Genomic DNA, 144,179 nt, shown 5'->3' on the forward strand with positions numbered 1-144,179 from the left:
TGGTGCCTTGGAGCACCTCACAGACAGTTACGTACAGAAACAACGTCACTCTGCTTCTACCCTATGTTGTATTTATTTATCGAGATACAGTGCAGAATAGTCCCTCCTGGACTTGGAGCCGCGCCACCCAGCAGTCCCCTGATTTAATTCTAGTCTAATCATAGGACAATTTACAATGACCAATTAACCTCCCAGCCTGGAGGAAACCACAGCACCTGGAGGAAACCCATGCGGTCACGGGGAGAACATACAAACTCCTTATAGGCAGTGGCAAAATCTAACCCAGGTTGCTGGTACTGTAAAACACTGAGTTAACCGCTACGCTATTGAACCTAACACATGGTGCCCAAAACAGAACTGCGTTTTGAATCTAATAGATGTTGGGAGCATGGTAACCAAACTGAGCACACTCATACTCCTAAATAACGATGCAATAATAAAAAGACGACCAGTCTGAGAGACTGAAAAACAAAAAAGCTGCAAATACTGAAAATCTGAAATAACAGAAAATATTGGAAATGCTCAGTAGGGCAAATCGCTCAAATGCCCAGCATGTCGAGGAACCAACTAGAGAGCAGGCCATTCTAGACTGGGTTTTGAGCAATGAGGAAGGGTTAGTTAGCAATCTTGTCGTGAGAGGCCCCTTGGGTAAGAGTGACCAAAATATGGTGGAATTCTTTATTAAAATGGAGAGTGACATAGTTAATTCAGAAACAAAGGTTCTGAACTTAAAGAAGGGTAACTTTGTAGGTATGAGACATGGATTAGCTAAGATAGACTGGCAAATGACACTTAAAGGATTGACGGTGGATATGCAGTGGCAAGCATTTAAAGATCGCATGGATGAACTACAACAATTGTTCATCCCAGTTTGGCAAAAGAATAAATCAGGGAAGGTAGTGTCCCCATGGCTGACAAGAGAAATTAGGGATAGTATCAATTCCAAAGAAGAAGCATACAAATTAGCCAGAAAAAGTGGCTCACCTGAGGACTGGGAGAAATTCAGAGTCCAGCAGAGGAGGACAAAGGGCTTAATTAGGAAAGGGAAAAAAGATTATGAGAGAAAACTGGCAGAGAACATAAAAACTGACTGTAAAAGCTTTTATAGATATGTGAAAAGAAAAAGATTGGTTAAGGCAAATGTAGGTCCCCTACAGACAGAAACAGGTGAATTGATTATGGGGAGCAAGGACATGGCAGACCAATTGAATAACTACTTTGGTTCTGTCTTCACTAAAGGAGGACATAAATAATCTTCCGGAAATAGTAGGGGACAGAGGGTCCAGTGAGATGGAGGAACTGAGGGAAATACATGTTAATAGGGAAGCGGTGTTAGGTAAATTGAATGGATTAAAGGCAAATAAATCCCCAGGGCCAGATGGTCTGCATCCCAGAGTGCTTAAGCAAGTAGCCCAAGAAATAGTGATAATTTTTCAAAACTCGTTAGATTCTGGACTAGTTCCTGAGGATTGGAGGGTGACTAATGTAACCCTACTTTTTAAAAAAGGAGAGAGAGAGAAACCGGGGAATTATAGACTGGTTAGCCTAACATTGGTGGTGGGGAAAATGCTAGAGTCAGTTATCAAAGATGTGATAACAGCACATTTGGAAAGTGGTGAAATCATGGGACAAAGTCAGCATGGAATTGTGAAAGGAAAATCATGTCTGACGAATCTCATAGAATTTTTTGAGGATGTAACTAGTAGAGTGGATGGGGAGAACCAGTGGATGTGGTATATTTGGATTTTCAAAAGGCTTTTGACAAGGTCCCACACAGGAGATTAGTGTGCAAACTTAAAGCACACGGTATTGGGGGTAAGGTATTGATGTGGATAGAGAATTGGTTGGCAGACAGGAAGCAAAGAGTGGGAATAAACAGGACCTTTTCAGAATGGCAGGCAGTGACTAGTGGGGTACTGCAAGGCTCAGTGCTGGGACCCCAGTTGTTTACAATATATATTAATGACTTAGATGAGGCAATTAAATGCAGCATCTCCAAATTTGCGGATGACACGAAGCTGGGCGGCAGTGTTAGCTATGAGGAGGATGCAGGGTGACTTGGATAGGTTAGGTGAGTGGGCAAATTCATGGCAGATGCAATTTAATGTGGATAAATGTGAGGTTATCCACTTTGGTGGCAAAAACAGGAAAACAGATTATTATTTGAATGGTGGCCGATTAGGAAAAAGGGAGGTGCAACGAGACCTGGGTGTCATTATACACCAGTCATTGAAAGTGGGCAGGCAGGTACAGCAGGCGGTGAAAAAGGCGAATGGTATGCTGGCATTCATAGCAAGAGGATTCAAGTACAGGAGCAGGGAGGTACTACTGCAGTTGTACAAGGCCTTGGTGAGACCACACCTGGAGTATTGTGTGCAGTTTTGGTCCCCTAACCTGAGGAAAGACATCCTTGCCATAGAGGGAGTGCAAAGAGGGTTCACCAGATTGGTTCCTGGGATGGCAGGACTTTCATATGATGAAAGACTGGATCGACTAGGCTTATACTCATTGGAATTTAGAAGATTGAGGGGGATCTTATTGAAACGTAGAAAATCCTAAAGGGATTGGACAGGCTAGATGCAGGAAGATTGTTCCTGATGTTGGGGAAGTCCAGAACGAGGGGTCGCAGTTCGAGGATAAAGGGGAAGCCTTTTAGGACCGAGATTAGGAAAAACTTCTTCACACAGAGAGTGGTGAATCTGTGGAATTCTCTGCCACAGGAAACAGCTGAGGCCAGTTCATTGGCTATATTTAAGAGGGAGTTAGATATGGCCCTTGTGGCTAAAGGGATCAGGGGGTATGGAGGGAAGACTGGTACAGGGTTCTGAGTTGGATGATCAGCCATGATCATACTGAATGGCGGTGCAGGCTCGAAGGGCCGAATGGCCTACTCCTGCACCTATTTTCTATGTTTTCTATGTTTTTTTCTATGTCAGGCAACATCTGTGGAGAGAGAAACAAGTTAAACTTTCATCACAACTTCGAAAAGTTTAAAGAGGCATATTTTAAGATGCAGAGAAGGGGGAGGGGTGAAGAGAACAAAGGGAATGTCTGCGATAGGATGAAGAGCAAGAGAGGCTAAATTAGAACAGTGGTGCAGATTAAGACACAGTGCCAAAGATGTGGAAATCTGACAAAAACCTTGTAAAAAGGAAGTATTGATAGTAAGGGACTAAATTATCAGGAGGATTGACAAGGAGTCTCGCATGGTGTGTTGCCTACTAGGAGCACAAGTCAAGACCTCCCTGGATGAGTAGATAATGTGTGAGGGATGTGAAGGCACTGGAGAAAGTTCAGAGAAGGGTGACGAGACTCATTCCAGGTCTGTAGGATATGAAATATGAAGAAAGGTTGAAAGAATTAAACCTTTTTAGCCTAAGTAGGCATAGAATGAGAGGTGACATGATAGAGGTGTTCAAAATCATTAAGGGTATAAGTAAAGTGGAAGCCAGCTGCTACTCCAAATTAATCAATCATCAAGGACACAGAGCCATAGGTGGAGACAGGTTAAGGGGAGTTTTTAGACTAACGTCAGGAAGCATTTCTTTACACAGTGAGTTGTGGACACGTGGAACAAACTAGTTGTGTAGTTGAGAGTGGTACCTGAGAGACTTTCAAATCTAAACTCGATAGTTATTTCAACACACTATGTGAATAGGAACTTGACAAGCTTTGCTAGGTCGAATGGCGTGTTCTCATCAAAAACTTTCTAATGTTCTAATGTTCTGATCTGAAGGTTCTGGAGTATTGCCTTTAGCCCCATCATAGGAAGTATAGAACATAGAAACCTACAGCACATTACACAACGTTGTGCCGATCATGTAGCCTAAACTAGAAACAGCCTAGAATTTCCCGACCACATAGCCTTCTATTCTTCTGAGCTCCATGTACCTGTCTAAGAGTCTCTTAAAAGAGACTGAGGCTTTGGGGAGGGTGCAGAAGTGGTTTACCTGGATTAGAGGGCATGTGCTGTGAGGAGAGACTTGGGTTGTTTTATCTGCAGTGCTGGAGTCTGAGGGGAGACTTGATGGAAGTTTATAAGACTATGAAAGTCATAGGTAGAGTAGACAGCTGGATTCTTGTTCCTAGGGTCAAACTGTCCAGTAGTAGAGGCTGTATATTTAAGGTGAGACGGGGTAAGCACAAAGGAGATGTGTGGGGCAAATATTTTACACGGAGTGTGGAGAGTGCATGGAATGTGCTGCCGGGGTCGTGGAGGAGGCGACCACAGTAAAGCCATTTATAAGGCTCTTAGGCACATGGATGTGCGGAGTATAGATAGATATGAAGATTATGTAGGTAGAAAGGATTAGTTTACCTTGGCAATTAATTATTAGTTTAATTAGTTTGACACAACTTTGAGGGTTGAATGACTTATTCCTCTGATCTATATTCTATGTTATGAACCATGGGATCTTTCCACTCTCCACTGCTTGGTAATTTAGGGAGAAGGGCTGGGCTTGCAGGGGTACATGAAATTGGAGGCTGTGGCCAGATCAACAAAGAACACCAGTGACAATATGGGAAAATTTGGACCGATGTTTGGTCAATGTTAACCACGTTGAGTTGATGGAAACTTTTGTGAAACCAATTGCACCAGAACAACGTTTTCAACACAGGCAACATTTCAAGACCAATTTTGTACTTTATCCCATTGCAAAGCACCTTGAACTACATTGTTTGTTTGAAAAGTGCTCTATAAATAAGTTATTATTATTACTAATATTATTATTAAGGCCTATTTGTGTCTTCATTATAGAATGCATCTACTTCTTCCAAACCCAGTCTCTGAGTGGGTTTGGAAGAAGTAATAAGGAAGTCTGCATTGTTCGTGCCATACGGTATATAATTTCCTGTTTAATTTAAGCTGACCTTTGTTATTAGTATTTATACTTAAAGATTAATTTCCTTAAAATAAAATACTCTCGGATTTTAAAAAAATATTCTTTATCTTGTGGCTAATGTCATTTTATTGCTTATCTCCCTTGCTATTCATATCAATCAACAGGAAACATAAATCGATTATACAGCAGTTCAAAGTTCAAAGTAATTTTATTATCAAAGTACATATATGTCACCATGTACAGCCCTGAGGTTCATTTTCTTGCAGGCATACTCAACAATTCCAAAAACCATAACGTAATCAGTGAAAGACTACATCCAACAGGTGGACAACCAGAGTGCAAAAGACAACAAATTGCAGATACAAAAGAAAAAAAAGGAAATAGTAATGATAAATAAATAAATGATTAACATCAAGAACATAAGATGAAGAGTCCTTGAAAGTGAGTCCATAGGTCTTGGGGACAGTTCACGCTGAGGCAAGTGAAGTTGAAGAAAGTTATCCCTCTAGTTCAAAAACCTGATGATTGAGGGGTAATAACTATTCTTGAACCTGATATTATGTGTCCTAAGGCTCCTGTATCTTCTTCCAGATGACTGCAGTGAGAAGAGAGCATGGCCTGGGTAGTGAGGGTCGCTGATAATGGATGCTTCGTTCCTGCTACAATGCTCCGTGTCGATGTGCTGAATGGTTTTGTGATGGACCAAGATTTATCCACTGCTTTTGTAGAATTTTCCGTTCAAAGGCACTGGATTTTCCTTACCAGGCTGTGACACAGCCAGTCAATATACCCTCTACTACAGATCTATAGAAGTTTGACAAAGTTTTAGATGTCACAAACTTCTAAGGAAGAAGAGGCAGTGTTGTGTTTTCTTCATAATTGTATTTACATGCTGGGCCAGGACAGGTCCTCTGAAATGATATCACCGAGGAATTTAGCTTCTGACCCTCCGCACCTGCAATCCCCTGATGAACCCTGGCTCTTAGACCTCCTGTCTCCTCCTCCTAAAGTCAATAATCAGCTCCTTGGTCTTGCTGACATTGAGTAAGAGTATAATCCATCATAATTCCCTACTGTTAGCTAAAAGATTTAGCAGAGACTGAACCATACTATCATGATTGGCATGCCTATTACAATTCTCCATCAAGTGGCGTCAACCCTTGACAGGCGACTGAATTTACAGAAATTATTAAAGAGGCAGAGTGCCATCTAGTGCATCAGACTTTGCCTGTTTTTTGGTCTATAAAGAAAACCTCTAGTGGCATGTAATCATGTAAAGAATAATAACCCCAAAAATCAACTGATCTTATGCTCTTCCTTGGTTTTGAAAGTTTAAAACAGTGAGGGCAATGTTTACAGAAGAAGGAGTAATTGCTGCTGCGTAGCAGTGTGACTGCCAACAGCTGAGTCACAAACATTTCATCAGCCTTCTAAACAGAGGAACATAATATTAGGATCAATAACACAATGAAACGGGGACACCTCATTTTCCCTTATTAAGGAGAGAGAGAGGGGGGTGGGGAGAGAGTGCTTGTGGCATGTCAAATTATCAGGTGAATGAGTAGTCTTTGGGGTTATTGATGCTTTGCTGCATAATTGAGTGCTCAGTGGAGGGTGCAGATGCTTTTATGTTGGTGGGGGAGTGGGGTTCGTTGATTTGCTGCTGCCTATGTGTGTGGGGGGGGGGGCGTTGGGGGTGCTTTGGAGTTCCATACCCAGAGCCTGGACTGACACCAACCTACTGGCCTCTATTGTGCCTATTGTCTTGTTTATCATTTATTGTAATGCCTGCACTGTTTTGTGCACTTTATGCAGTCCCAGGTAGGTCTGTAGTCTAGTGTAGTTTTGTGTTGTTTTTTTACGTAGTTCAGTGTAGTTTTTGTATTGTTCATGTAGCACCATGGTCCTGAAAAACATTGTCTCGTTTTTACTATGTACTGTACCAGCAGTTATGGTCGAAATGACAATAAAAGTGATTTGACTTGACTGTTATTCATTCTTTGGGGCACTCCTCTGTTTTCATGGATGTTTGTGAAGAATAGGTATTTCAGGATGTATATTGTATACATTTTCTGACATTAAATGTACCTATTGACCTATTGAAACCTATTGAAATCAAATAGTATATAATATTCCCAATCGTACAAACAGAATGATGTAGCACAAAGTCTGATAAAACAAGACACATGGAAAGTGGACATTCATAAATGAGGAACTTGTGATATTAAGATAAAATCTTAGAATATGATTGTTCAATCAAAAGATTATAGAAGTACACTTATGACCACTTTATTAGGTACAGCTGTATACCTGCTCATTAATGCAAATATCTAAACAGCTAATCATATAGCAGTAATTCAATGCGTAAAAGTATGCACACCTTGTCAAGAAGTTACGTTGTTGTTCAGACCAAACATCAGAATTTGGAAGAAATGTGATCTAAGTGACTTTGACCGTGGAATGATTGGTGGTGCCAGATGGGATGATTTGAGTATCTCTGAAACTGCTGATCTCCTGGTATCTCTCTCCACACACACACACAAACATGCAATGAATGATAGTTCTGTGAGTGAAAATGCCTTGCTAATGAGAGAGGTCAGAGGACAATGGCCAGATTGTCTCAAGCTGACAGGGAGGTGACAGAAAATGAAATAACCATGCAGGAGAGCATTGCTGAATGCACAGCATGTCAAACTTTGAAGTGGAAGGGCTATAGCAGCGGAAGACTATGAACGTACCCTTGATGGCCAATTTATTAGTGCAGGCTGTACCTAATAAAGTGCCCAATGAGTGTATGCTTTCATAATGTGTGCAACTGATAGGTGATCCCCTGAATCGGAAACACCGACAGAAAATGTATAGATCAAAATTTTCATCAATTTAGATTTAACTTGTTTTCAATTAGTGTTGTGTTGTTGTTGTTCGTCCATCATTGACGTCGATGAGGACCTCGACACCATTATGATGGTGCCAAGACCAGCGCGTGACTTGGATTTAAGTGAGGGAGAGTTGCGCAGCGTCAGCCTCACTCTCTCTTCCCAATTCCCATCTGGATCCAGCGGCAAGACAAGAGTCGGGACGGCTGGAGATGGGACTAGGCGCAGTGGATGACCAGGACGTCTTCTGTGTCTTGTCCTGCTCTACACATTCCACGACGCTTGCAGAGATCGCCTTCTTGACCATTGGACCTTCCATTGGTCTCGTCCGCTCAATCCGCCGGAGTCTGTCTTCACATGCTCAGATAGACAACTCTCTATCTCACTGAGGGTTTGAGACCCGTCGGCTACCCTCACCTGGTTTAGCCGGCTTATCGAAGCCGTTGCCCAGGGTGTGGCCGCTGTCGCATGCAAACAGCTACGGGGAGCCACAGGTGAGAGCTGAGTGCCAGGTGGGGACCAAAGGTGGACTAACCGCCCTGAAAAGGACGCGACATGTTCCCCCACCAGAGGTGCTATCCCTCCCTGACACCCAATTAGTAATCTCATGCAGTGTATCAGGAAAGTGGAGAGTGATGCCCTGGCTTATTTCATGCAAAACTGCAAAACTGTGTTCATCGCCAGGTCGGCTGGTTTTCAGTCCTTCAAAGAAATATTGACTTTCCATTTTATACAGCAGTACACCACCTTGTGGTGCCTAGGAGCATTTTACAGACAATTACGTACAGAAATTATCTCAACCTACTTCTACCCTGTGTTATATTTAGTCTGAAATCTAAACCTAACACATGATGTCCAAAGTAGAACTGCATTTTGAGTCTAATAAAAGTGGCATCCAAATTGTGCACGCTGGCCTCCTAAATAACGATGCAATAATAAAAAGAGAACCAGTCTGAGAAACTGAAAAGCAAAAAAGCTGCAAATACTGAAAATCAGAAATAACAGAAAATATTGGAAAACCTCAGTAGGTCAGGCAGCATCTGTAGAGAGAGAAAAACTAAGTTAAACTCTCATTCTCAACTTAGCAAAGTTAGAAATCAAGCATGTTCTCAGTTGCAGAGAAGGGGGAGGGATGGAGTGAACAAAGGCAATATATGTGATAGGATGAAGAGTAAGAGGAACTAAATTATAACAGTGACGCCGATTAAGAAAGGGTGCCAAAGATTTGGAAGTCTGAAATGCAGTAAATTCCCAACAGGCAGATGTGGTAAAAGAAACATTGATCTACCTTTACACACTGATGATCTTTCATCATAATCGGTCAACTGTGACACAGGGTGCAGTGATAGTGTAGCAGTTAGCGCAACGCTGTTACAACTTGGGGTGTCACATTTCGGAGTTCAATTCCGATGTCCTCTGTAACGACCCTGCGCGTGGGCTTTCTCCAGGACCTCCGGTTCCCTCCCCCCCTCGCAGTTCAAAGAGGTACTGGTAGGTTAATTGGTCATTGTAAATTGTCCCCTGATTAAAATAGCATTAAATCAGGGTAGTTAAGGGTTGCTGGGTGATGCAGCTCTAAATAAATAAAATAATATCTACACATAAAATTTTGATAACCATTCACTTACTCTTGTGATCCCGAATGCTCAGGACTTTTGAGGTGTTGGACTAGCAGATTTTCCAGCATTATTGCATCAGAATCAGGTTATATATGATATATGTCGTGAAATTTGTTGTTTTGCAACAGCAGTAGAATGAAAGACATAAAAATTACTGTTAGTGCAAAAGACTGATAATATGGTTGTGTTCATGGGTTCATAGACGGTTCAGAAATCTGATTTCAGAAGGAAAGAAGCAGTTCTTTAAACATCGGGTCTTCAGGCTCCTGTTCATTGTCACTGATGACAGCAACACGAAGAGGGCATGTCCTGGATGGTGAGGGTCTTTAATGATGGATGCTGCCTTACTGAGGCAAACTACATTTTGCAGATGTTCTTAATGGCAGGGAGGATAGTGCCCATGATTGACCTGGCTAAGTGTACAACTCTCTGCAGCCTCTTGCGATCCTATGCATTGAAAGCTCCGAGACTCCATTGTCCTGCTGAAAGACCTCGGTCCGAAACATCGACTGTACTCTTTTCCATAGATGCTGCCTGGCCTGCTGAGCTCCTCCAGCATCTTATGTGCATTGCTTGGATTTCCAGCACCTGCAGATTTCCTCATGTTTTTCATTGAAGGCTCCATACCAGACTATGATGCAACCAGTCAGAATGCTCACCACTGTACATCAGAAGAATTTTGCAGGAGTCTTTGTTGACATACCAAATCTCCTCAAGCTCGTAAAAAAATTCCACCCGCTGGCATGCCTTCGTTGTGATTGGATCCAGTGTCATCTGAGATGCTGACAGTCAGGAATTTGAAGTAGCTCACCCTTTCCACTGCTGTCCCCTCAATGAGGACCAGTAAACCTAGTAAAGTTAAAGGGAGCCACAAGAGACTGCAGATGCTGGATTCTGGAGCACAAGACTGCTGGAGGAACTTAGTGCATTAGGCAGCATGCGTGGTGGGAAATGGACCATCAATATCAATCCTGCAACTGGGAGTGCAAGAAACCGCACCAGGTAAGTTTAATGGGGTTGCATGTGTTTACGAGTGAAAGGGAACTGAGGTCCCTGTAAGTGGTAGGAAGCATGGAAATTGGGGCCCCAGTAAATGGAGGGAGCCCAGGGAGTGGAAGGAGCTCAGGTATTTGGAGGCCAGTGAGTGGAAGGGAGCACAGAAATCAGAGGCCCATCTGAGTGAAGGGAAGTACAGATCTGAGGTCCCGGTGAGTGGAAGGGAAAATAGAGAACAGGGCCCCGGTGAATGATGGAGATCATGGAAAAAGCCCAGCGTGTAGTACTTGCACAGGAATCAGCAACTGCTGTGCTAGGTGCTGAAGTATCAGGATCTCTGAGAGGTTGGATAGTGGATTATCAGAATTTTACTGAAACTTTTTATCATAACTGCTTCCAATTGTATAACACAAAATAAAGATCAACAGATCATTATTCAAGAATAAAGTAATATAAGGCAACAAATTTATCCAGCCTTGCCAAGATCACAATGTATTGATGACTCAGCATAACCTACAGGGTTTCCTGTCTTTTCCATGTCAGTATTGTCAGTGTTAACTGAAGCATAAAGTCTTTAACATTAGAGTTTGGGTGCAGTACTGATGCAATATGGGATGCTAAACAGATAGATCAATGCAAAAAGTCCTATGACATAGCTTGAAGGGGGAATCCTCAACTGACCAAAATGACTGTGCTTATGACGCTTTCAATAAGTTAAAACATTTTCATTTGTGGAAGTCTGCAGTACACTTAGTGACTGCTCTCACGACCAGACTATGTAACAGTTTCTTCCCCCAAGCCATCAGACTCCTCAATACCCAGAGCCTGGCTTGACAACAACCTAATATACCCTCTACTGTGCCTGCTGTCTTGTTTATTATTTATTGTAGTGCCTGTACTGTTTTGTGCACTTTATGCAGTCCTGGATAGGTCTGTAGTCTAGTGTAGTTTTTGTGCTTTTTTCCTACGTAGTTCAGTGTAGTTTTTGTATTGTTTCATGTAGCACCATGGTCCTGAAAAAGTCTAATTTTTACTATGTTCTATACCAGCAGTTATGGTTGAAATGACAATAAAAAGTGACTTGACTTGTAAAGATTTCTATATGACAATGGCAGTTACAATTCAAAACCATCTTCTTGGTAAAGTGCTTTGGAGTGCCCTGAAATTGCGAAGGGTGCAAATTAGTGCGAGCAATTTGGCTCATGCTGTTTGCAGAATTTAACTGTGTACAAGTTGGACTTCATGGTTCTTTGCATTATAAAGCTGCTTATGCAACAAACCAGAGTTTTATAAGCTGTTAAGTGATCCGGGCATTGTAAGGATGTGAAAGATGTTTTGTAGGAGTTTTTTGTTTCCTCTCCCTGGCTTATTGTTGCTAACTTATAGCTTGGTTTAATACTGAGATTTACTGCCAGATGCTCTTGACTCATCTATTGTGGTGCTTCCAAACCCGAACCCTCTACACGGCAGTACTCCCCCTTCCCATTTTGGTACTGCAATAGTCTGACTACCCTTCCTTGAGAGATCCAACATCAACACTCAATTAATGCTAGGTCCCCTGCTTACAACACAAAGACTCAGAATGTCCACTGAAGCATTTCCAAAAACAAATTTACCACCTGTTAACTGCTATAAATCCCACAACCCTTTTTCTTTAATGAGCTATCAATTTTCTTGAATCTGGAATTACCTGCCTTCTTAAAATAATACACTGTGAAAAACAGTGTTGCAGTATAACAGGGGTTCGAAGTCAAAACAGTTTGATGGATACAGGACTGAAGGTGCTATATTTAAATGCACACAGTATATGGAATAAGGTAGATGATCTTGTAGCACAGTTAGAGATTGGCAAGTAGGACATCATTGAGTTGTGGCTGAAAGGTTATGCTGCAACCTTAAGATCCAAGGCTACACACTGTATCAAAAGGACAGGCAGGTAGGCAGTGTAGCTCTGTTGGTAAAAAAAAATCAAATCCTTAGAAAGAGGTGACATGGGGTTGGAAGATGTAGAGTTGTTGAAGGTAAAGTTAAGAAACTGCAAAGGTAAAAAAGACCCTGATGGAAGTTATTTGCAGACCTCCAAACAGTATTCAGGATGTAGACTACAAATTACAACAGGAGGTAGAAAATGCATGCCAAATGGGCAATGTTTTGTTACTTATGGGGGTTTTCAAAATGTAAGTAAAGTGCTGATTTTAGATGCCAAGAGAGAATGAGTGCTCACGAGATAGCTCTTTAGTGCAGTTTGTGGTCAAACTCACAAAGGGATCAGCTATTCTGGATTAGGTGTTGTGTAATGAACTGGATTTGATTAGAGAGCTTAAGGTAAAGGAACCCTTAGGAGAAAATAATCATGACAGAATTCACCCTGCAATTTGAGAGGAAGAAGCTAGAGTCAAATGTGTCAGTTTTACAGTGGAGTAAAGGGGATTACAGAGGCATGAGAGAGGAGCTGGCTGAAGTTCATTGCAAGGAGACACTGGCAGGGATAACAACATATCATCAATGGCTGGAGTTTCTGGGAGCAATTTGGAAGTCTCTAAATACAACACAAAGAAGAATATGTATTCTAAAAGTAGGATGACACAACTGTGTCTGACAAGGGAAGCCAAAGCCTACATAAAAGAAAAAGAGCATATAATAGAGTAAAATTTAGTGGTAAATTAGAGGATTTGGAAGCTTTTAAAAATCAAGAGAAGTTAACTAAAAAAGTCATGAAGGAAAAGATAAAAATATGAAGGTAAGCTAGCCAATAATATTAAAGAGGATACCAAAAGTATTTTTTCCAGACATATAAACAGTATAAGAGAGGCAAGAGTAGATATCAGACCACTGGAAAATGATGCTGGAGAGGTAGTAATGGAGGACAAGGAAATGGCAGATGACCTGAATAATTATTTTGCATCAGTGTTCACTAGCAGTAAGCCAGAAGTTCGAGATTGTCAGAAGGCAGAAGTGAGTGTGGTGGCTATTACTGAGAAGGTGCTTGGAAAGCTGAAAAGCCTGAAGATGAGATAGGTCACCTGAACCAGATGAACTACACCCCAGGGTTCTGAAAAAGATAGCTGAAGAGATTGTGGAGGTATTAGTAATGGTCTTTCACAAATCACTAGAGTCTGGCATGGTTCTGGAGGATTGAAAAATAGCAAATGTCATTCCAGTATTCAAAAAGGAGGCAAAAGAGAGAAAATTACAGGCTAGTTAGCCTGACCTCAATGTTTGGAAAGATTTGAAGTCAATTGTTAAAGATATAGTTTTGGGGTACTTGGAGACACGTGGTAAAATAGGCCAAAGTCAGCATAGTTTCTTTAAGGGAAAATCTTACCTGATAAATGTGTTGGAATTCTATGAGGAACTAACAAGCAGGTTAGACAAAGGAGATTCAATGGAAGTTGTGCACTTGGATTTTCAGAAGGACTTTAACAAAGTGCCACACATGAGGCTGCTTAGCCAGATGAGAGCCCATGGTATTACAGGAGAGATACTGGCATGGATAGAGCATTGGCTGATTAGCAAGAGGCAAATAGTAGGAATAAAAGGAGCCTTGTTTGATTGGCTGCTGCTGACGAGTGGTATTCTGCAGAGATCAATGTTGGGACCGCTTTTTAATGCTGTATGATCTAATTGATGGTTTTGTAGCCAAGTTTGTAGACGATACAAAGATATATACACCAGCTGGTAGGGTTGAGGAAGCAGGGAGTCTGCAGAAGATTAGGAGAATGGACAAGTGGCAGATGGAATACAGTGCCAGGAAGTGTATGGCCATACACTTTGGGAGAAGGAATAAAAGCGCAGATTACTTCTGAAACTATTTTTTAATCCTTATGTAGGATTCTTTAAAGGTTAACTTGCAGATTGAGTTGGTGGTGAGGAAGGCAAATGCAACATTAGCACTCAGTTTGAGAGTACTAGAATATTAAAACAATGATGTAATGCTGAAGCTTTTTAAGGCACTTGTGAGGCATCACTTGGAGTATTGTGACCAATCTGGGGCCCCTTATCTAAGAAAGGATATGTTGACATTGGAGACAGTTCAAAGGAGGTTCTCGAAAATGATTCCTGGAATTAAAGGCTTATCATATGAGGAGTACATGATGGCTCTGGGCCTGTACACCGGAATGTAGAAGAATGGGGGGGGGGGTGGATCTTTTTTAAACCCACTGAATGCTGAAAGGCCTAGACAGAGTGGGTATTTCCTATAGTGAGGGAACCTAGGACCAGAGGGCATAACTTGAGAGTAGTGTTATGTTCATTTAGAACAGAGACAAGGAGTTATTTCTTTAGCCAGAGTGGGAATCTGTCGAATTCATTGCCACAGGCAGTTGTGGAGACCAGGTCATGGGGAGTACTTAAGTCAGAGGTTGATAGATTCATGCTAAGTCAGGTAATGAAAGATTATGGGGAAAAGGCAAGAGAATGGGGTTGAAAAGGAAATTGATCAGCCACAATCAAATGGTAGAGTGGACTCAATGGGCGAATGGCCTATTTCTGTTCGTATGTCTAATGGTCTTAAAAACACATAAAGACAATGAAAGGGAACATATTTCACATTAATAATTAAGGTGAATGTCTAAAAACTTCATACCCAGAATAACATATCCATGCCTTGAATAAAATCTTAGAACGCCATCATGAGCTTGACTTATTCCGTCACGTTACTCCACTTTCATCTTCATACAAATGCCCAGCACACCAAGAGATACTGTGTATAGACGATATAAGTGATTGTACATTTACACCATGGTGCATAGTTAATCCATTATACGCATCACAAGACATGGCATACATATTTGCATCTCTTTTATTGTTCATTATTGTACTAAAACTCAAATGTCAAGCACACTGTTTTTGTAAGTGCTACTAACATTCAAAGACACCTTTAAATACCCCATTCCTTCAGGCAGTTCACAGTGTGACTTCTGTTAGCTTTATATATGGCCCAATATTAATTTGCTCTTTCTTTTAAAAAAAAGATACCAAAGGTCTGCTTTGAGCATACTGACCAAGCCCCCGTGATATTATTGTGACCTTACTGCAAATTACAGCTGCTTCCCCTCTCTGGCATGCCATATCAGGAAAAAGGGCTAGAGGAAAGTCTCTTTCTTCTTTTTTTTTTAAAAAGGAGACTTGGAGTAAGAGCAGCTCCAAGCCACATACCAAAAACACTCTCCTCTACAGACCCTCAACTTTAAGGCAGAGACCCAGACACCTTGCACACCCCGTAGAGGATGAACACAGCTGCAATGATTGTTTTTATTACAGTTTTTAAGGTTGATCATCCATTTTGAAGCCAAGAATACAATCGTTCTTCCATTTACATTTCCTCCCATACTTTAATATTCTTTCTTTACTACTGTATGATAGCTTATCAAATGTGGTCAAACCACTATTTTTGTATTCTCTTCCTCTAAAAATTACTTTATTCATAATGTAACACCTCATCAACCAGCATCGTTACTTTGATTTATTCCTGTATTCTATATTTTATTTTCTTTATTCCTAGATTTCACTCTTCTACCAAAATCAATTTATCTTCCTAACTAGTTTCAATTCCCCCCCACATCAAACTAAATTGAATTTCATCTTCTGTTTATCTGCACACCAATTTATCTGGTTTACATTTGGACATTGAATTGTTTGTATTCTATTATCTGCATCCTACATCAAGTGCTGACGGATTTTTTTTGAGGAAAAATTGTTTATGGAGCAATTTTTCCATAAAACAAAATATTATGTAAAATATACAGATCGGAGAGATTGATGGAGGAAGATATCCCTTCTCTCCCACCCCTCTACTACTCCTCCTTCAGTGGTGGAGGTTTTTTAACTATCCCGTGTGAAGCAGGACATTACTGGAGACAGTGCATGCTTACTCAACATGTAATTGAGCCGTAAAGACCAAGGAAGTCCAGATGCACTATGGTGCAACCTGAATAGCAATAGCACAGCTACAAAAATGACTTCCATTTTTCTCAATTAAGAGGTGTATTAAAAGCAGTTAAAGTCTCAATTTCTGATTACTATGTGATAATCACCAATGAAAGATGCATGTGTGAAGCCCAACAAGAACAGAATGAAAGTCTGTATCAGAACAATTTTGTAAGAGATACTGTCAAGTCTTGCAGTTTGTAAATATCTACTGTAGGATACAAATACAATCTCATCATAATGTATTCTGTATCAACTGTTATTTTTAAATCGCAAATTTTATTACAAGAAACTGTAGTTTCTTTCCCCATTGCTAATTAACAATACCTGCAAAAGTGTTTCAAGATGTCAACTTTTGACTGAAACCTCCTTAAACAAAAATTGCAAGCTGTATATTTGAGAATGGAGTTTATTATTCTACTCACAAACAATGTGATCCAGAGTGCTTTTAGCAGTTCTCAGATCCACCCACTCCCCTGCTCCAGAAAGTGATTCAATGCTTGTACCTATTGGCAATTCAACTGCTACACAGCCAGGGTTATGTGGTTATTTAGCCACAAAGAGCATTAGAAAGTGCATCGAAACAAGGTTTAATAACACTAGGGATAGATTAAGTTTATTCTGTTTTTTTTTTGCTCACATTACTCTTAAGCACTTCTGTTCTGGCACTGAGGTTTGGTGTCATGCTGAATGACTTTAACGGTGGAACAATGAGATAATGTGTCACCTTTATAAATTAATCTCCAAACCATTATTTAGCACAATGGAGTTAATTCTTTTCTAGCTTCCATTTCTAGTTTTGTCTGTCTTGGCATACAAGAAATTAATAATTAAGAGCAGTTGGCTCTCAAAGAATTCTTCCAAAACTAAATCAAGTTGCTACACAGCCAAAAGATTAACAAAGTATAAATTAGTTGTTTTAATAAATCCTAACATTTCTCAAGGAAAATGCTAGTGGGATTATTTCATGCATGTATAATTTATTGGTGCTTTTCATATTATTCTATGAGGAAGATATAATTTAAAGCTTTAAATAAAAATTAGCTGTGCTTACATTCTGCACAGTTCTCATTAGAATAACAGAAATAGATCTGGAATGAGCATTTGGTTCATCTATTTCTCAAGCAAGGAATATATTGGTTACAGTTTAATTTAATACATGGTGCTCAGGGACACTCCAAAATGTTAAGGCATCATGCAGTAGGTATCACTTAATTGAGGTTTTTCTAAAAATATTTATCTTCTTCAGACACTAAAAGGATAGATGGTTACACGTTCTAAATTTATTGAACCGAACAATTTCAAAAATAGTACATAAAAAATTTTACATGATCATTAAATACCGCTCACGTGTAGGTTGCTTTCCTGTTAAAAAGTGCATTCAAGAGACTATTTTTGTGTAAGTACACACTCTTTCCAAAACTGTACAGAAAGATGGTTTGGTTAATGTAATAAATCAAATAAGGAAACAAGTATATTATCTACTGAAATTAGAGCGTTACCATATTGTAACTTCAAACATACAAATTGTTTAAGAACATTTCTTGGAGGCTTCGTACATACAGATGATTTTTTTTTAAGCACAGCCAATGTAATTGTTATCCTTCTAGAAAAACATCAAACTTTTATAACCAAACATATACCCAGAAAATGTCTATTAGGTTCAAGTTGTTGTATGGTGGTAGATGAGTCTTCGGTCTTTGACTCTTCTCAAAAATCAGCTTCAGTCTATGTACTGGGCTAGCCAACGGAAACCTTCTCCATAACCTTGCCTCTTTAGGACACTGCACATGAAGACTTCTAGTGGTCGTGCATTAAGCTCCTTCATGGAGATATTTCCCTGTAGGACCAGATACGCACAGGAGAGAAAAACATCTTTGATTAATTTTGAAAACATTCACATCTTGTTGCTATGGCAAAGCAATAAATTTCATGACATGTGCTGGTAATATTAAACCTGATTCTGATTCTAATTTCCACTAATGCAGACCTAGTTGCTTTGACGACAAAACGGCGAAACAAAACAAACTCACAAACTCTACATAGTTATTTTGCTTCTTTTATCTGTCCATCCATTGTCTTAAAAAAAACTACGCACTTATGTGTGTATATACACACACAAAGTCCAGTGCGGATGCCACTACACCACTGGTCAGCTAATTTGCATTTACAGCAAAGCACAGCAAAAATGTACCAATACACTTAATTGAATCATTTAGGAGACAAAAGATAATGTCGAGACATGAAATAACACATTAGGATAGATGACAAAATGTTAAGTTTCAAGGGACTTGAAAATGATAAAACTTTCAATAGCTTATGAAAATAATAATTCAGTGAACCCTGGCAGCTATAAGGATGATTCCAAATGGGGGGATGAACAAAATCAAACAAAAAGTCAAAATTGGCACAATGTTCTCAGGCACCTATAGGGCTGCAGAATATAAGAGATAACAAGCATTTAAACAGATGGAAAAAATTGAGGTCAATTGTGTTGCTGGCCAATGAAGGTCAGCAAGAACACTTGGATGGATGAAACGGAATATCAAGAGAGTATCTGGTATAAAAATCCATTAAAAATTTGTCAAAATAACTTCAAAAAGGTAGTAAACAAAATACTGAAAAAAGCTCCAAGAAAACAGACAGCAACAGAGAAAATTTTCTGCTTTTTGGCCATCCAATTAATTGGCCAAATTGTAGCAGTGAGTACAAAAGACATGCTATACAAACCACATACCACATCTGAGAGCCATGTTTTCAATGTTACCCAAGTTATAACAGGAAGCCATTTAGTTTAGAATTGGTAATTACCCATAGAGATTCACTAAAATAAACAACACAGGGTCAAAGCTTTAGTACTAGCAGAATCCTCAAATGAGGTGCATTTAATTGAATTACAGCATACATCTTCAAAAGATTCACTATCATAACATTCTTTTGCAGTATTGGTCATGCCTCTCTAGCCCAAGAGATGTGTTTTTAACCACCTGTATACCATAGTTCAAACTTTCTTTAACCAGCTCCCCTTCTTCACCTGACTTCCACTATTTCCCAATGACAAGATGCTTAAAATCTACTGATCCATAATTTTGTTCAACATACATTTTCATTTTAGCTTTTTTTTAAAAAAAAAATAGCCAAAGAATACTTTTCATTTATTGGTTCAATGCAAATACATTGGAGGTGCAAACACAAGCAGAAAAGACCTACTTTCATGATTGGATTTGAGTGGACTTTGTTCAAAAATTAAGAATAGTATCATTCAAAAATTGATTTACCCATTTGCAAGTTTGATGCTTACCTTTCCCGTTGTCTGTCCGTACAGTCCGAATAACTCTCTGAACTTTTCTTCACTGATTGCCTCAGGTCGGTCAATCTTGTTACCAAGGATGAGAATAGGCACATTTCCAACAGTTTCATCTGTCATTAGTGCCTATAGAGAGCAGGAAGACAATTTATTAACAGGATTGATCCTGCATCACCTACACAGACGTGTGCACACATACATAGTGAGGTGTGCATAAAATCTCATATTTCTCTTAATACAATTATTTACCCTGTTATTTGTAAATTCTACCTCACAATTCATAAATGAAAGGCCGTTAAATTTCTATTAGAAACATACCAATGCTCTAGATTATCCTTTAATAATTTCAGTAAGGGTGGGAATGTTATCTTGTGTCAAATAAGATCATCAGCATGTTGTGCTAATTGTGTTATAAATGTAACACCCCTTATCACTGATTTCTGGTCAAATCTCAAAAAGCTACTCAAACTCCCACACCAAAACCTCTCTGTCTGCTAGATGTGCTAATCAGCATTTAATTCTGCTTTACACTTCATTGTGAGCTAGGGTAAATTTAATTGGAGATGGTTAGCAGTTGGAAGTAATTGGGATCCATCATCCATAACTCAAAAGCCCAATACTTTAAGAGCCTTCTCTACTGCCATCTGTATTATGAAGTTTGGTCTATAAGGTTTACATATTCAACCTAAACTGCTCCTCTATTCCAACCTGTTGCTTATTCCCACTGTACCCATTTTTGATCTTTAAAAAATATTATGCTCAATACATTCTAGTTAAGTCTTCACTGCACTCTTTGACTGATCCTTGGTTTTGCCAGCGGGAGAAAGGCAAAACAGGCAGAAGGGCAGAAGTCACTCGTTTCCCACTTCCAATCAGTGGAAGTGATGGCAGGTAGAAATGGATTTTCTATTAAAAGACCACATATATTGATGTGCTGGGTGAGGATCGGATCATTTCTAGTTAAGGATTAACACTGAATTTAGACATGTTTTATTATGCAACATCACCGATTTCCCCCCTTGAACTCCGCCAATTATAAACTGTGATTTTGCACACCCAGTACTGGATGTCCAGAAACTTTCTCCGATTAAGAACCATAAACTTCCTCTATATATGTATTGGAAATTTGAAGCCCTTTCACATTCTTCCCAGCCTCTGATTTCCTCCCACTTTTTGACAAGATGAACAACTACTACGACTTCGACTCATGTCTAGGGGGCCGGCGTCAGGACAAGATGAAAGTGAACCAGAACAATTAAATTAAGATATAATATCTGATTTCAAGATGTGAATGATCATTTTTATGACTGCATACATCCACAGTAAATATGCCTCAGTTCACCTGCTGCCGAAACCCTAATTGCTACCTTTAACTCTGGACTTGAGGATTCCGACCACTCTTTGTTGATGGCCCTCCTTCAACAAGTGCAAGTCTCTAACTTGCACCACGAGATGCTCACCAGCCTGTAGGATCTGTAAAATGGTGTTCTCTAAGAATGGTGAAATCAGCTGTGGATGCTTTAGGATATAGTAACTCATAATATAATGTTGTGCCTAAAGATCCGAGGCTGTTTCATTGTCAGCCATATACCTGGGATGTAGCCATATGCTTGATGTACATTGGCTCTTGTTCAGAAATCTCAACATTAAAGTTTTCACCATTCCTTTCAACTCTCTCTCCATGCCTCGGCTGATTTCCATTTGTAGTCTCCTACAGCACTCTTGTCCACCATTGGGTACCATGCCTTCAGAACCAGGGCTCAAACTGTAGAAGCTTTTCTTTAAGCTGCTTCCATTCAGTTTACATGAAGGATCTTGACCCAAATGCTGACTGTCCATTTCCCGCCATAGATGCTGCATGACCCACTGGGTTCCTCCAATGCTTTTTATATTTCTCCCCATCCCTAGTTTTTTCTCTTACAACATGATCTCTAAGATACTTGACCAACTACTCTAATATCGTCCTGGCACGCACACAGACCTAATATTTGAAAATGCTCCTGCAATATGCATTGCCTTATTTTACTCTCTTGTTGTTACTGTAACTTTTTATACAGATAGATGTTCTAAACTGATTTGCTTACATCAAGCTCTGCTTTAGATTCTGCCAGACGTTCGAAGTCTGCACAGTCAACCAGGAAGACAATGGCATTGATAGCAGGGAGGTAGTTTTTCCAGACTCTGCGGGCTTTGAAACAATAAGGAAAAAAATTAGAACACTATACAAGTTGCAACAGCTTTTTGGTTTTGTCAATAAGCATTACAAACAGATCTCTACCTTGTGCATGGCCACCCAGATCAAAAGTAGTAAAGGTCATCCCAGCAATTGTCAGCTCTTCCGAGGCTAGGGTAGAAGCAAAGCAGTGATTATTTGTCTGGAAATGTTCCAGAGCAGATTGAAAAGGAACGCAATTACATTTAGCAATAGTGCACATTCTACTTAAAACATGAGTAACAATCTGTACATTGACGTACAAAATAGAAGTAATTATGATTTCACATCACTGAGTATGCCATTTAGTTCTATTTTAAACAGCCATATTCCGTGCAGAAATGATGCAAAAAGATACACTATATTTCTTTTTCTTGATATTTTCTATGTATAAGTTTTATATATAAGCACACATTACAGTGATATGGCATAGGAGACCATTTGGTTTCTAGATCAACAATCTTATTCCCCTCTCTTTCACCACAGCCCAGCAAACTATCCTTTCAGTTGCCTGTTCACTTCTTTTTCAAGATCCTTACCATGCCCTGAATAGTTCAGCATTTCCTAATTATTCTGCGAACCATCTATTCAAAGTTTCAAATCTTTGTCCTTAAAACAGTTGCTAAACCAGTAGTAAAACTATATAATTTTCCTCTTGCAGAGTCTTTTTCTGAACCTTCTTTGGTCAATAGAGAACCATACAACTTCTCTTACCTTTCAAGCTGAAACTCCTCATCCCTGGAATCATTCTTGTGAAACTTTTCTACACCCTTTCTTGGACCATCATGTTCTTTCCTTGGACCAGCACTGGATTTAATACTCCAGCTGCAGCCTAACTAGTGCTTGGTACAGGTCCTTCTATTTATGAGACCCAGGATACCCAGGGTACTTTATTAATCACTCTTTCAACATGCCCTTTCACTTTCAAATAATTATGCATGCGTACAGCTTGATCTTGCAAACCTATTAGAACCGAGTCATTCAATCTGTATGGTCTCTCCTTACTCTTATATTAAAGTGCTTTCAGTTTTCTATATTAAATTTAATCTCCCACGTCTGCAAATTGAGCTAGCCTATTACTATCCTCCTCCTTGTTTAGTATGCTTTTAAGATGAGTCATCTACAAACTTGGAAACATTACCCTGTATACTCATGCCTAAGTCATTAATAGTCAAAAAAAAAATGCACTCCTCATATTGCCCTGGAGGAAACCACTGCTCATCCTGCAGACTGAAAAATAACCACTCACCATTATATATTTTACTTTACGTTAAATTTCTACCCATGCTGCTTGTGACACTTCAATTCTATGTTTTTCAGTTCTGCTAATCATCCTTAATAAAATACATATAATTTCCTTGAATTCTTTCATCAATCATCTCTATTCCTTCATCAAACAATTGGATTACTCAAAATCAAAAAGCCTTTATCATATCTGTAAATGCCATTCCTTTATCATAAGGCATCTCCTGGTATGATTTTACACTCCTTTCTGCTCAAAGGGGTTATGTTTACTATTTTCTCATCCTCTGGCACTAGTCCCTTAAGAATATAGAAAATTCTTCTAAATCTTCACTTCCACTTCCCAAAGAAGCTAGGATCATGCCAACCTGAAATGGTGACATTTCCTTAAGTACAGGCACATTTTTCTAGAATCTATTGCCTCCCCTTTTATTAATGCTGTGGCACATCCCCCATGGGAGAAAGGCACTTAAATGACGTAATAAAAATGAAAGAATTTATTGCAATTATCCTCCGAGTAAAATGAAATCTTGGTGAATAAGCAACTTACTTGGATGTAGCGTTGGCACGTGCTGTGCCAATCTATCATCTTTGAGCATGTGCAACAGTGTAGTCTTCCCAGCATTGTCCAGTCCTAGAAATACTAATTTCCCTGATTTCTTGTAGAGCCCTACAACAAGAAAACAAGACCTCAACATATAAAAATATATGCTGGAAGTCAAAAATGCAGTAACACATCTCTCTTTCACACACTCATTTCAAGTTAATGTAATACAAAATCTTGGATGAATATGGAACTAAGTGACTCAGTTTGACATTACTGAATTACTTGATTATTCGTAAGCATATAAAATGTTATTCTAGAATGTGCCACAACAGATACTTCACACTTTTCACCAAACAGCCTAATGTAAAACAAATATCCAGTGACATATCTGTACATGTTTTACTCGGCCATGTTAGCTTTTTTTTTGTGAATAGTGCTAACCTTACACATCGAGTTTGGAACAGGTGACTAATTTGGAGATCAGGGTTTCTTACTTGCCAAGGATAATAGGTAAACAACAATAAGTGCACTGAACTTGAGGTAGTGTCAAAAAATTTGAATTTACAATATTAGCATACATGACATCAGATAACAAGTTAATTGAGAACATTTTATTTTAAATGTAGAGACTCAAACTCAAAACGTGTTTCTAACAGTTAGTTACATAACAACACAGGATTCCATCAACTTTACCTCCATACATCTGATTGAATATCATTCTTCCTTGTTACAATCCCATTAATTCTGACTGGACTGTTCAGAGGATGTAATTCAGTGAACTGGATTTTATTCCTAGTCCTCCACAGCTGGGGGAGCTTTCCCATGTCACCCTAACTAGAGCAGAAAAACATTTGCTGGAGGAACTCAGTGGGTCAGAGAGCCTCTGTGGAGGGAAATGGACCAATGTTTCAAGTCAAGGCCTTTCACCTGATGTGTCCAGATGAAGGGCCACGACTCGAAACATCAAGCAGTCCAGATCAAGGATTTTGACTCTAATTGTCGACTGCCAATTTCCCTCCATTGGTTATTGACTTGCTGATTGCCTCCAGCAGTTTGTTTTCTTAAAAACCCAAATTTATGTTACAGCTATACAAAACCTTAGTTAGACCCCACTTGGAGTACTGTGTTCAGTTCTGGTCACCTCATTTCAAGAAGGATGTGGACACTATAGAAAGAGTGCAGAGATCTACAAGGATGGTGCCTAGATTGGAGAATATGCCTTATGAGAATAGGTTGAGTGAACTTGGCCGTTGTTCCTTGGAGCGTTGGAGGATGAGAGGTGACCTGATAGAGGTGTATAAGATGATGAGAGGCATTGATCATGTGGATAGTCAGAGGCTTTTTCCCAGGGCTGAAATGGTTAATGCGAGGGGGCTTAGTTTTAAGGTGCTTGGAAGTAGTTACAGGGACAGACAGAGGTAAGTTTTTTTACGAGAGAATGATGGGTGCGTGGAATGCACTGCCAGTGACGATGGTAGCTGTGAATACCATAGGTCTTTTAAGAGACTCTTAGATAGGTACATGGAGCTTAGAAAAATAGAGGGCTATGCAGTAGGGAAATTCTAGGCAGTTTCTAGAATAGCTTATATGGTTGGCACAACATTGTGGGTCAAAGGGCCTGTAATGTGCTGTAGATCTCTATATTCTATGTTCAAATTCTAGCAATGGCAGTCTTGTGTCCAACTACACACGGATTTGTGATGTGGGTGCTATAAGAGGCACAAGCTACGATGAGCCAAACAGTTTTTTCACCTGCTTCTCCATAATAACTGTGTACATCGATTTTCCAAGCAGTGTTTCACCGAAGATTTGTCTCAAGAGTATGTAATCTGCATTTTAAAATTTAAAGCCTAAAATTTTGTTGCTTTCTCTATAAACAGACTTCAAAGAAATTATGAAATGCTTAGCAACACTATTTTAATTTCAAACATATAAGTAAATCTTTCCATGAGCTTTAAAGCTAAGGACATCACCTAACAATGGAGAGCAGAGATAACATTTGGTGCATAAACAGTGTTAAAATAATTATACCTATGTGATATACAATACCGTGCAAATGTCTTAGGCACATGTATATAGCTAGGGTGCCCCAGACTTTTGCACAGTACTATATTTGTCAACGTGGAGCACTGAGGGAGCAGTATGGGACAAGCAGCAGAGAAGGAGTGCCGGGGCAGGCGGTGGCAAGGGTGCAGACTCACCCAGCCCTGAGACACCAGGCAAGGTCATTTCAAACAGTTGGTTTACTGATCATTACAGAATGTCTCTCTGGTGCTTCCTGTTCCTTTCCCCATTTCCCAACCATGATTCCCTTCTCCCTGCCCCCCTTCCCAATCTCAGTCCACAATAGAGACCCATATCAAAATAAAGTTTATCAAACACATGCATCATGAAAATTGTATTTTTTGCAGCAACAGCAGTGCAGTGCAAAATATAAAATTACTACAGTACTGTGCAAAAGCCATGGCCCCCTAGCTATATATATGTGTGCCCAAGACTTTTACACAGTACTGTAGTAGATTCTCCTTTATACTGTACATCTGGAATTCTCATGTAGTATAAAAGAGCTGAACCATAAAGCAATTTTATAACATTTTTTCCGAAAGTATAACTTTGACTTTGGTGCACCAGGTTACTTTATTTATGTTTATACACGAGCACAGTACAGTTGTAGGCTGATTAGCAGCAAAGCCCTCTTGGAAGATTTTACAATGCAATGGTGAGCACAGTCAGTCATTTGATTTACTTGTGCTGTTTTTTACACTACTGTTTAGCCTTAAATAATAGAGTAACAGTGTAGGGCACTGTTATTTAAAGAGGCAAGGCTAAGGAAGTGACATAGTTTGTCAATGTTTTTTTAAGGGGTTTGTATATAGAGTACCTGCGTGTATCGTACAGTAAAGTTTTGAATCAGTTCCCTTACAACTCACTGAACACAACAAGAGCTAGTCCTGGAACAGCTTCATTGTCAGATTGTCATACAGTAGTTCATTAATCCCCCTCAGAGAGAGTGAAATCTGCCATTTTTAACCAGTTTGGTCCGCATACAACTCCAAAGTCTGTGTAATTGCTTAACCGTGTCTTCAGTTCAGAGTACCGTAAGTAGGGATGCACAATAAATGAGGGTATTACCAGTGATGTCCACTCCACAATAAACACCCTACGCTTTATGAATTAATATCTGATACGGCATGACATTGTTCAAAAATTTATACAACTTTCATTTGCCTTCAACTCTTCAAGTACTTTCAAAATGAATCAGGCTTCAAATATTAATCTTCCATGGAACCCTATAAAAAAGTCCTAACAGGGTCATTGCACTAAATAAACACATTGGGGGAAAAAAATCATTTAATAGATCAATTAAATTATCAGCATTATTTGAAAACAAATACAATAAATGCAGTAAGGACAAAAACTGGAAGCTTTTTGTCTGCTAAGAGAAAATATATCAGCTCTCAAAGTTCACTGCAACTCTACCAGGGAAGCAAACACTTCCATATATTACAGAATATGTTTATTAATAAATTGTGACCTGCTAATTATAATAATGTAGTATGATGCTTAATAAATAAGCTGATCATCCATGGTGTTATATTCACCAACAGTATGAGATACTGTTTGCAACTGTTTATAGCAGCTTTTAAAAAAACAAAAAATATTAGGACTCATTAGGAAACAAATCATATTTTCAAATCCTTACATACATAACTAGAATAACAGGATCTTATTTTCTCTAGCTGCATCGGTATAGAAATGAGCAGCTCTTACCTCCATATCCTGTTTTCTTTGTTTCTGGAGTGTGTTGGTAAAGGCACATCAATGCCCAACATTGCATAAGCACACAATATTCTAAATGTTTACTAATCTAGCTGTGATCCTTTCATGGGTAGCAATGGACATTGTGCAAAAATACTCAGCTTTCAGAAATATTTAAAATATTCAATTGACACTGCAAAGACAACAGGGAATATTTCTATCTCCATATTACTATACAGACATTTTTGACTGTCGCAATAAGGTCATTTGGTCTGAGAGTCTAGAGATCCCTGGAACACCAATTATTGATATTTCTACATGTGAATTGGTTGAATGACCAAAGAAAATTATTCCACATTAAGAACATTATAATTGGACAAATCAGATCCAATCGGATATGAAAATGCTGGAAACAATTAACAGATCGTACAGATCCTCTGGAGAGTAAAATGGTGTTAATGTTTCAGCTTGACCTGTTGAGTTTCCTACAATTTTATAGTTTGTGACATACAAAATGACACTTCTAAAGACCAATAGAACAGTGAACTTGGCAATTGTGGGAACATATCCTTTGAAATGGCAGGGAGAACAGAGAAAAACAAAAGGTATAAATGGCCACATGCCAAACGATAACATTTAAAACCGTAGGAAATCTTACCTAGAAACTGAAGCGCACTACAAAAACTATTAGTGAAACCACTATAAATCCATTCGAAAAAGGAGGTCATATCCGGGTCTTACGAAATCTGAAAATCAAAAAGAAATGCAATAGTGTTTTAGAGAGCGTACCGGTATAATACTGAGCATTGCAGCAGGGAATCAAACAATATTCCAGATTTTGAAAAGTGAACTAAAGTATTTAAAATGCTTGTTCTAAAACAGGAAAAAGTATTTTCTTAGAGGTGTTTTGCTTAAATAGATACATGCGTTTTCATCCATGTGTATATGCTAGAATCATTCTTATTTCTAGTTAACTAGAACCATTGACTGTATGTGCTGAATACCCATTTTCTATTGTGTAAACTTTCAACACTTCCTCAATGTTGTCCTGTAGTTATTAAGCTCCAAATCGTAGTTCATTAAAAATACTGGAAAAGGCATATGTCCAATCAAACTGCTCTATTCCAACATACCAGAGTACTGATTGCCTTTTACAGTCGAGTCATTCTTGAAAACCTGAATGTATTCATCGTTAAATTCAATCTCAGAAAGAACAGCTGTCAGTAGATATATTCTAGCTAACAATGAGCGAAACCAAAGGAGATGTACGGTATGAGACTTTGACAGGGCAGCTGAGACGGGGTAATGCACAGTTCCAGACTGTGTGTCAGTTTAGATTGAACCACCATGAAGAATAAATAAAACTTGCCTAGAAATTAATCAGGAACATCAGAAATGGACTTGGGAATGGACAATGTGCTCAAGGACTTTCGGGAAAAAAAAGGAAATTTGAACATGGCAGTGGTTTTCAGAAGAGTTAGGACAGGCTTTTTAAAGATGCTAATGCAAAATCTGGAACAGGTCAGTACCAAAGGAGAGAGAACCACTCAGTCTGTAATGAACTCTCTCCATTAACCCAGCCACATGAAGCATGGGTTCATGAGGGAGAGGCTATTATAGCTAGGATAACTTCAAAGAGAATATTAAGGTACAGCAAGTCCAGGGGGGCAGAATCAGAAAAGAATCTGGAGAAGCATCAGAAACTGTGTCTACTCGGTTTAGTACTCCCATTAGATTAGATTCAACTTTATTGTCATTGTGCCGAGGACAGATATAAAGCCAATGAAATGCAGTTAGCATCTGACCAGAAATGCAAAGAATAGTGTTATTCAGGGACCAGGTGAGATCGTCGGAAATATGGACACCAAGGAATTTGAAACTTGATAACACGCTTCACTGCAGCTCTGTTGATGTAGATTATAACCCAAGTTTAGTTTTCAGTCCTCATCTGGAATCCTGATAACTATTTTGACACATGAATGCTTGAATCACATTGTCCTAATCCCAATCAATAAAAGTAACGGGACTGATTCTCCCACCTTGGTACTGAGGGAGTGCTGCACTGTGGGAGAGGCAGAACTATTGATCCGAATCACCAGTCACATATTCTTTTCCCTTACTCTTAATGCAGTGTCGATTCCTGAATATGGTTGGTTTGGTCCAATTATGACAACTGGTTATTTTTTATTGTTTTTCCAAAATGTCACTGCCTTTTTCTAGTCTCATAATGGGAGTTTGGTGTTGTGCTGCCATTCTAGCTCAGGTAACAACGATAGGTAGATAAATGTGAACTTCTAATGTGCATTGCTTTGCATCCTTTAGCAATGTAAAAGTAGATTTGCTGACATTGTTATGTGACCACGGTTTCGTTTACTGTGGGTGTCACTTTAAAACGTCAGGATGACGTGGGACTATGATGTCAGAATAACAAGCTGCAACAGATCCCTGGGATTTTCAGAGAAGGAGAGAGAGGGTGAGAGTGGAAGTTTTGGACTGCAAGCTGCTGGCAGGGACTTGTGACAACGGGTAAAGTCTGATACCTTCCCATGCCCAAAGGATTGGGTTGATCAACGGCACACAATGCACATTGGATGTGTGACTGTCACTTCGTATGATCCATAGGTGGATCTTGCTGGAGTATCCTGTGGCGGCCACTTTTGTTAACCCTTACATGGTTTTGGGTATGTTATGTGGTAACCACCTGTGCTTGTCACGTGACTGTCACCTTGTGATACAGGTGTCCCCCACTATCAGAAGGTACAGTGCTCCTATGAAACCATTTGTAAGCCAAAATGGCATAAAGCGAAGAAGCAATTACCATTAATTTATACTGGAAAAATTTTTGAGTGTTCCCAGACCCAAAAAATAACCTACCAGATCATACCAAATAGCACATAAAACCTAAAATAACACTAACATATGGTAAAAGTAGGAATTATATGATAAATACATAGCTATATAAAGTAGAAATAATGTATGTACAGTAGTGGTCGCCAACCTTTTTAAGCCCAAGATCCCCTACCTTGGCCTTAGTGAAAGGCAAGATCTACCTACTAAATGGTTTAGAGAAAAAACAGCTCAGATTGTGCTTCCAACTTGAGGCCTTTTATTTGGGCTAATTGCATTTGAATTACATAAAATGCTTTTGTCAAACTTTCAAATTAATTAAACCAAGAAAACACTGTAGCTAGCATATCAAACAGGCCAAAGCTGGCTTTCTTTAAGAGTATTACAATACTTCATACCTTCTGTAGTAACTTCTTCTTTGAAAAAGGACCACTCCACAACTTCATGTCCAAAGGAACAACTTTATCTGGGATGGCAAAACCAATACGGCAGAGGGGCTTATACAAACATGCGCAGAAAAGACCGGAAGTAAAACCCCGCAACCCCGGAAACAACCTCTGTTTACAAACAGCTTTCCATAGCGGGAGTATTGCTATAATACCATTATCCTAATTGGTATTCTTATCCTTATAATGCTCACATTACAACACTTCTCCCCCTTTAAATTCCAACATTCCCCAAATGTAAAAGAACTGGGAAACAAAAAACAGTGGTGTCATTAGCTTGTGTACCCCTGAAACTTATACTAGTGTCTCAGTAACAGTTTACCAATACAAAACACTTGAAAAATGTGGCATATTCAACATTCTGTCTAACAAAGGAAACTGTCCATTCGAATATTCAGTCTGTCAGGAGGTCTGTGAGGGCACTGTGCTGCAATGGTTTGTTGACTTGCTGCCTGAGATAAAGAAACAAGGAGCACGAGGAACTGTCAGATGATGCATGGCTACTGGATTTAGGGTTTCTGACAGACCTAACGGCTAAATTAAACGCACTTAACAACGAGCTCATGGGAAAAGACCGACATCTGCCCTACATAATAAGTGCAGTAAATGTGTTTAAGGCCAAGCTCGGTGTTTGAATTTCAAATTTAAAGAACGGGAGGCTGACACACTTTCCCAACTTGGAGAAACTGATATAGGCCATCAAGGAAAAAAAATGCTTTTCGCCCTGAGCAGTACTGTGCTTACCTAGACAAGCTGGCAATAGAGTTTGATCGGCGTTTTATGGAGTTAAACGTCATGAAAGATATTGCTGCATTTATTTCAAACCCATTTCTGCCGATTGATATAGAACAGATAGCAGCTAAATTCCAGCCAGTATTTGGTGTGCCAACTGATATTGAAATGGAAATAATTGATTTGCAAATTGATATCGAGCTTAAAGCAAGATCAAGGAACGGTGACTTTTGGGGGCTTGTCAGCAGGGAGAAGTTTCCTCATGTCACCACATGTGCACTAAAAGTCAGTGCCTACTTCGGGTCAACTTATCTGTGTGAAATTGGATTTTCACAGATGAAAATTATTAAATCTAAATACAGGACTTGTCTTACTGACAGTCTCAGACTGGCTGTCTGTAGTTATGAGCCAAATTTCAGGGAACTAGCAGAAAGTATTCAGCCCCAGTCATCACATTGAGTGCAACAGTCAATTTTTATTCATTTACTTTTCGTGTTAAAATAAAATTAAATAATGAAACTTAGAATTAAAGGTGTTGTAATGTGAGCATTATAAAGATAAGTTAATACCAATTAGGATAATCATAATATAGCAATACTCCCGCTACGGAAAGCTGTTCGTAAACAGAGGTTGTTTCTGGGACTGCGGGATTTTACTTCCAGTCTTTTCTGCGCATGTGTGTATAAGCTCTTCCGCTGCATTGGTTTTGCCATCCCACATAAAGTTGGTCCTTTGGACATGAAGTTGTCGAGTGGTCCTTTTTCAAAGTAGAAGTTACTGCATATGACTCACATGTGCGCTCCAGGGGTAAAATCTGATTTGCATCAAAAGGTTTGTCAGGCATAATGTATTTGTGTATTTATTTTTCATTTTTTTCCCCGGGATCTACTGGGAAAGTCTCAAAGATCGACTGGTTGGTGACCACTAATGTACAGTGTAGTTTCACTTATCAGAATCGGAAAGATTGAGCCAAAACAGATTTGTAGAAAAAAATCAGCACGTACACGCATGCACATACACTTGCTCGTGCAAGGCTTCACAGTCATGGTAGTCTTTCTCGGGGTAAACACAAGTTTAAAGCGGGTGTCTTTTTTTGTAAAAGCGAAAATCCTCTTTCGGTTAGCAAAAACAGGTACTAATATAAGTTTTTCGTAAAAGCGAAATTGCGTAAAAGTGGATGTTCAGAAAGCGGGGGACACCTGTATTTCTATGTGGATTTCGAGACAACTCAACGGATAAGATCTTTGGCGACTGTTACTTCGTTTCCCCAGCATGGAACCTGTGAAATTCTTCGTGATCTCTACCTTTTAACGTGGATTTACCACTCCCTCCCCTCACTTATTCTGTGGATTACTGGACCTTTCTAGTTTGCCATCTTAAGACTTTAAGAACTGTTCCTGAGCTTGACAGTTTGGGAGCCACACACACATAACACTGTTAACTTACTTCGTTTAATTGTCTATATTTTTGCATAGATACTTATAGATAAATATAGTGGTTTTAACATTAAAACCTGACTCAATTTGTGATCTATTGCTGCTGGTACGTAACAACATACACTCTTGAAACTCTGTTCTGAGAACAGTGACAGAAGATGATGAAAGAAAGCTCTTAAAGCCTCTTCAAAGAAGTCCAATATCCTGAATGAATCCCGTGTCTACTCAAAGTGGAGGAGGATGGCACTGAGAAAGTTGAGCCATGTGTTGGGTGCAGAGAGACACTCAGCATTACTGTTTGGAAGGAGTACCGCAACTCAAACTACCTGCCATGATTGTGAAGAACCTCCTGCCCTATCTGTAGAAGGCGTTTTTTTCACATTTTGCATCAGTCACCTCAGAATGCAGAGAACTGGAACGGAAGCAAGCCATCTCAATCCCAAACAGCCACCTAATAAAAATCTGTGTGCCCAAATGTACATGAAGGTTATGAATTAAAATTACATTTAACGCCCAAGTGCTAGTCTCTAGTGCCCATCCCATTTGAGATTTGATACCACCAGACTGTTAATTCACAATTAGACCATTGCGAACACAGCAATGATGTGACAAAATGCTTTGGCTTATAAAAACTTCTACCGAGTATCTCAATAAGCAAGATCACAATTGATCGCCAAGGGAGGAGGTGCCCCCAAGCTGTGTAAAACAGGTTAACGTCTCCTCCCCGATACTAGTTTGTGATCCTTCAGAAGGGGTGTGGAGATGTTGGACAAATATAGCACTGGATCCAGTTGCGAAGGCTGCCATAAACTCAGCCAGAGTGACAGAACATTGGAATGTTTGCACAGCATCAGCTTCTGCACACAATTGTAATAGAATGTGAAAAATGTTCATGTAGATAAAGATGTGTGGGAAGCTCAGATTCAGATTTATTTATCTGTATATTGAAACATACAGTGAAATGTATCGTTCGCCTAAGCAACCAACACACCCAAGGATGCGCTGGGGGCAGCCCGCACGTATCGCCACACATTCTGGCGCAAGCACAGAATGCCCACAATGCTCGGCAGAACAACATAGAACACAACAAGCGACAAAGCGATATTAGCAAAACAAGCCCCGTTCTACCCTCCCAATGCACATCCAGTCCTCTAGCTCCAGGAGTCTGCCTCCAGTGGTCTCGAGGATTCACAGACAAACAACACTTATGGATTAGCCCCCACATAAATTAATATCTAATTAACTTTAAACATTAACAAATACTGTACAACTGCAAATTTGTAGGTACTTTCAAACTTTTGAAGAAAGCTACACAACAATATTTTTATTCCATCATCATTCAGCTGGTCAGAATTGATAACAAGTAAAGCTGGTAACTTTTCTATTATGATAAGCTCCTGCACAAATTAAATCCTGCATTACATTAGTAACTCAACTGATTTTATATTTATATCTGGCATTCTTGATATAATTAAGCAAACAGCACATGTTGTGAGACTTCTAAATAAACAGAATTTCTGGAAGGGTGCCAAACTCTGATACAGTGACAGCCATCAATATAATTAACACGCTCACCTTCTGCTAATAAATGTGTAGTAGTGCTATCTTGAGTCAGGTAAAATGTAAAGATCTCAATCTTCTGGATCATTACATATGCCAGCCATAATCATGGGCAAAGCACATAACCAATCTTAATCACAGCTGCTATTTAAAGTGGTTCTAGCTTTTGATCAAGCACATCTTATCAAGTAGTACAAGATCTGAAATGCCATCTATGTAGCCTCGACTACAACAACCAGTCGATCTATAAAACACTGATGTTCCCTCTTTGGCCTTACAGGAATGATACCAGATAATATCTCACACATTGGAAACCAACTTTCACATCTTCAGGTTTTGAATAAGACAACTAATTCATAGAAAACTGAAGAACAGAGAACAGACAATAATGAATGGCAGTAGGCAACTCAGTTATACAATTCCAGAATGGAAGTTGGATATGCATAATCAATTTTCATTTAAAGAGCTCATTAGTTGATCTGATTTTCAGAAGCCCACTCAACTTCCAGGCTCAATGGGATCAAATTTACTACTGCATTAAATTGCATAGATATCTATTACAGTACACAAAATAACTACGAAAGACCAAAGACCAACACAGAAATTATAGGTGACTGTTTGCTTGTGATGAAAATTCATAATAAAGACAAACTGAGGATGTACTTTTCAAGCAACACACATCAAAGTTGCTGGTGAACGCAGCAGGCCAGGCAGCATCTATAGGAAGAGGCGCAGTCGACGTTTCAGGCCGAGACCCTTCGTCAGGACTTTTCAATTCAGCTTTAAATTTCAGCACAGGCCAACCTAAACTTATTCCTCACACACCAAAAATAAACATCATTGGGAGTGTGATCAAAAATACACAAAATGAAGTATTCTTGAAAAAATAGAACAAAAGTAGCTCTTTCAAATTTGATCTGACCCTGCGCATAGAAATCGGCCACCATACACTACAGCTCCCCCCATCCCCCGCTTTTTGTTTGCTGAGTCAATGATGGCTGCCAGTGGATTTTCATGTAATTTCTGCTATTTCAGCAAAATAATTGCTCTTCTAAGGACAGAATAAAAGAGGTCACAACCCCATAGCGATTTGCCAAAATACATTACTTTAACTAATATTCAATAAAATTAACTTGCTATTTCATCACAATGAATGATGTAACAAAGCATTGAAACTTTAACTTTAAGCATTGGAGGAGGGAGGAGAAGATGGCGGCGCGACGTAGCGCGCGCAGCCGTTCCGAATGAATATCGTATGCGTAACTAGGGGGCCGTGCACAATCCGGATTTGACGGAGACAGCCATGAGAAGCACGGAGGAACACCTGGAGTAACTTCCGAAATGCCCGCCTCGCTGCCGCTGCTACTGTGTGATCCAGAATCTCCAGGGACGAAGGCTCCAAGCCCCTCGGCTTTGCCTATTGCTGGGGCCGGGGTCGAACCGCTTGGCAGAGATGGTGCTCAGTGCTCGGTGTCGGAGAGCTGGTCGGAGGCTCAGAGTTTTCGGACGGACTCGGAGTCAGACCGTGGTCGGATGCTTCCAGGATGCTGCATCGGCAAGTTGGCGGCACTGGAGGTTCACCGTCTGCGTGAGATGATGGGACTTTCAAGAGACTTTGAGACTTTTACTGTGCCATGGTCTGTTCTTATCAAATTACAGTATTGCTTGCACTGTTGTAACTATATGTTATAATTATGTGGTTTTCGTTAGTTTTTAAGTTTGTTTGTCATGTGTTTCCGTGGTATCATTCTGGAAAAACATTGCATCATTTCTTAATGCATGCATTACTAAATGACAATAAAAGAGGACTGCATGTCCTCATAATCATAACTTCAACTACAATTCCAGCAAACAATCTGGACCCAAATACATGCCAGTCGAGTACATGAATGCTCCCTTTTTCAGTTCCCACTCAGAAGCACCTTGACTTTACTTGGCACAAGAGTGGTCAAGGTAAGAATTCACCCAGTTGGGAGGAACACGCAAAATGTCACATCTTCAAAGGTCTATAAAAGGGCGAAGGCAAATCCACCAATGTTGTGCTTGAAGTTAGAAAACTGTACAAACTTGATTTGTGTCTCCTTCCTCTGTAAATTTTCTCACCTGTTTAAGGATGGTTACACAGGCACAACGTCAGTCTCTCACCAAATTGCTACTATTCAAGAGTGAGCTATTTCTTCAAGTTGACCAATCAAAAAATAATCCCATTTTACTAACTTTACCATAAAAACAAGCAACTTCAGAGTTATCCTTTGTAAATCTCCTTGACCAATTTCTGAATCTATGGGTACTTCCCTCCTCAAAACTAATATGCATGCACTGTGAACTCAGGTATAAATAAAATGCAACTAAATTGTCTTGGGTAGAAGCACAACTCACATCTTGCCCCATGATTTTTATTTTAATACCTAATTATTACCTTCTCATTATTAATCGCTGGGCTCCAAAATTAGAGTTAACTTTGAGGAACCTGCAACAGTCAGCAATACCTTAATCCAATTCTGCTGCAATGCACAACTTCCTTACCCGAGGAAAAAAACTCCAGTTTTTTTACACTGAAAAGATAAATCACTATAAAGCTGGACCATTGTCACAAGTGGATATGTGAACAGATTCCATTAGAAGGAGGAAAAGAGGCCTCAAAGAATGAGGTGCATAACCTTCTTACAGACACACTCTTGTGGCTTTCCTCATTGAATCCTACACTATAATTTCAATCCTCAACCTCACCAATTCTTCTAATGCTCTCTCATTAAAATCCTCCTTTTAAATCATTCCTTTAGCCACCACTCCCAGAGCTTTTGCCAACACCTCAACATCCATTTTGTACTCCGATGAAACAGCATGGGATGTTTCCTTGCAAAATAAAGTTCAAGTTGATTGTCACCTGACTGTAAATATATAGAGACAGACGAAATAACATTTCTCCAGACAACACATTGATCACACATAGTACATAGAATAGTTTGATTTGGTCAGGTTGAGTCTTTTTGAAACAACAGTAAGGGCTTAACTGGAGTATTGTTATCACTTCTGGTCACCACACTTTTTGAAGGACACAAAGATCACAGAGGGTGTGGAAGAGTTACTTGTTGTTGCAGGGATAAGGGATCTTGGTTGCAAGGTTACACTAGAAAAGACTAGGTAATTTCCCTCAGAGCAAGGTAGACTGAAGGGAGATTTAATAAAATTGTCTTCAATTTATAAGTTTAAACAGTATACACATACGTAAATATATTTCCAAGGGTCCAGATACAGAGATTCAAAGTATTCGGCAAATAAGCCTGGGGAAAATCATGTTTATAAGACCATAAGACATAATAGCAGAATTAGGCCATTTGGCCCATCATCTGCTCCACCATTCTATCATGGCTGACCCTTTTTCCCCCTCGTCAGCCCCACTCCCTGCCTTCTCCACGTAACCTTTGATGCCATGTCCAACCAAAACCCTATCAAACTCTGCATTAAATACATCAAATAACCCGGCCTCCACAGCTCCGTGGTAACAAATTCCACAAATACTCCACCCTCTGGATGAAGACATTTCAACGCATCTCTATTTTAAATGGATCCCTCTCTATCCTGAGGCTGTGCCCTCTTGTTCTAGACCCCCCCCCCCACCACGGGAAACCTCTTTTCCACATCTACTCTGTCTAGGCTATTCAACATTTGAAAGATTTCAATGAGATTCACCCCCATCCTTCTGGATCCCAGCAGGTACAGACCCAGAGCTATCAAACGTTCCTCATATGATAACCCTTTCATTCCCAGAATTATCCTTGTGAACCTTCCCTGAACCCTTTCTAATGCCAGCACACCTTTTCTTAAGATGAGGAGCCCAAAACTGTTGTTCACAACACTCAAGGTGAAGCTTTATCAGTGCCTTATCAAGCCTCAGCATTACATCAATTCAAGACCTAACATTGCATTTGCCTTCCTCACCACCAACTCTACCTGGAAGTTAACCTTTAGTGTGTTCTGCCCAAGGACTCCCAAGTCCCTTTGCATCTCAGAATTTTGGATTTTCTCCCTGTTTAAAAAACAGTCTGCACATTTATTCCTACTATTAGAGTGCATGACTACGTATTTTCCAACATTGTATTTCATTTGTCACTTTATACCCAATGAGTGGTTACAGTGAGGAATTTGCTTCACCACGACTTGGAAGTGGCATTTTTGATAAGAACGGGAAGGATCATAGCTGAGAAATAGAGGGGGAAGGAGAAGGACTAAATTGGTTGTTCCATAAGCAGTTGGCACAGAATGGTCTCCTTCTGTGTTGTAAAGATTTTACATCTGTCTGTCTGGGTACCATATCCGATGCAGACTTTGGTGACCATGGTTTTCCATATAGATCTATCCTTCGTTTTTTGGAGGACTTCCAGTTCCTCGATGTGTAGCCACCTGGCTATGCTTTTGATGTACATAAGCCGAGGTCTTCCTCTAGGTTTACTCCCCTCAATCTTTCCAGAGAGTATGAGTTTTTCTAGTTCATCTTTCTGCATGATGTGTCCTCCGAATCTGAGTTGTCTTTATCTTATTGTCGGTATGAGAGGCCTCTCAATCAACACCAAGAAGACAGAAAGCATGGTCATCTCCAGAAAGACAAACATCCCACAATGTGTGATCAAGATCGGAAATACAAACATCAAACAAATCAACAAATTCAGATACCTTGGCAGCCTAGTAACAAGTAATGGCAGGTGCGACACAGGTATCAAATACAGAACAGCAATGGCGAAAGAAGCTTTCCAAAAAATGATGAGCATATTAACAGACAGAAAGATGATCATGTACACTAAAAACAGAATACTGCAGTGATACATTTATTCTATCCTGACTTATGGAAGTGAGTGTTGGACCATTTCCCCAGCAATGGAAAAGAGACTACAAGCAGCTGAATTATGGTTCTACAGGAGAATGTTAAAAATATGAACCACACACACATCAAATGAAGTTGTTCGCAGGAGAGCCCAAGCAGTTCGATCACTCATACCGACAATAAAAGATTTTATGACTCCAAACAAATCTATTGCACAATTGACATTTGGGCACAAATATAATGACTAAACAAAATTTAACCATCTGAAAACCCATCACTGTGTCAAAACTGCATTATCTATATAAAAAAAAATTAACGGCTATACCATTAATTGGAATGATTGAGCAATGAGATTTTTATTACACAACTGAGAACAGATATCTAGTGCATTACAGAAACCAAAGGTCAACAACGTGCACTCATGACAGATTCACACATGCCAGATAAATTCCTGAATGTGCACACTGAATTAATCTGATATACTTAAACAGGCAAACACAGCTTTGCCAAACAGTTAACTGTTCAACTGCTCTTCTGAAGGAACAGCTAGTCCTGAGATGTTAATTGTGACTCGAGATGCATCCCAAAGGGAGATTCAATTACTTTGTTACTAAGAATTGGCTTCTGATGCAGAGAATATTCTGACAAGATGCTAAATATGAGCACAGAGTAGCTCTGAGGATGTATACCCACCCATTCCTCACCTGCTTTCACACGTATACCCACCCGCTCCTCACCTGCATTCAGATATACCCACCCATTCCTCACCTGCTTTCACACGTATACCCACCCATTCCTCACCTGCTTTCACACGTATACCCACCCGCTCCTCACCTGCATTCAGATATACCCACCCATTCCTCACCTGCTTTCACACGTATACCCACCCATTCCTCACCTGCTTTCAGATATACCCACCCATTCCTCACCTGCTTTCACACGTATACCCACCCGCTCCTCACCTGCTTTCACAGATATACCCACCCATTCCTCACCTGCTTTCACACGTATACCCATCCATTCCTCACCTGCTTTCACACGTATACCCACCCATTCCTCACCTGCTTTCAGATATACCCACCCATTCCTCACCTGCTTTCACACGTATACCCACCCGTTCACCTGCTTTCAGATATACCCACCCATTCCTCACTTGCTTTCACAGATATACCCATCCATTCCTCACCTGCTTTCACACGTATACCCACCCATTCCTCACCTGCTTTCACAGATATACCCCTCCATTCCTTACCTGCTTTCACACGTATACCCACCCGCTCACCTGCTTTCACACGTATACCCACCCGCTCCTCACCTGCTTTCACACGTATACCCACCCGCTCCTCACCTGCTTTCACACGTATACCCACCTGCTCCTCACCTGCTTTCACAGATATACCCACCCATTCCTCACCTGCTTTCACACGTATACCCACCCGTTCCTCACCTGCTTTCACAGATATACCCATCCGTTCCTCACCTGCTTTCACACGTATACCCACCCATTCCTCACCTGCTTTCACACGTATACCCACCCATTCCTCACCTGCTTTCACACGTATACCCACCCGCTCCTCACCTGCTTTCACACGTATACCCACCCACTCCTCACCTGCTTTCACAGATATACCCACCCATTCCTCACCTGCTTTCACACGTATACCCACCCGTTCCTCACCTGCTTTCACAGATATACCCATCCATTCCTCAGCTGCTTTCACACGTATACCCACCCGCTCCTCACCTGCTTTCACACGTACACCCACCCGCTCATCTGCTTTCAGATATACCCACCCATTCCTCACCTGCTTTCACACGTATACCCACCCATTCCTCACCTGCTTTCACAGATATACCCACCCATTCCTCACCTGTTTTCACATGTATACCCACCCGTTCACCTGCTTTCAGATATACCCACCCATTCCTCACCTGCTTTCACAGATATACCCATCCATTCCTCACCTGCTTTCACACGTATACCCACCCGCTCCTCACCTGCTTTCACACGTATACCCACCCATTCCTCACCTGCTTTCACACGTATACCCACCCGCTCACCTGCTTTCACACGTATACCCACCCATTCCTCACCTGCTTTCACACGTATACCCACCCGCTCACCTGCTTTCACACGTATACCCACCCATTCCTCACCTGCTTTCACAGATATACCCACCCATTCCTCACCTGCTTTCACACGTATACCCACCCATTCCTCACCTGCTTTCACACGTATACCCACCCATTCCTCACCTGCTTTCACACGTATACCCACCCGCTCCTCACCTGCTTTCACACGTATACCCACCCATTCCTCACCTGCTTTCAGATATACCCACCCATTCCTCACCTGCTTTCACATGTATACCCACCCGTTCACCTGCTTTCAGATATACCCACCCATTCCTCACCTGCTTTCACAGATATACCCATCCATTCCTCACCTGCTTTCACACGTATACCCACCCGCTCCTCACCTGCTTTCACACGTATACCCACCCATTCCTCACCTGCTTTCACACGTATACCCACCCGCTCACCTGCTTTCACACGTATACCCACCCGCTCCTCACCTGCTTTCACAGATATACCCACCCATTCCTCACCTGCTTTCACACGTATACCCACCCATTCCTCACCTGCTTTCACACGTATACCCACCCATTCCTCACCTGCTTTCACACGTATACCCACCCGCTCCTCACCTGCTTTCACACGTATACCCACCCGCTCCTCACCTGCTTTCACACGTATACCCACCCGCTCCTCACCTGCTTTCACACGTATACCCACCCATTCCTCACCTGCTTTCACACGTATACCCACCCGCTCCTCACCTGCTTTCACACGTATACCCACCCATTCCTCACCTGCTTTCACACGTATACCCACCCGCTCCTCACCTGCTTTCACACGTATACCCATCCATTCCTCACCTGCTTTCACACGTATACCCACCCGCTCCTCACCTGCTTTCACACGTATACCCACCCATTCCTCACCTGCTTTCACAGATATACCCACCCATTCCTCACCTGCTTTCACAGGTATACCCACCCATTCCTCACCTGCATTCAGACGTTCTTCATCTTATTTCACATAATTTGATTGAAAACTTATTCTTGGCCTCTATCACTTTGATCAAAAACAAACTCTCAGGTTTGCTTATTAAATGTGCAAAACGATTACTAAATGAATATTCTGGGGTACAGCTGTGTGAAAAACCAGGTAAACAAGTTCCCATGAACTGCCCCAGTTCAACTTTAAGCACGGGGTTACAAATGGTTGTATGCACAGGTAACTTACAAAGTATCTTGGTGAGGTAGTCAAACTCAAGGAGCATCACAACCAACTACAAACTTATCCTCACTAAACAGACTGGCATCAATCACTGAATAATTACAAAAAAAAAACAATATTGAAGAAGCTATGAAGTTAACTGAAGGAAACGAGTCAATAGGGACTAGGAATTAAAACAAATTTGGATGAGCCAAGAGCAAAACTACACCCTTGGAAAAATCAGGGCAATCTTTTCTTTCAGGACGTACTGACCATTTTATAGCGGATCATTATCTCTGAAAAAGTACAAATACTCTCTTTTGTCTATGACTCACTAATATGTCATCTGATGCCTTTCCCTGTGTGGCCAAAGGGGAAACAAAACAATGCTGTTCATTCATCAAACTGGCTTTCAAAGAGCAAAAAAAAGACTAAATCTGAATTGTATTTATTTGCATTCTCTCCAACCCTCATTCTACAGTATCAATACAGTGACGGCTTATAGCCTTGAAGACCCCTTGTTCTTTTACATCCACCTTTCAGTAAACCCACAGTTGGCACCACCAGTCATTCCTAGAGTAAACCACTGTCATTAATTGAAGACAAAAGAGACTGGAACCTGAAACAATAAAAACAGAACACTTAAGAAACTCAGTCGCTGAAGCAACATCCATGGAAGCAATAGGTGTGAATGGCATTTTAGGTCAAGGCCCTGCCTCAGGATATTTATTGTTTAATAATAATTAATAATCCATAATTGTTTGTTATTACCAGTCAAAATTCATTAATGTCACGACCCTGACTTAAACGCATCCTACCCTTGAAAATTCTATCAACAACCAAATTTTAAATTTAAAAGCTGAAAAACCTGAAAAAAATTGTTTGAATTAGCTAAATTGGCAACGTCAACGATACTGCAAACGAATACCAAATTAGAATTTAAATACCATTTTCCTGTAGATTTTACCACACCTGCACAAGAAGCATCACAGCTGACAACACATTGCTAAATTCTAGTAATCAAATGTAGTACCTGTTTTTCCCATACGTACTGGATTCCTGTCAGTATTCCAAGCAAATTGTAAAGAAAGACCAGAATACAATACCAACAATGTGAACCAAGAAAACAGTCGGGCAATAAATCCCGAGGGGCAGCGCAGAGAATCCAGCAAAAATCTAGATTTTAGTTTTCATATCTTTGACAACAGAAAGGACAAAGTAAGACATATTATCGCAGAGTTGTGATGAGACTGCACCTTCGACGAAATGCGGAAGGAATGATGTAGAGTAAAAATAATCGCGACTACAAACCTCTGTATTAAATTGTGAACAGGAGCTCTTCACAAAAGAAGAAACTCCCGGCTCCTTCTAATTATCTGATTGTGCAAAGCCCAGCGAATAGAGACGGAAGCCGGGGACCGGAGGGGAAACGGGACAGACACAAAAGGCCGGGGGTCAAGGGCCCAGAAATGCCGGATCGGTGGAGGCCCGGAGAAGCCGGCTCGGGGGGGGCGATGAAGGGAAAGGACACACGCCTCCCCCGGGTAAGGCGAGGCGGGAATGAACTCACCCGGAGAGTGTCAATGGAGGAAGCCGGGGCTCTGTGTCCGATGATCGGCTGCCTGAACTCGTCTAATGCCGCTCACAAACACCTCAGCGCCGTCAGAGCCACGACACAACAATGGCGACAGCTTCACTTCCGCTCCGTGCAACCCAGTAACAATTCCCACCCCGGCACTGTATGCCACGTCGCTCTCAGCTCGGCACAGTGTGGAAGGAGCAGGGCGATTCCTCCCAGGCGAGATCCCACCAAGCAGAAGAGTGTAAACCCATTTGATCCCAGATAATATACCAGAACAAAGCCGCAGACATCCGAATCACGATGGACGGCTTCAATGCCGAGATTTCAGTGAACAATGTGATTTCTTCGAATGAAAACAAATGCTTCTTAATCACAATAAATTTGTGCGGGTTGCAATCTACAACGTGTCTAGAAACACGAACTTCACAAAAGAATACTTTGGAAAAATAACTTTTGTGTTCTGGTAACGCGTATTGCGCTATCTATTAAGCACCTAAACGTGGAAGAATTATGAAAAAAATACGAAATCAGCACAAATGCCGACATAACGTAATGAGGTACATAACCGTGGCATACTGCGAAAATGCATCTTTACGTTAAGGGATATTGGCTTATTCCGAAAACCGTTCAATAAAGAATTCTTGCAGCGGAGTTGGACAGAGAAACCCCTATTGCCACTGATAGCTGCGTACCTCCAAACGTTTTCTTATCTTGCAATAATGACACTAATGAAAATTTGTTCTTAAAAATGCATAATATCAAGTTAATTATTGGTAGATATCCGCTCACATGCCAAACTGGCCTGAGTTTTAACTGCATTTGATGGCATTTTATCGGGACAGTTACCAATAAAATCACAGTCAATAAAGCAGGAGCACGTCGACTGCGCCTCTTCCTATAGATGCTGCCTGGCCTGCTGCGTTCACCAGCAACTTTGATGTATGTTGCTTGAATTTCCAGCATCTGCAGAATTCCTGTTGTTTGCAGTATTTGTAAATGAAGTTTGCCCATCCTACATTTTATAATGGCAGTCTACCAGTTGTGATAAGTACCGTGACGGAGCAGACTCGATGGGCCGAACGGAAGATTTCCGCTCCTATGTCTTATTGTCTTATGGTGATTTAGCAAAACCTAGCTTTGGTAAACTGACTCTAACAGTATTATGACATTAATATGACCAGTCTGAAGCACTGCGGATATTTAGAATCATAAAGGCATAGCGGTGTGAACGAACTCCATCTTAAGGTGGGAGACAGTTATATACCACCGGACTAGACGTGCATAGCATAGTATCTGATGAAGATAGCAGAGTTTGGTTAAGATCGATACCTGGACCCCGTTGGAAGTTTATTCGAAATAATACGAATTAAGAAAACTAAGATTTAGGTTGAGGTTCACTGTTAGTGGAATGTTAGCAAAATGTAATTGAATCAATTTACTGTAAAATGAAATAAAGTGATTCATTCAATTTGCTCATTTTGGTCCTGAGTAAAACGCGGGAGCAATGGTACGTGCCATCGAGTAGTCATCAGCAAACACATCTGGGATTTCTTGAACTGAGCTCGGTTACACATGTGTGTAGTCAAAGTAAACAAGAATGTATCATTCTATTTGATCTAGTGCCGCGTTTCGTTTCCTTCACCACACTTTAGGGTGTTGCGCCGGAAATGCCACGTGTACTGACTGCGCTTGCGCGGGCGGTAGGCGGTGGAATTTCGATCCGGAGCCGGTGTTGATCCGATCGGAAGCTGGTGGGTGGTGCGCGTGCGCGGCCTTCATCGTTTGGGGGAGGGGGGGAGAGAGGAGAGAGGAGGAACAGCGTCACCATCGGGCGGCGCGCGGCCTTCATCGTTTGGGGGAGGGGGGGAGAGAGGAGAGAGGAGGAACAGCGTCACCATCGGGCGGCGCGCGGCCTTCCGAAGGCAGCGTCACGATCGGGTGGAGCGCGCGGGGCCTTCGGAGCGGAGCGTCACGACCGGGTTTCGGGGGGCAGCGTCACGCCGAGCGCCCGAGTCATAATCGCCGGCCCGAGCGTCACAGCCCAGTTCAGCTTCGCGGCCGCGGCCGAGGCCCTGAGAGCGCACCGGACCTCCCGCGCGGCGTCGTGGAGGCATGTCGGGGGCTAGCGCCGGCTACAACAGCCCGCATCTCGCCAGGGCCGCGCGGCCTTGTCTGAACGGTGAGTGGGAGAGCAGCGGAAGGTGTGGGCCTGTGGAGGCCCCGAGGATGGAGTTGCAGGCCTATACGTGCGTCCTCGACGGCGATCTGGGACTGCACCCCCCGCCTCTCCGACAATTGGCCCGGAGACCGCCCGAGATCGATTTTCGGTGCCCACTACGTTACTCTATTTACGCCCAGCTCTTCGCGGACTCCTTCCGGGCATCTGCACTTTGACCGATTTCCCTTCTCCCTCCCCACAGTCTCTGGGTTGGTTTTAGTCTTCTCTCCCCCCCCCCCCAATACCTTCTCCCGATCGACTCCCGTCCCTCCCCAACAAGCAATCTCGGCTACTGCTTTCTCCCGGTCCTGTCAACGTGTCAGTGCAGCTCGGTGACGTCCCGATTTTCTGCCCCTTGTAGGTTTGCAGCCTTTCGCAATCGTTGAGCATTACCCTTGTTTTTCTTACGCCAAATAAACCGTTGTTAGCAAGGGTTATTTCTATACTTTTTTACATATCTGCGTTACTGATACTTGTCACTGGCTGGTGTTCGTGTTCCCAAGTGCTTTATGCTGTTTTGCAACGCACTCTGCCGCAAACTGTCTCATGATTATTTGAAACTGTCCCAGTTTTCTAAGTTCTGCAGTTCCCCAGAGTAATCAACTTCCATTTTGAACGCTGGAGAAGAGATGTCAAGTGTAAGACTTTACTTTCCATGAACCAAAGAAGAATATTTTGAAGGTTCAAGAAGTCTATTTGGCGAGGATGAAAGCTCATTGTTTTCATATTTTTACTCCATTTTGCTTTGCCTGAATATTTCTAGTTCTTTATTTCATTTGTCATGAGGCTGCTTACTGACCAGAAGTTTTATATTGAATAACAATTTTTGTGATGCAGAGAAAATGAAAAATGCTGGAAAAGCCCACAGGGCTAATTTTCTTTCAGGTTTCCAGCATCAGCAATTTTTTTGTATTTAATTCTTTTGGATACTTCTGGGAAGGGAATGTTTGAAACTTAGAAAACCTACAGCGCAATACAGGTCCTTCAGCCCACAAAGTTGTGCCAAACATGTCCTTACCTTAGAAATTACCTAGGGTTACCCATAGCCCTCTATTTTTCTAAGCTCGTTGTACCTGTCCAGGAGTCTCTTAAAAAACCCTATGGAATCCGTTTGCTTTGTTCCTCTCTTCTCACCCAAAGTGTGAGATTCTGCTGTTTAAAAGTTAATGCTGACTTCTCAAAATTTTCTCAGGCTGAGCACTTGATATAATAAAATTAACTCTAAATATACTCTCCTTAGTTTTAGATTCAAGCATGTTCTCTTGTTTTATTTATATTTATGGATCATATAGAGAATCCTGCTGAAGATTCTTGGCCTGAAACGACAACTGTTTATTCCTCTCCATAGATGCTGCCTGACCTGATGAGTTCTCAACATTTCCTGCATTTCCAAAATCTCTTTTGTTGATTTATCATAATTTTTTGTTTAAAATACTTTGTGGTTTTCAGTGTCATTAAGATCTCTGTTACTTTCTCCATTACATCTAAATTAACTGTTGACATTCACATTTGGGTGAACAAAATTTTACAGTCAGCCAAACATTGGAAAGGACAAAGTCATCAACCTTATCATCTTCTGGAAGATATCAACCAGTTTCAGCAAGTTCAGAACCTTCACGTCATAATGATACTTGTTGCCTTTTGGGCTGTTTCATTGCTAACATTTGCTTGTTTCTATTTCAAAATATCTGATTAGCCTTGCATCAGTGTTGCTTTTCATCTCTGCCTCTTGTCTCCCGCTTTGATAGTTCCAATGCAATAAAAAAATGGTGGGGGGGAGAGGAGGAAAAACTGATAAGATAGCATTTCACGTCCAAATGGTCATCCATCAGATGCTGACTTCCCGGATGTTGAAAAATATTCTTTATGCTTGACAGCACTTTAATAAATGTAAAGAATGAAAAGTACATTTTACTTTTGCTTGCCTGATATGAGCACTCGGTCTAAATGGCTTCCTTTGCTACCATTTTATTTGCTGTTTACCGAAGGGGCATAGGTGTAACCTTAATTTAAGATGTTACTCAAAACTTAGCAACTGAGAGTACAGCATTCAATTACGGACTTATGATCATCTTGGATGATATAGCGTCACTGTGCAGTGAGATTAGAACCCATATATCCAAAATCACAGGTTTCACTAATCTTCATTAGGATTAGCACATGAATGTCCCTCAGACACTCACATTTCTAGAAAGGGAATTTTGAAGTTACTTTTGTAAATTTCAATAGATTAGTGAAAAGTCTGAAGATCATGAAAATTTAACTCTGTTTCTCCATTGGTTTTAGTCTTGCCTGATGGTTCCTAGCAAATATCAAAGTGTATAATGTCCATTAGTAAGTTTTCTGTGCTGTATCTCCAGGTGGAAGAATTTGCATGACTTCTATCTGTATATCACCATGTAACTTTGTGAAAATATCACAAGGACTTTCATGCAAAAATTACCAACCCAGAATATGTAACGCTTGTTTCCAGAAAATTTCATTATACTTTAATGCAAATGTATCTTTAAACAGCTGTTTCCAAATTATTTAAGTGTTTGCTTGCTTGAGGAAAGTTGAGATAAAATCCCATGGAATTATTTAAAGAAGGAAATTAAAACTTCCGGTGTTAGGCCAAAAATAGATTATTTGATTTACATTTAACATTATTAGCTGTGTACTGTGCTCGTTTAAATTGACTTATATAATGCATTTGCACCAAAGAAAAGAAGTCTTGGTAATGGTGCTCCAATCACAAACGAGAAAATCAAAGGAATACACACAAAATGCTGGCAGAACTCAGCAGACCAGGCAGAATCTAAGGTAAAGAGATACTTCAGTCCAGATGAAGGGCCTCAAACAGAAGCGTTGACTGTACACTTCCATAGATGCTACCTGGCCTGCTTAGTTCCTCCAGCATTTTGTGTGTGTTGCTTGGTAATAGTGACAAGGGTGAGGCCATTTCTAGTGTCCAGTTTGGTCTCATTGTCAAAGATTAGATTAAAACACAAACTGCTGACCTGGACAGCAGATTATATGCATCTGTGCAGGCAAAAACAGTTTGAAGTAACTTTATTATCAAAGTACATACCTGCCACTATATAAATCCCTGAGATTCATTTTCTTGCGGGCACACTCAGTAAATCCAAGAACCGTAATAGAATCAATGAAACACCTCACTCAACAGGGTGGACGCACAACCAGCATGCCTCAGACAACAAACTGGGCAAATGCAAAAGAAGAAAAAAAGTAATAAATAAGCAATGCATGTCGAGAACATGGGATGAAGAGTCCTTGAAAGTGTGTCCATAGGTTGTGGGAACATTTCAATAATGGGGCAAGTGCCCAGAACAGACCCTCTGAGATGATAACACTGAGGAATTTAAAGTTGTGGACCCTCAGCTGCCTGATTTCCCCCAAAGAGAACTGGCTCATGGACCTGCAGTTTCCTTCTCCTGAAGTCCATAATCAGCTCCTTGGTCTTGCTGTCATTGGGCAAGAAGTTGTTATGACACCACTCAGCCAGGTTTTCAATCTGCCTCCTATGTGCTCATTCGTCACCACCTTTGATTCGGCCTACGACTGTGGTGTCATTGGCAAACTTAAGTATGGCTTTGGAGCTGTACTTAGCCACGCAGTCATAAGTGTAACGTGAGTAGAGCAGGGGGCTAAATGCACAGCCTTGTGTACCTGTACTGATGGAAATTGTGGAGGAGATGTTGCTAACCAAAAATGGTAGGGGTTTGCAAGTGAAGAAATCGAGAATCCAATTGCAGAAGGATGTGCTGAGGCCAAGGTCTTGAAGCTTATTGATTCGTTTTAAGGGGATGATAGTATTGAATGCTGAGCTGTAGTGGATTAGAGCATCCTTATGTATGTGTCTTTGCTGTCCAGATGTTCCAGGATTGAGTGAAGAGCCTATGAAATAGCATCTGCTGTGGACCTGTTGCTCCAGTTGGAGTGGATCCAAGTTGCTTCTCAGGCAGGAATTGATACGCTTCATCACCAACCTCTCAGACTTTGATCTGCTGATGTGTCATCCAAAATGGCAGGATAGCTTAGAGATGAAAGGTCATTGATCTAAAACATTAATTTTACTCCTTTCTACTGATGCTGCCTGAGTTGCTGAGTATCTCCAGAATTAATCTGTTTTTACTTCAGACATTCTCCCAATATGGTGTTTTGAATTGGGTTTGCAGCAAATGATAGCCTTGTTTACAGAGTGAACAGGAAGCATTAGAACTCTCAAAACTAAAATGAAAACTTCAGAACCCAGGGGTTTCTGTACCATGACCAAACATAGTTCTGATGATATCCTACCACTAGCCAGTGACCACCCTTCTGTATTACAGTAAGCATTTCAGTATTTTTTTTAGTACTTTCAGATTATAGAAAAAACTATCACTCTAAAACTCATACCATTTTATCTTTTGGCAAATGTTCTTTTGGCCACTTTGTCTATGTTCTATGTTGATTGAGATGCAAGCTCCAGTTCCTGGAGTGAGAAAAGATTGAAATCTTGCTTGCATTTGTCATGATGTCAAAATTTAACTTTAAAGTAAGTTTCTTTCTTGCATAAATATTGCAGAAAAGCCAGGCTAAGCTTATCTACATTCAAGTTATGGACATCAAGTTATCTACATTCTTAATATTATGCTCTAGATAAACATTGAATCTTCAGTGCATCACCTCTTAGTGTTAATAAGAACACGGCACAGTTAAAAAATGGCAATTACTGTCTCAGCTTCACTTGAGGAATATCCCTGTCTTTTCCTGGGATAATGAAGTTTTATCAATGCACAATTGATTGCTCAGGTGAAAAGTTTTGAATAAGTAAATAATTTTCTTCATTGGCTCAGTTGTGTTTACTTTGGCCCATAGTGTGCAGTTTTGCTCTGACATTGTTGGGAAGGGAAAGTTGGCAAAAGTTGTTACCTTTGATTGTTATTTAACCCTTCATGCCCCAGAAATGTACTATACTGGCATCAGATTAGTTTAAATGAGTTGTACTCTCTGTCCTTGTATCAAGTAAATAGCACTTTGTAGAGGGCAAGAGACTAACATGTTCTTTTGAATAATATTAAAAGGAACTTATCTGTTTGTAGAGATAAAATTGGTGAAAGGTTAAGATAATTGCTGTTTGACAGTTACTGATTTAGTAGAGGCCTGGTAAATATGACACTTGCTGTGCAGATTGTTGATTAGAATAGTATGTTAACTGATTAGACATTTGAACTGGGTTAATTTGATCACTCTTTCCAAATATGTTTTCAAGAAGCTGGTGCTTTACATCTTGTGTCATAAATATCAGATTTTTAAATGTCTCATACAGCTTATCTTTACAGATGGTATTTCATCACTTGATGTTCAACAAATTTTTAATACAGTTTGTGCTATTCGAAATCTTCAACTTGGAGCCACAGTTTTGAATAAAAGACAACCAAGGGAAGCCATGTCAAGTTCTAGCATCTGATTTCTCACTCCACACCGCATCTGTTTATTTCAAACTGGAACTTGTATCACAATCATTCATTAATTAGAAAACCGAAACTATAAATAGATATGAAACCTATTGTTATAATTTAAATACATCCAAATCTTGAAAAAATTGGCTTTATTGTTGTTCTGGCTTCAATGTGCTGTGCTATAGTCTTGTTTCTGCCATAAAAGTCAGTGTTTTCATGAAAAGAGATAAAAATGGAATTCATTTTATTGGCTATTAGCCACATTTTTTGGTGTTTCTGATAAGACGTGTCCTCTGTAGATTTGAGAGAGTAAACTTTTATTGGAGTATCCTTAGCTAATAGCCCTGGTAGAAATATGTACTTTGAGTTTTACAAGATATAGTTGGCAATATATAGTGTTCATTATTTAAGAAATTTAATAATTTTGTGAATTGAACTTCTATAAAGTTGCTATTTTAACTTGTGCCACTTTGCAAAAGTGTTTAGTTGTGAGTTTTTGCTAAGCTCCAATTAAGCTAAAACCTACTCTTTTACCTCTTTGGATTCCAGAATCGAACTCGTTTCTGCATACCTCGACACGGTTTTATCACCCCTTGTTCAATCCCTTCCGACCTATGTTCGTGACGCTTCTCACGCTCTTAAACTTTTCGATGATTTTAAGTTCCCTGGCCCCCACCACTTTATTTTCACCATGGATGTCCAGTCCTTATATACTTCCATCCCCCATCAGGAAGGTCTCAAAGCTCTACGCTTCCTTTTGGATTCCAGACCTAATCAGTTCCCCTCTACCACCACTCTGCTCCGTCTAGCAGAATTAGTCCTTACTCTTAATAATTTCTCCTTTGGCTCCTCCCACTTCCTCCAGACTAAAGGTGTAGCTATGGGCACCCGTATGGGTCCTAGCTATGCCTGCCTTTTTGTTGGGTTTGTGGAACAATCTATGTTCCGTGCCTATTCTGGTATCTGTCCCCCACTTTTCCTTCGCTACATCGACGACTGCATTGGCGCTGCTTCCTGCACGCATGCAGAGCTCGTTGACTTTACTAACTTTGCCTCCAACTTTCACCCTGCCCTCAAGTTTACCTGGTTCATTTCCGACACCTCCCTTCCCTTTCTAGATCTTTCTGTCTCTGTCTCTGGAGACAGCTTATCCACTGATGTCTACTATAAGCCTACTGACTCTCACAGCTATCTGGACTATTCCTCTTCTCACCCTGTCTCTTGCAAAAACGCCATCCCCTTCTCGCAATTCCTCCGTCTCCGCCGCATCTGCTCTCAGGATGAGGCTTTTCATTCTAGGACGAGGGAGATGTCTTCCTTTTTTAAAGAAAGGGGCTTCCCTTCCTCCACTATCAACTCTGCTCTTAAACGCATCTCCCCCATTTCACGTACATCTGATCTCACTCCATCCTCCCACCACCCCACTAGGAATAGGGTTCCCCTGGTCCTCACCTACCACCCCACCAGCCTCCGGGTCCAACATATTATTCTCCGTAACTTCCGCCACCTCCAACGGGATCCCACCACTAAGCACATCTTTCCCTCCCCCCCTCTCTCTGCACTCCGCAGGGATCGCTCCCTACGCAACTCCCTTGTCCATTCGTCCCCCCCATCCCTCCCCACTGATCTCCCTCCTGGCACTTATCTGTGTAAGCGGAACAAGTGCTACACATGCCCTTACACTTCCTCCCTTACCACCATTCAGGCCCCCAAACAGTCCTTCCAGGTGAGGCAACACTACACCTGTGAGTCGACTGGGGTGATATGCTGCGTCCGATGCTCCCGATGTGGCCTTTTATATATTGGCAATATCCGACGCAGACTGGGAGACCGCTTTGCTGAACATCTACGCTCTGTCCGCCAGAGAAAGCAGGATCTCCCAGTGGCCACACATTTTAATTCCACATCCCATTCCCATTCTGACATGTCTATCCACGGCCTCCTCTACTGTAAAGATGAAGCCACACTCAGGTTGGAGGAACAACACCTTATATTCCGTCTGGGTAGCCTCCAACCTGATGGCATGAACATCGACTTCTCTAACTTCCGCTAAGGCCCCACCTCCCCTTCGTACCCCATCTGTTACTTATTTTTATACACACATTCTTTCTCTCACTCTCCTTTCTCTCCCTCTGTCCCTCAGAATATACCTCTTGCCCATCCTCTGGGTCCCCCCCCCCCTTGTCTTTCTTCCCGGAGCTCTTGTCCCATGATCCTCTCGTATCCCCTTTTGCCTATCACCTGTCCAGCTCTTGGCTCCATCCCTCCCCCTCCTGTCTTCTCCTATCATTTTGGATCTCCCCCTACCCCTCCCACTTTCAAATCCCTTACTCACTCTTCCTTCAGTTAGTCCTGACGAAGGGTCTCGGCCTGAAACGTCGACTGCACCTCTTCCTACGGATGCTGCCTGGCCTGCTGCGTTCACCAGCAACTTTGATGTGTGTTGCTTGAATTTCCAGCATCTTCAGAATTCCTGTTGTTTTCTTTTACCTCTTTTATATCTTATTTCAAGTTTTTCTGAGACAAATAAAATTCCAGAAGCCGTTTCCCTTGTAGGTTAAGTATATCTAGGTCTGTTTTGTAAATGTAAGAATGGTGTTCTAATATTTGTATGTTTTTTTTCTCAGGTCCTGGTCCAAATCAATTGATGAGTCAAAATTCTGCAGTTCCCACTGAACAAGGGTATAATGTGGTTCCTCAACCACCACATATGCAACAATTGCCAGCAAAGAACTTTCCACAGGTTCCTGTTGAACAATATAATTATGAATATCAACAAAATCTTCAGCCTGTTGGTAATATTCAAAGTGTGGGACAGACTGTCAGCAGACCTTCACTACATGCTAACATCTTACAGAAGGGGAACTCCGCTGGTGTACAGAGTGCTTCTATGACTGTGTATCCAGGATCTTACTCAAGAATGCCACTGTCTTCTCAAAGTTCATTTGCACCTCCGCCTGCCAACGCCGTTCCACCTAGAGCCTCACCCCTTCCGCAATCAAACTGGCAGCTTGTTCCTCCACAACAATCCCACCCTGTTAGCCACCCTCCAGCAGGGGTGCAAAAAAATCACGTAGTTTCAACTGAAGGAATTGGCCAGGGGCATATGCCTCCAGTGGCCACCTCTGTCTCCTATGGAATGGCCGGTCCAAAGCCAGCAATACCCAATCAGTATGGTAGTATGTCTGGAAGGCCTCTGACACAGAATTATGCAAACCAAGGTAAGATAAAATTTATGCGTTGTTTTCCATGTGAAGTTTCAATGGTGTGGCTAGGGATAAAAGGAGTGTTGAAGGATTTTGTTCTTTCTTTCAGTCATGGAGATGTCCTGTGTCCTTATCTTTCAAAAAAAATGGTAATGTTGCTTTAGAATTAAAGTGCAGTGTTATTCCTGGCAGGAGTTGTTCAAGCTGGCTTTGTATCAAATTGAATGGTGGGACAGGCTTGTGGAGCTGAGTGCCTGCTTCACCTTATTTTCCTTTGATTGCGTTGCATATCCAAGCATTAACATTTGATAGATGTACGGAATTTCTCCAAAGTGAAGTTGGGGGATCAGTCATGTAATAGCAATAATGCTGTGTTTTTACTGAATATAGTACATGTTGTTATTCAGAGGATTTTCACATAATTTGTTGGCACTGCTTTTAGAGAGAGCAGATTTAAACAACACTGTTGTCTTTACAAATGATTTAAGCATGATATACAGTCATGCTCTCAAGCTTTCCCAAATTCAAGAAATAATTAACTTTTTCCATGACTTTATGAAATGGGGCTGTTTCATCTTTGAAGATTACTTAAGAAATTCAGAGTATGTACAACAGACTCCGCTTAATTGGTGTAGCCACTTATTTGGGACAACTCTTAACGAACAAAAATTGAGGAAATAGCAGGGACTTCCTTCGCTGATTTAATATGCTCTGCCACTTAAATTGGGACAGGAGACTGTTGCTGAGTAGTTTCTAACTAGCGTCAGCCACGTATACTTGTGTGGCCGTTAGAGCTAACCAGTTTAAAATAGAGTCAGATGTGCGTTTTTGTGTTTTTAAAAAGCAGTTACTTTTATCACCGGTAGTTGGTGAGAACTAAGCAGTGAAACATTTCCAAACTATTTTGCTCACTGTGTTTACCAGCATTCGGGCCAGAAATAGCCAGGAGTAAAAATGAAACCATTTCACTACTTCAGCAAGTTAGGAACTATGAAGAATTTGAAGGTGTGGACAATCATTCTGAATATTACCTTTGTACATCACTGGGCACTCAGCTCTCAGCTGTGGCTCCAAGTAGCTGGCCATACACCAGTACACTGCTTTGACAGGCGGGCTAAGCTAGGTGAGGGTAGCTATTGGGTCTCGTACTCCTGTGAGAGAAGGACATGCCTGTCCTCCCATGCGAAGTTAGCTCTGGCAGACTGGGCAGATGAGATCTACAGTGAGATCCAACAGCTAGGAATGCAATTCTGCAACGCTGCGCAGAGAGTGAAGGGCATGACAAGGGATATAAGTCGTGGTCATCCACTGCAACCAAGGAAGACCCCAGTTATGAGGACCACTCGTACCACTGGACCCAGACTTCTGAGGTTGAGAGAGTGTAAGCAGCTTTTCCACTTTAAAACTCTGCACAGGTTACCTGTCATTGTCAAATATGATGGGCAACCACCAGTAGCATTGGCACTGTACGAATTTGTTCTTTATTTCATTTCAATACATAATTTGTTACTCAGTTAAACGGTAGTTGGTCTTTTTTTTAATACCTTTTTAAATATCTCCGTGAAACTGACTAATTGGGGCAGCTGCTTAATTGGGCCAAAATCTACTGGTCCTGATGTGTCCCAATAACTGGAATCCACTGTGATGAAAAGCGACTTCCCTTTTGAAGTATTCAGTTTAAAGCAGAAATGTAAGGGAATTGAAACAGTACAAAGTGCTGACAGTAGCTATTTCCTGAACTATGTAGCTTGTAACATTGTCACAAAATAGTATTGTGCTGCATTGCTCACAGACTTGCTTACCAGTAGAAAGTGAATTGTGGCATCTATGTTCCTATGGCCAATGGGAATGAAAGTTTGCTGATGTTGAAGATGATTGTCAACTACCTGTGATTGTCACCAGGCAATCATGCCAGTATTCTAATGGAAAGGTCTGGAAAGGTTTTTAACTTTTCATAATGTTTCTTTCAATGACTGAATAGTAAACTGAATAAGAATATCCTTGTGGTTTAATAATTTGGATTGTTTTACGTATAGTCAGTGCTTCTTGATTCCCTGTTGCAACCATTTGTGTGAAGAAAATTTACCCTTGGAATTTGCAAATCACTACTCAAAACCTTCAGATATTACTTCCGAGTAAAATTCATTGCCATGGAAATTTGCATAAGGAGAAAGATAGATGTCAACCTAAAATTTATTTATTTTTATCAACTTGCATTTCTTGATGTATATGCAGATGACGTGGCTTCACATGACAGAAAAACTCGGTCATCATTTTCTAAGAATATATCCCCCTTCCCAATTAATATTTAGACTTGGAGGTGCAAGCACAATTTCTAACTCTGTGTGAAATGTGAAATTAAAAACAGGAAATGTTGGAAATCTCTGTGAGAAGGTGGGAATGTGAAGACCCCTCATCAGAATTGTGAAGAGAAATGACACACTGAACTAGGACTGGGGAAGGGGATGACTGCGGGTTTAAATGCAGGATGACTCTGGTGACGAACTATAGTTGCAAGAAAAAGTTTGTGAACCCTTTGCAATTACCTGGTTTTCTGCATTAATTACTCATAACATGAGATCTAATCTTAACTAAGTCACAGTAATAGACAAACACAATCTGTCTAAACTAATAACACAAACAATTGTACTTCTCATGACTTTATTGTACATATTATTTAATCGTTCACAGTCTGTTCTGGAAAAAATATGTGAACACTAGTATTTAATAATTGGTAGAACCTCCTTTAGCAGAAATAGCCTCCGTCAGACGTTTCCTGCAGCTGGTGATCAGACTTGCACAACTTTAGTCTATCGCTTTACACAGAACTGTTTCGGTTCATCAGTATTTCTGAGTAACTTGCCTGAAGAGCATTCTTCAGATCACGCCACAGCATCTCAATTGAGTTAAGGTCTGGACTCTGACTTGGCCATTCCAAAACACGACTTTTCTTCTTTATAAACTATTCTGTCATTGGTTCACTCTTGTGTTTTGGATCATTGTCGTGTTACATCATTCAACTTCTAATGAGCTTCAGGTGACAGACTGCTTCCCTCATATTTGCCTGTAAAATGTCTTGATACAGTTTTGAATTCATTGTCCCCTCAATGATTTCAAGCTGTCAAGATCCTGAGGTGGCAAAGCAGCCCCAAACCATGATGCTCCTTCCACCATGCTTCTCAGTGGGGGTGAGGTTTTGGTACTGATGTGCAGTGCCCTTTTTCCCTCCAAACAATGGTGTGTATTTCTGACAAAAAGTTCAACTTTTGTCTCATCTTTCCACAGAACGTTGTCTCAGAAGCATTCTTGGAACATCCAGGTGGTCTTTTGCAAACTTGAAATGTATAGCAATACCTTTTTTTGGAGAGCAGTGGTGTCCTTCCATGAACACCGTTCTTGTTCAGTGTTTTTTTTATAGTGGACATTTGAACAGAGACTTTAGCAAGTTCTAAAGATTTCTGCAGGTCTTTTGCTGTAACCTTTGGATTCTTTTTCACTTCCTTCAGCATTGCACATTGTGCTCTTGGTCTGATCTTTTCAGGATGCCCACACTTGGGGAGAGTAGCAGCAGTACTGAGTTTCCTCCATTTGTAGATAATTCTCTAACTGTGGACTTGTGAACACTCAGGTCTTTAGAAATGCTTTTGTGACCTTTTCTAGCTTCATGCATCTCTGCAATTCTTCTAAGGTCCTCTGAAAGTGTGCACATAAACAGATCTTTCTTGAGAAGAGCAGGCTCTGTCAGTAACCTGACTTTGTGTGCCTCTTTTTTAAATAGGGCAGGTCACCTCATACAACCCACACCTCCAAACTCATCTCATTGATTGGAGCACCTGACTCCAAATAGCTTTTGTAGCAGGCATTACCCTAGAGGTTTGCAAACATTTTTGAACCTAGACTTTGATTGCTTAAATGGTGTACTCAGTATCGACGAGAAGGAGTACATTTGCTTGTGTGTTATTAATTTAGGTAGATTGTTTGTCTATTCTTGTCACTTAGTTGAAGATCAGACCACATTTTATGTGTAATTAATGCAGAAAACCAGGTAATTGCAAAGGGCTTGCAAACTTTTTCTTGCAACTGTATGTACAAGGTTATCTGGTTCATTAGTGAATAGGGGCAGTTTGACTGAGAGAAAATGAATTTTAAAAATGTTGAAATTGCACAATGCGGAACAGAAAGATACGCTCGGCAGTCGGGGTGGGCATGACCTCCACTTAAGAGAATTAAGGGCAGGGGAACAACAAGCTGAGCTAATGTTACTAATGGATCACTAACACACAGCCACAGAATTCAGTTAAATGCAGAAAGCTGTATTGTGCCCAAATGGAAGATGAGGCTTATCAAGCTTACATGGGTACATAACAATGCAGGTAGTATGCTGAATCTTTATAAAACTCTAGTTCCAATCATATCTCATTACATTTGTAGGAAGAATATGAGAGAATGGTTCCTGAGTGAGGCTCTACTGTTGCAAGGATAGTTTGGAGAGGCTGGAACTTTTCTTGAGGGGAGAAGGCTGAGCAGAGATTAAGTAGTATATAAAAATAGTGAATGGTCTGGAAAAGATGGATAATAGAAGGCTGTTTTCATTGGAGGTGTCAAAGGTTTGAAGTAAAGGTATAAAATCAAGGCAAACAGAATTAAGAGTGAAATATGGAAAAACACTTTCACTCAGCACATAATTGGAATCTGGAAGAGCTCACCTGCCTACAGGAGTATTTGATAGATATGATGGAATTAATGGATAGGCTACCAGTGGATGGAACTAGAGTTGCTCAAGGAGAGATAAACAAATTGATCTTCTGTGGTCAAAACTAAAAGTCCAACAAAAACACTTCTATATTAGGGCACATTGTTCTAGGGGAGCAGGATTATGCAGATCTCTTACTTTTATGATTCAAGTCAATGTTCCTTAGTTAGCTATACAGTTCAATTGAGATGCCAGTTGGGGCAAAGGCAGTAAATATGGGTTCTCCAGCCAAGTTTCTTAATGCACTTCTAGATATTTATGAATATTGTCATGAGTTCCCGATCCTTCACTTATTTCATAACTTGCATAGCAATATCAATTAATGGATGTTTGTACTCAGAACAGGCATATTTTGATATGTAGCTTATTAGAGATTGAAATTTGCTTTCACTAAACACACAATATAGTGCTTCAGATTTGCTTGTATCTTAAATACAATATCTTTAATTTTTACTGCAGGTTTTGACACTTAACTGTTCATTGCAGTTCAAGATCAGTTGGGTTGAGACTTGTGCTGAATCTGTCTGTTAGGCTTTTAATGTAGTTTATTATTTGCCGGAGAGCAAGTTACTATTTTGTTATAATTTGCTGAATTTTAGTTAGAGGAATTAATTTGGATTGTCTTAATTATGCGTTTTAAATGTTTGCTCTTGACTGTACATTTGTTAGTTTCATTTGTATTTGGGAGTTTGAATTCTCCTATCACGATGTGGATTTTCCTGGCCTCCCTCCCCTTTCTCCCTGTCTCCATCTCTGGAGACAAACTGTGGATTAACATCTTTTATTAAGTTCATTGATTCCCACAGTTATATTGACTATACCTCTTCCCTATAAAGATGCTATTCTCTTTCCTCAGTTCCTTCATCTCTGCTGCATCTATTTCCAGGATGCAGCTTTCCTTTCCAGGACATTTGAGATGTTCTCCATTAGGGCCCCAAACAGTCCTTCCAGATGAGGTAACACTTCACTAGCAAATCTGCTGGGATTGTCTATTGTGTACCGTGCGCCTGATGCACCCTTCTCAAGGTTGGTGAGACCCACCGTCAAGTGGAGGGCCACTTCTTCGAGCACCTCCGCTCCAACTTGCCTAAAGTGCAACTTCTGGGTGGCCAAACATTATGATTCTGATCCCCATTCCTGCTCTGAGATCTCAGTCCATGGTCTCCTGTTGTGCCAAGATGAGGCCAGCCTCATGGTGGAGGAGCGGCACCTTGTATTCAATCTGGGTAGCCTCCAACCTGATGGCATGAACATCAATTTTCCTTCCAATATACAAAATCATTCCCTCTCCCTCCCCTCTTCTTCTGTTCCCCAATTTGGCCCCTTACCTCTTTTCGTCTGCCTGTCACCTCCCTCTGGGTCCCCCTCCCCCACTTCCCTTTCTCCTATGGACCACTCTCCTATCATATTCCTTCCTCTCCAGTCCTCTACCTTTCCTACCCATCTTACTTCACCTATTCCCCTTCTAGCTATCCTCCTTCCCCTTGACCCAAACTGTCAACTGTTTATTCATTTCCATAGATGCTGCCTGACCAGCATTTTGTGTGCGACCGTGCTTCTGTCACATGATGCTGTTGCTAATTCAGCATAACCCTACAGATCCTTAGTTGATGTATATTTTATTCTCCATGATTGCTATTTCTAATCAGGCAATTTGATTGGGTGTTGATTTATATCAGAAGACTCGAAGCCATTACCCATCCTATAATGGAACATATTTCTATGGGTGGAGGAATGAAAATATCCCGTTTGTTCCATTTTTCAAGAAAGTGATGTTGCTGTCAGTTATATCTTTTTGTACATCTTAATTGCCCTTAAAAGGAAAGTAATGATCTCCTGTGATAAGTTTAGTTATTACTGTTCCTTAACTGTTTATCCATTGATAGGCCAGTCACCTGACCAGGCTCATGGCCCAACACCACATCTAACACGACCAGCCCTCTTGTTGGACTACTTGTATATTGGTTTAAGAAATCTTTCTGGATGCAACTAACAAAGTCTGCCCTGTCGAAATCTCATGAAGTAAGGAGATCGTGGAAAGTTGAAGTCACCTACCACCCACTACAACAATCTTGCTGTCTGTAAGCCTTTCCCTAACTTGGGAAGGTAGAGAGTGGCGTTGTCATATAATTCTATCGAAATGATTGCACCAGGATAGCAGGACTGTCATATGTTGAAAGATTGGAGCGACTGGGGTTGTACACACAGGAATTTAGAAGGATGAGAGGGGATCTGATTGAAACATATAAGATTATTAAGGGATTGGACATGCTAGAGGCAGGAAACATGTTCCCGACGTTGGGGGAGTCCAGAACCAGAGGCCACAGTTTAAGAATAAGGGGTAGACAATTTGGAACGGAGTTGAGAAAAAACTTTTTCACACAGAGGGTTGTGGTTCTGTGGAATGCTCTGCCTCAGAAGGCAGTGGAGGCCAATTCTCTGGATTATTTCAAAAAAGAGTTAGATAGAGCTCTTAAAGATAGCGGTGTGAAGGGATATGGGGAGAAGGCAGGAACAGGGTACTGATTGTTGATGATCCACCATGATCACAGTGAATGGTGGTGCTGGCTCGAAGGGCTGAATGGCCTACTCCTGCACCTATTGTTTATTGTCTATTTGACGAGGTCCCACACAGGAGATTAGTGTGCAAACTTAAAGCACACGGTATTGGGGGTAAGGTATTGATGTGGATGGAGAATTGGTTAGCAGACAGGAAGCAAAGAGTGGGAATAAATGGGACCTTTTCAGAATGGCAGGTGGTGACTAGTGGGGTACCGCAAGGCTCAGTGCTGGGACCCCAGTTGTTTACAATATATATTAATGACTTGGATGAGGGAATTAAATGCAGCATCTCCAAGTTTGCGGATGACACGAAGCTGGGTGGCAGTGTTAGCTGTGAAGAGGATGCTAAGATGATGCAGGGTGACTTGGATAGGTTGGGTGAGTGGGCAAATTCATGGCAGGTGCAATTTAATGTGGATAAATGTGAAGTTATCCACTTTGGTGGCAAAAATAGGAAAACAGATTATTATCTGAATGGTGGCCAATTAGGAAAAGGGGAGGTGCAACGAGACCTGGGTGTCATTATACACCAGTCATTGAAAGTGGGCATGCAGGTACAGCAGGCGGTGAAAAAGGCGAATGGTATGCTGGCATTTATAGCGAGAGGATTCGAGTACAGGAGCAGGGAGGTACTACTGCAGTTGTACAAGGCCTTGGTGAGACCACACCTGGAGTATTGTGTGCAGTTTTGGTCCCCTAATCTGAGGAAAGACATCCTTGCCATAGAGGGAATACAAAGAAGGTTCACCAGATTGATTCCTGGGATGGCAGGACTTTCATATGAAGAAAGACTGGATGAACTGGGCTTATACTCGTTGGAATTTAGAAGATTGAGGGGGGATCTGATTGAAACGTATTAAATCCTAAAGGGATTGGACAGGCTAGATGCAGGAAGATTGTTCCCGATGTTGAGGAAGTCCAGAACAAGGGGCCACAGTTTGAGGAGAGAGGGGAAGCCTTTTAGGTCCGAGATTAGGAAAAACTTCTTCACACAGAGAGTGGTGAATCTGTGGAATTCTCTGCCACAGGAAACAGTTGAGGCCAGTTCATTGGCTATATTTAAGAGGGAGTTAGATATGGCCCTTGTGGCTACAGGGATCGGGGGTATGGAGGGAAGGCTGGGGCGGGGTTCTGAGTTGGATGATCAGCCATGATCATAATAAATGGCGGTGCAGGCTCGAAGGGCCGAATGGCCTACTCCTGCACCTATTTTCTATGTTTCTTACCTCTGAGTTTTTCCCATGTAGACACAGTGGACGAAAGCTTACATTATATCCTGAGTGCAGCTGTGATATTACCCCTAACTAATAATATAACTCCCTCTACCCCCACCCCTTCCATCTCTTACCACCACCTCTATTTTTTTTCTAAAACACTGAAACTTTGGAACGTTAAGCATCCATTCCTGTCTCCTATCTGTGTGTTTGTGTGTCCTCCCCCCCCCCCATGATACCCTAGTATTAAAATATACACACTTCAACCCGTTCATCCCATTGTGTACTGTTATTATGGGTTATGACATCTACCAATCTCTCCACTTTCTTACCAAGTACTCTGTTTCCTATCCCCCTACCAAACTAGTTTAAACCCTCCCAAAAAGCATTAGCAAACCTCCTAGTCAAGTTCAAACAACAGGAATTCTGCAGATGCTGGAAATTCAAGCAACACACATCAAAGTTGCTGGTGAACGCAGCAGGCCAGGCAGCATCTGTAGGAAGAGGTGCAGTCGACGTTTCAGGCCGAGACCCTTCGTCAGGACTAACTGAAGGAAGAGTGAGTAAGGGATTTGAAAGTTGGAGGGGGAGGGGGAGATCCAAAATGATAGGAGAAGACAGGAGGGGGAAGGATAGAGCCAAGAGCTGGACAGGTGATTGGCAAAAGGGGATACGAGAGGATCATGGGACAGGAGGTCCGGGAAGAAAGATGGGGGGGGGGAACCCAGAGGATGGGCAAGAGGTATATTCAGAGGGACAGAGGGAGAAAAAGGAGAGTGAGAGAAAGAATGTGTGTATAAAAATAAGTAACAGATGGGGTACGAGGGGGAGGTGGGGCTTTAGCGGAAATTAGAGAAGTCGATGTTCATGCCATCAGGTTGGAGGCTACCCAGACGGAATATAAGGTGTTGTTCCTCCAACCTGAGTGTGGCTTCATCTTTACAGTAGAGGAGGCCGTGGATAGACATGTCAGAATGGGAATAGGATGTGGAATTAAAATGTGTGGCCACTGGGAGATCCTGCTTTCTCTGGCGGACAGAGCGTGGATGTTCAGCAAAGCAGTCTCCCAGTCTGCGTCGGGTCTCGCCAATATATAAAAGGCCACATCGGGAGCACCGGACGCAGCACATCACCCCAGTCCACTCACAGGGGGGGAGGGAAAGATGTGCTTAGTGGTGGGATCCCGTTGGAGGTGGCGGAAGTTACAGAGAATAATATGTTGGACCCGGAGGCTGCTGGGGTGGTAGGTGAGGACCAGGGGAACCCTATTCCTAGTGGGGTGGTGGGAGGATGGAGTGAGATCAGATGTACGTGAAATGGGGGAGATGCGTTTAAGAGCAGAGTTGATAGTGGAGGAAGAGAAGCCCCTTTCTTTAAAAAAGGAAGACATCTCCCTCGTCCTAGAATGAAAAGCCTCATCCTGAGAGCAGATGCGGCGGAGACGGAGGAATTGCGAGAAGGGGATGGCGTTTTTGCAAGAGACAGGGTGAGAAGAGGAATAGTCCAGATAGCTGTGAGAGTCAGTAGGCTTATAGTAGACATCAGTGGATAAGCTGTCTCCAGAGACAGAGACAGAAAGATCTAGAAAGGGGAGGGAGGTGTCGGAAATGAACCAGGTAAACTTGAGGGCAGGGTGAAAGTTGGAGGTAAAGTTAATAAAGTCAACGAGTTCTGCATGCGTGCAGGAAGCAGCACCAATGCAGTCGTCGATGTAGCGAAGGAAAAGTGGGGGACAGATACCAGAATAGGCACGGAACATAGATTGTTCCACAAACCCAACAAAAAGGCAGGCATAGCTAGGACCCATACGGGTGCCCATAGCTACACCTTTAGTTTGGAGGAAGTGGGAGGAGCCAAAGGAGAAATTATTAAGAGTAAGGACTAATTCCGCTAGACGGAGCAGAGTGGTGGTAGAGGGGAACTGATTAGGTCTGGAATCCAAAAGGAAGCGTAGAGCTTTGAGACCTTCCTGATGGGGGATGGAAGTATATAAGGACTGGACATCCATGGTAAAAATAAAGTGGTGGGGGTCAGGGAACTTAAAATCATCGAAAAGTTTAAGAGCGTGAGAAGTGTCACGAACATAGGTCGGAAGGGATTGAACAAGGGGTGATAAAACAGTGTCGAGGTATGCAGAAACGAGTTCGGTGGGGCAGGAGCAAGCTGAGACAATAGGTCTGCCAGGACAGGCAGGTTTGTGGATCTTGGGTAGGAGGTAGAAACGGGAAGTGCGAGGTGTGGGAACTATAAGGTTGGTAGCAGTGGATGGGGGATCCCCTGAGCGGATAAAGTCGGTGATGGTGTGGGAGACAATGGCCTGGTGCTCCTTAGTGGGGTCACGATCGAGGGGTAAATAAGAGGAGGTATCCGCGAGTTGTCGCTGTGCCTGGACAAGGTAGAGGTCAGTACGCCAGACTACAACAGCACCCCCCTTATCGGCGGGTTTAATAGTAAGGTTAGGATTAGTGCGGAGGGAGTGGAGAGCAGAGCGTTCCGAAGGAGTGAGGTTGGAATGGGGACAAGGTGCGGTGAAGTCGAGACGGTTGATGTCCCGTCGGCAATTAGCGATAAAGAGATCCAGAGCAGGCAGAAGACCAGAGCGGGGTGTCCATGAAGAAGAGGAGGGTTGAAGACGGGAGAAGGGGTCATCGGTGGACGTGGAAGAGTCCTTGCCGAAGAAGTAGGACACCTCCCTCCCCTTTCTAGATCTTTCTGTCTCTGTCTCTGGAGACAGCTTATCCACTGATGTCTACTATAAGCCTACTGACTCTCACAGCTATCTGGACTATTCCTCTTCTCACCCTGTCTCTTGCAAAAACGCCATCCCCTTCTCGCAATTCCTCCGTCTCCGCCGCATCTGCTCTCAGGATGAGGCTTTTCATTCTAGGACAAGGGAGAAAAGGGGCTTCCCTTCCTCCACTATCAACTCTGCTCTTAAACGCATCTCCCCCATTTCACGTACATCGGCTCTCACTCCATCCTCCCGCCACCCCACTAGGAATAGGGTTCCCTTGGTCCTCACCTACCACCCCACCAGCCTCCGGGTCCAACATATTATTCTCCGTAACTTCCGCCACCTTCAACGGGATCCCACCACTAAGCACATCTTTCCCTCCCCCCCTCTCTCTGCATTCCGCAGGGATCGCTCCCTACACAACTCCCTTGTCCATTCGTCCCTCCCATCCCTCCCCACTGATCTCCCTCCTGGCACTTATCCGTGTAAGCGGAACAAGTGCTACACATGCCCTTACACTTCCTCCCTTACCACCATTCAGGGCCCCAAACAGTCCTTCCAGGTGAGGCAACACTTCACCTGTGAGTCGACTGGGGTGATATACTGCGTCCGGTGTTCCCGATGTGGCCTTTTATATATTGGCGAGACCCAACGCAGGCTGGGAGACCGCTTTGCTGAACATCTACGCTCTGTCCGCCAGAGAAAGCAGGATCTCCCAGTGGCCACACCTTTTAATTCCACATCCCATTCCCATTCTGATATGTCTATCCACGGCCTCCTCTACTGTAAAGATGAAGCCACGCTCAGGTTGGAGGAACAACACCTTATATTCTGTCTGGGTGGCCTCCAACCTGATGGCATGAACATCGACTTCTCTAACTTCCGCTAAGGCCCCACCTCCCCCTCGTACCCCATCTGTTACTTATATTTATGCACACATTCTCTCTCTCAGTCTCCTTTTTCTCCCTCTGTCCCTCTGAATATACCTCTTGCCCATCCTCTGGGTCCCCCCCCCCCCGTCTTTCTTCCCAGACCTCCTGTCCCATGATCCTCTCGTATCCCCTTTTGCCTTTCAATTTCTTAGCCACACATTCATTTGTTCTTTTTTCTTATTCCTGCCCTTCTTACAGGAAACAATATTAAGCAATCTTGAATCTTTGTTATCTTTTGAGGTCCTGCTTTTTGAACTCTTTGCTAAATTCACTGCATTGGATGCAAAATACTGGAGTATGGAAAAGAGTACAGTCGAAGTTTCAGGCCGAGACCCTTCAGCAGGACTTGTCTGCAGTTCTGATGAAGGGTCTCAGCCTGAAACGTCGACTACTTTTTTTCCATAGATGCTGTCTGGTCTGCTGAGCTCCTCCAGCATTTTGTGTGTGTTGCTTGGATTTCCTGCATCTTCAGATTTTCTCTTTTTTGTCATTGCACTGGACCTTTTCCCTCGTTCTACCTGTGTCATTGGTGCGAATGTGAATGTTGAGAATGTTCTGCAGCCACTCTTGACTCTCAAGACATCCTTGACCCTTAGCACCTTGCAGCTTTTCTGCTGATGGCCAGATACAAGTTAGAAATGTGGTGAAATACTCCATTACTTCTGGATGACTGCAGCACCGGTGATGTTTGAGCTCCATCTATACATTACTAAAATTCTCATTCTGTTTGTCTGTTTGTGCCCTCAAATTAGCCCAAACGGTGCATTAAAGCGGCACTTTTTTTGACTAAATGGACTTAAAATGCGCTAACTTACAGAATGCATGCAAAGGTCAGGGTTAAATTCGTATAAAATTGCTCACTCGTCAACAGGCCCCACTTTCCACACCCAGTTCCAGCTTTCATGGAAACCGCGACACGACGCTACGACGCATATGCGCGGCCAGTTTCAGCAGCGCCTCACGATGCTCACAGGAGCAACACCAACGGCAGCAAAAGGCAGGGCAGCTCTATTTCGAGCGGTCACATTCTGCTAATCACCATCAGCATGTGTAGGATTGGGACAGATCAAACTGCTACCCATCAATAAGAAATAATTAAATCTTATTGTAATGAAGTACTTCAAAACACCCATCAAACCCTTTGCTGCAGTCAAAGGACAGTGGTGACTATATCATGTCTATTTAGGAGAGCTCCAACCACATCATCAAGAGAAATCAGCATCCTGGAGGCTTTGGTGTTACTGCTTCGTATCTTCTATCCAGCATTAAGGTAAAAAAAAAATGGTCAACCTAATTATGCTGCATGGAAAGAGAAGGGGGTCATTATGGTCAAGCGATTATGCCAGACGTCATCGGGAAACGGCAAGGAGAGGGAGGGAACAAGAATCAGATGAGGCCAAGGCCGCACGACTCCAGAATCAAAGAGTCAGGACAAAAAAGATGAGAGAAGAAGAGACAGAGGAGGAGAGGCATGCACGTCTCCAAAATGACAACAATAGGAAAGGAATCTCTCTTCAATGATTTTCATTAATGCACCAGGAGGAACATTTATCATCAACTTGATCTTCGCTAAAGTTAGAGGAGATGGAGGTGTTGCTATTGCTGTAGCATCATCCGGTATCGCAGCAACATTGATGTCTGATTGTAGGACAGCACATTGAAGATTCAAGATACCGCTCAAAGTCAATGAAGGTACCCTTTGTAACATCGATTAAAAACACCAATACTGCAAATTCACTCCAAAATGCGAGGCTTATTGTCTGGGATGAGTGCCCCATGATTAAGAGGGAGAGCTTCGAAGCCGTGGACCGGACTTTTCGTGATGTATGCGGCAAGAATGAGGCCTTCGGGGGTATTTTAACCATTTACTGTGGCGACTTCCATCAGCTTCTAGCAGTTGTGGAACGAGGAAATGATGCTGATGTGGAGAATTCATGCGTAAAAAAAATCCTACTTATGGAGAAGCTTCAAGTTTCGATTGAAGAGAAACATGTGATTGAGTGAGGGAGAAGGACGATATTCTGATTTCCTATTGGATGTTGGAGAAGACAAAATTGAGAAAAATGAAAACTATGAAATCAAATTACCTGAAGATATGATTCTGCCAGCAAAAACTATGGAAGAATGTATCGATTTCATCTACCCAATATTTGACAATCCTGCAGAACCGTTCTCGAGGAATTCTCTCTTGGTTCCTCTCAATGAAATGATGCGAAAAATAAACTTCGCATGCATTACATGCTTCCCTGGAATCATGAAAGAATACTGTTCCTTCAATGCCGTAAGTGAAGGAGCTAACGCCACTCATTTTCCAACAGAATTCCTTGATTCGGTTGAACTCTCTGGACTGCCACCACATAAACGAGAATTGAAGAGGGGATCTCCCGTCATTTCATTGAGGAACTTGGATCCACCAAGGCTTTGCAATGGAACGTGAATGATGGTGGAAGAACTGCACAACAATCTCATCGTAGCAAAGATAAACATTGGTGTGTTCAAAAGTGACATTGTCATGATCCCAAGGATTACTGTCAGTTTATCAGAAGGGGAAGATGTCCCTCTTCAGCGGAGCCAGTTCCGGATACAGTCATGCTTTGCTATGACTATACATGAGGCGCAAGGCCAAACCATGGAGAATGTGTTGATGTATCTAGAGAAACCGGTATTCCAACATGGTCAGCTGTATGTGGCTTTAAGCCAGGGAAAAAGAAATGAAAATGTTAGAGTATTCTTGAAGGGTGGCAGATCAACCAGAAATGTTGTCATCAGAAGTGTCCTTCATTAAACAAGGAGGAGCTATATTGTCTGAGTTTTTCTTCTTTAATTTCCAAAGCAAAGTGATAGCAATAGCATTCGGGGAAATTTAATGTTCATTCTGATCACATCATACTGCATGACCTTTCTCACAAAGGGTGCCCCAATGGGTCATATTATCTAAAAACAAAGCAGTCCTGAGCAGTTATTTCCTCCACTAATGCACCGTTCAGTATGTTTTTTTTTACCAGCATGTGGAAAGGGCACTACATATACTTTCCTAACTTAAATACACTGGCTACACTGAACTTGCCTATGCCTACATTAGAACATCCTTCTGCCTTATGAAGGAAGAAGAGTCTTGCGTGTGTAGGAACAGCATCGTCTGCAGGCTCCCCCGCCATTCTCACACCATCCCGAATAAGAAATGTAGTGCCTTTGTTTTGACGTTGATGCATATAAACATCTGACCCTTTCCAGGCAGCACTGGGAACACCTTGATGTGGAAGAATTGGAGTAGTTGAAAAATGGCAGCTTGTCACCTCCTTCTGGAAAACTCTGGGCAATCCACAAAGAATAGATACATTTAAAAGCAAGAATAACTCTTCAATGCATGAATGTGGTGATTAGCCAATGTTATGTTTGTCTATCAAAGTTTTCTTTAATCTCCACATGTTTTTTTTTGTTTGGGAAGAATTTGCTAATAAGAGATTGGGTGTGGGCAATCGTGCACCAACTGAAAAGGACCTTTGTAGCTACTGTAAGTCAATATCGGAAGTAGGTGAATATTTGTCGTATGGTTACGTCAGCTTTGAAATCTTGGAAATCTGCTGGGAAATTACTTTTGCTAGGAACATTTTTTTCAATTAAAATAATGAGCTTTGTATTATCTTGGTGATTACTAAATATTGCAGATAAATAATCTGGTGGTAAGTTCAAACCAGAGCTATTAACACTTGCACAATAAAGTAGCTTTGCTATTATCTCTTCAAGCCACTTAATAAAAGTTGGTAGTTGTAATGGTAGTCTTTAGAGAGAAGTGATAACTGTGAGGGAACGAGTAAGTTATCTTTTGGGGAACACCAATCTTGCAAATATGGTGTTCTGTGGTTTATTGCAGGTTTTGATGGTTTATGTGTGCAGTTCATTAAGCTACAGTAGAAATAGAGAATTTGAAGAAATGGACAGTGTGGGGAAATATACAGTGGTAAAATGAGCAAAATTGTGACCAGTAATAATTATGCATCTTTTCACATAGAAGTGTAATTGTTGATGATTGAAAATATTGCCCGTGTTAACATTGCCTCTGGGTATTCAGTTAACCTTGTGATTTAAGGAAAATGTAGCTTTCTTATCTGGTAAGGGTGACTATGTAAAAAAAACAGACTACTGTAGGATTAAGCAGTTCCAGATCATTGTCAGATAGATCTCTTTTTAATGTTTTTGTCCCATTTATTAAAGCAGCAGAGCATGTTGACATAATACACGGTATGAATCCATTCTTCAGGTAAAACCCCACAGTCAGTTACCACACAATGACTCCTACTTGACTACCACACAAAAGGCTGGAGGTCAGGCTGCATCTGTGGAGAGAAATAAACAGTCAAAAGTTTTGGGCCCAGACCCTTCATCAAAACTCGGCCCGAAACACCATTTGTTTACTCCCCTCCATTGCTGCTGCTTGACCTGAATTCCTCCAACATTTTGTTTGTGTTTCTCTGGATTCCCAGCATCTGCAGAACCTCTGTATAAAAATAGTCAGATATGAGTGTGTCCCCCCACAAAATCAGTCAGTCTTCCCCAAGCAGAAGCCCCTGATGGACCATGAGATCCGTAATCAGCTGAGAGCCAGATCAGAGGCATTCAAGGCCAAAAAAGTTATAATAAGTCTAGGTATGATTTCCAGAAAGTCAGCTCAAGGGTGAAGTGTCAATTCCAGACTAAACTTGAATCAATGAAGGTGCTCGACAGTGGTGGCAGGGCTTGAATGCTATCATCTTTTATAAAGCAAAATCAAACGACATAAGCAACAGAAGAGCTTCACTCCAGATGAGCTCAATGCTTTCTATGCTCACTTTGACCATCAAACTCCCACAGCTCCCTATGATCCTGTGATTTTAGTCTCTAAGGCTGACATACAAGCAGCCTTTTGGAGGGTAAACTCATGAAAAGCATCTGGCCAGGCGGGGTACCTGGCCAAGTACTAAAGACCAGTGCTGATCAATTGACTGGAGGGTCCACTGAGATCTTTAACCTCTCGCTTCGGCAGTCTGAGTCAAGCAGGCTTCACTCATTCCAGTGCCTAAGAATAGTGTGGTAACCTGTCTCAATGGCTATCATCCAGTAGCACTTATATCCACAGTGATGAAGTGTTTTGAGAGGTTGGTGATGAAATTTATCAACTCCTGCTGGAGAAGCTACTTTGATTCGCTCCAATTTGTTTATCAGCAAAACAAGTCCACAGCAGATGCCATCTCACTGGCTCTTCACTCAGCCCTGGAACATCTGGACAGCAAATGCTCTTTATTGACTACATCTTGGCATTCAAGTTCATCATCCCCTCAAAACTAATTAATAAGCTTCAAGACCTTGGCCTTTACCTCCCTGTGCAATTGGATCCTCAGCTTACTTACTTGCAGTCCCTAGTCACTTCAGATTGACAACAACATCTCCTCCACCATCTCCATCAGCACAGGTGCTCTACAAGGCTGTGTGATTAGCCTCCTGCTCTGCTCACTTTATACTTAGGACTGTATGGTTAAACACAGCTCCAGTGTCATTCAACTACTGTCATAGGCTGAATCATGGGTCAGCATGTAAGAGGGAGATTGAAAATCTATTTGAGTCGTGCCACAACAACAACCTCTTAATATCAGCAAGACCAAGAAGCTGATCATAATAAAGTTGTTAAGTTTTCCACAAAAGACGTCTCCTGACTTTTCACACCTTTTGGCTTCAACAAAAGACGTTTGCTGATAGAGCTTAAGACAGGACATTCCTTTATCAATTAAAATTTAAATTTCAGTGAAGTCTTTTATCTAAATTATTAAGTTTTGCTCTATTTGAGTAGCTGGGATGTCTATCAAACTGATTGTACTTTTGTATCAACCTGAGTGTTCTTTTGTATCGGTGGCCTTATAACTTGTAGCAATTCTGATGTCAGGCAGCGAACTTGTTGAACCGCTGGAGGGATGAGAATGCTTCTCCCCTGATGTCGGGACCAAGTCACTCGCTGGCTGAGATAGAAGAAATAAACTGGTGTAAAGATAAGTAACGATTTTTTTGTGCTGTGATTATTTGATCCGGCAAATTTACATTTACAATCATGGGCAACAGGAGAAGGAAAACAGGTCCGTGAGATAAGAGGTCAGCAAATTCCTCAGTGTTATCATTTTGGAGGACCTATTCTGGACCCACCATGCACGTGCAATTACAAAGAAAACCCGGCAGCACCTCTCCTTCCTTAGGATTTTGCAAAGATTCAGCATGACATCTAAAACTTGCATATATGTATGGTGAAGAGTATATAGATGAGCTGCATCACAGTCTGTTATGGAAACACCAATGCTCTTGAATGGAAAATCATACAAAAAGTAGTGGATGCGGCCTAGTCATCGTGGGTAAAGCCCTCCCCACCATTGAGCACATATGCACAGAGCGCTGTCGTGGGAAAACAGCATCAATCATCACGGACATCCACCACGAAGGTCATGTTCACTTCTCGCTGCTGCCACCAGGAAGAAGGTACAAGAAGCTCGGGACTCATAGCACCAGGTTCAAGAACAGCTATTACCCCTCAACCATCAGGCTCTTGAACCAGAGGGAATAACTTCACTCGCACCATCACTGAAATGTTCCTGCAACCCATAGACTCACTTTTCATCATCTTATGCTCTTGATATTTATTGCTTACTTCATTATTATTATTTCTTAATTTTTGTATTTGCACAGTTTGTTTTGCACCCTGTTTCAACTTTCAAGTTGGTGTGGTCTATCATTGATTCTATTGTGGTTATTATTCTATAATGGATTTATTGAGTATGCCCACAAGAAAATGAATATGCTTTGATAATAAATTTACTTTGAACTTTAAATCGAACACAGTGCATCTACCATTTCTTTCTTACTCTTACATCTTTTACAGTAATAAATTTATTTAAATGTGATTTCCCCTTTCACCATTTCTTACAATTCAGAAAGGTCAATGTGGTTTCATTCTGATTTGTCTGAATATCCTGCTAGATAAATTATATGTGGTTTCCATATTTTCAGTAATTCATTGCAGGAAGTTATTTTGCGCAAACCTAAAGTTTAAACAAAAACCTTTCTGCAATGAGCTGGCCAATTATTAATCTTTACAACATGATATACTTTTTTTTCAATTTACTACCACTTTTAACTTAGTTTTCTATCTCTTCAATTCTCAGTGGAATACGTCTATATTCCAGTTCATAAAATCCTCAAATATCTGTGTATTGCCGTTTATAATTCATTTTATTACCCACTAGCCAAATTGCCATCATTTTTAAAAAAGTTTTAGCCATTTGTTTCAAACCGAGGGTTCTTGGTCAAACCCAATCCAAAATTACATGTTACAGTCTCTCTTCGCCAAAGGATCACTTGCTCTCAAATCATTAATTCAGTTTGGTTGTACACAGCTGATCTTATATAGTTGGGCCACAATGTACAAGCTAATTCAAATATCCTCTTTGACCTTGAGGTTACTTTGCCAATGTACATAGATTAGTTGCAACCCAGTTATTTCTTGGTTTACCCTGAACTACCGTATAGCTATTGTTAGGAGCTCTGCAAATTACTCTGTTATTTTTCTTGTCCTCGGCCAAAATAATTTCTTTGATAACTTTCTTCTTTTACTGATCCAATTCCATATTTATGGAATTAGCATAATCATTTGTTTCTGCTATCCTAGGGTTTGTCATTTGCTCTTGAATCTTTAGTTCCCTCACTTGGTCAACTTGCATCCTTGTCTCTATAGATGATGTCCTGATGAAGTCTTTGCCCAAAACATTGACTATGTATTCCCCTCCATAGAATCTGCCTGCTTGTTGAGTTCCTCACCAAGAGCCTTGGCATCCACTACTCAATGAGACATAGGAACAGAATTAGGCCATTCAGCCCATTGAGTCTGCTCTGCCATTCTATCATGGCTGATCCTGGATCCCCTCAACCCCATATACTGGCCTTCTTGTCATATCCTTTGATGCCCTGGAAACTATCAACTTCCATCTTAATATTCCCATGGACTTGGCCTCCACCGCTGTCTGTAGCAGAGTATCCCAAGGATTCACTACACTCTGGCTAAAAAAATTCCTCCTTACCTCTGTTTTAAAAGGTTGCACCCCTCTTCCCCCACCTCGCCCCCCAATTTTGAGGCTGTGCTGTCTAGTTCAGGATGGTTCTGGATAAACCCACCAGAGGGAACTTCCTCTCCACATCCACCTTATCTAGTCCTTTGGGTAGATTTCAATAAGATCCCCCTGCATTCTTCTAAATTCCAGTGAGTACAGGCCCAAAGCTGCCAAATGCTCCTCACGTTAACCCCTTCATTCCCAGAATCAACCTCGTGAACCTCCTCTGGACTCTCCAATGACAGCACATCCTTTCTGAGATATGGGGCCCAAAACTGTTGACAATACTCCTAAGTGCTGCCTGACTAGTGACTTGTAAAGCCTCAGTATTATCTCCTTGCTTTTATATTCTATTTCCCTTGAAATGTATGTCAGTATTTAATTTACCTTCTTTACTACAGACTGTACATTAACCTTCTGGGAGTCTTGCACGAGGACTCCTGGTCCCTCTGCACCTCTGATGTTTCAGCTTTCTCTCCACTTAGATAACAGTCCGCACTATTGTTCCTTTTACCAAAGTGCATTATTGTACATTTCCCAACAGTGTATTCCATCTGCCATTTTTTTGCCCATTGTTCCAATTTGCACTACCAGCCCCACCACCTGTCTTCGTATCATCTGCAAACTTTGCCAAAAAGCCATCAATTCCATTATCCAAATCATCAACAAACAATATGAAAAGTAGCGATCCCAATACTGACCTCTGAGGAACACCACTAGTCTCTGGCAGCCAGCCAGTAAAGGCCCACTTTATACCCGCTCTCTGCCTCCTGCCTGTCAGCCATTCCTCTATCCATACCAATATCCTGTAACAGCATAGGTTCTTATCTTGTTAAGCAGCCTCATGTGGCACCTTATCAAATGCCTTCTGCAAATCCAAGCAAATGACATCTACTGCCTCTCCTTTGTCCACCCTGCTTGTTACTTCCTCGAATAACTCCTAACAGATTTAGCAGATGAGATTCCCCTTTACGGAAGCCTTGCTGACTTTGACTTATTTTATCATTAGTCTCCAAGTACCCCGAAACCTCATCCTTAATAATACACTCCAACACTTTTTCCCAACCACTGATGTTAGGTTGACTGGCCTATAATTTCCTTTCTTTTGCCTTCCTCCCTTCTTAAAGAGTGGAGTGACATTTGCAATCTCCCAATTCTCCAGGACCATGCCAGAGACAAGTGATTCTTGAAAGATAATGACCAATGCATCCGTTATCTCTTCAGCAGCTCCTCTAAGGACTGTAAGATGTTGTCCATCTGATCCAGGTGACTTATCCATCTTAAGACCTTTGAGTTTGCCTAGCACTTTTTGTTTTGTATACCAATGGCACTCTCTCCTGCTCCCTGATACTCATGGACCTCTGGCACACTGCTAGTGTCTTCCATAGTGAAGACCGATGCAAAGTACTTACTGTGTTCATCTGCCATTTCTTTAGACATTTAACAACACCTTTCATTAACACCTTTGTAATGCTGGTGATAGGTGAGTAACCAAAACTGCACACAATGGTTCAAATCCTCACCAATGTCTTGTACAATTTCAACATAATATCCCAACCCTTACGTTGACACAGGCCAATGTGCCAAACACTTTCTTTACAATCCTACCTTTGACATCACTTTCAAAGAGATATGGATCTGTATTCCCAGATCCCTCTACTGTGCCACACTCCTCAGTACCCTACTGATCACCGTGTAAGATCTACCCTCATTAGTCCTCTTCAAATGCAACTCAACATTTTTCTGTATTAAATTCCATCTGCCATCTTTCAGCCGATTTTCACAGCTGGTCAATATCCCATTACAAGCTTTGATAGTCTTACTCACTGTCTACTACACCCCCAATCTTGGTGTCATCTGCTAATTTGCTGATCCAGTTTACCACAATATCATCATGATCGTTGATCTAGATGACAAAAAACAAAAGACACAGCACCAATCCCTGTGGCATACCACTAGTCACAGCTCTCCAGTCAGAGAGGCAACCATCTACTATTGCTCTCTGGCTTCTCCCACATAGCCAATGTCTATAATCTCATTTTGAATGCCGAGCAACTGAATCCTCTTGACCAACCTCCCATGAGAGACCTAGTCAAATGCCTTGATAAAGTCCATGTAAACATCCACTACCTTGCCTTCAACTTTGCTGATAATTTTCTCAAAAAACCTTTTGGTTGGACATGACCTACCACACATGAAACCATGTTTACTATCCCTAATCAGTCCCTGTCTTTCCAAATACTTATAAATCCAGTCCCCTAGAACAGTCATCCCCAACCTCCGGGACGTGGATTGCAGGTTGGGGACCACTGCCTTAGAATACTTTCTATTAACTTTCCCACTACTGATGTCAGACTCACTGGCCTGTAATTTCCTGGCTTATTCTTAGAGCCTTTCTTAAGCAACGGAACAACATTAGCTATCCTCCAATCCTCCAGCACCTCACCTGGGGCTTTAGATATCTCTGCTAGGGCCCCTGCAATTTCTGCACTAGCTTCCCAGAGGGTCCAAGGGAATGCAGTGTCAGGCCCTGGGGATTTATCCACCTTAATTTGCCTCAAGACTGCAAACACCTCCTCCTTTGTAATCTGTATAAGGTCTATGACCTCACTTCAGTTTTGCCTCACTTCTGTAAATTCTTTGTCTCCTGACTAAATACAGATTTTAAAAAATCCATTTAAGATCTCTTTTGGCTTCACGTATAGATTACCTCTCTGATGTTCCAGAGGACCAATTTTGTCCTTTGCTATTTTTTTCCTTTTGCAAGAGCAACCTCAAGTCTTCTTTTAGCCCTCCTGATTTCCTCCTCAACTGTTCTCTTGTATTTCTTATACTATTCAAGTACCTAATTTCTTCCTACTTGCCTATTATTTGCTATGCATCATATTTTTCTTAACCCTGGGCCTCAATATCTCTCAAAGAACCAACATTCCATGAATCAGTTATGTTTGCCTTTTATTCTGACAGGAACATACAAATGCTGTACTCTCAAAATTACACTGTTGAAGGCCTCCCACTTACCAAGTACACCGTTGCCAGAAAATTACCTGTTCCAAAGCACACTTACTGGATCCTTTCTGATACCATCAAAATTGGCCTTTCTCCAATTTAGAATATCAACCCAAGGACTAGGCCTATTTGTTTCCCTATACAATAGTGTCATGGCAGTGCAGCAGTTAGTGTGTCGCTGTTCAGTTCTGGTGTCCTCTGTAAGGAGTTTCTGTACATCCTCTCTGTGGAATGCATACGTTTTCCCCATGTGCTTTGGTTTCCTCCATACTGGATAGGTTAATTGGTGATTGTAAATTGTTCGGTGATTAGGTTAGGGTTAAGTCGGGGTTACTGGGGCTGAAAGGGTCTACTCCGCGCAGTACCGCTAAGTAAATAAACAAACCTCTGTCACCTGCCCTGTCTCATCCTGTAATAGGAGATCCAATATCTCACACTCTCTAGTTAGGATCTCATGTATTGATTAAGGAAACTTTCCTGAATACACTTGACAAACTCTTTCCTCATCCAGCCCTTTTACAGTATGGAGTCCCAGTCATTATATGGTAAGTTAAAATCACCTACTATAACAACCTTATGTTTCTTGCTACAGTCTCTGTACAAGTTTGCTCCTCTGAGTCATGCAGACTGTTGAGACTGTTGGGTGGTCTATAATATAATTTCATTAATGTATTCATACCTTTCTTATTCCTCAGTTCTACCCATAAAGCCTCGGACAAGCTGTCCAGTCTGTCGTGAATAAACACTGCTGTGACATTTTCCTTGACTAATAATGCCACCCCTCCCCCTTTAATGATCCATACTGCTCTACACATCTAACACAACAGAGCCTTGGAACTTTGAGTTGCCAGTCCTGTCCCTCCTGCAACCAAGTCTCACTAACGGCTTTAGTGTCATAATTCCATGTGCTGATCTATTCCCTAAGCTCATTTGCCTTTCCTACAATACTCCCATGCCTTGAAATATACACAGTTCAGGATCTTAGTCCCACCACGCTCAGCCTTTTGATTCCTGATTTGGTAGTCTTTCTCCACAACCACTTCTCTATCTGTTCTGGTGCTCTGGTTCCCATTTCCCTGCAACTCAAGTTTAAACCTCACCCTAGTTAATGGTAGGGGCCCATGGCATAAAAAATTTGTGAACCCCTGTTCTACACAATCCAATGCCTCCTGTGGATTGCAAAATTCTCCTCAAACTAAAGAAGTCTAGTCAGGGTTGTGCCTTCTTTGTAATTGCATCAATATGTTGGGTGCAGGATGGACCAGCCTTTCCACTTCTTATCTCTTGATGAGTACTGGTGTGTGTTCCCTCGATTTTCCCCATCCTGAAGTACGTAATCATTAGCAGTCTTCCAAACATTAACATTGCCAAAGGCTTTGGGAGCAAATATAGCATTTCTAAGATGTGGATACCTCCACCCATTAAGGTTTTGAGAAAGGGGGCATTTATGCTCTGCAGCTGTTTTTATAAGTTTAATTTGAAAAGTCCCTTGACCTTTCATAGCATGAATGAGCAGAAATTCTGGTCAATGTTGAATGTGTTTCCTTCCATTTTCAGCTAACCCACATGGAGTAAAGGTATACAGTGGAGAATATACTGTATGAAAGCTTGTGTTAAGATTTTTTTCACAGGTATTCTTTGATATTTGCTCTAGGTCTACATTTTGTGGAATATCATTTTAGGTTTGTGAAATAGAGTATAACCATATATATGTAATCAAAGGTCACGAGGTAATAGTAATTTCATTTTCTGCAGGATCATTTCATCCACCAGTCAACCAACCATCACAACACATGTATCAGCCAGGCAGGGCACCTCTGGGACCCCCTCCAAGTGGGGGCCCTCCTTTAATCAGACCACCTCAACCTCTGGTGAACACTAATCATGATGTACCACTGGATCAGAACATTTCAAGAGATTCTGAAGGTAAAATTTCTAAGGAATGATACTTGGTTTTCATTTAAATACAGAATATGGTGTACAGAAACTTGGGTGAACACATGCTATTTTAGATATAAGCATCAACCCCAAGTGCAGCAGAGTAGATTTGTCAGTTCAGGACTTCAGAGGTGCTGGACTGTCAGATTATGTGAACTGTTGAATGTTACTCCTATTAATACATCAACCTTGTTTTAAGTCAGTTATTTTTTTTAATGGTGTACCAGTGAACTAGGTAAGTTTAAAGAGAGCATGGGAATTGGGTCACTGACTTTTGAATAGCAGATTATTGAAGTTTTAGTGTAAACAGAAATTGGTGCTATTGAAATTCTCGTTCACTTCAAAGTAAAAACCTAATGCTTCAGAAGTACATGTAGCACATTTATTTCTCTTGAAACTAAACACCAAAGATATATTTCAAGCTTAAAGAAGGCAAAGTGAGAGATTTATGTTCAAGATGTGTTTGGTTTTTTTTGTATTTGTGGTACAACTAGATAAATTTAGCCATGTTAGGTTTAAAATATTATATGCTGTTCATCTTCCACGACTGCTTCAGTCCTCTCATAAAGGTCCTTCCACATTGCTGTTAGGTAGGGAGTTCCAGGATATGAACCTAGTAATAAAGAAATTTCAACAGATTTCTAAATCAGAATGAGACGTTCCTGCAGGTGGTAGTGTTTTCAATATGCCTTCCCTTGTTTTTAGTGAAAGAGGCTGTGAATTTTTGCAAATTGAAGAGACTTCCGTCATGCTCTTGACTGTTTTGTAGTTGGTGGAAAGGCTTCAAGACCTGCTCTTCTAGTCACACTACATGTGGCTGGTTGAGTTGATTTTCTGGCGAGTGGTGTTGCTCAGAATGCTAATGACGGTAATGTGATCTGATTTCAAGGGTAAATTCTGCATTCTTGCAGTTTTGTGCCAAGTAATGTTCATACCACTTCTTTACCCATGTGTGAATCTGGAGTAGGTCTAGTCCTTGCTGCACCCGGTTCCAGCTGGTTTTATTTAAGAAGAAGTTGAGAATGGAATTCAACAGTTGTTAAAAGTGCAATTCCATTTAATGATGATGTCACTAATGCTGCAATTGAAGATACTTTGGCATGGGTTGCCTTAAAGCCTTGCAGCAATATCCTTGTCCTGGAATTATTGATCTCCAGTATCTACAGCTTTATTCCTTTGTGTCATTTGTGGATCCAATCATCAGACTATTTTCTGACTTCAGCTATATCGTGGCTTCCAGATGGTCAAATGCTGCCCTGAAGGAATTTTACCCTTTGATTCATATTTTGCCCAAAGCTGTGCAGAGGTCAGAAGCTATATGATTATAGCAAAACTCAACCTGGGCAGTTTTTTAAAGAGTGCTTGGTAGAACTATTTAGTAGTCTGATGTATAGCGGTTTGCTGAATTAGATCTATCCGGTGCTCCCGACGTGGCCTTCCATATATTGGCGAGATGCAAACTGGGAGATAATTTTACTGAATACCTACGCTCTATCCGCCAGAGAAAGCAGGATCTCCCAGTGGCCACACATTTTAATTCCACCCATTCCCATTCTGATATGTCTATCCACGGCCGCCTCTACTGTCAAGATGAAGCCACTCTCAGGTTGGAGGAACAACACCTTGTATTCCGTCTGGGTAGCCTCCAACCTGATGGCATGAACATTGACTTCTCTAACTTCCGCTAATGCCCCACCTCCCCCTCGTACCCCATCCGTTATTTATATACACAAATTCTTTTTCTCTCTCTCTTTTTCTTCCTCTGTCCCCCTCACTGTACCCCTTGCCCATTCTCTAGGTCCCCCCCCTTTTTTTTTCTCCCTAGGCCTCCTGTCCCATAATCCTCTCATATCCCTTTTGCCAATCAACTGTCCAGCTCTTGGCTCCATCCCTCCCCCTCCTGTCTTCTCCTATCATTTTGGATCTCCCCCTCCCCCTCCCACTTTCAGATCTCTTACTAGCTCTTCTTTCAGTTCGTCCTAACGAAGGGTCTCGGCCCGAAACGTCGACTGTATCTCTTCCTAGAGATGCTGCTTGGCCTGCTGCGTTCACCAGCAGCTTTTAAGTGTGTTGCTTGAAATTCCAGCATCTGCAGATTTCCTCGTGTTTGCGTTAGATCTATCCTGTTTGCTTTCACACATCACACAACTTTATTTTGCAGCATTAAGGCATATTAAAAAAATCAAAGTTGTGTCAGTCTAATAGGTTAATTTAGATTTAGTGTCCATGGAATTGATAATTGATGTAGGCTTTATGGAGCATTGTAAGAAAATAGAAAGGTGTTGAGATTTATCAAAAGGAGTAAACTAGATTTGCAGGGGAATGGGAACCAGATAGTGGAGACAGATGTTCTTAAGACCTCAGACAAAGTCAGGAATCAAAAGGTTAAGCAAGATGGAACTAATCTTCAGAATTCCATGTATTTCAATACCATAGAAACTACAGCACAGAAACAGGCCTTTTGGCCCTTCTTGGCTGTGCCGAACCATTTTCTGCCTAGTCCCACTGACCTGCACACGGACCATATCCCTCCATACACCTCCCATCCATGTATCTGTCCAATTTATTCTTAAATGTTAAAAGAGAACCCGCATTTACCACCTCGTCTGGCAGCTCATTCCATACTCCCACCACTCTCTGTGTGAAGAAACCCCCCCCAATATTCCCTTTAAATTTTTCCCCCCTCACTCTTAACCCATGTCCTCTGGTTTTTTTTCTCCCCTTGCCTCAGTGGAAAAAGCCTGCTTGCATTCACTCTATCTATACCCATCATAATTTTATATACCTCTATCAAATCTCCCCTCATTCTTCTACGCTCCAGGGAATAAAGTCCCAACCTATTCAACCTTTCTCTGTAACTGAGTTTCTCAAGTCCCGGCAACATCCTTGTAAACCTTCTCTGCACTCTTTCAACCTTATTTATATCCCTCCTGTAATTTGGCGACCAAAACTGAACACAATACTCCAGATTCGGCCTCACCAATGCCTTATATAACCTCATCATAACATTCCAGCTCTTATACTCAATACTTCGATTAATAAAGGCCAATGTTCCAAAAGCTCTCTTTACGACCCTATCTACCTGTGGCGCCACTTTTAGGGAATTTTGTATCTGTATTCCCAGATCCCTCTGTTCCACTGCACTCCTCAGTGCCTTACCATTAACCCTGTATGTTCTACGTTGGTTTGTCCTTCCAACGTGCAATACCTCACACTTGTCAGTATTAAACTCCATCTCCATTTTTCAGCCCATTTTTCCAGCTGGTCCAAGTCCCTCTGCAGGCTCTGAAAGCCTTCCTCACTGTCTACTACACCTCCAATCTTTGTATCATCAGCAAACTTGCCGATCCAATTTACCACATTATCATCCAGATCATTGATATAGATGACAAATAACAATGGACCCAGCACTGATCCCTGTGGCACACCACTAGTCACAGGCCTCCACTCGGAGAAGCAATTCTCTACCACCACTCTTTGGCTTCTTCCATTGAGCCAATGTCTAATCCAATTTACTACCTCTCCATGTATACCTAGCGACTGAATTTTCCTAACTAACCTCCCATGCGGGACCTTGTCGAAGGCCTTACTGAAGTCCATGTAGACAATATCCACTGCCTTCCCTTCATCCACTTTCCTGGTAACCTCCTCGAAAAACTCCAATAGATTGGTCAAACATGACCTACCATGCACAAAGCCATGTTGACTCTCCCTAATAAGTCCCTGTCTATCCAAATGCTTGTAGATTCTGTCTCTTAGTACTCCCTCCAATAACTTACCTACCACCGACGTTAAACTTACCGGCCTATAATTTCCCAGATTACTTTTCGATCCTTTTTTAAACAACGGAACAACATGAGCCACTCTCCAATCCTCTGGCACCTCACCTGTAGACAGCGACATTTTAAATATTTCAGCCAGGGCCCCTGCAATTTCAACACTAGTCTCCTTCAAGAAGTATTGTAGGAAAAGCAGGTGAGCTCGGGGCGTGGATCAATATCTGGAATTATAATATAGCCACTACTGAGACTCGGTTGCAGGAGGGGCAGAACTGGTAACCCTGTGTTCCAGGGTTCCATTGTTTTAGATGAAGGGAGGAGGAGTGGCGTCACTAATCAAGGAAAATGTCACAGCAGTGCTCAGTCAGGATAGACTGAAGAACTCGCAATGCCATTAGTTTCAAATTAAATATGCAAAAAGATAGGTCTAGTGGTTGTGTGATAGTAGGTAAATGTTAAATTTCCGCATACTGACTGGAACTCTTATACTGTGAAAGGCCTATTGGGATAGAGTTTGTCAGATCTGTTCAGGAAGGTTTTCTTAATCTAGTATAAAGAAGTTCCAACATAGTCAATGTCATAATCATAGTCATACTTTATTGATCCCGGGGGAAATTGGTTTTCGTTACAGTTGCACCATAAATAATAAATAGAATTGGAACCATAAATAGTTAAATAATAATATGTAAATTATGCCAGTAAATTGTGAAGTAAGTCCAGGACCAGCCAGTTGGCTGATGGTATCTGACCCTCCAACGGAGGGGTTGTAAAGTTTGATGGCCACAGGCAGGAATGACTTCCTATGGTGCTCTGTGCTGCATCTCAGTGGAATGAGTCTCTGGCTGAATGTACTCCGGTGCCCACCCAGTACATTATGTAGTGGATGGGAGACATTGACCAAAATGGCACGCAACTTACACAGCATCCTGAGTGTCTACAATACTGGATTTGCTATTAGGGAATGAGATGGGGCAGGTGACATAAGTTTGTATGGGTGAACATTTTGCATCTGGTGATTACAGTGCCATTAGTTTCAAATTAAATATGCAGAAAGATAGATCTGGTCTGTGGGTTGACATTCAAAATTGGAAAAAGGCCAATTTTGATTGTATCAGAAAGGATCTGGAAAGCGAAGACTGGGATAGGCTCTTTTCTGGCAAAGGTGTACTTGGTAAGTGGAAAGCCCTCAAAAGTTAAATTTTGAGAGTATAAAGCTTGTATATGCCTGTCAGAATAAAAGGTAAAGATAACAGGGAACCTTGGTTTTCAAGAGATATTGAGGCTCTGGTTAAGTGAAAAAGGGTGTATAGCAGGATAGGCAGGTAGGAACAAGTGAAGTGCTTATGGGGTATAGAAATGTAAGAGAACACTTAAGAAAGAAATCATGAGGGCTAAAAGAAGGCATGAGGTTGCCTTAGCAGTTAAAGTGAAGGAGAATCCTAAGGGATTCTACAGATATGTTGAGCAAAAGGATCACAAGGGACAAAATTGGTCCTCTGGAAGATCAGAATGGTAATCCATGTGTGGAGCCAGAAGAGATAAGGGAGATCCGAAATGCATTTTTTTGCATCTGTATTTACTCAGGAGACAGACACAAAGTCTATAGGAGTAAGGCCAGGTAGCATGAACTTCATAATCTATATACAGAGCTGGAGGTGTTTGTTGTGTTGAGGCAAATTAGGGTGGATTAATCCCCAGGGCCTGACAGGGTGTTCCCTCGGACCCTGTGTGAGGCAAGTGCAGAAATTTCCTGGGCCCAAGCAGAGTTTTCAAGGAAGTTACCAGGAAAGCTGATGAAGGCAAAGTAGTGGATTTTGTCTACATGGACTTAAACAAGGCATTTGACAGGGTCCTCCATTCGAGATTGGTCAAGAAGATTCAGTTGCTTGGCATTCAAGATGAGGTAGTAAATTGTTTTGGACATTGGCCTTGTGGAAGAAGCCAGAGAGTAGTAGTAGATGGTTGTTTCTCTGACTGGAGGCCTGTGACTGGCTAGTAGAGTGTCGCAGGGATGGGTGCTGGGCCCATTGTTGTTTGTCATCTTTATCAACAATCTGGATTATGTGGTTAACTGAATCAACAAATTAGCAGATGTCACTAAGATTGGGGGTGTAGTGGACAGCGAGGAAAACTATCATGGCTTGTAGTGGGATCGAGAGCAGCTGGAAGAATGTGCTGAAAAATGGCAGTTGGAATTTAATTCAGCCAAATATGAGGTGTTGTACTCGGTAGGACCAATCAGGGTAGGTCTTACACAGTGATAGGGCACTGAAGAATTAGGTAGAACATAGGGATCTGGGAATGTGAGTCCATAATGTACTGAAAGTGGCGTCAGAGGTTGATAGGGTCGTAAAGAAATCTTTTGACATATTGACCCTCGTAAGTCAATGTATTGAGTTCAGGAGATGGAATGTTATATTGTGTAAGACATTGGTGAGGCCTAATTTGGAGTGCTGTTCTTTGTTTTGGTCACTTACTTACAGGAAAGATGTAAACATGATTGAAAGAGTACAGAAAAATTTGCAAGAATGTTGCCGGATCGGAAGAACCTGAGTTTTATGGAAAGGTTGAATTGGTTAGGACTTTATTCCTTAGAATGTAGAAGATTGAGAGGAGATTTGATAGAAGTATACAAAGTTATGAGGAGTATAGATAGGGTAAACGCGAGTAGGCTTTTTCCACTGAGGTTGGGTGCAACTACAACTAGAGGTCGTGGATTAAGGGTGAAAGGTGAAAAGTTTAAGGGGAATATGAGGGGAAACTTCTCTTGGGGTTGTGAGAGTGTAGAACAAACTGCCAGCACAAGTGGTGCATGCGAGCTTTAATTAGAAAAATTTGGATCTGTGCATGGATGGTAGGGGTATGGAGGACTGTGGTCCTGGTGCAGTTTGATAGCAGGAGGCAGTTTAAATGGCCCAGCATGGACTAAACTGCTGTACTTTTCTCTGTAAGTACAAGAGTATCAATCAGGATTCAGTGCTCGAAGACTTGGCTGCTGTTAGTGGGAGTCATAAAACTGGAATGCTCGTGAGGCAAGTGTGGAGAAGAAAACATATATCTTGGTGGTTGCAGAGCTGTAGGAGACTTAGGACCAAGACTGAGTATTATGAAAACTACAGAAATATTTTAAGTAGTGATTACAGTGTAATAATGGTTTTAAAATGTGTAAAGCGTGAATTTAATTTTGATGCTATTTTTCTGTCTCCTAGAATTTAACTCTGGATCATCGGGTGATCAGTCAGAAGCTCCTGATAACTATGATACTTTGGAAGGTGGTGGTAAAATTAGTAAGTGAATTTAGTCACTGCATGTTTGCACAGTTGTTTGGAAAAAGTGCAGGAGCTGATAAAGCTGTTTATTGTACAATTAGTAAACTCAAGACTCTACTCTGACAACTACTTTATATATAGAAGAGCCTACTTGCAATTATGAAAGACACCTTACTGTAAAGAATACATTATTGTACATTGATTTTTAACCGGGGATTTGCCTGATGCATGGGGTGATTTCTTTCCTTTACCCCAGAAGTCACCATACTTCATATAGCATGAAATGCTGTAGAGCTTGTCTTTTCTCTAAGTTGCATGTTAATTCTGCTCTGTTATTTCTTAAAGTACAATTTGATGCCTATTTTTATTTCCCTACAGTGCAGCCACTTCAGCAAGGCCTCAAGGCCAGAGGAGCACTTGGTCACTCTTATCCCTCCATGCCTCCTGGATACCAAAACTTAGCAGGCCCTGGAATTCCAGGCAGTAAGTTGCCAGATGCAGCAGGATCACAACAATTCTCTCAGGTACTTAAGGTGCAGATTCTATTTTCACTATTCCATTTAGTGAGAAATAAGTTAAATGTCCATCTGAGTTTAGTTGTTCTGCTCTGGATACTTGGTGAAGCTAGAACTTTCTTTTGATGGGCTTTTGGAACATGGATTCCTGCTGCCACTATCTTGATCATGGTAGAAAAAAGGTTCAAAGGTTCATTTTATTGTCAAAGTATGTATTCCGAATACAACTCTGAAATTTGTCTTCTCCAGATAGCCATAGAATACAGAAAGCCACAGAAGTAATAGAAGATCCAAGTTGAGGTGCAACCAAGCTGAAAAGGGGGAGTAAATGGAAAAGTCTTTATTCCATTCATCCCTTCATCCCTTCAGTTTGAGTAAAAATAAGATCATGGGAGCAAGTTGCTTGTGATCTTACCTTGTGGAATATGGAAAAAATGTTTATTCAATTAAAAATATGCTGCACATTTTCCTTACTGAAGGTTACCTGCACGCAATAGTCATTGAAATCTATATAATAGTATTTTCAAAGTTAATATTAAAATGCACAACAATCTTTTGAGCTCTTGCAATCTAAGAATTACCTTTTCCTTAAGATTTTCTGAATTTAAGTAATGTCATTAAATTGTGGTTCTTGATCTCTTCACAGCTAGTTTGTGATCAGATTGGAGAATGTCACTTTTTTTGAAAATTTATTCATTGCTGGTAACTCAGCCAAATGAATTGCATACTGCAGTGTATAATTAAGAAACTTTTGGGCCGATGGGGCTAATCAGCCTTGACTGGCAGCTCATCTAGGCGAATGAAAGCTCTGATCTCAAACCGATGCTGCCTTGTGGCTATACCCACTCAGCAGGAAGGCTTTGGGAGTAAACCCCGAGGAAAATTCCAGAGCTGGAGATGCTAAGCCAGTCCTACATTGAGTTCAATGCTGACTGGCACTCCCTGTGATGCCACTGGTGCCAAACTGTATTGGTCTCTGTGTTCCTTAGAATTCATCATCTGTGTGTAGGGAGTGAGCCTGCTGCATGGACAACAGCTTGCCCTCCATTTTGTATCGCCCTGGCTTTCGCATCACGTACACAGCTAGGTCACAATATCCATGTTCGACACTATGATGGGTTGATGCTTTAGGGTAGATGAGAAACAAAATTCAGTGCAGACCAAGACAAATTAAGTAAAATTTCACTGTATTCAAAAAGGTTGGTGGAAAAGTCTTTTTCAAAATACCAAATCTGTGTTTGTTATCTCTGCCGGTCCTTAAATCAGAACTTGTTCCCTCTAGGCTCCGCATTTTAATCAAATTATGACTGGGATAGGTGGACTTAATCTTCAGCAGGGCCACCAGTCAGAAGGAGCACGACCTGTGAATCTCCTGCAAGAAAGAAATATTCTGCCTTCGGTTCCTGTCAAGGCCCCTCATCCAAACCTGCACAAAGACCTACAGAAACTGAACTGTAATCCGGAGTAAGTATGGGCTTTTCAATATATTCTTATGTCCAGTTAATGTAATTGAGAATTTCAAAATCTCTCCCTATTTATTTCTGCTCAAATGATTTTTTTCCTTTTTTTAGAGTGTTCAGGTGCACGCTGACCAACATCCCTCAAACTCAGTCTTTACTGAGCAAAGCTAAGCTTCCTTTAGGATTACAGCTGCATCCATTTAGAGATCTGTCGGTAAGAGCAAACTAATGCCGAGTCTGTTTTGGAAAATGGAAACTGCTATTTTTTTTTTATCAAACTGCTTGTGATGTTAGATACAGCTTGATCACCTTCCCACAGCAATGTGGTTCAGATCAGGAGCACGTAATAAAGGAGATAAAATGAAGGACTCATGCTAGCATTTATAATTGAGTTTGCTGGACTGGTCTAAGGTTTTAATTTTCATAATTGTAATTTTTTACGGGAAATTGTACAATTGTTCATTTGTACAATTTCCTTTTAACTTGTGCCCACATCTTTGGTTGCTTAGTCTTGTGGTTTTTGTTGCAGCAATTGCCTGTGGTTACATCAAGTACCATTGTGAGATGTCGCTCTTGCAGAACCTACATAAATCCTTTTGTTAACTTTTTGGACCAAAGAAGATGGAAATGTAATTTGTGCTATCGAGTAAATGATGGTAGGTTCAGCAAAGTTTAACATACTTAAGTTAATTTTAAATAAAATCTTTTCAAAAGAAATCTAATGTTAATTTAAGGAGAAAAGGAACAATGTAAACCAGCTGTTATATGAACTTCTAAGATATAGCTGGCTAACTGAAAGGAGATTTAGTCAAATATTTGGAGGGATTTTGGACTTGTAGCATTGAGTCTGCTTCAGATGCAAAAGTGTACCAGGAGGGTGTGTGGACAATGAAAATCACATTTGTGGAAGAATAAGAGAGAGTTTGCATTTACACACTGTTTTAGCTCAGGATGATTCTTATTAAAAGTGGACTCTTAAGTCTGAGCATATCACTTTCAATATGGCATTGCAGGATCTGTGCAGGAAATTGATTGGCTTTGGCACTAGCTGAAAAACATGTATTGCCGAAGTTCATTTTCTCCCCTTCAAATAGTTGTGAAATTTCTTGTCATTTCTAAAAGTTGATACAGTCTTGGTTTAATGAATCCTGAGTCCTATTCTTTTGCTCCCTTTTTCACCTGCAGGTCATTTCTTTTCAATATTTGAAAGCAAGTTCCAGTAAGCATCTTGGGTTCGAGGGCTGGAGCATTTAAAGACTCACCAATGATCTTTTAACAACCTAAGTTCAGTTAGATGGTCTCTGTAAACACCTGAAACTGAGCCACATTTAAAAATCACATGCATGAGAAAGATTATTGTACTTGGAGTTAGATGTGACCAGTGGGCAACATGGTGAATGCTGTCACACCAATATTGTTTTGTGCCACTAGGGAAACTCAAGCCTTTCACTCCAGTTTGTGTTTGTATTACATTTAACGTGTCCTTGAGCAAGTCATAGAAACGTTGTCAACATAATTTAACTAAGCCTTGTTCTGAGGAATGTCTTAATGATGTTTAAAGAGAGTACTGGTTTGGGTCCTGTTGAATTTGATTTGCTAGAAGTGATTTGATTCTGAGGAAATGTAGGAATCCAGAGTTGGAAAAGGATTTCATATGGCTGTTTAACTAAAGGAATATAGAAATGAGGAGGCACGAGCCATGGAGGAATTCAAACACTAAGATGAGGATTTTAAAAATTGAGGCATTGAGTTAATGAAAGTCATTGAGAGTCCTGTGTAATGGGGCTCAATGTGGTTTAGGGTATAGCAGCAGAAATTTGAATGGGCTGATGTTCATAGAAGAGGGGAGATGAAAATTTCCTTTAGTTGTGTTGGAATAGAAAATTCCAATGGCAGATGAGGCATCAGCTGAACTTGCCCATGTGGAAGTTTGTATGATATTGTCTACTTCCTTGCAATTTGAAAATTTCTGTTAATGTTCCACTGATGCTTAGTTCCTGAAGAATTCATGTATAACCCTGTGACACGATCATACGGAGAACCGCATAAGCGACCTGAAGTTCAAAGTGCAACTATAGAGTTCATTGCTCCTTCTGAATATATGGTAAGAGTACACCTTTTGTATTTTTTAAGGTACCATAGTACTGTCATGTTAGGGATAATAAATGATGTTACTATCACCTCTGCATGTTTTCTAGTTGAACCTATTTTGTTGGTGAAGCATGTGGGGTATGAAATTGTATTCCGAAATGCTGCTATACCTTGACTGAAAATTAACTTATTTTCTGATTAATGGAGTTTGTAGTTTTATGGATCATATCACACCAACTGGAAATTTTGACTGAAGGCTAACTATTATAACTCCAGCATAATTTCTACCACAGGGACCTGCATGATGTCATTCTCTTTACAAGGCTCTTTTTTGGAGTGTTTTAGAAGAACTTAGATTGCATTGTTTTGGGTGTATTTTAGGAAAAGCTTGCCAGAACAATTTTTCTAATCCTACAATGCCAACATAGGAGACCTATTGATTTTAATAAAACCTTAGTACATCTCCCTTCCATTATTCTGTGAATGTCTACTGGTCTGAGGCCAGCCTTTGACATCCCCATTGTTTTATGTGAAGGCCCACGCTGATTTTCCACTTCCTGGCCTTGTGCCTGTTTCTCAAATTATCATTCTCCTCCCTGCTACCCCACCTCACTGACATCTTTGAAACTTTCAAGTCTAGATTGAGAGGAGATTTTTTCATAAGGAAGCAATGTTAAATTGCATGTGGTCTTAAAGTGGCTATAATAGTTCAATGTTTTCTCTATATCCTTCCCCCCAGGCCCACTGTACAGAAGCAAAATGTACTGGCAAACGGGAATTCTGAAATAAAACAAAAAAAAGTGTCAATTTTCTGCATACTTGATAACATCTCTGAGAATAAAAACTGAACTAATATGTCAGAGCATCAAATTCAGTTCACTTTAATGGATACCCTCCATGTACTCACGTGCCAATATTCTGCTCAGTTGTGACAAAAACATTGATATTTTATTTTAGTAATGTTGGCTGAGAAATCAATGTTGATATTTTTTAGCATTTTGATTATACAATTTGATACACTAACAATGTTATTTTAAGGAAAATGGGCCGATGCTTGTTTTTGGTTGCAATAGCATGGTTTATTAGTTTATAAAACAATTTTCATTTACTTGTGAGCTTGTTTCATTACAAAATCAATTTTTCTCACTGATGAATATATTTCTCTCTACCTTAGCTGCGACCACCACAACCTGCAGTCTACCTTTACATCTTGGATGTGTCTCATAATGCAATAGAGTCTGGATATTTACATACTGTCTGCCAGTTGTTGTTGGATAATCTTGACATGTAAGATTAATACCCTTTCCCTCACCTTTTATTAAAAGTGGTTTATGTTTGGAATACTTGATATGCAGATTTGTATGATGTCTGTTTAAAAATGTATATATGGATGTGTTATGAACTAAAGGATTGGGAATGATATTTGTTTCAGATTTCATGGCACAGAAGCTAGGAATTTTTAGTGAGTAGCAAAAGGTTCTTTTAGCATATTTAATAGAATGCAAAGTTATGTGTTATTTCCAGGTTTCAGTATTTTGCCAAAGACTCCAAGTTAAATTCATCAGGCTGCCAAGTTTGTTCTAATCATAACATAATTGGTAAAAATGTTCTGGGTATTTTTTAATACCTCTTCTCGAGAGAAATGTATCCATGTTTGCAGAAGTGCCAATAATTGATTGAAGGTGGGAGAACATGACATGCAGCAAGCAGTCTGCTAAAGTAAGGTCAATACACAAGAAAACTGAATCTTTAATGAGCTAAGGGGGGAAAAAACTAGCTTCTCTAAATAAGACCTTGGAAATTATCTAGAATAATTAGTTAGTGAAGGGTGGTTACAAACAAGTTATGTAATAAAATGATTCTCAGTCACAAACAGCAGTGAGGTTACTAAACTTGATTGGCAAAGGACTTGGCACAGTTAACTCCATTCTGACTATTAATCGCTGAATGAATTTTTAACAAGTATGGAAATAACTTGAGGTATTGTACGTTGTGCAAAATTACTTGATGGTGAATGCCTTGCGTGAACAGCAAAGGACATTTTATATACACTCCCTGCTAGATTTCTATCACATAAGTTGAGTTTTATAATAGGTGCACTCTTGTTTTTATTTATGATTTCCAAGCCTTGGAACTGTAGAAATCATTCCAGATTGTACACTGTGGAGTTGGGGTTTTATTTTCAGAGGTAAATCTCACTTGGGTTCTTTGGAGTTCTTCAATAAAAATAGAAAATGTTGGAAGTACTCAGCGGGGCAAACTTCAGGAAAGAGAAACAGCAAATATTCAGATGAATTTTAGAATGTTTGAGTCAAATTCCCCTTTCAAGTTTCCACTAAATTTCGGTACATGAGATTTAAACTAGCCATTAATGTTTAGTTTGGGGATGTACTCAAGACTGTATTAGGTTTCATCCAAATGTCAGATAGGTTCGACACCCAAGAATATGTAGAAAGTAGGCTGATAGAGCGGAACACTTCCACCCAAGCATTTGTTGCTGATTACTTGCGTGGAAGTGTTTCCCTCTATTCACCTGCTGTTAAAATTCTGTAGCAATTACAGCTGCATCCCACTGGAGAAGGAGCATTGAAATTCAAGTCGGATGATGACACAAAATTTTTTTTGGATTGTGTTCTGCTATGAATGCAACCGCATATTTAGATTTTTAGAATTGAGATGATAATATGTGGTAAACTATTATTGGCTATTTTGTTAGTCACCCTGTAAATATAATATTGGGCTGCGTCATACTGACATGGTTCCTTCTCCCACCGGAATTAATTTCCTTTGGACTGCTTTCACTTGACCTTCTCTGGACCAGATACAGAGAGGGGTTAGGTTTTACCAGCTCAAAGGTCATCACTTTCTGTACTATTTAGATAACTTTTGCATTCAGAAACATTTTTAAATAAAAACTTCAATTTGTATGAGCAGAGGCGATATTGTATAGAATTAAAGGTTTAAAATCTGAAGATTTTAAGAAAAGCTGAGAAGCATACCCATTTAGCCCACCTTGTCCTTACTGACCATGGTATTTATCTGCACCAATCTTATTAGCCTGCATTAATCCCCTATCCTTCTATGGTTTTCCTATCTAACTACTTGTCAAAATGCAGATTAAATGTTGTTCTATCTACCTTTGCTACCTCTTCTGGAAGCTCTTTCCTTGTAACACCCACTGGTTCTAGATCGTTCTATATTCCCTTGCCCTGGGAAAAAGGACTCCTGACTATCTATTCTGTCTGCCCCTCATAATTTTATAAACCTGTACCTGGTAGCCTCCACAGCCTATGTTCCCTTAGGAGTGAACTCTTAATTCTCCTTGGATCTACAGCCCTCCATTCCAGGAAATATGCAGGTGAATCTCTTCTGCACATACTCTACTTGCATTTCCTTCTTTTCCATAAATCCTTGTTTCACAATGCCCAATAATATATGTCCGTCTCTAGCAATGCACCATCTCAGGTGATTTGGGAGTCTTTTTTATTGAACTTGCATGTGAAAGTCAGAGACATAATTTCACATCTAACAATGGAAGGCTGGCAATTCCAATAAAAATCATTAGCAAATGGTTAGTATAATTCGTTCTATGTCACTGAAAGCCTCTACATTTTTATATTTTAAATTTCAAAATAACTTGATTCTCTGCAGTTATTTTTGTAGACTTTGTTCAAATACATTATATAAAATTCCTTTATAAATTCACATTGTTTGCAAAACATTTAGGTTTCCTTTTGATGGTACAAAAGGTTATAAAAATAGAAAAATGCTTAATATAATCTTTAAATGAATTATTTTCTTCACAAGGAAACTGCAGTGCCAGTAAGAATAGATACTTGGTGACTTGGCTTTGTTTTGAATTTCAGGTTACCTGGTGATTCTCGTACAAGGATTGGTTTTATTACATTTGATAGCACCATTCATTTCTACAATCTTCAAGAAGGCCTGTCGCAACCTCAAATGATGGTTGTTTCTGATATAGAAGGTATGTTTTTAATAACTAGGTTAAATTATGGCCTGTAACAACATTTGGTGTAAGCAGATATATAATTTGTATAAAATGTATTTGCTTGTGAAATAAACATCACAACTAGCATTGTAACTGCAACGTCTGAATTGCAGGTTGTAACTTTACCTCTGGAAGGTCCCTCAAATCCTGAATGAATAATTCATTTGAAAATTGGAATGCTATCAAGTGTTTCATTCTTGATTGAGCCATCATAATCTACCACATTTTTAGAAAACCAGAACCATTGTATACATCTAATAAACTGTTTCCCCTCCTCTTGCTCCATCCATGTCACTGCCTCTGACTGAACTGGATTGTTTCCAGTTCTGCATCTATTTGAACTCAAGTTGATGCACTTTGATCACCCTTATCACTGGTCACCTCCAAACATTGCTGTCTGTGGCCAGGTTTCCCATCTCCGTGCTCTTGCGACAGATTTCATCTGCCAGTAAAGTTTCTCCTTGTTAACTTTTTAAAATCATAATCTAATTTTAAAAAGAAAAAATCCCAATAAACCTCATCATTGTATTCCTCAGCGCTTCAGTTCACTTCTGTACTGTAGAGAGGCTACAAAAGGACTTAGATTAGGAGAATGGGCAAAGAAATAGCCGATGGAATACAGTGTTGGGAAGTGTATAGTCAGGCACTTTGGTAGAAGAAATTAAAAGGGTGGACTATTTTCTAAATGGAGAGAAAATACAAAAAACTGAGATGCAAAGGTTCTTGGGAGTTCTTGTGCAGGATTCCCTAAAGGTGAATTTGCTGGTTGAGTCTGTGGTGAAGAAGGTAAATGCAATGTTAGCATTCATTTCAAGAGGACTAGAATATAAAAGCAAGGATGTAATGTTGAGACTTTATAAAGCACTGTTGAGGTCTCACTTGAAATGTTGTGAATAGTTTTGGACACCTTTTCTTAGAAAGGATGTACTAAAACTGGAGAGGGCTTAAATGAGGTACAGGAAAAAGATTCCAGGATGAAATGGCTTGTCATATGAGGAGCATTTGATGGCTCTGGGCTTGTATTCCTTAGAATTCAGAAGAATGAGGGGTGACCTTACTGAAATCAATTGAATGGTGAAAGGCCTTCATAGAGTGGATATGGTGCCTATGGTGGGAGAGTTTAAGACCAGAGGACAGAACTCAGAATAGAGGGTCATCCTTTTAGAATAGAGATGAAGCGGAATTTCTTTAGCTAGAGAGTGGTGAATCTCAAATTATTTGTCACAGGCAGCTGTGGAGGCCAAGTGTTTGTTTATAGTTAAGGCAGAGGTTGCCCTAATCTCAAATAATAATGAGGCAGCCTACAGAGAAGAAGTCATCACCCTGACACAGTAGTGTCAAGAAAACAATCTCTCCCTCAATGTCACAAAAATAAACGAGCTGGTTGTGGACTACAGGAGGAATGGAGACAGGCTAACCCCTATTGACATCAATGGGTCTGGGGTTGAGGGGGTGAACAGCATTAAGTTCCTCAGCATACTCATCACTGAGGATCTCACGTGGTCTGTACATACCAGCTGTGTTGTGAAAAAGGTACAACAGTGTCTCTTTCACCTCAGACAGTTGCAAATCCTAAGAACTTTCTACAGGGGCACAATTGAGAGCATCCTGACTGGCTGCATCACTGCCTGGTGTGGGAACTGTACTTCCCTTAATCACAGGACTCTGCAGAGAGTGGTGCGGACAGCCCAGTGAATCTGTAGATGTAAACTTCCCACTATTCAGGACATTTACAAAGACAGGTGTGTAAAAAGGGCCCGAAGGATCATTGGGAACCCGAGTAACCCCAACCACAAACTGTTCCAGCTGCTACAATCTGGGAAACGGTACCACAGCATAAAAGCCAGAATCAACAGGCTTTGGGACAGCTTCTTCCACCAGGCCATGAGACTGATTAATTCACGCTGATACAATTGTATTTCTATGTTATATTCACCTGTCCTGTTGTACATACTATTTATTATAAATTACTATAATTTGCACATTGCACATTTAGATGAAGATGTCACGTAAAGATTTTTAATTATGTGTATGAAGGATGTCAGAAGTCAAGTCAATTCAACATTCATGATTGGTCAGGGCACGAAGGGATGGGGGAGAAGACGAAATTGGGGCTGGGAGGAAAATTGGATGAAATAGCGGAGCAGAATTGATAGGCCAAATGGCCTACTTCTGCCCCTATATCTTGTGGTTTTTCATTAAGACTTTTCAGCTGTCTTATCTCAAGTTCTGAAATCTGCAAATTTCCTGTCTTTCCATCCTTCTGGCATCTTGATCAAACTTTTGGCAGGCATATGAGCATTGTTTTGAATCTTGTTGCACACAGCTATGCCCCAGAGAAGTCTGGATTTGTGTATCGTCTGAAGCTGACTGAGAATACTTCCACAATTGTTTGGAATTTGTTGTTGGATATCTTGATCAGCTGCATGTGGAGCTCTACCGATATGGTTGATGAAATGCGTACCAGTGCTAATGCTAGAATTTCCACGTTTCTGTGGAAATCCTGATGTCTAGTATTGCAGCATCTTTTGTTCTTGTGATGCATCATGTGGAAGGTCAACAAGCCAGCAGAAGCTTCCACTGAGTTTGCATTACATTAATGAATAGAAGAAATCACCGAGACAAAAGTATGTGATGTTGATGAAAAAAATATTCCAAACTAAAAATTCTTGATCAATAATGCAGAAATATTGTTTGTCTTTTGCAGATGTCTTTATACCAACACCAGACAACTTGTTGGTGAATTTGAATGAAAGCAAAGAGGTAAATGTTGTAAATGTGATATATTTGTATTGAACAGAGATTCCATTAGGTTTTTTAAAATATAAAACAACAATACAAATTTGGAAGATTGATGATAATCCCATAGGTATTTTGCAATATGTCATTAAATTATTGGGCATTGGACTTGATACAACTGCAACCACTTTCGTAAGAATTTGCTTGCTGAACTAGTTGATTATTACACCTGGAACCATAAAGTTATTGATTATTAGACTTGTTTGGTTCATGTTCACCACAATCATGGTCGATTCAGATAGTGAAATCTGACATGTAGTAGATAACATGTGAAGTACCAATACCATTGAAAAGATAAATCTCATTTTGCAATGTAACATTTCCCTAAGTTGTTAAATTGTGGAGCTGTCTATTGTAAAGTTAACTCTGACTCATACCTGGCTTCGTTAACTTCCCTTGTGGAAAGCAACTGTGAACTCTATAATTGGATAAATTAAAAACTGAATTTATTAATTCAGATTATTTCAATCATTTGATACCCAGTTGACTAAAATACAAGGCTTTTTTTTGCCTTATCTTCTCGTTTGCTGGGGGGAAGGGGGGCGTATCTTATCTTTTTTCATTCATATCAAGGATATAAATAATAGATGCCAATACAGGTATGAGGTAATTTTGTCAAATTTCACTGATACCAGAATGTTTAGTACGTGCAAGATTAGAAACATAGAAAACCTACATCACAGTAGAGGCCCTTCGGCCCACAAAGCTGTGCCGAACATGTCCTTACCTTAGAAATTACCTAGGGTTACCCATAGCCCTCTTTTTTTCTAAGCTCCGTGTACCTATCCAGGAGTCTCTTAAAAGACCCTATCGTACCTGCCTCCACCACCGTCGCTACCAACCCATCCCATGCATTCACCACACTGCGTAAAAAAAAAAATTTTACTTCTTACATCTCCTCTGTACCTACTTCCAAGCACCTTAAAACAGTGCCCTCTCATGCTAGCCATTTCAGCCCTGGGAAAAAGCTTCTGACTGTCCACACGATCAAAAGCGGTCAGGATTGCTTCAGTTTGTTTAACATGTGAACTTGAACCTAAAGTAATTATGTATCTTTTTGTTTTATTTCAGCTGATCCAAGACTTGTTAAGAAACTTGCCACAAATGTTCACCAATACATTGGAGACTCAAAGTGCTCTAGGTCCTGCCCTACAGGCTGCATATAAATTGATGTCACCGACTGGCGGACGTGCCTCTGTCTTCCAGACGCAGTTACCTTCATTAGGTGTAGGTGCTCTGAAATCTAGAGAAGATCCCAATCAGAGATCTAGCATAAAGGTAGGTTGCTGGTTGTTTTCCCAATATTTTATCAGTTGGCGATATTCTTAACTACTGTTGTAGCTAAAATATGAATTATCTTTGTTGCAATTGGTGTTCATGGTTATTCATGAGAAGATGCATGAATATTTTATAAGTAAAAAGAACATAGGATATTTAATCTGGACTTCATCTGATAGCATGTGCAAATACTAAATATCTTTTAAAATTTTCTTTCTAAAATGCCTTTTTAAAATATTTTAAGGATGTCCAGCACCTTTCGCCAGCAATTGATTTCTACAAGAAACTTGCCCTGGATTGTTCAGGGCAACAGATTGCAGTAGACCTCTTTATGCTGAATGGCCAGTATTCTGACCTGGCATCTCTGGGTAAGTAAGTCTAGTGTTCGTGATGCAGAAAGTTAAACTCTAATTGCTCTACTTGAGTTAGTGGCGTAAGTATTTTATCTACGTGCTTAATTCTAAATGCTTTCACATCCACTGCACCATTTTGGTACTTGGCACTTAATTGCAATGTCGTTACAAAAATTGCTTATTTCATATTACACAATAACTCCTATTTTGGCCACTGTCCTTGGTTGTTTGCTTCTGGTGATTATAGCAGCGTTTTTGTTACTTGTAGATTGAACTAATCCAATGCTGTTGCCTAACTAGTCATTTCATATACCCCCATTCTGATGATATCCAAAATTTCTGTTTTGTCCTATCATGTTCACCACTTGGCCTAATTGACCAGTATTAGGCCTTGTCAATTTTAATGTTGTCTTCCTCAAGTTCAAACCTCTCCTTCCCTTTCTTCTATCTGTTCCTATCACCCTGCAAGACCTGTCCATTCTTTCACCTCAGCCTCTTGTGCCTGAATTACTCTTTGTCATTGCAGTGTCAGCTACTGTATGACATCAGGGGCCAAAATATGGGCTATAGAATTCTCTTCTAAAATTTGTCTCTTTCTTAAAGTATTTAAAATCTACATGCTACGTGTTTTTCTGAACTTTTAGTCAACCATCTGCATATACAGTGCTTATCGGAAGTATTCACCCCCCCCCCCCCCGGAGGCTTTCACGTTTTATTGTTTTACAACATTGAATCACAGTGGAATTAATTTGGCTTTTTTGACACAGGAGGTACAAAAGCCTGAAGGCACACACTCAACAATTCAGGAACAGCTTCTTCCCCTCTGCCATCCGATTCCTAAATGGACATTAAAAATCTGTTTTTTGCACGATTTTTAATTATTCGGTATATGTATACTGTAATTGATTTATTTATTTATTAATTATTTTTTCTTCTACATTATGTATTGCATTGAACTGCTGCTGCTAAGTTAACATATTTCACAACACATGCCGATGAAAATAAAGCTGATTCTGATTCTGTTCCTCTAATATTGTGTTCACAATTTGGGGTAGTACAGTGACCTTTACTTGGGGCACCACAGCTCAGTACAAGAGGACATGGCTTTAGGGTAAGGGGTGGGAAGTTCAAGGGGGATATTAGAGGAAGGTTTTTTACTCAGAGAGTGGTTGGTGTGTGGAATGCACTGCCTGAGTCAGTGGTGGAGGCAGATACACTAGTGAAATTTAAGAGACTACTAGACAAGTGTATGGAGGAATTTAAGGTGGGGAGTTATATGGGAGGCAGGGTTTGAGGGTCGGCACAGCATTGTGGGCCGAAGGGCCTGTAATGTGCTGTACTATTCTATTTTCTATGTTCTCTGACACTGATCAACAGAAAAAGACTGTTTCATGTCAAAGTAAAAACAGATATCTATGAAGTGATCTAAATTAATTACAAATATAAAATATAAAATAATTGATGCATAAGTATTCACCAAGTTCGTATTTAGATGCACCTTTGGCAGCAATTACAGCCTTGCGTCTGTGGATAGATCTCTATCAGCTTTTCACATCTGGACACTGCAATTTTTCACCATTCTTCTTGACAAAACTGCTCAAGCTTGTGCCATATTGGATGACTGGGCCACTCCAGGATGTTAACTTTGTTGTTTTTAAGCCATTCCTGTGTAGCTTTGACTTTATGCTTGGGTCATTGTCTTGCTGGAAAATAAATCTCACAAGTCACAGTTCCCTTGCAGACTGCATCAGGTTTTCCTCTAGGATTTTTCGGTGTTTTCTGCATTCATTTTACCCTCTACCTTCACAAGCCTTCCAGGGCCTGCTGCAGTCAAACATTCCCACAGCATGATGCAGCCACCACCATGCTTCACGGTAGGGCTGGATGTGCAGTGTTTGGCTCATGCCAAACATAGCATTTGGTCTGATGGCCAAAAAACTCAATTTTGGTTTCATCAGACCATAGAATCTACTTCCAGCTGCTGTCAGTGTCTCCCACATGCCTTCTGGCAAACTCTAGCTGAAATTTCATGTGAGTTTATTTCAACAGTGACTCTTTTTGTCACTCTTCCATAAAGCTGTGACTGGTGAAGCACCTGGGCAACAGTTATTATATGCGCAATCTCCCATCTCAGCCACTGAAGTTTGTAACTCCTCAAGAGTTGTCATAGGTCTCTTGGTGGCCTTCCTCACTAGTCGCCTTCATAGTCATAGTCATACTTTATTGATCCTGAGGGAAACTGGTTTTCGTTACAGTTGCAGCAACCAAGAATAGAGTATAAATATAGCAATCTAAAACCATAAATAATTAAATAGTAATATGTAAATTATGCCAGGAAGTAAGTCGAGGACCAGCCTATTGGCTCAGGGTGTCTGACCCTCCAAGGGAGGAGTTGTAAAGTTTAATGGCCACAGGCAGGAATGACTTCCTATGACGCTCAGTGTTGCATCTCGGTGGAATGAGTCTCTGGCTGAATGTACTCCTGTGCCCAACCAGTACATTATGTACTGCACGGTCATTCAGATTTTGAGGACGGCCTACTGTAGGCAGATTTACAGCTGTGTCATATTCTTTCCAAGGGATATTCAGTGACTTGGAAATTTTCTTGTATCCATCTCCTGATTTATGCTTTTCTGTAACCTTTTTGTGGAGTTGCTTGGACTTTTCTTTTGTCTTTGTGGTGTAGTTCAGTGGTCTGCAACCTCTGGGCCGTGGACCGATACATTGCCGCAAAGAATGCAGCGGTACAGCGGTAGCCAGAACGCACTCAGCACATCTTTAAGAAAAAGGCTGAAATAAACAAGCTAATTAATTAGGTGCTACCCGGCACGTAAATGTTGGCCCAGATCAGAGGTGACACAATCGTCAATCGCCTCTGATCTGGGCCGACATTTACGTGCCAGGTGGCACCTAATTAATTCGCATGTTTATTTTGGCTTTTTTCTTAAAGATGTGCTGGGTGGTTCTGGCTACTGCTGTACCGCTGCGTTCTTCGCGGCAATGTATTGGTCCCCGGAGGTTGGGGACCACTGGTGTAGTTTTTGCCAGGATACGGAGTCATCAGCAGTTGAACCTTCCAGATACAGGTGTATTTTTACTATAGTCAATTGAAACACCGTACCGCACACTGGTCTCTTAAAAACAGATCTCCATTTAACTAGTTATGTGACTTAAAACCAATTGGCTGCACTGGTGATGATTTGATTTGTCATATTAAAGGGTGGTGAATAGTTAAGCAATCAATTTTTTTTTGTTTTATATTTGAAATTAATTTAGATCACTTTGTAGAGATCTGTTTCCACTTTGGCACAAAAGAGTCTTTTTCTGTTGATCAGTGTCATGAAGGCCAGATTAAATCCACTGTGGTTCCATGTTGTAAAACAGTAAAACATGAAAACTTCGAGGGTGATGAATACTTTTGATAGGCACTGTATTTGACCAAATGGCATTTGCTAATAAAATATTCAGTGAAGTGCTCCGGAATGCTTTGCTGTATTTTTTAAAAGAAAATATTACATTTGTTTAAGTTATTTAAGAGGGAAATATGAATAATTTGTGTGCTTTTGTTTTTGTAGTCCTTCTATCTAAATTTGACAATTTGCTAATATTTTTCAGCTTGCATTTCAAAGTTTTCTGCTGGTTGCATTTACTGCTACCCATCCTATCATCACAAACACAATCTTGTCCAGGTGGAGAAATTTCAAAAGGACTTTAAGCGTTACTTGACAAGAAAGATTGGCTTCGAAGCAGTCATGAGGATACGTTGTACAAAAGGCAAGTCACCAATTAGAAGATTCAGGTGCAGGAAATGATAAGGTTATAAATTACTGCTACTTCTAGGATGTTTAGGAGTTCTTGTTGAACAGATTTTACTATGAGGCATAGCTTGAACGACAGTTTAATTTCAGGAATGTTGCCATTTTGAAAATGAAGTAATAAAATTTGTTCTTCTGTCATTAGGCCTTGCCATCCATACTTTCCATGGGAACTTCTTTGTGCGTTCTACAGACCTGTTGTCACTGCCCAACATTAATCCTGATGCTGGGTTTGCAGTACAGATGTCAATAGAGGAGAATCTGGTGGATGTGCAGCTTGTCTCATTTCAAGCTGCCCTATTGTATACTTCAAGTAAAGGTGTGGACAAACAACAACATTGATTTCTATAAGTTTTAGCAACCACTCCCCTCTCCCTGGCTTTGTTGGCTCTTATCCTAGCAGACCCATTGCCCCTTCTATTTCCCCTGCCTCACCCTTTTGATCTTCCCATTTCACATTCCTCCCTGCGGTTCCCCTCCACATCTCCTTCCCTTTATTCCATGCTCCGCTGTCCTCTCCTATCGGAATCCATCTTCTTCAGTCCTTTGTCACTTCCACCTGATACTTCCCAGCTTTTTGAGATCATTTCTGTTCTCTGTCACCCCCACTTACCAAACTGTCCCTTCTCACCTGGATTCACTGATCACTTGCCCACCCCTTTATACCAGCCTGTACTATTTGCTTCGTCTGTTTCTCCTGATGTGGAGTCCTTTTCCAGGAGAATTGCGAACTCCTTACCCTGGGGCTCATGTGGGATAAATCATTGGTGTTTTCAAATACAGAGTAGATATACTTCTGAAGGATTAGATATTTGAGGTTTGTGGGCTCCTAGTATAGAAGAGGAAGTTATGCTTATCAGCTATTATCGTATTGAAAAGCAATTCTGACTTCAGTTGCCCAGTGGCCTATTTCTGCTCTTAAATTCCTTTGTTATTGTGTTCTTGGACTCTTCCCATTTTCTTTGGAAACTAAATGGGTGTAGTTAGCATAAGTGAATATGATGTTTGTAATCCTTTAGCAATATTTGCTCTATCGGATTTATTGGGAATTGTTCTGTTTTTGGTCTTTGGCACCTCCACATGTGTAGAACTATCTCTGCTTCTATGATAAAAGTGAAATCCTGTAGGCTAGATATACAGAAAATGCTGACCATTTTGGGCATCCTTTGGAGTTATGATCAAGGTTTGTTAGCCTGTAGTGATAATCAAATAAGGGATTTGAATCTCCCTTCTAGCTTATTGTTTTCCATATATCTCCAGTGAGTGTAATTGTTACTGATGGGCATTTCTACTACCTTCTTCACTGTCTCCAAATCTCAAAGCTGGTACTGTATATTGAACTTACAAACATAGAAAACCTACAGCACAATGCAGGCCCTTCGACCCACAAAGCTGTCCTTACCTGAGAAATTACCTAGGGTTACTCATAGCTGTAACTTGAGTATCTTTATCAAGCTTAATATAGGCTTAGCATGATTTATGATTTACTATTTCTCCATTTTTTTTGTAATTGAACCCATTTCATTTCTAAGAAGTCTTATTACTTTGCACAACTGTTTTATGTATATTTCTATCTCATTCTTTTTGTTTACCTCAGTTGTCAAGCAGCATTATCTTTCAGGTGGTTGGTTGAAATTGTTCCATAAGCAGATGGCTGGGGTCAAGTCTGGGCGCAACAACAGTTAGATATATTGGCTCTCTTACAAATGCAGCTTTCTCTGTAAGACTACTAATATCTCTGAATGAGCACACAAATAAGTTTGATTTTGGTGTGGAAATGTGCTTATTCCAAGTCTTTTCTCCCACTGAATAGAAATGGTCCTACACCAAAAGCGGTTGTAATATTGCTAGCCACTTAAGGCTACTAAAGAGTTGCTCTGTGTTCCGACTTCACTCATTATTGATTAGTATTCAGTCCAATGTTTATGTGCTTCCCAATCCTATTTGTGTTTTTGCATTCTTTGCTATTTTCCATACCTCTTGTATTTAATAGTTCTTGTAATACTTTCTTGGGGTTTGAAGGTTTAAAGCACAAATTCAAGGTCTAACTTAGACAGTTTTCCTCTCCCTTTGAATGTACTGCCCCCATTTCCTTGCCACACTTCCCTAAAGTTCCTTGCTGAGGCAAGATTCAAGGAATAACAGGTATTGAAGCTTGATGGGAGAAAATACCATAGAAAGCGGTGTTACTCTTGCTTAGTGTTTATATACTGCCATTTTGTAACCAATTCAAATATTTAAAAAAAGTGAAAACTGTGTCTTGTCACATTGCAGGTGAGCGTCGCATTCGGGTTCATACAATGTGTCTGCCAGTTGTGAGTTCACTTGCAGATGTCTATGCAGGAGCTGATGTTCAATCTATTACTTGTTTGCTGGCCAGCATGGGTAAGTGCCCAAACTCAGCCTGTCAGAGTTTTGTTTGAGAAATTGTGCATTTTGGATTTCTGTGAGCACATAAATGCAGTTTCTCCCTTTTTGGACAGGTCCGTTAGATCTTGTGGAATATTTCAGTGTTTGAGATCAGTCTATGTCCACATACCCAGATTGTGGTTTTACTTTTGTTAAGTGTTGCCCTTGCTTCTTGCTTTCAGTAGTCAGGCCTCTACAGACCATTTCTCTGATGTGTATGCAGATATATTTTTTATCCATGACGTCACCTGGCACTGCTGTGCCAATATGTGCTGGTCTTTCAAATCTCAAAGCAAATTATCATAACGATAGTGCAGTGAATTCCGGAGTACTTGCAAGCGGAGTCTTTAATCTCGCCACAATGTGGCTTGACAGGCTAGGCCTGATGTGGGAATACCCTTGGCTGAGTCTCAAATAAGGCATTCAGGACTGAGATAAGATTTTTTTTTCAGTCAGAGGGCAGCAAGTCTTCTGGAGTTCTCCATCTATGAGGGTGGTGTAGACTGGAAATAGGCCAGTACAAGGAAATAGCACAATCACTTTCTGAAATATAAGAATTTCAGGATGTATATTGTATACATTTTTCTGACATTAAATGTGCTTATTGAAACCTATTGAGTTTTTCTCATTGTGTGGACATTATTAAAAAATTAATAATTGAGGTCTACTTGTTGAAGCTCTCTGCTAAGCTAACCTGTTAAGTAAAGAACTGGCTGTAGAAAAGCGTATAATAGCATAGAACAATTTAAGAAAGCCTAGCAGAGCCATTTAGTTTTTTGCAGGGTGATGCAAGGTTTCAGTTTTGAATATGATCGTGCTTTGCCTCTTTTTTTTTAATTTAGCTGTTGACCGATCTATTTCATCGAGCTTGAGTGATGCCAGAGATGCTTTGGTTAATGCTGTTATAGATTCACTTGCTACTTATCGTACAGCAGTTTTAAGCCAGCAGCAGCAACAACAGCCGGGTGTCATTGCTCCCTTCTCATTGCGGCTGTTTCCTCTCTATGTCTTAGCTCTACTCAAACAGGTATGGAATATCTTTCTCTTCCAAATACCCATATCTCTTGCATGGAATTAGATATCAAACATTATTTTTAAACATAACGTACTTAAACATCTTCATGTGGTGTCCAAGTAATTTTTCTCTAAAACTTGATGGGATAATTTGTGCACACCTCTGAGTCTCCATGCATTTGATGCATAGACACAGACTTCCTTCAGTGTACACTATAGTTTATAGGGGAAAGATACAGAAGTTTTACAAGTTCTTTAGGCCTTATGTGCTGAAGAATATCTTCTGGTGGGGCTGAGGTTTGCACTGGTGTTCATTTAAAGAGTCATCCCTCTTCTGAAGAGTCCAAAATTATTTTGTTTGCTTCTTTCATCCTTTCCTTCACTGTTCAGCTCAGCTTGGTTGTAACAAATCTTAATTTTATTACACTGGTGTTTTGACACCAGACAGTTATGAAACACTTGGTAGTGCATCCCACTCTTGATATGAGGTGCCCAAATAGTAGATTTTTCTGTTCACTGTTCATCAGTAAATAAAGGCAATTATTCATTTGCTTCTTTCATATCTTAAAGAATATTTTGCAATGGGAGCTGCTCAGTCTTGGTATTCCAGTTTTTAATGACTTTAAATGATTGAATGCACATTCAAACTTTACCAAAGCAGACAGTGGGAATATTATTAATGCAAATACTCATGGAGTTTCTTACAAACTGCTCTTTTAACTATCATCTCATATTTTCTATGTGTGTTTCTTGTGTGACTTGGAAATGGATTAACCACTGCAGAGAGGTGCTAGTTTTACTACTGCCAGTCTACATTTCAACTCCTCATGCAGAAATGCTAGCATAATTGGAAATTGAAGCAAATTTTACTGAAGTTAATGTTGAAATGTTGCCTATTAAAATATATTTTCACTTCTGGTTTTATCCTCAAGCGGTACACGTGGTGGCTAATGATGTCTCTACCTTTATTGCAGAGAGCTTTCAGAACTGGAACTAGCACAAGGCTGGATGACCGTGTGTTTTCCATGTGTGAAGTGAAATACCAGCCTGTGTCTTACCTCATCCTCATGATTCATCCACATCTGTACAGGATTGATAATCTGTCAGATGAGGTAGGCTGCATTTTGTACTATTTCTTTTGGAGCAGATATTACGTAACAAGCCATTTTTAATGCATTTTTATTTTACAGGGATCTATTAACATTAATGATAAGACTATACCTCAGCCACCAATTCTTCAACTGTCTGTAGAGAAACTAAATCGGGATGGCGCCTTCTTAATGGATGCTGGCTCTGTGAGTGACTTGTTATACAAATCCATTTGGGTTGCCTTGTATTTATAATCTCTATTTCTTCTTGTGGGTGATTTTTTAGATTTTGGTGTACCATGTCTTGGAAAAGTACAGACTTTATAGGACCTAATTGAGAGGCTAGGCACTATGTGTGAAAATATTATTGTAAATATACTTCATTGTAGTTTCATTCTGAAAACCAAATCTCTTGTTTGCAGGAGATAAAATTGAGATTTCCTGGATGTATTTTTAACATGGCAAATATTTAGTTGGAATGTTAAGTGGATTATAATGTGTGTTCATATGTATAATAAGCCTGTAACTTGGGGATTGTTGGAAATAGCCAAATTTTTATTAGTGTAAAAAAAAATTGGCCATTTATGTAGCATTTCCTGAGTTGATGCATAACTTCCCTCTGCTGTTCTGTCAAATTAAGGTGTTAATTTTGTTACAGTCTTTTTATTTGAATGAAAGTATTAATGCTCTCCTTTTATTTTTTTTTAGTTTCTAATATTCACCTGATCTAAATTAGGCAGCCTGTCAGTAAATATTTAACTCTTTGCTGTTGCATATACACATTTTGATTTGCAAAGTTCCTGTAGCTCTTTGGAAAGAGTTCCAGATTTAATAATATTGTAGAAAGGATACTTCAATTCTAAATGCTCTAGCTTAAATGTTTTTCATGCCCTGTGTTCCACATTGCACCCATCAAAAAAGATAATTGATCTGTAATGACCTTGACTTTTTAAACACATCAATTACTTCACAGTTGTGCAGTTTCAGGGGAATGCAAGGTGGTCTGTGTAGCATGATTTAATAATTTAATCTGTTAAATTCTGGTATAATTGTAGTGAACTTGTTGCATACCCACGACATCTCCATTCTCCTTTATATTCTTGTAGTAATCAATATACATCATTGTAGCCCATTTGACTTTTTAATTTTTTTTTCATTTTTAGCACCTTGTCACTAGAATTGCTTTTGTTTTCACAAATCATTCTTTTGATACATGAGTAAAAATTATTAACCTACTGTGCATTGTCACACTGAAGACCATTGCTCTTTTCCCTTCTCACTTAGCTTGTCCATGCATCTTTTCAACTTCCCACTACTATGTATATAATTTACTGCGTTTCCTTGCTTAATGCTATTTGTGTATCTGGACATGCAACTGCCTTTTTTCTACAACTTTAATGTGTGTAGTTTACGCAGCAGTAGACAGTTGCCAAGGAGGGACTGCAGTAGAAAATCATTAAACAGGTTCTTGTGATGTTGGTTCTTTAATGAGCAGTGATTAAGTAGACTATAAGTAATTCACGCAAAATGCTGGAGGAACCCAGCAGGTCAGTCAGCATTCACGGAAAGGAATAAACAGTTGACCGAGACCCTTCATTGGAACTGGAAAGGAAGGGCTAAGAAGCCAAAATTAGGTTTGGGGGAGGGGGAGGGAAAGGAATACAAGCTAGAAGGTGATGGGTGAAGCCAGGTGGGTGTGGGAGAGAGGGATATAGTGAAAGGTGGTAAAGGGCTGAAGGAGGAGGAAACGATCAGAGAGGGGGAGCAGTGAGGACCTCACTCTACTCCCGTCAGTGAGAAAATCTCAACTTCTTAACTAGCCTTCTGTTCAGGCTTCTTCCAGAGGTGATCTGATTAAAATGTACACTAGTTTTAAGGACTAAAGAAGATAATTACAAGGAGCACACATCAAAGTTGCTGGTGAACGCAGCAGGCCAAGCAGCATCTATAGGAAGAGGCGCAGTCGACGTTTCAGGCCGAGACCCTTCGTCAGGACTAACTGAAGGAAGAGTGAGTAAGGGATTTGAAAGCTGGAGGGGGAGGGGCAGATGCAAAATGATAGGAGAAGACAGGAGGGGGAGGGATAGAGCCGAGAGCTGGACAGGTGATAGGCAAAAGGGGATACGAGAGGATCATGGGACAGGAGGTCCGGGAAGAAAGACGGGGGGGGGGGTGACCCAGAGGATGGGCAAGAGGTATATTCAAAGGGACAGAGGGAGAAAAAGGAGAGTGAGAGAAAGAATGTGTGCATAAAAATGAGTAACAGCTGGGGTACGAGGGGGAGGTGGGGCCTAGCGGAAGTTAGAGAAGTCAATGTTCATGCCATCAGGTTGGAGGCTACCCAGACGGAATATAAGGTGTTGTTCCTCCAACCTGAGTGTGGCTTCATCTTTACAGTAGAGGAGGCCGTGGATAGACATGTCAGAATGGGAATGGGATGTGGAATTAAAATGTGTGTCTACTGGGAGATCCCTTCCGACATATGTTCGTGACACTTCTCACGCTCTTAAACTTTTCGATGATTTTAAGTTCCCTGGCCCCCACCGCTTTATTTTCACCATGGATGTCCAGTCCTTATATACTTCCATCCCCCAACAGGAAGGTCTCAAAGCTCTACGCTTCTTTTTGGATTCCAGACCTAATCAGTTCCCCTCTACCACCACTCTGCTCCGTCTAGCGGAATTAGTCCTTACTCTTAATAATTTCTCCTTTGGCTCCTCCCACTTCCTTCAAACTAAAGGTGTAGCTATGGGCACCCGTATGGGTCCAAGCTATGCCTGCCTTTTTGTTGGGTTTGTGGAACAATCTATGTTCCGTGCCTATTCTGGTATCTGTCCCCCACTTTTCCTTCGCTACATCGACGACTGCATTGGCGCTGCTTCCTGCACGCATGCAGAACTCGTTGACTTTATTAACTTTGCCTCCAACTTTCACCCTGCCCTCAAGTTTACCTGGTCCATTTCCGACACCTCCCTCCCCTTTCTAGATCTTTCTGTCTCTGTCTCTGGAGACAGCTTATCCACTGATGTCTACTATAAGCCTACTGACTCTCACAGCTATCTGGACTATTCCTCTTCTCACCCTGTCTCTTGCAAAAACGCCATCCCCTTCTCGCAATTCCTCCGTCTCCGCCGCATCTGCTCTCAGGATGAGGCTTTTCATTCTAGGACGAGGGAGATGTCTTCATTTTTTAAAGAAAGGGGCTTCCCTTCCTCCACTATCAACTCTGCTCTTAAACGCATCTCCCCCATTTCTCGTACTTCTGCTCTCACTCCATCCTCCCACCACCCCACTAGGAATAGGGTTCCCCTGGTCCTCACCTACCACCCCACCAGCCTCCGGGTCCAACATATTATTCTCCGTAACTTCCGCCACCTCCAACGGGATCCCACCACTAAGCACATCTTTCCCTCCCCCCCCCCTCTGCATTCCGCAGGGATCGCTCCCTACACAACTCCCTTGTCCATTCGTCCCCCCCATCCCTCCCCACTGATCTCCCTCCTGGCACTTATCCGTGTAAGCGGAACAAGTGCTACACATGCCCTTACACTTCCTCCCTTACCACCATTCAGGGCCCCAAACAGTCCTTCCAGGTAAGGCATCACTTCACCTGTGAGTCGACTGGGGTGATATACTGCGTCCGGTGCTCCCGATGTGGCCTTTTATATATTGGCGAGACCCGACGCAGACTGGGAGACTGCTTTGCTGAACATCTACGCTCTGTCCGCCAGAGAAAGCAGGATCTCCCAGTGGCCACACATTTTAATTCCACATCCCATTCCCATTCTGACATGTCTATCCACGGCCTCCTCTACTGTAAAGATGAAGCCACACTCAGGTTGGAGGAACAACACCTTATATTCCGTCTGGGTAGCCTCCAACCTGATGGCATGAACATTGACTTCTCTAACTTCCGCTAGGCCCCACCTCCCCCTCGTACCCCATCTGTTACTCATTTTTATGCACACATTCTTTCTCTCACTCTCCTTTTTCTCACTCTGTCCCTCTGAATATACCTCTTGCCCATTCTCTGGGTCACCCCCCCCCTGTCTTTCTTCCCGGACCTCCTGTCCCATGATCCTCTCGTATCCCCTTTTGCCTATCACCTGTCCAGCTCTCGGCTCCATCCCTCCCCCTCCTGTCTTCTCCTATCATTTTGCATCTCCCCCTCCCCCTCCAGCTTTCAAATCCCTTACTCACTCTTCCTTCAGTTAGTCCTGACGAAGGGTCTCGGCCTGAAACGTCGACTGCACCTCTTCCTATAGATGCTGCTTGGCCTGCTGCATTCACCAGCAACTTTGATGTGTGTTGCTTGAATTTCCAGCATCTGCAGAATTCCTGTTGTTTTTGTAATTACAAGGAGATTGCTTACCCTGTCTGTAGCACCAGGGATTAGAGTGTAACAGTATGGGATAAGTCATTCAGGACTGGAGTGAGGTGAAATTTCTTTTGCATTTAGGATGATGAATGTTTGGAATTCTGTACAGCTCATTGCTGTGGACAATATTGAGTTCATTCAAAACAGAAGATGGGTAAATTTCTGACTATTAGGGGAACAAAAATCATTTTGAGTATAATGCAGTAAACAGTACTGAGGCAGATCAGATCTAGCTCAGGTCCAAAGAGCAAATAATTACCTCCCAGTGTTTTAATGGTGGAAAGCTAAGTTCCCAGCACTGATTCCTGGGAAAAATCATTGATGTACTATTGGCTTTTGAATAAAGGGAATTGCTTTTAGTTTGCAGAAAATGGTTACAGTGAATGTAATTTATTTCTAGAGCCATTCCTGTGATTCTTAGTAGGTTTTAGTTTGTAGGATTTTCACTTACAACTGCAGTTTGAAGTTCTGGCTGAGATTTCAGATAGGTTAATTGCCCGTCACGTTGAGGGGTGCACTTACATAAAGCAATATTTTTCGATGTGATATTCTGAGATGTGCTATGCAACTTTGTTTGCAATTTCTTTGGATAAAGTATCTCAACTCAAATCTGGCACTTTGCTGGACAGATAGGATTATTTGAATTTTCTATGTGGTCTTTGGCAAATAGTTTGTTTTTTGTTAACTTAAAATTGCTCCAAGCTTAATTATTTGATTATTTAAATAATAATCATTTTTATTTTTAACATGGGGAGGAAAAATGACTTGAAAAGGTTTTAATCTCCTTTCTTTCAGGCTTTCTTTCTTTGGGTCGGAAAAAATTGTTGCACGCACTTCATCAGTCAAGTTCTTGGTGCTTCTAATTATGCTTCGATACCACAATACATGGTAGGTCATGACTTTAATTTCCTAATTATGAGTTTTTGTGAGAGTGTCAAAACAACCGATCTCTTTCTGCTGGCTTTTGATTATTTCAGAATTTTATGTTGTTGACTATGACATTTTTCCATACTAATAATGTTCATAATCCATCTAAAAAGACACAGCTTCCTGAACTGGATACAGCTGAATCGGAACGTACCAGAGCCTTCATTTCCTGGTTGCGGGATCAAAGACCATTTTATCCTGCACTTCAAGTGGTTAAGTAAGTGATATAATTTTCCATTCATGTTTATACTGCAGCACAGAAAAAGTCTATTTTGCTAACCAGGCCAATGCCAGTATTGTTTTCCATATTCTTAACACTACAAATAAAGTTTCTCGTGTATTTCCTTTTGGGTTCATTAGTGACTTTAATTTACAACCCCTAGCTTTTGTGTTTCACTCTAGCAGAAATGTTTTCCATGATTAAAGATAGAAAATGCTGAAAAAGTAGAACAGGTGTGAAAATATTTCTGGTCAAAGAAACATTTCAGGTCAATCAGGACCTTGAATTTAGGAAACTTGTGTGCTTAAACTCCAATGAAGGGGAAGGTTCAGAACAAAGAATGTCTGTAGAATGGAGATCAGAAGAACACATCATACATTAGTCTTGACAAGGAGATGGTGATATATGTTTGTTAACAGTATCAAGGGGCATGTAAATGGAGGGAGAATAGTAGATAGAGAGGGGGGATCTATAAAGGAAATTTCTGGAAAGGTAGCATCTGTGGAAAAAACATTCATCTATGTCCCAGGCTGATAATCTTCCTTCTGCGCCCCCTCACCTCACCCCTATCCACTAACAGCAACTGGCTGACTCTTGTACAAATAGAATATTGTTCTTTTCAGGATTATTTTTAATTGTCATCTGTGTTTATAAACCAAATTGTAAATCTGCTTTAATTAGTTTTAAGTTATTTTGCTAATTCAAGGTATTGGAGGCCCTTTAGCTGAAGTTGTAATCTCACAGGATAACATATGTAATGTAATTGTGAGATTTCTTTTGATTTAAAATAATTTTTCAATACCATTTCTTTTGTCCAGTTTCAATAATCCTCTTCCACGTTTTTGACATTTGTAATGGTGCTTTTCCGAGGGCACCAAACAATTTTCTGTCAATAACAGTAACAATTTCAATAACAAAACAGCATTTCTGGGGGATACGAGCGAGGCGGTGGATAACGGTGCTTCTGTGTCAGAATTCTGCTTGCTGTTTATCTCATTTCTGAGATGTCTGCACCAGTCACTGCAATTGTAATATACTTATTGAGACCTGTCACCCCCATTCTTTGTACAGGCTCTTGCCACCGGATGACTGGATTTCTTCTTCCAGTAGGAAAGCTTTGGAATCCCATTGGGAAGAGGACTTAAGTCTTCAGTTTGAAATTAAGTTTAAAGTGTTGGCATTGACTCATTTGGATTTTATATTCATAACATTCAAGAGAACTGGAAAATCTTCCATAGTGGGGGTATAGATAGCATGGTGGCTTTTTCTGCTAAATCTGGGGGAGACTAGCACTAGAGGTCATGGGTTAAGGGTGAAAGGTGAAATGTTTAAGGACAACATGAAAGAAAGCTACTTCACTCAGAGGGTGGTGAGACGGTTGAAGGAGTTGCCAGCAGAAGTGGTGGATGCGGGTTCAGTTTCAACATTTAAGAGGCCTTTGATAAGGATATGGAGGGGAGGGATATGGAGACATATGGTTTGAGTATAGATTGATGGGACTAGACAGAATAATAGTTCAGCATGGACTGGTTGAGTCCTGTTTAATACTTCATTATTATGCCTAAGATAGATATTTGTTAAATGCAGAATTTTGAAATATGAGGAAGAAATTTGAAGGTAAATGATCAGTGCTATGGAGGAAGCAAATTCACTTTGGTAGAGAATGCTATGAGGAAAGGAATTTTCTTTGCATTTATATAATTTTAACCTACTCACAAGAGGAGAATAAAATAGCTCTCTGCCCTGAATCATGTTTTACATTCCAACATCTTTTTGTCGTATTTGTGATGTTCACAATTCCCACTTAAAAACAACTGAGGAAGCATTATTTATACAACTTCCAACAGATTTACATTTTTAAAAGGAAAAATGTTCTGAATAATATTCTGAGGGTGCATTTCAATCCTAAGCACCATATGCATTCTTTACATTTCTACTGCACTTGTATTTGGAATTTCTAAAATATCCAAGAAAACAAAACTGAATGTTGTTGCAGTGTAGTGTTCAAATTCCAATTTTATGGAGGGTTAATTATCTACATACGAAGATAACTATTTTCATTTTTATGCACAAATATCAAGAAGTGATCCATTGTGTTACTACCAGAACAACACCGAGTGAACAATAAACTGTTGGATGAGAAAAGACTCTTATTCTTCTATAGATATTAATGTGTTAGACTTTATTGGCACTTTTTCTAGTAGTTTAAAAGCAATAAACATTTATTCAGATTGGTGACCAAAAATAAATTGAATTTAATTTCACAAATTTTTACAGTTTTCATAACATGTTTTTTTTGCTCTTTCCATGTTGTAGGGATGAGACTCCTGTTAAGGCTAGCTTCTTACAGAATATGATTGAAGATAGAACAGAATCAGCGTTGTCTTACTATGAATTCCTACTTCATGTGCAACAACAAGTGAATAAGTGATCCACAGAAGAAATGTGTTTCAGTTGTGTGGAAATGGCTCTTGCTGGCACAAGGAGAACCAGTATTTATTTCTGCTTAATAAAATATTTAAATATTGGGATCCTTGTGTAAATCACATTCTAGCTTTCATTGAGGCAGTCTACATTTTCTGCACAGTGTGGAAACATTTAATAAATGGTATCACAAAATATAAATAGAACTAAGCCATTTTTATGTTAATAGCATTTTGAAGATTTACCTAGTAAAACTTAGCTACATACAGTTGTGAAGACCTAGGTACTGTTCATGATTTGGGTTTCTTCTGTTGGGAGTATGGAACTATTTTTGAATATCACACAGGAGTGATAGCATGGTTTAAATATTCTGTTTGTAAAAGCTGTGGAAACTAGAGGAAGTCATCATGGTGTAGAGTTTGGTGTAAATTTCTAGTAAGTTCAAATCAATCAGTGGTTGAATGTTCCTCCCTCAGATGAGACACAATATTACAGGAGATGCTTGTAAAAAAAAATTCAAACGTGTAACAGTGGATTGTTATCATTTAACTGTATGTGTTCTTCACAACTAGCAAGTTAAAGATCGGGCACACTTGAAGTTGCTGTTTGTAATCATATGTGCTGGTAAAGCAGGTTTTAGACTTTGGGCTTAACATTATAACATTTGCTTCTCCTGTTTTATTTCATCTGGTCTTGAAACCATGAGGTATGATTACATTCAGTGTAACCTTATCCTAAATTTGGTATATTTTTCTAGTTTCTCCTGCTTTTTTTACTAGGAAAATACAGATTTATGCGAAAGTGATTTATTTATGTAATTCACAACATATGGTAAAGTGTGATTTATATTAAGGTTGCTGTATTGCTAATATCGCATCTTTTGTGCTTGGAGTATCATGTGTGTCACCTTTTTAAATTTTGTCTTGATACTTAAGTTTGAATGATTCTAATGCTACTAGGCAGAGATTGTAACATTACCTGCCATGTCTGATATTTCTACTTGAATAGAACAAACACTTTTGAAATCATTGCAACGTGTGTATTTTGCAGACAGGATTTTTATTACAGAATTGTTTAAATTAGTGAAAAAAATGAATGCTGCAAAACCTCCTGTAACAGTATCTGGGACCACAAATATCAATTTGAAAGTCCATACACTATGAAATGTAATCTGTAAATAGTAAATTGCATTTTGTAAAGTAGTGTATAAAATTGTAACAAATTAAATCCTAATTCTCTAAAGTGTCTAATATTGAGAATTTCATTGTTGATGTGTTCAGCAATTTAGATGTTTCTTGAAGGAGTGAAATTGAATGCAGAGGAGAATATAACTTTGCATTCAGCAGTTTGCATTTACTCTTAAAATCGTAATTATTGAACAAAAGGTGCATTTGTAATGGGTTTGAAGGATTTTTGTTGTGGAGGCAAATGTAGGATGAAATTGCAGTGAAAAGTCACAAGAACCATTCAATGCACTGCCTCATTTGCTGGTAACTGGAGAGCACCAGGTGACAAAAGTGGTATAAGAAAATGTAAAGAAATGGAATCGAAATGGCTCACAAGATTGTAACTACATTCAGACATGCCTAATTAATAATTTTCTGACCAGCTGATCTCCAAATAAACACTTGTATCAGATTGGAGTAAAATGCCCCCAGGAATCTTTTGTCTTTATGAACATTTATATACTGAGTGGATTGACACAACACTGTAAGCGATTACTTAAGATGTGTCACGTATTTAACCCTGATAATGGACAGCATCAAAACCCATTAGGTATATTTTACTGGGAATGTTGGATTTCTGTAGTTTAGGATTTGAACTGAAATGTAAAACTCCACTTCATTGTAGCATTTCTGCAGCAGAGAATTGTTCAAATACTAATTATTCTCATAAATGAAGCCATGCCTCAGACTCTAAATTTGCTATTTATTTGACTTACGAAGCTTTTGTGGAAATTTCCTTTGAATGCAACACACGAAGTCCACATTTAATTATGAAAAACAGATCTGAAATCTAGGACTCTGAATAAGAATTGCTCAACAGACTTGGGCACCTCCTGAGAATTGAACGATAGTTACTAAAGTAGTCCATTTCTTTGGGAAGTATCCTTTAATTTGCTGAAAATACTTAACTGTGTCCACCTTTGAGAAACTTTGCTTTAGCATCTAGTTCAATTGATGTGATCGCAATATATTACCACTATATTTTACACATTCGAGGGAAATGGTTAGGTTACAGGATCTGTTGGAAGGGAAATGTTACTTCCATCAACTAAAGATATAATGTTTCTTTTAATCTGTTAGCTGTTGAAGCATTTTAAAGAACTTTACAGGTTGCAGGTTTTATTGCACCTGATGACAGATTTATCAGTTACTGCTTTGTGGCAAGTATTTGAACATTACGAAGAAAGGTGGAGTGGCAGGTAACGTTGAAGAAACAAGTAGTCTGCAGAAGGACTTAGATGGAGTAGGAGAAAATGGGCAAAAAAGGGGCAGATGGAATATAGGGAAGTTAATGGTCATGTGCTTTGGTAGTAGGAATTACAGAATAGACTATTTTCTTAACTCTGAGAAAATTCAGAGATGCAAAAGGATTTGGGAGTGCTCGTGCAGGAATCCCTAAAGGTTAACTTGCAGGTTGAGTTGGTGGTAAGGAAAGCAAAGGAAACATTCATTGGAAGAAGACTAGAATATAAAAGCAAGGAGGTAATGCTGAGAACAACAGGAATTCTGCAGATGCTGGAAATTCAAGTAACACACATAAAAGTTGCTGGTGAACGCAGCAGGCCAGGCAGCATCTCTAGGAAGAGGTGCTGCCTGGCCTGCTGCGTTCACCAGCAACTTTTATGTGTGTTGCTTGAGGTAATGCTGAGGCTTTATAAGACATCAGTCAGACTGCACATGAAATATTGTGAGCAATTTTGGACCCCTTGGCTAAGAAAGGATGTGCTGGCATTGGAGAGGATCCAGACGAAGTTCATGAGAATTATTCTGGGAATGAAAGGGTTAGCACGAGTGTTTGACTGCTCTGGGCCTGTATTCACTGGAGTTTAGAAGAATGAGGACAGATCTCATTGCAACATATTGAATGTTGAAAGGCTTAGTGCAGATGTGGAGAGGATGTTTCCCATAGTGGGAGAGTCTAGGACCAGAGGGCACAGCCTCAAAATATCCCTTTAGAACATAAATGAGGAGGAATCTGTTTAGCCAGAGGGTGGTGAATCTATGGAATTCATTGCCATAGACGGCTGTGGAGGCCAAGTCATTGCATATATTTAAAGCGGAGGTTGGTTGGTTCTTGATTAGTAAGTTTGTCAAAGGTTGGAGGCTGGAGAATGGGGTTGTTGGGGATAATCAGCCATGGTAGAGCAGACTGGATGGGCTAAATGACTGCTGTTGTGTCCTAAGGTCTTATTTTACTATCTCCTGAGCAAAAGATACTATTTCCAATCTATGTATCCTTTTTCATATTAGGGTAAGCCCCTTCTTTTCCATCTATTTATGTCAAGTCCCCTGGAATATTTGAGTCCTATGGTTACTATGGAGTTGGATTGTGCCCAGTCAGTGAGTGGGAACACAACAGGAAGCAGTGATTTCATGTAGGTTTGCGACTGACGTTTAAAATCAGTGAATGGGATTTATTAGAAAGGACAAATAAAAATCAGGCAGGGGAGAGCAGAGTGGCCATTGTGCGAGTGGGCCAGTGTTAGGCTTCGGCACGATCAGGCTTAGAAGGAGTATATTGTCCGTTTCTTCCTCATTTTTTTCATTCCTTGTCTGTTGAGGCACAGTTAGTGCAGTGAGAATAGCTCCAGAGGTTGTGTTTCTGTGTGTGAGATGTGAGAATTCTGGGAGACCTCTATTCTCTCAGATAACCACATCTACATCAGATGCACTGAGCTGCAGCTTGACCTTCAGCTCATAAGGAGACTGAGGAAGTGATAGGAGCTACAAGTAGTCAACCCGAGGTTGCAGGAGAAGAGATTTTAGGGAGGTAGGTAAAGAGCTGAAAAACAGGATATCTGGGGTAGTAATCTCTGGGTTGCTATCTGTGCCATGCACCAGTGAGGGTAAGAATAGGGTGATTTGGCAGTTTTGCCAGAGCTGTTCCGGAAATGGATCAGCCATGATGAAATAGTGAAGCTGACTGGATAGGCCAAATAGCCTAATTCTGCTGCCATATCTTGCGGTCTGATACTTCAGTATCAGTTTTCATGTATTTGTATGTGCATCAAGCACCATTTCACAATGTACAAAAGTATGTTAGGCATGTATCAAGTGCACAAATAGGAATTAAATATTGGAACTGCATAATGTATGAAAAGCTTATATAGAATTTCTGGGTCAATAATCTTAATTAATCCTGAGAGAAGCTGAAAAACAGGACCTCCAGGGTAGTAATCCCTGGATCGCTGCCTATTCCACATGTCACTGAATAGGATGATTTTGCAGGTGAATGTATGGCTGAGGAACCGATGCAGGGGACAGATTCAGATTTATGGATCATTGGGATCTCTTCTGGGGAAGGTACGACCTGTACAAAGGGGACGTGTTCCTCCTGAAACTGAAGGAGTCCAATGTCCTTGTGGGCAGGTTGGCTAGAGTTGGTTGGAGGGTCTAAACTACTTTGGCAGGAGGATGGAACCGAAGTGATAGTACTGAGGATGAGGTAGTTTGTTTGTAAACAAAGGAAATTTGTAGTGAGGCTGCTAGAAAGGAGAGGCTGATGATAGGGCAACATAGCAGTCAACAGGATGAGTTGCAATGTAAAAGGTAGACAAAATTGCAAAGGGTGAATAGAGGACTGAAGGTATCATGTTTGAATGTGTGCAATATAGGGAATAAGGTAGATGACCTTGTAACATAGTTACAGATTGGCACACATGTTGTAGGCATCAATGAATCATGGCTGAAATAAGTTTATAGCTGGAAATTTAATGTCCAAGGATACTCTTTGTAGTGAAAGGACAGGCAGGAAGGCAGAGGCGGCAGTCTTGCTCCATTGTTAACAAATGAAATAAAATTATTCGAAAGAGGTGACATAGGATCAGAAGATGTTGAAACATTGTGGATAGAGCTAAAGAAGTGCAAGGGTAAAAAGACCCCCAAACAGTTGTAAGGATGTGGCTTACAAATTACAATGGGAGATAGAAAATGTATGCCAGATGGGCAATATTACAATAGTCATGGTGGATTGGGAAAATCAGGTTGGTGCTGGATCCCAATAAAGGAATTTCTAAAATGCCTACTAAATGGCGTTCAGAGCAGCTCATGGTTGAGCTGACTCGGGGATCAGCTATTTTGGATTGGGTGTTGGGCAATGAAACAGAATTGATCAGAGAGCTTAAAAGTAAAAGAAGCTTTAGGGGAAAGTGATCATAATATGTTCAAATTCACCCTGAAATTTGAGAGGAAATTAAAGTCAGATGTATCAGTATTATAGTGGAGTAAAGGGAATTACAGAGGCATGAGAGAGGAGTTGGCCAGAATTGAATGGAAAAGAACACTGGAAGGGTTAATGACAAAGCAGCAATGGCTGGAATTTCTGAAAGCAATTTGGAAAGCACAGATTATATACATCCCAAAGAGGAAGAGGTATTCCAGAGGAAAGATGACACAACCATGGCTAACAAGAGAAGTCAAAGCCAACATAAAAGCCAAACAGAGGGCATATAATAGAGCAAAAATTAGTAGGAAGTTAGAAGATTGGGAAGCTTTTAAAAATCAAAAGAAGGCAATTAAAAAGTCATTAACAAGATAAGGAATACAAAAGTAAGCTAGCCAATAATATTCAAGATGATACCAAAAGTTCCTTCAGATACATTAAGTGTAAAGAGAAGTGAGAGTGGATATCGGACCACTGGGAAACGATGCTGGAGAGTTAGTAAATGGGGACAAGGAAATGGCAGATGAACTAAATAAGTATTTTGCGTCAGTCTTTACTGTGGAAGACACTAACAGGCTGGCCGAAGTTCCAGGTGTCAGGGGTCATAAAGTGTGTGGTTACCATTACTGGAGAGAAGGTTCTTGGAAAACTGAAAGGTCTGAAGGTAGATAAGTCACTTGGACCAGATAGACTACGCTCCAGGATTCTGGAAGAGGTAACTGAAGAGCTTGTGGGGGCATTAGTAATGATCTTTCAAGAGTCACTAGATTTTGGTTTGGTTCTGGAGGACTGGAAAATTACAATGTCACTCCACTGTTTAAGTAAGGAGACAGGCAGAAAAAAGAAATTATAGGCCAATTAGCTTGACTTCAGTGGTTGGGAAGATGTTGGATTCCGTTATTAAGGATGAGGTTTTGGGGTACTTGAAGGCACACAGTAAAACAGGCCAAAGTCAGCATAGTTTCATTAAGGGGAATCTTGCCAGACAAATCTCTTGGAATTCTTTAAGGAAGTAACAGGCAGGATAGACAAAGGAGAGTCAGTGGATGTTGTTTACTTGAACTTCCAAAAGGTGTTTGACAAGATGCCACACATAAGGCTGCTTAACAAAGTAAGAGTCCATGGTGTTATAGGAAAGATACTAGCATGGATAGAAGATTGGCTGACTGGCCGGAGGCAAAGTGTGGAAATAAAGGGAGTCTTTTCTGGCTGGCTGCTGATGAATAGTTGTGTTCCGCAGGGGTTGGTGTTGGGACTACTTCTTCTCACATTATATGTCAATGATTTGGATGATGGATTTGATGGCTTTATGGCCAATTGAAGTTGGTGGCGAGGAAGGCAAATGCAATGTTTGCGTTCATTTTGATAGGACTAGAGTATAAGAGCAAGGATGTGATCCTGAAGCTTTATAAGGCATCAGTCAAACCACACTTGGAGTATTGGGTGCAGTTTTGGACTCCTTAGCTGAGAAAAGATGTGCTGGTGTTGGAGAGTGTCCAGATGAGGTTCATGAGAATTATTCTGGGAGTGGAAGGCTTAACATATGAAGAGTGTTTAATGACTCTGGGCCTGTACCCTCTGGAGGTTAGAAGCATGAGAAGGGATCTCACTATCAAATATTGAAAGGCCTAGATAGAGTGGATGTGGAGAGGATGTTTCCTATAGTGGGTGAGTCTAAGATCAGAGGGCACAGCCTCAGAATAAAGGGATGTCCATTTAGAACAGAGATGAGGAGGAATGTTTTTAGCCAGATGATAGTGAATCTGTGGTATTCATTGCCACAGATGGCTGCGGACAAGTCATTTGGTATACTTAAAGTGGAGGTTGATAGGTTCTTGTTTATTGGGGCATCGAAGGTTATAGGGAGAAGGCAGGAGAATGGAGAGAGAGAGAGAGAGATAATAAATCAGCCATGATGAAATAGTGGAGTAGACTCGATGGCCAAAATGGCCTAATTCTGCTCCTATGTCTTATGGTCTTATAGTCTTATACCAGATGGTACCTTGGACTACTCCTGTTACATTTCATTTTAAATTATCCATTGATTTGCTGTTAGTTCAATATTTGAGAGTATTTGCTTTTTTTTGAAAGATTGAGTGGAGTTATGGGACAATGTGATGAGAGCACAGATGAGTCAATGGCATTCCTGTAAGACTAATTACCCATTTGGGCTGGAGCAGATAGTAAGAGGTAAGAATGAAGGGTTAGGGAAACAAATGGATAAAATTGGAGGGAGAGAACTGTGAAAATGAGGGCACTACCTACCTGTTAACATACGCTCATCAGTCCACCAGTCGTCCCAGAACCCCTCCTTGTCACTCCCTTCTCTCTCTGCTTGCCATCTCAGTTCGGCTCTCTCAACCCTGACGCAGGGTTTCAACACAAAGTGTTCTCAGTTTCTTTCCTCCTACAGATACTGCTGAATGCCCTGAGTCCATTCAGAAGATCATTTGTAGCAATGAGAAAGAAATGGAAGAAAATGGTGCTGAAATTACCAGTAGAAATGTAAACGTGTTAACAGGCCTTTACCTGTTTAAATACTTAGTGATACTTGAAGGATGTTACCACACCTTTAGAAGAAAAACCTTTTCCCAAAGAGAGAGACATTTAATGGGGGAGGGGGTAGTAGTACTGCTGTTGCCAGCTGCCTGGTCACACTGGTCACCTCTCTTTAGGGTATGATATGCTTAGTTCTGCGGTTACCTCTGTGTTCAGTCAGCGGCACGGCTGATTAGAGAGGCTCAGCATAGACGACAGGCGATGCTCATAGAACGGTCCTGAGAACCAGTTAACTTCTGCCCCGTATTAAACCTACTGTTCATATTGTTTCTTTTTAAATCTTTTTATTGAGTAAGTATACAAAAAAGGTAAGCCATATAAACATTAATACAATGTTAAAGTATAATAAAATTCCAAAAGATAACAATACCAAAAAGAAAATACTACAAACAATGTAATTTAAGCATAAGAAACCAAGATAACATAATAGTATACTAGATTTTATATATATCAATGGAAAAAAAGAAAAAAAAAACCCCAAAAAAAAACCCACCGTGCAACTAACTAAAAGCAAAGCAAAGCAATGGGCTAACTTGAAACCAAACAGAGTTAAACTTAAAATCACGTCCTCAATCCCGACCTCCATTAAAACAGTGAAGAGAAAACAAGAAGGGTAAATATTACATTAAATGAAAATATCGAATAAAAGGTCCCCAAATCTGTTCAAATTTAAATGAAGAATCATAAAGGTTACTTCTAATTTTCTCCAGATTCAAACATAAAATCGTCTGAGAAAACCAAAAAAAGGTAGTTGGAGCATTAAGCTCTTTCCAATGTTGTAAAATACATCTTTTCGCCATTAAAGTAAGAAATGCAATCATTCTACGGGCTGAAGGGGAAAGATTACTAGAAATTTTAGGTAGTCCAAAGATAGCAGTAATAGGGTGAGGAGAGATATCTATATTTAATACCTTAGAAATAATATTGAAAATATCTCTTCGATAATTAACCTTAATCCATGTCAGAAAGGTGCATCGGCTATGATTTATAATATTATTATGAAACTTAGGAAAGCTCCATTTGATAAGATTAGGGTAGATTGGGAACAGGAATTGGGGCTTACCATTTCTGTGGATGATTGGGGGCAGATTTTACAATTAGTTAATACTTCCTCTATTTGTGCTAAACATTCCCTAATTCAATTTAAAGTGGTTCATAGAGCACATATGTCCAAAGATAAGTTAGCGCGTTTTTACTCGCATATTAATCCTTTCTGTGATAGATGTTCGGGGCAGATAGCCTCTTTAACTCATATGTTTTGGTCTTGCCCTACTTTGGAAACTTTTTGGAGAGATATTTTCAATATTATTCCTACTGTTCATATTGAATATTGTGAACTCACTGGCAATCACAAACTTCCAATTTTGAGGTATTATATGTGGATTATATTTAGAATTGCTCTGGCATTTGATTCTGTACAAGTAAGTTCTACTTTTCAATTATGTACCTCTGGGTAATAAATGCTAATGGAATACATGAGTATATTGTCCAATATTAATGCATTAATTAGTAACTCAATGTATGGGTGGTTGTCCCTCATATCTGAAAATAACAGGAAACCTGTGCAGGAGAGTTTTTAAAGTGGAAAACCCACTGCACTGGGCAGTTCCGTTCTCTTGACCTCCGGGGTCCAGGTCCAGTGGTACGAGTAGTCATCTCATTTGGAGTCCTCCGTGGTTGCAGTGGATGACCTTGACTACTTCTGTGCTTCGCCATGCCCTTCGCTCTCCACGGAGCGTTGCAGAGCCGCTACCCTGCCCATTGAATCTCACTGTAGACCTCATTCGCCCAGACCCCCAAGCTGACTTCACAAGCTAGGACAGGCGTGTCCCTATCTCTTCAGGGTAAGAGGCCTGCAGGCTACCCTCACCAGGTTTAGCCCACCTGTTGAAGTGGGGTACTGGGGTGCGACCACTGTCGCATGCAAACGGCTACTTGGAGCCACGGTTAAGATCTGAGTATCTGATGGAGATTGAAGACGAGTGAGTTGCCCCAGACTGAACATGACGAGCCCCTTCACCACGGGTACTACCCCTCCCTAGTTACACCCCAAGTATCAACCAGTAATTAGTACACGGAGAGGACATTCAACCCATTTTTCCAAGCCAACTCCCAGCAAAGTCATCGTTTCAGCCTCATTTCCCCCTCATTTGTTATTTTGTAATTATATTTTATTTCCTATTTTGATTGATGTTGCCCATTAATTATACAGGGGGTAATTTTTACAAAAGCCACTTCTGAAAACCAGATTACCATGGAAAATCCATGCAACTGTGGGATGGATATGCAAACTGCTCACAGGATTTCCAGATCTGGGTCCCAGGAGTTCTGAGTTAGCGACACTAACTTACTCTGCCATTACGCCACCCACTGGGGTGATTTTACAGAACGTTTAAGATACAACTTCACATCACTTGAGCTGGCTTTGAACACAAAAAAAGTTACAGATTTCAATCTTGTTCCATAATACTGTGTGCAGGAAAGCAGCATCCATCATCAGGGACCCCCACCACCCAGGACATGCTCTCTTCTCACTTCTGCTATCAGGAAAAAGGTACAGCAGCCTCAGGACTCCCACCATCAGCTTCTGAATAGTTATTACTCAACCATCAGGATTTTGAACCAAAGCTGAGTGAATTTCACTCAACTTCACTTCATCATTGAAACGGTTCTAAAACTTATGGACTCACTTTCAAGGAAACTTCATCTCACCTTTTTGATATTTATTGCTTATTTATTTACTATAATTCTTTCTTTCTTTTTTGTATTTACAGTTTGTGTTTTTGCACTCAAGTTCAATGCCCAAGGTGGTGTGGTTTTTCATTGATTCTGTCATGGTTATTAATCTTTTATGGATTTATTGAGTATGCCTACAATAAAATGAATCTCAAGGTTGATAATAAATTTACTTTGAACTTTGAACTTTTGGGACTTCCTGCTGGCTGTGGATGGAATAACAGCATTTTGTAGCTGCTCCTAGTTTACTTTACTTTTCTTACTTTCCAACCTGATTTGGAACCTTACTTTTGAGAATAAGACTTCAATGTGCTAATATTTTGTGTGCTAAGTTTAAAAGCATCATGTTAGAGCTGTTCAACAAAAATTTACATGAACAACTGTGTATTTTACCTCTGGTGAACCTTGTAGTCAACTCTCTTTTTGAACCCTTTAAGGTTTTACTTTGAGAATAAGACTTTAATGAGCTAACACTCTGTGTGTTCATATTATTTTATATTATACTTATTTCTCTAGAGTTTTTGATATCAGAATTAACTGTTTCTTTATTATCTGTTGTTTTGACTAGGTTGGAATACTTCTAAGCTTGAAATTAATTTGGAGCTAAGCCAGCAGGATTTTTTGGGGGGGGATGTTGCTATTAGTTGTAGGTGTCGACTTCCTTTGGTCAACTTTCTTTCTTTGGGAGGGGGGAGCATGCTTGGGTTTTTTCCCCTGGAAGCTGTTTTGGATTTTTAGTCAAACCTGTTGCTTGGTTACCTTACCTCATAGGTCATTATTTAGTTTTATTAATCATCTCAAGAACTATCCTTTTAACTTTTCTTTTAAATAGTAATAAAATGGATTATAATATTAACTTACTTAGTCTTAACGTGAAAGGGTTAAATCACCCTTTGAAACAAAATAAGATCTTTGCCTATATTAAAAAAACTTAAGATCCCAATTTTTTTTTACGAGAAACTCATGTACATAACTCTGATAACTCATGCCTTTTTAGCCGATGGAGAGAATTGTATTTTCACTCTTGTTTTCAGGCCAAATCTAGAGGAGTTTTGATTTTTACAGAAAATACAGTTCCCTTTGTTCAACACAAGGTAGTTTCTGATACTAATGGGCGATTTATTACAGTATCAGGGAAATTAGAAAATAAATTGTTTATATTTACTAACGTTTATGCTCCAAATATAGACGACCCAGGATTCCTTAAGTGTTTATTTTCATTTCTGCCTGATCTGAGTTTGTACTCATTGGTGATGGCAGGAGACTTTAATTCCTGGTTAGATCCAGTCTTAGATCGGTCTTCTTCTAAACAGCGACACTTAATAAATCAGCTTTGTTTATTCACTCACTTCTAATGAAATGTGGTATTGTTGATATATGGCATTTTTTATATCCAGCAGATAGAGAATATTTGGTTTTCTCTCACGTTCATCATACGTATTCCAGAATTGACTATTTTTTTTATTGGTAACCAAAAGATTCCATTAGTTTGATCTTGTGAATATAGAGAGATTGCTATCTCTGACCATGCTCCTGTGCTTTTATCCATAAATCTTCCTGGTTTTCCTCAAACAAACAGATTCCGGCGTTTTAATCTAACTTTGTTATCTGACAAGGATTTTTTAAAGTTCTTGGAAAGGTAAATTACTCCCTTTTTTGAAGAGAATACGGTGGAGGAAACTTCTAGCCTTGTCATATGGGATGCCTTTACAGCTATATTAGAGGACGAATTATTTCTTATACTGCAAGTGTTAAGAAAATAGCTAATAAAGAGAGAATTAATTTAGCCAATTAGTTGAAATAATTAGAGGAAGAATATGCCTTGACTTCAGATCCTGTTTTATATAAAAGACAGATTGAAATTAAAACTAAATATGATTTTTTTATTAACACGTCCTATTGAAACTCAACTCCTAAAGGATAAAAGTCAATTTTATATTCATGAAGATAAAACAGGTAAATTATTGGCTAACCAAATTAAAACTTCTAGTGCTAAACGACAGATTAAAGAAATTTATAAAGCTAACGATGTTAGGACAACTAATCATTTAGAAATAAACGATACCTTGAAAGAATTTTATTCTAAACTTTATAGTTCTGATCCTCTTAAAGATAATACTGTAATGAATAATTTTTTAAACTAATTAAATATTCCTACACTTTCTGTTGATAACCGAAAACAGTTGCATCAATGCATTTTTCATGAAGAAATTGCCAAGGCTGTACGCTCACTGAATTCAAGGAAAGCTCCAGGTCCTGATGGATTTTCTGTAGAATTTTATAAGGCTTTTTCTTCTTTTCTTATACCTCATTTATGTTCAGTTTTTTCAGATTCTTTTAAGTCAAGCAGGTTGCTGCAATTTTTTTTACGAAGCTTCTATTTTGCTTGTCCTTGAAAAAAATAAGAACCCAATTGAATGTTCTTCATATAGACTACGCTCAGTGGTTACGGGATGTTATGGCATGCTTAAATTTAGAAAAGATTCATTGTCCAACTTCTGAATCGAACCAAGATTTTCAAAATTTGTGGGGGCCATTTTTAAATTATTTTCATAATCTTTGATTACTCATTAAAGTATAGAAGCTGGTTAATAGCATACAGTCGTCCCTCGGTATCCACGGGGGATTGGTTCCAGGACCCCCCGCGGATACCAAAAGCCGCACATCCTCAGGTCCCTTATATAAAATGGCGTAGTATTTGCATATAACTTACGCACGTCCTCCCGTATACTTTAAATCATCACTAGATTACTTATAATACCTAATACAATGTAAATGCTATGTAAATAGTTGTTATACTGTATTTTTTTTAGGAATAATGATGCTTTGGAGGAGGCTCAATAATACTAATGTCAGGATCTGTGGAGGCTGAGGGCTGAGGATCTTCAAGCGTTGAAGATTGAGGCTTCACAGTTGCAGGTGCTTTAGTTAGAAACATTGTTACCGGAAGCTGTTTCTTCTTTTTCTTTGCATCATCAAACAAATCTTGCAGTGGTTGTAGGCATGTTGTTATCCCTCGGGTGACACGGAGGCTTTGTTCTATCAAAGGATCGTCCTCGAGGATCATATCCTTTAACACTTGCGCCTGTTGAAAAACTGCTGCAAATTTTTCAAGTGTCCAAATTGATGGCTCTGCCACCTCTAAACCTTCTGCATTATCATCATCTTCTGTAGAAGATGTCAGCAGATCTTTGAGTTCCTCATTGGTAAGGGCTTCTCTATGCGATCTGTCCAGGCCTTGAACCCCAGGGCCTGCTTGGCACTCTTATGGATGTAGGTACGATTGGGCATCTTCTTCCAGAACAAGCCTGTTTCATCAAGAGGTAGCCTTTCTCTTCTATGAGTTTCTTGAGCTCCTCTGGGCATGCTGATGCTGCCTCGGTATCAGGCGATGCCGATCCTCCCGTGATCTTTAAGTTCTTGAGGGTTTAGCGCTTTACATAGCTCACCAGCTATCCCTTACTAGCCTTAAACTCCTTCCTCTCGCTCTCCTCAACCCCCCTCACAGTAGTGCTCATACAGGCTAAGTGCTTTTTCACGCATAATTTTGCCATTAACAGGGAAATGCTTCTGTGACATGTTCTTTAGCCACACACTTAATGCTTTCTCAGTCTTTGCAAGCAATTTATCATGAACCAGAGAGACCATTTTTTGCCGTTGTAGGGGTAGCACTAACACTTCCACGAATTTCAGCTTCTTTGTGCTTTATTGTGCGAACGCTCGATTCGTTCTTATCAACCTTACGGCCCACTTTGGCAAGTGACATGACACTTTTCAAAAGATCTAAGATTTTTATTTTCTCGGTGAGAGATAGCACTTTACTTCCCTCATAGCCTTTGAGGAATTGCTTTGACCACTTACTTGCTTTTTAGGAGCCATTTTTTCACAGAAACAAAGGGTGCACACAACACAAGTAGAAAAAGAAGGAGACGCGAGGTGAACAATGCTCAAACAATGAGTGCTGGAGAGAGACTGAGGGTCTGTGAAACGGCGGGAGGCTACAGCAGGGCATGCCGACATCACTTCATTCGTGTGGATTAAGCGTAGTGCTCGACGTGCGGCAAATTCAAGTTTTGGTTTTTGGAACTCCCTGGAACTTTTTTTCGAATATTTTCGATCCATGGTTGGTTGAATCTGCGGATACGGAGGGCCGACTGTATTGTATTATCTGATGCGGTTTCATTTTTCTTTACCAGATTCGACTTTGGTAGTGGGTATAGATTTTTTTATATAAAATTGTTTATATTCTAACATACGAGTTAATCTAATCTATATGAATATAGGAGTTCATTAATATGATTCAATATAATGTATCTGGTATTATTATATTTTTTCTTTTGTTTTATAATATGTATTTTCTTGGACTCTGTATCCTTCTGTGTAGAAATTAATAAAAATATTGAAAAAGAAGAACTTTGAACTTTGAGAAAATGGGGGTGATGATCTAGCATTACCTTTCTGTTAATAAATAAATTCTGTAAATAAATAATCCTTAAATTCATCTAATTGTTACTTTGCCAAATTATGCATTCAATACTTAATGTTCAAAATGAGCGTTTTACATTTCATCCAAAAAGTGACTTTGAAGTGAAATATTTTTGAACATTGTAGCACTGTATTGTTGGTGATAAGGTGCCAATAACGAATCCCGCCACAAGAGGGTGCATTCTACTGTATTTCAGAGTTTAAAATGAGGATTGTAATTGATGGACGCAGATGTTGAGAAGCATTCTTGCATCCCATAGAATCTTCAAAATGCACCAGAAAAACAGTGCGATAAATGGTTTCCTATTACTGACATTCACTTTTGTTCACTATTCCCTGTTCCCTTTCTCTATATCTTTGTATCTGATCATCATAAGCAGATCATTGTCCTGAAAGGTTTTCCACAATTTGTTCCTGAGCTTGTTGTTCACCTTTGAAACGTTTTTTTTTGGACTTATTAAGCTAGTTACTGAAAAATGCAAAACAGTTTGGATGCAATTCCAGGAAGCCCCACGAGTCAAAAGGGTCTTTTATGCTGTAATGTGATCATGTTTGAAGAGTAGTCTATGGAACTACAGCCCACCAAGTACAGAGCGTTTGAAGACTGTCTGGACTGGAGTAGAGAATAGCCTGAATAAAAAAGTGCAATCCCTGAACATTTTTCTTCCCACCCTCCTCTTACACCCGTCTGGAAATGCCCTTTTCCCCCTTCCTCTCACAAGGTCATTCCTGATATCTGAAATTCAACAATTATTTTTCACAAACGAAGGAGAGTTTTCCATGCGATGTGTATGGTATTTCATGGAAATTGTGATCTCTGATAAATGTTTGAATTAAGTTTGTCAGTAATCAAACAATCTGTGCATCGTTATTTTGCTTGTATAAGTTCCATAATACTTTTGATTTCGTTCAAAATAGAACATAGAAACCCTACAGCACAATACAGGCCCTTCGGCCCACAAAGCTGTGCTGAACATGTCCCTACCTTAGAACAACCTAGGCTTTACCCATAGCCCTCTATTTTTCTAAGCTCCACATAGCCATCCAGGAGTCTCTTAAAAGACCCTATTGTTCCGCCTCCACCAGCGCTTCCAGCAGCCCATTCCACGCACTCACCACTCTCTGCGTAAAAAAGTTACCCCTGATATCTCCTTTGTACCTACTTCCAATCGCCTTAAAACTGTGCCCTCTTGTGCTAGCCATTTCAGCCCTGGGGAAAAGCCTTTGACTATCCACACGATCAATGCCTCTCATTATCTTGTACATCTCTATCAGGTCACCTCTCATCCTCCGTCGCTCCAAGGAGAAAAGGCTGAGTTCACTCAACCTATTCGCATAAGACATGCTCCCCAATCCAGGCAACATCCTTGTAAATCTCCTCTGCACCCTTTCTATGGTTTCCACATCCTTCCTGTAAATACTTAAATATCTTTGGAGTTCCTCAGCTCAATGTCCAAGTTTGTATGAGAAAGTGCAAAATTACCAGTTTATTGTCATAGGTCAGATTTACTCCATATTCCTTGAGCATATAGATATTAAGAAAGAGGGTGTGCTGGAGCTTTTGGAAAGCATCAAGTTGGATAAGTCTCCGGGACCAGGCGAGATGTACCTCAGGCTACTGTGGGAGGTGAGGGAGGAGATTGCTAAGCCTCTGGCAATAATCTTTGCATCATCAATGGGGACGGGAGAGGATCTGAAGGATTAGAGGGTTGCGGATGTTGTCCCCTTATTCAAGAAAGGGAGTAAGAGATAGCCCAGGAAATTATAGATCAGTGAATTTTAATTCAGTGGTTGGTAAGCTGATGGAGAAGATCCTGAGAGGCAGGATTTATGAACATTTGGAGAGGCATAATATGATTAGGAATAGTCAGCATGGCTTTGTCAAAGGCAGGTTGTACCTTACGAGCCTGATTGAATTTTTTGAGGATGTGACTAAACACATTGATGAAGGTAGAGCAATAGGTGTATGGATTTCAGCAAGGCACTTGATAAGGTGCCCCATGCGAGGCTTATTGAGAAAGTAAGGAGGCATGGGATCCTAGGGGACCTTGCTTTATGGATCCAGAATTGGCTTGCCTACAGAAGGCAAAGAGTGGTGTGCCTCAGGGATCTGTTCTGGGACCCCTTCTCTTCGTGATTTTTTTTATAAATGACCTGGATGAGGAAGTGGAGGGATGGGTTAGTAAATTTGCTGATGACACAAAGGCTGGGGGTGTTGTGGATAGTGTGGAGGGCTGTCAGAGCTTACAATGGGACATTGATAGGATGCAAAACTGGGCTGAGAAGTGGCAGATGGAGTTTAACCCAGCTAAGTGTGCAGTGGTTCATCTTGGTAGGTCAAATATGATGGCAGAATATAGTATTAACGGTGAGACTCTTGGCAGTGTGGAGTATCAGAGGGATTTTGGGGTCCGAGTCCATAGGACGCTCAAAGCTGCTGCGCAGGTTGACTATGTGGTTAAGAAGGCAGACAGTGCATTGGCCTTCATCAACAGTGGGATTGCGTTTAAGAGCCGAGAGGTAATGTTACAGCTATACAGAACCCTCGTCAGACCCCACTTGGAATACTGTGTTCAGTTTTGGTCACCTCACTACAGGAAGGATGTGGATACTATAGAAAGGGTGCAGACAGAGGAGATTTACAAGGATGGTGCCTGGATTGGTGAGCATGCCTTATTCCCCAGGTTGAGTGAAATTGGCCTTTTCTCCTTGGAGCGACGGAGGATGAGAGGTGACCTGATAGAGGTGTATAAGATGATGAGAGGCATTGATCCTGTAGATAGTCAGAGGCTTTTTCCCAGGGCTGAAATGGCTATGAGGGGGCACAGTTTTAAGGTGCTTGGAAGTAAGTACAGAGAAGATATCAGGGGTAAGTTTTTTACGCAGAGAGTGGCGAGTACATGGAATGGGCTGCCAGCAACGGTGGTGGAGGTGGATACAATAGCGTCTTTTAAGAGACTCCTGGATAGGTACATGGATCTTAGAAAAATATTGGGCTATGGGTAACCCTAGGTAATTTCTAAAGTAAGTACGTTTGGCACAGCATTGTGGGCCAAAGGGCCTGTATTGTGCTGTAGGTTTTCTATGTTTCTATGTTCTATGTTCTACTGTTGATGGTTAAAAGAGAAGTTAAAGTGTAAATAGCCAAATTATGCCTGAATTATTCAGTTCACTATCCAATTGTTCAAGCAATTGCAAAGAGAGAAAAAGTTCTCCTTAGTAGTTCTATTTCATTTCCAATTAAAGTTTGGCTTTCTGATTAGCGTTAAAATCGGTTACCCCAAGGCCCTCTTCATTGTTGTTGCTGGTGACTTCAACCAAGTCAACTTCAAGAGCGTGTTACCAAGATATTACTAGCACATCTCCTGTCCCAGCAGAAGTCCAACACCTTGAATATTGCTCAACATCCAAAGATGCCTACTGAACTAACTCCCATCCTTGGCAAATCAGTTGACCAGGCTGTGCTCCTTAATTAACCCTGCAAACAAAAAGATCTGTAACCTGAAGGTACCATACAGAAAGTCTCGCAACGCTTGTCTGAGGGAAAAGATGATCTTCCACACAACCCATTTGAGTGAGTAGACTGGTCATGTTAAAAGACTCAGCAGCCAGCCTAGATGAGTATCACCATCATGGACTTTATTAGCAAGTGTGTTGAGGACTGTGTACCAAAGAGGACAATCTGGGGGTTCTCAAAATGGAAGCCATGCATGAACAGGAAGATCCTCTCCAGATTGAAGTCTAGGACTGCAGCATTCTACCAGGTGACCCCAACCTTTACAGGAAATTGAGATTTGACCTCTATAAAACTATCAGAGATACCAATAGGCAATACCAATCCAAAATTAAATTCCAGACAGCCAACAGTTTTAGCAGAGCTTATGCACTATAATGGGCTACAAAACGTATGTCTGGATGCAACTCTAGCTGAGCCATTAGACCCAGTGCAGTTCAGCTGGCAGGAGCATGTGCAGACATTTCTAATCTCTCTCTGCTTCAACCTGAGATTCCCACCCTCTTTAAGGAGGCCCCTGTCATTCCAGTACCTAAGAAAACGAGGCAATGTGCCTTTATGACTACTGCCCAGTAGATCTGACATCCACCACTATGAAGAAGGTTTGACAGGCTGGTCACGGCACATATTAACACAAACTCGACCCACTGCAATTTGTCTACCACTGAAGCAGCTCTACACCAGATGCCGTCTTCCTGGCCCTCCAATCATCTCTGGAGCTCCTGGACAGTAAAAGCACCTGCGTTAACTTACTGCTTATTGACGACTGACCACACTTTCAAGCAAACTCATTTCCAGACTCTGAGACTAGGAGTTAATGCTGCCCTCTGCAACTGGATCCTTAACTTCTTGACCAACAGACTGCAATCACCACCACCAATTATTATTCCCATCTCTCGTGCTCAAGAAGATTATATTCTCAGCTCCATATTCTACTCAAGTTCAAGTTCAGGTTTATTGTCATTCAGCTGTACACATGTACAACACCAAACAAAACGACGTTCCTCTGGACCATGGTGCACAAGACAGTACATACTCACACACAGCATATAAAGTGATAATATCACAAGTAAATTAACAGATAATAAGGAGCATTAATGACACAAGTTAAAAAGTAAACTATATACTGCTACTGGCGCTTCATACACGATAAGACCCGGGTAGTGGCAGGGAACTCAGCAGACCCATAGCCTGGGGGCCGAAGCTGTTTCCTATCCTAACAGTTCAAGGTGGGAGGAGAAGATGGCAGCGCGACGCAGCGCACGCAGCTCTCCGGTGAAACGTTACCGTATTTGTAAGTAGGATGCCATGCACAATTCTGATTTGATGGAGACAGACGTGAGAAGCACAGAGGAAGATCTGGAGAAACTTCTGAAATGCCCGGTTTGCTGCCGCTGCTACTGTGCGATCCAGAATCTCCGGAGGGAAGGCCCCAAAATCCCTGGCTTTGCCTGCTGCTGGCGACCGAGGCTGGGGTCAAAGCGTTCAGCAGAGATGGTGCTCGGTACTTGGTGTCGGAGGGCTGATCGGAGCTCAAAGCTTTCAGACGACTCAGAGTCGGACTGTGGTCGGGCATGGCAGGGAGAGTTTTCTTTCTTCTCCCATCTGCGTGAGATGTGGGACTTTCGAGAGACTTTGAACTTTTTTGCCGTGCCCATGGCCTATTCTTCATCAAGTTATGATATTGTTGCAATGTTGTAACTATACGTTATAATTATGTGGTTTTTTGTCAGTTTTTTCAGTCTTGGTCTGTCCTGTGTTTCTGTGATATCACACCGGAGGAATATTGTATCGTTTCTTAATGCATGTTAAATGACAATAAAAGCGGACTGCGTGTCCTCATAATCTAATCTAATCTAATCTTGTCCTAACGCTACAGTACCTCCCACTGGGGGGGGGGGAAGAGATCGTTGGATGGATGCGAGGGATCACTGTCAATGCTAAAGGCCCTATGTGCACAGTGCTATTAACAAATATCTTTGATAGGTGGAAGCAAGACTCAAATGATTCTGCCAGTGGTCCTCAGAATCCCTTGTAGGGACTTGCGGTCATATGCCTTGCAATTCCTGCAACAGATGTTGATGCACAGGTCAGGGCATTCAGTATCTCTCTCACGCCTGTGTGGCCAGATTCTGCTCTCACACCTACAGATGGCCCCACTCGACTGGGCTGTAACAATGAGTCAGAGTACAGGAAGCAGATAGAGAGTTTCGTGACGTGGCGTAAGCGCGGAGCAAGAACAGCAACGGAGCAACATGATCAAACGTTTTCACTGAGTCCGGTTACACGCTGGGCAACTTACGGTGCGGGAGCAGTGAACTGGGACCGCTGAGACGAAAACACGCCCGCATGAAGACAGAGAGCCTGCAAGCGTAGCGGGCCCCATTGATCCACAACCCAGTCAATGAGCTGCATGTGTACTTGCCACATTCCCGCAATCAATCTGATACGCTACAGTCATAAGAATAACCTTTCCCTCGATGTCAGCCGAACTGAAGAACTGGTCATTGACTTCAGGAAGGGAGTGGTTGCAATACACCTGTTTACATCAGTGGTGTTGAGGTCAACAGGGTTCCTAGTTCCTCGGACTCAAACCTCATGGGCACGAGCCTCCCAACAAGCAAGGGTATTTTCAAAAGGCAATGCCTTAAAGTGGAGCCACACATCATTAAGAAGACCCCACCACCCAGGACATGCCCTCTTCTCATTGTTGCCATTACAGAGGTCACAGAGGAGGTACGGGAGCCTGAAAACATTTTAGTAACAGCTTTATGTTGTATTTTATAATGTGCTGCTTTGTACTGATGCCACAGAACAACTAATTTCACCACATGCAGTAGGTCAGTGAAAATAAACCTGACAAGATATTCTGGTCCAACCATGTAGATACCATGGGCAAGGAAGCTTACTAATGCCTCTACTTAATAAAGAAATTTGGCACATCCCTGTTGACCATGACTAATTTTTATTGACATACCATCAGAATCAGAACCAGGTTTACATCACCGGTATGTGATGTGAAATTTGTTAACTTAGCAGCAGCAGTTCAATGCAATACCTAATCTAGAAGAAAAAAATAATTAAGTATATCAATTACAGCACATGTATATTGAATAGATTTAAAATCATGCAAAAAAACAGAAATAATATATATTTAAAAATATGGTAGTGTTCAAGGGTTCAATGTCCATTTAGGAATTGGATGGCAGAGGGGAAGAAGCTGTTCCTGAATTGCTGAGTGTGTGCCTTCAGGCTTAGCTCCTATCCAATGGTAACAGTGAGAAAAGGGCATGCCCTGGGTGCTGGAGGTCCTTAATAATGGACGCTGCCTTTCCGAGACACTGCTCCTTGAAGATGTCCTGGGGACTTTGTAGGCTAGTGCCCAAGATGGGGCTGACTAGATTTATAATCTTCTGCAGCTTCTTTCGGACCTGTGCAGTAGCCCGCACCCCCCTACCCCAGGTACCAGACAGTGATGTAGCCTGTCAGAATGCTCTCCACGGTACATCTACAGAAGTTTTATATGACAAACCAAATCACTTCAAGCTGCTAATGAAATATAGCTTCTGTCTTGCCTTCTTTATAGCTGAATCAAATGTTGGGAGATCTTGTCAACCAGGAACCTGAGACTGCTCAGTCACTCCACTTCTGATCTCTTTATGACTGGTTCGTGTTCCCTCACCCTACCTTTCCTGAAGTCCACAATCACCTCTTTTATTTTACCAACAAGGGTGTTGCTGCAACAACACTTAACTAGTTGGTATATCTCGCTCCTGTACGCCCTCTCATCTCCATCTGAGATTCTGCCAACAATGGTTGTATCATCGGCAAATATATAGATGGTATTTGAGCTATGTCTAGCCACACAGTCATGGGTATAGAGAGAGTAAAACAGTGGGCTAAGCACACACCCCTGAGGCGCGCCAGTGTTGATCATCAGCAAGGAGGATATGTTATCACCAATCCGCACAGATTATGGTCTTCCGGTTAGGAAGTCAAGAATCCAATTGCAGAGTGGTACAGAGGCCCAGAATCTGTAACTTATCAATCAGGATTGTGGAAATGATGGTGTTAAACGCCGACCTATAATCAACAAACATCCTGGCATAAGTGTTTGAATTGTCCAGAATCTAAGGTTGAGTGAAGAGCCATTGAGATTCGATCTGCCGTTGACCTACTGTGGCGATAGGCAAATTGCAATGAGTCCAGGTCCCTGCTGAAGCAGGAGTTGATTTTAGCCATGACCAACCTCTCAAAGCATTTCATCACTGTAGGTGTGAGTGCTACTGGACAATAGTCACTAAGGCAGCTCACACGATTGTTCTTGGGCACTGGTATAATTGTTGCCCTTTTGAAGATGGTGGCAGTTTCCGACCATAGCAGTGAGAAGTTGAAAATGTCCTTGAATACTCCCGCCAGCTAGTTGGCACAAGTTTTCAGAGCCTTACCAGATACACCAACGAGACAGTCTAACCTCGGCTTCTGAGACGGAGATCACAGGGTCACCAGGTGCAGCAGGGATCTTCACAAATGCTTTGCACTGTTGTTATATGTTATAATTATGTGGTTTTTGTCAGTTTTTCAGTCGGTTTGTCTTGTGTTTCTGTGATATCATTCTGGAGCAACATTGTATCATTTCTTAATGCATGCATTACTAAATGACAATAAAAGAGGACTGCGTGTCCTCATAATCTAAAAAAATGTAGTTATATTCTCCCTTTCAAAGAGGGCATAGAAGGCATTGAGTTCATCTGGTAGTGAAGCATCACTGCTATTCATGCTATTGGGTTTCGCGTTCTGGGAAGTAATGTCTTGCAAACCCTGCCAGAGTTGTCGTGCATCCGAAGTCGCCTCCAACCTTGTTCAAAATTGTCTCTTCGCTCTTGAAGTAGCAAATCATACCTGGTTTTCTTGTACTGACCTGGGTCACCAGACTTAAATGCCACAGATCTAGCCCTCAGCAGATGACAGGTTCACCCATGGCTTTTGGTTTGGGAATGTACAGTAAGTCTTTGTGGGCACACAGTCATCCACACAGGTTTTAATGAAGTCGGTACAACTGCAGCATACTCATCCAGGTTCGAAGATGAATCCCTGAATACGGTCCAGTCCACCGATTCAAAGCAGTCTTGTAGGCACTCCTGTGCTTCCCTTGGCCATACCTTCTTCGTCCTCACTGCTGGTGCTGCAGTCTTCAGTCTCTGCCTATATTCAGGGAGTAGAAGCATAGCCAGGTGATTAGACTTTCTGAAGTGAGAGCGTGGAATAGCATGGTAGGCATTCTTGGTGGTGTAATAGTGGTCCAGTGTATTGTTTCCTCTGGTACTACAAGTGATTTGTTGATGGTAATTATTTAGTGACTTTTTCATGCTGTACTGGTTAAAATCTCCCCAAAATGACGGTGAAGGCATCAGGGTGTGCTGTTTCATGCATGTTGTTCACGTTGCTCAGATCATCTGGAGCCTGTTTGACATTGGCCTGAGGTGGAATGTACACTGCTACCAAAATGATTGCTGAAATGTCCCGTGACAGGTAAAATGGCCAGCACTTAATTGCGAGCTATTCCAGGACTGGTAAGCAAATTTGGGACATCACTAACACATTTGTACACCAAGAAGAGTTGATCTTAAGGCATACATCTCCACCTCTGTTTTAGAGAGACTCGACAATCCTGTCCTGACACTGTGTAGTGAACCCGTCAATCTGAATTGTAGTGTCAGGTATGGAAGGGGTTAACCAGGATTCCCTGCAACAAAGGACGCATGTTTTTTCTAATATTCCTGCGATAAGCTCCCTAGCTCTGAGATCTTCAATTTTATTTACTAGAGACAGTACGTTTGGAGCATTATAGTCGGATTTGAAGCAGAGAGCCCTGTTTTTTTAAACACACCTGTATCCCTGATCGGCAGCCACGTTTCCTTCTAAGAGTCTGACAAGAAGTATAGCCACAATCAGCATTATTTCCGTCGGGTTTAAGCAGCAATAGATTGTTCACTCGTATTAAACCATCTTTATTAACTGTACAGACCTTGGGAACAGTAGTGATTCTCCGCTGTGTCAGACTGAAATGGGAATATTTAATCGTATCCATCAAATTGCACCGCAACAAGATCGCCTGAAAGCACCCCAGAAGTAGAAAACCAGATTATCCTGCCTGGACGCATAACAGCTGCTATGACACTTGTTCTGCATGTGACCAGAAGAAACTGCAGAGAAGCTGTGGACACAAGCTCAGCACATCACAGAAACCAGCCGCCCCTCCAAGAACCCTGTCTACACTTCTGGCTGCCTCAGTAAAGCAGCGAGCATAATCAAAGACTCTAATCACCCTAGACATTATTTCTTCTCCCCTCTCATCAAGCAGAAATACAAAAATCTGAAAGCATGAACCACCAGGTGTAAGGACCGTTTCTACCCTGTTATATTTAATAGTTCCCCAGTACTATAACATGGAGCTTTAGAACATAGAGTCAGACCCTTAGAACACCACGGTACAGAAACAGGCCTTTTAGCCCATCTAGTCCATGGCAAACTATTATTCTGCCTAGTCGCATCCACCTGTACCTGGACATAGCCCTTTATACTACACAGTTTTATTGGGTACTGCCTCAATGCACTGTATAAAAAACTGACCTGTAGGAAGAGTATGAACAACAACCTTTTCACTGCGCCTCAGTTCATGTGACAATAATAAACCAACTCCAATTCCAATAACTGCTTCAATGAAAACAAAGATATTTTCACTATACAGGTTGAATAAGTCTGGTGAAAAGACACAACCTTGCCTGACTCCTCTCATGATATTCACATACTCACTCGCTTTTCCTTCTATTCTGTTGGATGTTGTCTGGTCCCATCATAAGTTTCTTAAGAAACATATATCTTTCCCATCTATGTCAAGATCTTGAAGCATTTCCAGAAGATCTTGCTGTCTGACAGTGTCAAAAGCTTTTGTATAGTTGATGAAACATAGGTAGATGTCTTTTTGGACCTGGATGCCTCATTCACAGATCATCCGTAGCATGAAAATTGCATTTCTGGTTCCAGTGTTTTCCCCAAAGCCGCATTGTTCTTCACTGATTTCTGGTTTTATACAGCGTCTTGCTCTCATCATGATTACTCTGAGAACAATTTTTGCCACGTAGCTCATCAGGCTTATTGTACGATGTAACTCATATTCTGTTGCTCCTTCTTTCTTTGGAAGTATGATGAACACTGATTTACTGAAATCATCCGGTATCTCCCCATGATCATAGATTTCATTTGCTATTTCTGTTATTTTCTCTATTCCAAAATCTTCTAAGGCCAGTATCATTTCAACAGCGATGTTGTCTGGACCAGTTGCTCTGTTATTTTTTTTTTATTTATGGCTGCTCGAATTTCTGATTTTAGAATGCTAGATCCTTCAAGATTCTTCTTTATGTTCAGTTTTTCTCTTCTTTGGTCTTCAAAAAGTTCTTTTATATATTCTGTCCATCTGTATAATTCTGTCCATAATATAAATAACATCAGATATGCTGATGACATCGTACTAATAGCTGACTCAGAAAAAAAACTTCAAGAACTACTCACTATAGTGGCAGCAGAAAGTAATCGCAGAGGCCTCTCAATCAATGCCAAGAAGACAGAAAGCATGGTCATCTCCAGAAGGACAAACATCCCACAATGTGTGATCAAGATCGGAAATACAAACATCAAACAAGTCAACAAATTCAGATACCTTGGCAGCCTAGTAACAAGTAATGGCAGGTGTGACACAGATATCAAATACAGAATAGCAATGATGAAAGAAGCTTTCCAAAAAATGAAGACCATGTTAACAGACAGAAAGATGAGCATGTACACTAAAAACAGAATACTGCAGTGCTACATTTATTCTATCCTGACTTATGGAAGTGAATGCTGGACCATTTCTCCAGCAATGGAAAAGAGACTAGAAGCAGCTGAATTATGGTTCTACAGGGGAATGTTAAAAATATCATGGACCACACACATCAAATGAAGAAGTTCTCAGAAGAGCCCAAGCAGTTTGATCTCTCATACCAACAATAAGAGAAAGACAACTCAGATTCCTAGGACACATCATGCGGAAAGATGAACTAGAAAAACTCATACTCTCTGGAAAGATTGAGGGGTGCAAACCTAGAGGAAGACCTCGGCTTATGTACATCAAAAGCATAGCCAGGTGGCTACACATGGAGGAAATGGAAGTCATCCAAAGAACAAGGGATAGATCTATATGGAAAACCATGGTCACCAACGTCCACATCGGATATGGTACCTAGACAGACAGACATGAAAACAAAACACCAGAAATGTGGCGTAGGATTTAAATCACTTGCGAAAGCAAGTTACAATGGTGCTATGCAAGGACCCCTGTCAAAGCATCCTTCAAAGAAAAGAGTCTGCAATTATAAACTAATTTCTCTCGAGTACAATATGGAATACCTGACTCTACTACTATTGGTCAGCTTCAAGCCAATTCATTGCATAGAAATGTTATCAATGACTGCTCCTGATCCACATATATTTTTAAACTGAGCTTATATCTACATTATAATGAAAATGACACCTAATATCAATCAAATCTGTGGACATTATTTTTATGATGTAATTCATCTGCATTGAGGTTACTCTATATGAAAAGTGCTGTTCCTTAACTTTTTTTATTGAATTTTACATATATTTCACATATACAAATAAACAATAATAATAATTAAACTAAATAGTGAAACATATCCTCATGTTTTTCCACAATCATCAAAGAAATATAACATTTCACATACTTCACATATTTAACAAAGAAATAAAATAAAAACACATCAGAAAAAAAACCATAGAAGCACTCAACAGCACACAGCTATTTCAAAATGACTGTGCACCGTGACGTCCAAGAAACTCCAATAAAGGTTTCCACACATTTTCAAATTCTCCTGCCCTTCCTCTGGTTATGTAAGTCAGTCTCTCCTATACAATATAAGATGCCATCTCCTTCACCGGTACACGTATCAAAGGTATATCCATTTTTCTCCAAGATAAAGCTATCACCCTCCTGGCCTGCAGGAGTCCAAAGTCAATTAAAATTGACTGTTTTGAACTAACAGTGAAGTTCTTTGGATATATACCTTGTACACGCATTTTTGCTTGGTGAGGCACTTTTACTCCAACAATCTCAGATACAGTCTGAACAACTGTTTTCCAGTATTTTTTTTAATTTTGGGCAGTCCCATACACAGTGAAACAGAGTACCTTTTTCTTCTAAACATTTAACACAAGTGTCTGGGATGTCAGGGAACCGACAGTTAAAAGTGCTGTTTCTAACTGTACTATCTCTCCGAGAAGCTTTTATGTAACTGTTGGATGAGGCAGCTCCAAGGGTACAAACCCACCTCTCCTGAATCAGTCTGATGAACCTTCTCTGCCAGTATATCCTTCCTGAGGCACTGAGGGCAGAACTACAGATGCAGTCTCACTTGGGCTTTAAGCATTTGGAAGAAGA

The 144,179-nt window shown here is 40.7% G+C and overlaps 2 protein-coding genes across 4 annotated transcripts; one reads left to right on the plus strand and one right to left on the minus strand.

Annotated features, from left to right (window-relative positions):
* Positions 1-15,151: 15,151 nt before the first annotated feature.
* Positions 15,152-46,622, minus strand: sar1b (secretion associated, Ras related GTPase 1B). 3 transcript variants are annotated; one of them, XM_063053284.1, is made up of 7 exons: positions 46,501-46,622; positions 27,989-28,076; positions 23,575-23,694; positions 21,849-21,914; positions 21,655-21,758; positions 19,565-19,696; positions 15,152-18,103 (listed from the first exon to the last, which is right to left on the minus strand). In XM_063053284.1, exons 2-7 carry the CDS (start codon positions 28,056-28,058, stop codon positions 17,987-17,989), a joined length of 609 nt encoding a protein of 202 aa, XP_062909354.1. In that variant the 5' UTR covers positions 28,059-28,076; positions 46,501-46,622; the 3' UTR covers positions 15,152-17,986. The 3 variants fall into 3 exon arrangements, with proteins under 3 accessions (XP_062909354.1, XP_062909355.1, XP_062909353.1); XM_063053285.1 differs by lacking the exon at positions 46,501-46,622 and adding an exon at positions 43,767-43,836; XM_063053283.1 differs by lacking the exon at positions 46,501-46,622 and adding an exon at positions 44,026-44,182 and having other exon boundaries at positions 15,155-18,103.
* sec24a (SEC24 homolog A, COPII coat complex component) lies at positions 45,898-117,882 on the plus strand. The gene is made up of 23 exons (XM_063053281.1): positions 45,898-46,216; positions 54,327-54,920; positions 79,988-80,158; positions 87,159-87,236; positions 87,597-87,742; positions 89,016-89,197; positions 89,305-89,407; positions 89,723-89,849; positions 91,188-91,297; positions 92,459-92,571; positions 95,151-95,269; positions 98,001-98,056; positions 99,164-99,370; positions 99,615-99,738; positions 103,339-103,497; positions 103,684-103,857; positions 105,813-105,923; positions 106,790-106,974; positions 107,936-108,073; positions 108,152-108,256; positions 113,223-113,315; positions 113,468-113,571; positions 115,891-117,882. The coding sequence occupies exons 1-23, from the start codon at positions 46,150-46,152 to the stop codon at positions 116,003-116,005; spliced, it is 3,381 nt and encodes a 1,126-aa protein (XP_062909351.1). The 5' UTR covers positions 45,898-46,149; the 3' UTR covers positions 116,006-117,882.
* Positions 117,883-144,179: the final 26,297 nt, after the last annotated feature.

The sequence above is a fragment of the Mobula hypostoma genome, chromosome 7 (assembly GCF_963921235.1).
Source record: "Mobula hypostoma chromosome 7, sMobHyp1.1, whole genome shotgun sequence".
Classification (NCBI taxonomy): domain Eukaryota; kingdom Metazoa; phylum Chordata; class Chondrichthyes; order Myliobatiformes; family Myliobatidae; genus Mobula; species Mobula hypostoma.

What these genes read in the sequence shown, in the direction of transcription:
- sec24a (XM_063053281.1), top strand. Translation starts at nt 46,150, where the DNA reads ATGTCGGGGGCTAGCGCCGGCTACAACAGCCCGCATCTCGCCAGGGCC. An exon ending in ATCCATTTAGAGATCTGTCG is followed by an intron (nt 89,408 to 89,722) that starts GTAAGAGCAAAC and finishes TTTTTGTTGCAG; the next exon opens with CAATTGCCTGTGGTTACATC. An exon ending in CCTGCACTTCAAGTGGTTAA is followed by an intron (nt 113,572 to 115,890) that starts GTAAGTGATATA and finishes TCCATGTTGTAG; the next exon opens with GGATGAGACTCCTGTTAAGG.
- sar1b (XM_063053284.1), bottom strand. Translation starts at nt 28,058, where the DNA reads ATGACCTCCTTTTTCGAATGGATTTATAGTGGTTTCACTAATAGTTTT. An exon ending in AATCTAAAGCAGAGCTTGAT is followed by an intron (nt 19,697 to 21,654) that starts GTAAGCAAATCA and finishes TGCTCTCTATAG; the next exon opens with GCACTAATGACAGATGAAAC. An exon ending in ACGGACAGACAACGGGAAAG is followed by an intron (nt 18,104 to 19,564) that starts GTAAGCATCAAA and finishes CTGGTCCTACAG; the next exon opens with GGAAATATCTCCATGAAGGA.